The following is a 144,179-nucleotide window of genomic DNA, read 5'->3' on the forward strand; positions in this document are numbered from 1 at the left end:
TCCCATGAACCTAGTTTAATGGCCTTAGCTCCCACGAGTCTCCTGTAGCTCAGTGGTAGAGCATCCGAACTAGTAATCGGAAGGTCTTAGGTTCGACTCCTGATAGGAGCACTCGGATTTCTTTTTTCCGAGTATGCCTGCGTCACTTTCCAGAATAATCATCATTCTCATTCATTCACCAGGCTGGAAATATACCATCACATTTCTTTCATATACCTAAATGTTGTTCTTATTTCATGTAACCCATTAGAGGTATAATGAGTAAAGATGGGACGATCTGCTTATTTCTATATCTATATCTATAATACATCGTGCCAAAATAAAATGCGTTCCGGGCTTTTTATTATTCCTTTGTGTACCCGTGAGGGTAACACCTGCCATGTACGTTGTACAAATTGCTCGTCATGCAAAAGGGAATCCGGAATAATAATGGCCTTGATTTAATATGCTTTGTATTTCACTTCTAGTGCACAGGTCTATGTAATGTTTAAAAACACGAGCTGGAGTATTTTATCGGGATTTAAAACCGTGAGGCGCGTGGTTTTAGACCCGATAGAACACGTACTGCGAGTTTTTTGAACGGCTTCAAAAACATTCCTGGAAAAGCGTGAGTCAAGAGAGTTCATAACAATGATGCTTTTGTGAACGTTGGAAATTAGCATACGGTTGTATTCGCTTGATGTTGACATGCCCATTGTAGGGTTTTTTTTTTTTTTCATTTAGAATGAAAAACAGCAGAATTAAATGTTGGACGTCTTTGATTGTCTTCTTGCCTATTCTCCTGATCAGTATAAATACCTGGAATACGACAGACGTGTTGGATATATGGGAGGTAATGAAATCAAAAAGGATTACGACCAACAAGACAGAGGAAGGCGGGTTAAACACGGGACTCAAATCAAACTTTTCCAACAACGTAACAAGGTTGAATGTGATCATTCTGACGCACATGAGTTCAGGGTCAACCTTTTTCGGTAATCTATTTAACTTGCATCCAGACGTGTTTTATCTCTATGAGCCCCTCAACAAGCTAAGGATGACAGTTTACGGTGATCGCTGTGGATTAGGTGAGTGGAATGTTCTGGATAAGAAAGCAGAAAAATCCTACAGGCTTGATTTTTTCAACTTGCTTGGGGACTTGTTTACGTGTAACTTCCAAAGAGAAAAGACTATTGATTACCTATTTCCGGATTGGTTGAGGAGATCGAAAGACTACCTGGCATGGCAAGTTGGCCCAAAAGGAAATTTTACCAGGGAATCAGTCAGAGAAGCTTGCAAATCACGACGAATTATAATCGCAAAGATCATGCAAACTCGACTTCCAGGAGAAATTGGAGTACGTGAACTTCAGCAGATCTGTAGCTCTCAGCCCGATACGTTTAAGTGTTTGATAGTTCACCTTGTCAGAGATCCTCGAGCTGTTACTTCATCTTTAATTATCAACAAGTTCTATATGCCAAATGGACCGAAAAAGAAGTTGATTGTCACAAGAAACGCCTGCCAGGAAGGAAAAGAAATGATAAGACGCCATTCAAACATTATGTGCTCGCAAATCGAAGAAAATTTGAAATACGTAAATGAAGAGTGGTCAAATTGGTTCAGAGGCCGCTACATTCTGATTCGTTACGAAGATACTGTGAAGGATTTGATAAGAACAATGCAGAAAATGTATAACTTTACAGGTTTGCCCATGGTTAATTCAATTACCAAGTGGGTTGAGAAAGGTATTCGCCCCACTGGCATTACAAATCGCATCGCCCCTTTTGTCATTTCTAAAAGTGATACGAAGAGAATTGAACACTGGAGACCTCGTTTGGAGGCCTCCCAAGTATCGGAGTTTGAAAAAGGGTGTTGGCCATTGATGTACATGATGGGTTACATTGGTATCAATGGCTCTGTTCGCGTCCTTCGTGATGGCAATCTGAAACTTTACACTGACGAGATGCCATTCCCCTTCAATCACTAAATCAGAATGCCTAGGTACAAATTGAACAAATGCTAAAATTCCTTCATGTTCATTCGATTCGTGAAACAAAAGAATTAAAGGGGAAGTATTACGCAAATTTGCTGTCATTTTAAAACCCAAAAATGTTTGTCCGTCAGCAGAAACAACAAAATAATTGTCAAGTTTGTTATAAATTATCACTCTAGTGCAATAAAACTGTCAATTAGTGCCTCTGGCCAGAGACAGAGTATGTCAGTATGGATTGAAAATTGAAAAATCTTAGGCTAATGTTTTTCAAGTTCTCGCATTTTTGTTTCCAAAATGCGCTAGAACAGATCACGAGTTGTTCCTCTCAAGAATTGAGTTGATTTCTTTCCTCTTGCCATTCTAGAATTATTTGGCAGCTGATTGATGGTCTTATTTCATCATTTTTAAAAAAAGATATCAAAAACCCCATGATACTTCCCCTTTAACTACGGAAAACCTGTACATGTAACGCTATAAATTTGTTCTATGACTCTTCCTTTACCAAAGACATTACTGCTTTTTGATAGATATTGCGTTAATTTAAGCGTTCAACGAAAGCCAAATTCGTAGGCCAATTTCCTGCTCCTACAGTCGGGAGGTAAGATGGAACGACGATTTCAGTGGCCTTTAAATCAGAATTCCATAAAATTATAGAACTTAGACACTACAAGTAATCAACCTTCAAAACGTTCAAATTTTGGTTTTGGCCAATGAATTTGAAATTTTGTGGAAAAATTTCAAACTAGTGCTCAAAAAAAGTAAAAATCACAGTCAAATAAATGCGTTACCTATGACAAACTTTGGGTAATAAAATACGACGCCCAGGCATAAACAAAATAAAATTCTAACTTTGAAGTGGATAACTTATTGTCAGCGGACCACCGTTTCTGTTTATATCATACCGATTCCATACAATAAGTATTGAAGCTTATGCTTTCCAAGAGCCATCAACATGCAAAAGAAGACCCAATTTGACTTTTTTTTTTGCGCTGTGCTGCTTATTTGCGATTTTGTCTCAAATTAGATTTACTTTTAATAACAACTTTAGATGAATCAGTGATGAATAAAGGATCTTTCCTGATCCTTTTTTAATAACTTTAGTGAAGGCCTACTTTTTCAAAAGGTAGGGACGACAACAGCCCAGCGAAGGAGGAAGGAGGAAGCGAGGCTGAATTTGCCTCTGTTTCGATAAAAAACATCAGTGCCTTTCAAAAGTAGTAAAAACAAGTAAATAGAAACGTTTTAACATAAGAACACTGGCATCATTTTCGTATGAGAAGCAGTGAGGTTTGTATCAAAACAAAGTGATCATGAACTCCAGCCTCACTTTCTGTCAAAGGCGAGATCACCAGACACCCAACTTTCCATCTCGGATTCATCTAAAGAAATTTCTAAGGGCAAATCCTCACACAAATCAAACAAAATCGCAAATCAGTTGCACAGCTCGGAAAATCAAATTCGCTTGTTGTATACGTTATGATGTTTACACAATGTAATATTCCTAATCCTCGCAGTCCTGACGTAGACGAAAACAGAAGCTCATTTGTTTGGCAGACGACGGAGAGAACATTAAATTAGCTCAGTTCATTTAGTCGGGGAACAACAATTCGGGGTTAAGCACTGATCTACACTATGATTAACTCTCTGAAAATGCGACCAATATATAGACTCACACTTGTATTCTTTTGCCGTTGGCTTTCTTGGGTTTAATTATCGTTGGTGTTGGAAACAATACTATGACTGTTTTATTTATGGCGAATATTCTACCTTATTGGGATAAAAATATTTAAAAATTCAACGGCTCACTCTTCTACTTTTTTTGTGTGTGTGTGGTATTGACCTAGTGCTGATCAAACAACGTTTTGTCCAGGTATGAATTTGGTACGGGGGATTCGATTCGTTTCTTGGGAAACTAATCTTTTGATCAATTAGTTTTAAAATGGGTTTTCCCCAGATACTTGTAAACAATTGACAAAAGAAAGAATGCCAAGACTTTTCCATTAGGAACTAAATTGTTTTTTGTTTTGCCCGAGGGACATGCAAAATAATAGCCCAATTTCGATGTATTAAAATTTAGCCTGAAACAATTAAAATCACTGCGAGGCTCCACGAAATAAATTGTAGAGTTAATATGGGTTTATTCCCCGGAGCCTTGAAGTGATGTTTATTGTTTCAGACTGAATGTTAATATATCGAAATTGGGCTTTTCTGTCGCTATAAGTTTCTTCATGTTTTGTTGTCGGGACAATTTTGTTGTTTTTCTCGTATAGTACAAATTGGTTTTTTTTTGGTAAATTCAAAGTGGAGTTTACAGACAAAAAAATACATATGCTGTGCGTAGTGGAGTCTCGTGGACAAACAAAGTGTCCAATTTAGTCATGTAGGTAAGAAGCATTCCAATGTCACCAGCAATTAGGACTGGAAAGGAAAGTAAACATCTGATTCCGCCACTGGAGTCTGTTACATAACCTTCCACATAGGGTAAGATGGGGTAACTGCTGAGCTACAGGGAAACTCATGAAGATTAGACCGTTTACGCTTTAAAGAAATATTTCATGGAACTCATATGCACAAAGTCATACCCTTTATTCACCATTATGTCTTGCGTCACATTTTAGTATTTTTTTAACATTGGTTCCCATGCCACCTTCAGTAAAAAGCAAAAGTTATACTCGATACTGAAAGTCTATCCAGATCAGCCCAGGTTGGCTATAATTCCGTTCTTTTACCCAAAACATTCCATTGAAATACCACAAGACCACCAGACTGCTGAACATCTGCAAATAGAAACATAACAAATGATAACAACAACGCTATTTTAAAAGTGTCGATTTAATTTAATAAAGAAATAATGTGTAACTTTAATCAGTTATTAGTGTCGATGTTATTTAGTAAAGAAATAAATAATGTAAACAAACATAACTATATTTAGTTATCCAAAGTGGCCGGGGGGTAAGGAGGGGAGGGGGGGGGGAGTGGGTGGGGCTAACAAGTTGGTCATTTACAATTAGCGTGGCCAGAGACTTGAACTTGGGATCCCCGGTTTACAATTCCGCGCCAGTGACCACTCGGCCACGCATAGTTAAGCTGGGTTATAGTAAAAAAGCCTCTACATTCTAGGTTAATCAGAGATACATGCTTGATTTAAGTTGTTTGAGCAGCTACTACTATACTAGGCTGGCAACGAGAATGTCACAAACAGGATTTAATGGAAAAAATGGCCGTGCTTGTGAGTTATCAAATTTTACATCACGCATGTAAATTTCTTCGCCGTCCTCTGCAGAACGACAACGAGAAATGACCAGATTCAAGATTTTGTGGAGCACATAACGGTAACTTTTCGTTCTCTGCATGTCTTAACTCAAACGTCGTTCCTACCAATTCTGTTCCTGTTCAGCCACTTTGTACAAGTTGAACGAATTGAATAATCGTGAACTGATTGATTGAAATTTATATTTTATAGTGACATTGGTGTCGCTATCGTGTTTGCAGGAAGTCCCTCTTGCATCTTTCCTTAAGTACCTCGTACAAGTTGAGACAAATATGCTTGGAAAGTGGTTTTGATGGCCAGTTACACTTCCTCTTCCATTGATCGTGTTGAGATACCATTTCCAAACATTTTTTTAGGAAGAGCATTTGTCCATAATTTTAGGGAAATATAAAAGATACCATACAAGTCGTCATTTTGACAATACCTTATTTGGGACACCGCTTCTTTGCGCACTTCTTCTTCTTTGATGCACTTCCCTTGCAGTTTTTGCCGCCATTAGCGGGAGCAGGATTGTTGCAGACGCGCATTCTGGTCTGTGTTCCCCCGCCACATGTCTTGCTGCACTTGGTATACTTAGACCACTTGGACCAGTTCCCGTTAACTAGAAATATTTTATATGAAATAAATGTTCACTTTTAATTTTAAACATGCATGAAATTTTGTTTTGCAGCAATTTTGCTGCTTTTTGGTCAAAACTGCTCAAGTATTTCCCAAAGAACTTGTTTTTTAACATGAAATTGCTCTTACAACACCAGAAAAAAAAATTAGGTTTTTCTCCTAGGAAGAACAAACCACAATTGCTGTCCACCATCATGTTTTTATTTGTTTTTAAGCCAATAAACGAACTGGTCAGCAGCTAAAAAACATGGTGGACAGTGAATTTACTTCAATGTGATGGACTTATCTCGTTGCATGGCAACTTTCATTAAACTCTTCTAGCGTTTTTATTACAATCAAATTGGTAAGAAATGTTTAACCTTGCCTCGTGGAGAAATTTCAAAGCGATAGTTATTTCATTTCTTGATTTGTTGCTAACATTTGTTGATGACATGTTCGATGGAAATGCGGTCGTGTTAGTCGAATGTCACAACTTTTATCTCTCACTTGTGGAACAGAAACTGGAGTGCGGCCAAATGTTTTAACAGATTTTCGTAGATAATGGATGGAACTTTCCACTGATATGTAGAAGAGCCTGTGAGTATGAGCGTCTTTTGCACCGTATTCCTTTGAACGTGGACTAACACGCTGTTGCGATATTAGTGCTTAAACTAGATAGACTTTGTACCCTCAGATTTATTACAGTAATTAGAGCCCATGATTGCGATTCATCTCATTGTAAACGTGACTGATCATTGTTTATAACTAGCGAATTAGGAGGCTTTGAATAATCTGTAATCTCCAGAACTAACGGCTGGAAGTCTTTCAAAATTCACGATCACGCCAGTGTGTTTCGAACACAGACCGGAGTGCGAAAAGTTCGAATCACAAAATTTTATGAAAATTAAATTTCTCCGTTGGTATTTCATATTTGGTACCTACTTGCCAAGAGAAATTGACGAAAGAATTATCAGCGGAATCTATTTTTTAGATAAAAATTCAATATGATGTTCTAAGGGATAATCGCTCTGAACAGCAGTTTCTGTGCACTTGTAGGGTTATTGTTAAAAAATCTAAACCATCGTTTTAACTACTCCATTGAAATTAATACGTTTTTTTGACTAAGAACAGTGACCCTCAGTCATCCTCAGAGTCATGTGGTGAGAGTATGAGACGTTATAATTGCCCGTGTTAAAGATTGTCAATTATTCTTGGAAAGTTCTCCGTTGTAACCGCAAAACAGCCTTGTACACGCCCGACCAAGTTTCACTTGAGAATGTTTCTGACAATTTCACTTGTTAGTATGCAATAAACAATGTCCTCTTCTTAAGGTTGAGTTACCTTGACAAGTATTCTCGTTCGATGACTGTCATGCCATTCTTTCAAAAGAGAGATTTATCAAGGTAAAAAATTGACGCATTTTGTTGTACTGACAAAAACTAGATGTTGGTTTACACGCTCATATTTTGCCCACTACACTGACAAATGTTTCCTAGAGGACTTTGTCATTTTGGCAATTTTTTAGACAAGGAGGCTTTTGAAAGAAAACAAACTTGTATCAGTGAGCATATTTGGCTACCCGATAAGTTTCGGCCTAGATAAACAACTGCTTTGCCTATCGGGAAGAACAAGTAAAATTGCCAACGAAAAACATGACAAGTGCTTTCGTACTTGCAAAGGAAAATAAAGCTTTGTCAAGTGTAATGTGCAAGAAACTTATTATCTTGAGTACTGAAGTAAACGTGTTTTATTAAACGTTCTTCCTTTCCAGACCCTTGCTTCTACCCCAGTGGGAGGAACTTTTACCATCCACGTCTGATATACATGCGACTGTTTCGATTTTCAAATGTGTTACAAAATAAGTACTATTAAGTAAATTGCATTTTCAACAATGCCAGAAACTAAACGCTACCTGGCTTTGCTCCGCCTCCTCCGCCTCCGCCTCCTCCCCCACCTCCGCCGCCTCCTCCTCCCCCGGCTCCTCCTGTTTCTGTTGAAGGAAACAAAAACATTGTTTCAATCAACGAAAATACGGACGCATGGATTATCCTATAGAGAGATTCTCCGGGAAGGGACGCTTAAGAGGTACAGTCACATCAGGCTTAGTTCAGTGGAAAGAATGAAGGGGCGAGGGTCTTTCAACTACTATGCCCGTACTATTTTTTTGTTTTTGTTTTTGTTTTTTAATTTAAAGTAACACATCTTTAACAAATTACATGTATCACAAATTGTAAATTACAATGACAAAGTACTCTGCTATGGCCTCCGATATTACAATATACATTACTTATTTACACCAGGTGTTACTTTCATACATTAGGAAAATGAATAAAATAAAGTAATTAATTAATTCTGAATAAAAAAGCAAAAAAAAAAAAGATTTTAATCTTTATGTTTTTATTATTATGCTATTATTAATTATGCTATTAAAATAGCATGTCGATTGGGGAGTAGGAACAATTTTTGATCTTAATTTAATATAATAAAAATACCTTAGTCTGTAAAGTTTATGAGAAGCATAATCACGTTACTAGTATTTTTTCGGTGTTAAATTACAAATTTTCAACTTTGTATTTATAATTGATTCTAGTGATAAGTTCGTTTAGTACAAGTGGACTGTTCTTTAGTTTACTTACATACACATAGAATTTCATGAAAAGGAGGGTGTAATTGAATTTTCTCACTAGCTTCATGTATGTTGGCTGCTTAAAGGTGGCGAAAAGCGTTTCCTTTGTATCTGGTTGAAAGTTGGAAACATTCTGAGTGTTAAACCAATTAATGACTTTGTTTGTAAAGGTTTTTGTAAATTCGCAGTCTACAAATGTGTGATTTATGGATTCTGGCCACTACAGTAAATGCAGTCGCTGTCTGTATTTATCCCATATTTGAAGAGTTCTTTCTTTGTGATGACGAAGATGACAAAGATGGAAAAGAGATACTTCAATAGACACAGAAAATTGGACAGATGTTTTTAAAATGGCTTTAAAAACATGCAAAGAAAATAAGTTGAAAGAATTTCAATTCAAATTTATTCATAGGATCTTGAGAGAAGGGAGTTTCTGCAGACTCCAGTTGACTTTCAATGATGGTAACTTTTTTAACTCGTTAATAAACGGCACCAAACCATTCGACTTCTTTGGGAACAATTTCGTGTGGTTAGTCAATTTTCGTATAATCCGCTGATATCATGGCAACCTAATTTATACAACACCTTTTTAGAAATTTTGTTTGCCTTAACTCAACTATTTTTCTTTTCGTTTATCATTTTACTTCTTTGGTCAATTTTGGTGGCTTTCTCAAAGTTTGGGGAAATCTACAAAGCCAAGATAGACACCAATTAGAAATCATGATGTGGAGCATCTCCCGTTGCGCATCTTTTAGAAAACATCGCAGGAGGTAGTTTTATCCTCCAAGACTTATTGCTATAGCTTTGAAACTCACATAATAATTAAGAGGGAGTGCTCCCCTTAAGAGGGATTACTGCACTTATTATATAGTTCATTGCTTTTATTAACACTTTGTATATAGTTTTTATAGTTTATCTATATTGTAAACAGCTTTTCTTATTATATCCACATTGTTATTACTTTTTATAGTATGTATGCATTGTAATTAGTGTATTTAGCGCTTAGGGCTCCTATTGATAGCAGGGTGCTTTTAAGCTCCTGAAGGGACTACCCTGAGCTTTATAACTAAATAAAGGTGCCTAACTGTCTGTCCCCAAGCCTCTACAAAATCCCACCTATCTGTAGAGTAAGGCGCATTGAGTTGTGATGTTAGAGCCTCTTTTACTACTTCTTTGTAAATAATAGTTTATATGAACCAATATTCTTTTCAGAAAATGCTTCACAAAGCCTCGTTTCCTCTCCCACCTAGCTAGGGAGAATGAATTATCAAATCGTTTAAACACGGCCTCCAAGGAAAGCAGCATTTATTGTTTTATTCTATTTTATTTTTACTTTTATGATTTTAGTTAGGTAGATAGATAGTAAGTTGATAATGATAATTTTGTAGCTGATGGAATTACCGTGTCTAAATAAAATTATCATATCGTATCGTATCGTATGGACAGACCTTCATCCAGACATTTTCAATAGAGGGCTTCCGAATGTTACTTTTAACGCTCTGGGGACAGAAGTATTTCCTGCTTATAAAGTGAAGGGTTGGCGCCTTTCACGCTTATCAGTCTTTCCCCTAAATTTCTAAATTTCTAAAATCTTTCACACAATAAGCGCCCTCGAATGTTGACAAGCATTGTGCAAATTACATATTGTAAAAAAATTTACTTACGGCATGTAGCTTTTTGGATTTGGTCCACCGCTTTCGCTAGCTCATCAAAACTCGCGGCACTCACTACGTCCTTGGGATTCCCTGCGATTGTTTCAAGCTCTTCGAACTTAATCTCATTTCCAATACCAACAGCAATTCGGTGGACATCTTCCTTCTGACAATTTCAAGAAAAATCAAGAATGAAAACGTATTATCCTCAGGAAGTTTACATTTTGTCGTAATTCGATATTATTACAAAATATGTTGGGTGACGTGTTATTAGCTACTTTCTATTCTATAATAAAGAGAAAAATGGTTAGATGAAGGTTATTATATCAGAAACATTTTCCTTGCGTTAAAAAGTGTTGCCAAGGTGAAATCTCATGCCACTCAGTTTGTTTTTGAAATTACTTATTATTTTATAACTATTTAACAATTATTCCACGAGCGCGCGTTGGATATGAGATGATAGATAGCCAACGAGGCGCGTAGCGACGAGTTGGCTATAATCATCTCATATCCAACAAGCGCAAGTGGAATAATTGTTTTATCAAAAACAATCAAGAAATATTCTTAAATCTTACTGATTTCGCTGCGTAAGAATAACCAGCAGACAATTTAATAGACGCCATTTCTCGGCCATGGTATAATGGCTCATATACCATGGCCGCTAAGCCAATCAAATCACTCGAATTGCATTATACAATGATTGAGTTTTTAATAATAATTTATATATTGATAGATGATAAATAGCCAACGAGGTCCTTCCTTTAACCAATAACCGCGAGAGGAAATCTGTTTTGTTGAAACAACAGTAACTACAATAAAAAAGCAGAACTTATTATTATCCAGAAAACAGTTTAATGGCAGCTATCTCTCCGGAACAGGATAATGGCTTATGGCTCAGGACAGATATCCCATAGTCGCTAAGCCAATTAAAACTCTGCAATTGTGTTATTCAATGATTCCGTTTTCAAAATACTCACCTCAAGTGCTGGAAGGACCTCGCTATATGGCCTCGAACTTTTGTGGGTCGCACCATCAGTTAACACAATCATGACATTAGGCGACTCTGGACGGTCTCCGTTCTTGGTATTAAACACTTCCTTACCGACCACATCCAGTGCGTTATCAGTCCGTGTGGGACTACCCAACTTGTCGTTGGCTATCATGTCATCCAGAAGCTGGCCCAACCCTTTCTGGCTTTGATATTTTGCGTCATCAAAACTCACCCGAACTTCCCCGTCTTTGTGATATGTAACAATTGAAACACGAGTTTGGTCAGGACCGACGTCGAACTTTGATATGAGCGTGCGGACGGATTCCAACATTTTGTCATAGTTTTCTTCTCCAACACTCTTTGTTTGGTCTATTACAATGCTTAAATCCAGCGGAGGGTTTTCGCAGACAGGTTCAGCTGAAATTTCATTTGAGATAAAATTATTGCAGCCCTTCTGGCCTATTTAAAATTAGCCTGACAAAATTCAGGAACTGTAGCTGGGATATTTCAATTACAATTTTTGTTTTCTTTTCAATTTCTGACCATTTCACTATCTTTATAATTCATTCACTCAACACCTTGAGGTTTTATTAAACCTGTAATATCTTAAACTTGAAGAATCTAGAAAAAAATTCTAAATAAGATATTCAGATAAGAAAGTGACAGTGGGTCAAAGAGATTTTAAACTTTTTTCTGCATGAACCTACTTTAGTGGCCTTAGATCCCATGAGTCTCCTGTAGCTCAGTGGTCGAGCATCCTAACTAGTAATCGGAAGGTCTTAGGTTCCAGTCCTGAAAAGAGCACTCGGATTTCTTTTCTTCGAGTATGCCTGTGTCAAGTACTGAACAATACATTATTCTCAAGAAAGTTAAAGTAGGAAAAACTGGCATTTTATTCAGTGTGTCTTCTCTCTATGCGGATTATTATGATTCAGTCCTTACTGGAAAGCCAGTTCAAAGGGTTCACACGATAGATCCATAAGCATAAACTGATCATTTTTTAATTGCATACTTAAATTTGGAAAACATGACTCAGATGAGGCTTTTTACTTCCCACAAAATGGACCATAGTGCAGTTAAATCTCTGTACGCGGGATGCCACCAGAACCAGTTGTATCTCTCCAGAAAACAAGTGCGATTCGGTTTGGACTAGCCAAGTCTACGATGACATTCACTTTGCCAACAGTCATTCGGTCAGTCAATCTGTCACTTAATGAATCACTAAACGTGTCAAAGCAATTTTTTTAAAATACATATCAAGCAATGTTAAAAAGAAACCTACGGCATTCATCTGTATTGCACTTCTGTGTTTTCTTTGCTGGTCCCAGCTCACTGCAATCCTTTCCACCTTTGGATGGCGGGGGATTGGTACAGGTTCTTGTAAGTGTCTGTGTTCCTCCACCACACGTCTTGCTGCATTTAGAAGCCGACCAATCAGTGTATCCACCGTCAGTTGCTATAATTAAGGTTGAAGAGGGTTTGAAATGTTCTGATTGTGTTCATGGAAAACTTCCAGTTTAACTGATCATCTTAATGTCTAACCGTCGCAAGTCTTATAACTGTTCTATGATCTAAAGATAAAAATGGATTTCACCAAGAACAAGTAAACCACACGCTACCTTGCGAAGCAAAATAATGTTCGGTTGAGTGTTACATGCTTTATTGAATGATTGATTGTGAGCCAACCAGCCATTCATTCAATCACTCTCAGTTCTTCAGCCAACCATTTAGTCAAGTAGTCTATTTTTTCGAGCGTGGCTATCATCAATGACATGACATTCAGATATCTCACGATGATTTGTTAGAAACTTACGGCATTCGTTTGTGTTGCACTTCTGTGTCTTCTTAGCTGGTCCCAGCTCACTGCAATCCTTTCCCCCATTGGATGGCGGGGGATTAGTGCAGGTTCTTGTAAGTGTCTGCGTTCCTCCACCACACGTCTTGCTGCATTTAGAAGCTGACCAATCAGTGTATCCACCGTCAGTTGCTAGAATAAAGGTTGAAGAAGTTTGAAATGTTCTGACTGTGCTCGTGATAAACTCCCTGACTAAAATCGTGTCACTATCTAACCGTCGCAGGTCTTATAATTACTGCAAACATAAAAATGGATTTCACCAAGAACAAGTAAACCACAGTACCTCGCGAAGAAAAATAATGCTCGATTGAGTGTTAAATTGAATGATTGATTAATTGATTGATCGATTGATCGATTGATCGATCGATCGTGGGCCAACCAGCTACTCATGATCATTCAATCACTCTGTTCTTCAGCCAACCATTTAGTCAAATAATAATAATAATAATAATAATAATAATAATAATAATAATAATAATAATAATAATAATAATAATAATAATACATTTTATTTAGAGAGGGTGGCACGGAGTAGTTGAGGTAACTAATAAACTTGTGGCCCTCTATCTAATTGAGTGTGGCTATCATAAATGACATGGCATTCAGATATCTCACGATAATTTGTAAGAAACTTACGGCATTTGTTTGTATTGCACGTCTGTGTCTTCTTAGCTGGTCCCAGTTCACTGCAATCCTTTCCACCTTTGGACGGCGGAGGTTTAGTGCAGGTTCTTGTAAGTGTCTGTGTTCCTCCACCACACGTCTTGCTGCATTTAGAAGCTGACCAATCAGTGTATCCACCGTCAATTGCTAAAATAGAAATGCGAAAGTTTTTGCATGCACTGACGAATTTAGAAACACCTGGTTCTTATGAAATTAAATAATGTAGCCTACATAGGATCCTCTGGCAATAACAATTACTTAAAAGTACATTATGGAACGGGCGTATAACACTAATAATATTTTACTGAACGATTAAAAATTGCCTTTTTGTTAAAATGCAAAGGTGGATTAGGTGAATTTCCTCTATTCTTAAGAAAACGACAGTTATTCGTCAAAATTTACCCCTTGATTAAGAGTGATGCCATCAGAGTAGCTCTCATGCCTTCGCGGTCCGGTTCATCTTCATGGAAATAACTATTATTTTCCTCCAATCATGACATCAATATTTTGGCCTTTCTGCGTGTGTCGCGAAAATGGAGCAGGGGTCGCATAAAAACATTTCGGGTTACCAAAAAGTGAAGGCAAGCTAAAATGTGGTAACCCTCCAAAGAGAATTCACGACCATGGTAAGGTATCATAGTGTTGGCAGGCTACCACATGTACAGCTGATTGATTGAGGAAGCATATTCCATCTGCAGTGGCGATATATTTGTGTAAAATAACATTGAGGTGGATATTTTTTTATACTGAGAGTGGTTTTTCGTTTTTGTCATAGGTGGAGAGGGACATACAGTCTCCCTTTCAATTCCTAGCACAAACAAGTAGAGGTGTGTTTCTAACTATGAAATTGAATGCTTGAGAAACGTTCACTGTACATGTTATGCAGTGAATTGCGTTAGCTTGAAATGTACCATCCTTAGAAAATTAATATAAGAAAGTTCCCAAAAGTAAAAAGATAGAAACATATATTACAATACTTACGGCATTCATTTTCATTGCACGGAACTTCCTTTTGAGCTGGACCCAGTTCACTGCAATCCTTTCCATCGTTAGAGGGCGCGGGATTGGTACAAGTTCTTGTGAATGTCTGTTTGCCTCCTCCACACGTCACACTACACTCAGATGACACAGACCAATCACTGTACCCACCATCAACAACTTGAAGGGTTGAGATAAAAGAACACTGGTTATGTAGAGGCAAATCACCGAGGACAGACTTGGCAAACAGGCAGATATAATATTATTTATATTTCTGAGATTTTGTATGAGAAGATACCATGACGCAGGGTGAACTAGGCTGGAATTTTGTTGGATTTTCGTCTCATTATCACGGTAGGCCAGGTAATGAAAAACTGTGGCTTGTCTTTGGTAAAAGCGAAGATAATTTTACAGTCTATACCGCCAGGTCATTAGACGGTCGACTTACCTTTAAATGGGTGGTAGAATATTTATTTACCTCAGAGTTGCCCAAGGTAGATTAAATTTCATGAGCGATTTTCTATCTTAAAGAAATGCCGAGGTAAACTTTAGTATCTGATTTGTTAAATGCTTCTTAAAGGAAATAAGAGGCCGAAACTGAACACTCAAGCTGCCTCTACTCATGCCAAACTTTTTGTGTAAAAACTGAAGGTATAAAATTTGCAAAAAAAAAAAAAAAACAAGAAAAAGAAAAAAGAGTCGTCGAAACGTCGGATCTTCTTTTCGTTAATTTACATCTTAAAATGTTTGCTGGAGCCAAATAATCACTGAAATTCATAATGTATGGGGAAATGATTCTAACATGTTAAACTACTTTACATTGGCACATTTATCCACTGTTGAGGAGGAAAGTGCTGTGCTCTATGTCTTTATGGAGCTCTTCTTGACGGTTGATGGAAAAAATTATTTACATTGCAAAAATGTATCCCGTCTTTGGACGGTTAGGATGAGGGTGCTTTTAACGTGCTTATGTCAATCTGTTGGCATTTTTAAAGAAAAAGAAAAAGGAAAAACAAGAAAATCAGCCAAAGGGCGTAGAAGAGTCAAATTGAATATAAATTTCCGCTAAATTCACTGGGAAATTGCTGCGCAAAAACATGATTGAACAAAGTCTCGTGGGATCTTGTTATACTGACCCCTCTGTTGAGGATTTCATAGCCGGTAATGGTCGCCAGCCGGGAAACGATCGAGCGATGTCGCAAAAGCGAAGCATTTCGAACGAGGCACGAATTGCCGAGAGAATTTTTACCGTAAGCTACGGGTGATGCGCCCACAGTCATTGAAACATGCGGCTTTGTCTGCGCCCTCAGTGAATCAGCCGGAAACAACAAAATTACTTACCACAAGCCCCTTTTATTATTTCATCAAAACGATTGGCAAGTAAGGAGAAGTCTGCAAACAGGAACACTTTTCCCTTGCTACCAGCGATCTCTTTCATTTTTTCTTCTCGTTTGTACACTTGTGCACCAACTCCAACAACATTGACACTCACACCTTTGGCCTGTTAAAATTAGAAATCCAAACATAAATAAGCCAGCGAGTAGTCAACTGGAGCCAATGTTAATGTTAATGTTAAGATCTTCTCGATCATTGCGACGCGGCTCACGCTCTTTTTGATGCGGACACCACAATCGAGGATGATAATGTCTCATTTTAAAATTATCTTCATTAAATTAAAGCTTCCGCGCATGTCAGTGAAACATACCCACTAAACAAAAACTAAACTGCGAGCTCACAAGTTAGCGGTTAATGCCCCTGGGAGTCTACAGCTGAGAGGACAAGTAAATCCAAGTTCATTCCTATACTCGTTTCATAGCATTCACTCGTAAAAAATGAAATTAATCATACTTATTAAAATCACCTCTAGTGCGGTGGTCGATTGTATAAATGGGATCCATGGCTTTGTATCCCATTTTCCTTTCAAAGGCAGTCCATCAGTAAAGACAAGAGCGACATCCCTGGCATTTGATCTGTCTCCACCTTCAGGGGTAAATAACCTAGTTACTGCAAGATTTAGAGCGAGATCAGTGCGGGTTCCCCAGGCTTTTGGAACGTACTGAAATTTTTCTGTCATCAAACTTTTCAAGCTTGCTTTGTTGTGGTAACTGGAGTCTTTAAAGGTGTTAAAGACTTCTGCTTCGTTTCCAAACGTAACAACAGCAAAATGACTTCCGTCTGAAGAGACTCCAACTTTGTCCACCAAAGAATGAACAAGTGTAGTCAGTTGATCACGTTGTAGTTTGGTCATGCTCTTTGATACGTCGGCAAGAATAGCAATGTCCATCCTGCCTCGACATCCACCTTAAAGGACGAAGAAAAGAAACGGAAAATGATCTTTTCAGGCTGTGTATCCTTTGCAATGGTATCTTTGGTATCCTATGTCTCCTTTGTTAACACGGTGTCGTGCTTTGTTTTTTTACTTGGGAAAGAAACTCAGTTTTAAATTATTGCTCCTAGTACTCACAATTGTTTGTCCATCGATTTCAATGATGGCAATTCAAGTTGTCCATTCCATCTGTTATGAGTCGTCAAATGGCTCACGAGACCAGTGTTAATTTTACAGAAATGCGGCTCACTTAGTGAGAAGGGGAGTTCGATTACAGTTTGGTGTTGTCTTTGCAGTTCTTTAGTTTCCCCTCGCTTTGCACGGCAAAGACAGTTTGACTCCTTTATCGACCTTCGGGCCGATAACTTTTAGTTTCTGACCATCAAGGACAGGCATAGAGTTAGTCGAGGTCATGAAACCACCACCTGCATGTTGTTTGGTTAACAACATTTATTTGTGGCTGGGAAAAAGTAATCTGCTAATTTTCTTTATTGATTTTTTCGTTCCATTTAACTGTCTTACTCTTCATACTCTTGCCTTTGATTTGGGTCATCGAATTATATCCACCGTTGAAAAACTTCAATAATCGCAGGCTTCGACTTCAGATGATAAAGGTGCAATCGCTTTGCTAAGCTTCAAAAAGAGCATCATATATCGTTATCGTGTATACAAGAGAAACTTAACTCACCACATGGTTGCTCGTTACAGGAAACTGTCTTTGTAGTTGGAGTACAGCCCGAATTTCCTGGTTTACATATTTTAGTAAGTGTCTTTGTTCCTCCTCCGCAGCTCACACTGCACTCGGAAGAAGACCATCCAGTTTCTAGTTTGGTGAAAATGAAGAAAAACTCATTAAAAGCTGACTTCTTAACATGTCTTTGCCAAAGTATAATCCCACGGGGTTTAGCTCGAATTGTTTCGAAATTGTGTTAATCATGTGACTAATAACACCCATGTGAATATTAATAAAATAGTGTTTTCAACAATTACGCATGATCAACTCACTAGTTATTGAAATGGCTGTATACAACGGTAAATCATAGAGTATTCATATTCGTGTTCCTAAATTCGTAAATAATACAACAAGTATAAAAAGGTAAATTATCGTGTTCGTAAATTCGTAAACTTGGCTAACTCAAGCCTGCAATTTATTAACTATTTATTATTAGTAAAACAAACAACGCCAAAAATTTACATCTGAAAATTTAACAAAGGCCTTTCTAAAAAATCCCTGAGGTCCTGTGCAAGTAGAAATTAATCACGGCAATTATTCACTTTGTCACTAAAAAGAACATTAATTAATTGAAGTCTTTGTTTGCAAATATTCTTCAAATGAAGACTATTTGGGTCACTTTCTAAGTTTTTTTTTATTTTGCTGTACGTTAGTGCAAGTTTCTCCCTTTTAAGCTTTCGAATTCAGTGCCTTATGTGGTTTGTACTGAGGTGTGGGTCTTACAAAATGTCTCAAATACTTCGATATATGACTTTCTTCCCTGGAAGGCTAGACTTATATAATATATGGCTAATAACAATCATAAAGGAAGTTACCACATGCTCCTTGCATTATGTTCCCGAAATGGCTGGAGAGTATAGAGAAATCAGCAAAAAGGAACACTTTGCCATCGCTACCAGCGATCTTTCTCATGTTCTTGTCTTGCTTGTACACAAGTGGACCAACACCAACAACAATAATGCTCACATCTTTAGCCTAGCACAATATTTAATAGATGTATTTTTTTTTTCAGTCAGTGACACAGACATACTCGGAAGGAAAAAGAAACTCCGAGTTCTCCCAACAGAAGTCGAACCTATGATCTTCCGATTACTACTAGGGAAGAATCCGCCGCCCCGACCACAGAAGGCAAAAAAGAGTCTTGTTTAGGGAGGTATGCCCTCCCCCCTCCCCCCCCCCCCAATACCTTAAAACGCAGTTACTGTTTCATTTGGATATTGTTGAGTAATAGCTTCCATCTAACCGAGAGAGACATTAAGGCAGAGGTAGAGAAACACAGAGAGACCAAGACTGACAGAGTGACAAACACAAAGAGGCAGGGAGAGTGAAAGAGAGTAAGAGACAGACACAATTGCAAGCAGACAGACAGTGATCAGAGGCTGACAGAAGAGACAATTAAGTAAATATAATGGACTACCTGAAGTAACTCAGTTGACTGCTCAAATGGGATGAAGGGCTTTTTGTCCCATTTACTGATAAAAGGCATTCCATCAGTGAATACAATGACAACATTCTTGGCATTTGGTCGGTCTCCTCCTTCAGAAGTAAACAGCCGACTAAATGCAAGATGCAGAGCAATATCTGTACGGGTTCCCCAGGCTTGTGGAACATATTTAAATTTTTGTTCCATCAAACTTTTCAAGTTCTCTTCGTTGTGGTAAGTTGAGTCTTTAAACGTGTTAAAGACTTCTGCTTCGTTTCCAAAGGTGATGACACCAAAGTGATTGCCGTCAGAAGAGACTCCGAATTTGTCCACCAAGTGACCGACGAGTGACGTCAGCTGAGCGCGTTGTCCGGCGGTCATACTTTTTGATACATCAGCCAGGATAGCGATATCTAGGATTTGATCACATTGACCTATATCGAAAAGCGATAAATTGGAAAAAAGGGAGAATGTTTCACAATTAGTCACAGAAGTGGAGGTTCATATCTAAATAGGCGGTGTGGCCGAGTGATTGGTTCGAGTCGGCTAGCTGACAACTAGCTGGATTTGTTGCACGATAGTCCCCTGTTCAATACCAGGGCCACCCAAATCTAACAGTGTACGAATAAATTTGCTTTACCTCTTTTACCCACCATTAGTCATGCTTAAGTTAATATTGTTCTTATTTGGTATATAAGTTGATAGACACTCCAAATAAGTCACTTTATTACTGACCAATTACGGAAATGTCTCGCGCGACGTCCAGGACTTACCCGGAGATGAATAGCAAATTTTTCGGCAGTTTGAGTAATGAACCAGAACACTCGAGAAACGCTATCGATTGGTCGTTCATACATGCTTGAAAGTTGCCTAAGTGATTGCTTATACATATTGATCTTTTCAGTTTTGTCTTTCACACTAGACAAATTTTGGACTTAACACCTGATCCTTATGCTCGCCAGTTTTCTCCCGATCTGTTAAGGATCATTCCCATGGTAAATGTCTTTGCATGTAAATATGATTTGCCCAAACGGATTAGAAGTGGCCGAAAATTTATCCCATATCAACGAAAATATTTAGCCGAAGTTTTGATGTGGATGACGAAAACGTGAGTTCTTGAAGCGACACTGAAACACGCGAGGTTTTTTTTATAGTTTTGTTCCCGAGAGGGTTCAGAATGATGCGATAGAAAGAAGAAATGTCTGAGAAGAGAGAGGAAAGGAAAAAAGAGATTAAGGGACCTTATGTTTTTATATTGGCTACTTTTGGAATTTTCGAACGAAACAATGCATAAACATGACTTGAGCGGTTTTGTTACAAAAAATTCAGGTAGATATATAAGAAAAAAAGTACTAACCTTTCACTTGGCAGGTGTCTGAAAAAGGTGAGCAGATTTAAAATGAGATCAGTTACAACGACTTTTAAAAATACAAAAACAAATTGTCAGTTTAAAATTTAGAAGAAATAAAAATGGTCTGCTTTCACAAATTTTCTCTCCTTTTAGTCTATTGTATAGTTTGTTTAGATATGCAGCTCCAGTAAATATTCTTTAATGTAAAAAAGCGGGTGTGAAGTCATCTTTAATCCACAGAAAAGCTAAACCAGATAAATGAAGAATCTATTCACTGTAGCATATTTTTAGGTAGATATATTAAAAAAGCGGTGAATGAATATGCAAATATATCACTTACTTAGAGAGAAACCAAAAATGGTAATTATCAAAAGCCACGAAGTCCTCATCATTCACTGCAGTGAGCACCAACCGCCCCTACAAAACCAAAAGGTGGAATTTTGAATTTTCGAATTTTCCAATTTTGTCTGTTAAGATAACTTTGTCATAGGCAATCATCATTAGTAGTAGTATTTAAAACTAAGCTTAAGACTTATCTGTTTAAGGATGCCTTGATTTGAAAATTTTTACAATTTTATTCTGCGTAAATTTTTTCAAATTGTAATTGCAAAGTGCCATAGACAGCGTGGATTATGGCTCTGAAGAAATGTATTTTAATTTTTACTTTTTTATAAATTTTAATTTGAACTCCGACCTGCCTGATAATATAGGTAACACTTAGAAGAGCACAACGTTCTTGTGGCCTTTTCACAGTTTTATAAAAAATATAAATAACAAAAATATGGTCACTTTGCGCGCAAATAGACTGGTGTAAACACCCCTGGGAGAAGGTTTTGGGAATTCAAAGGTACATAACTCTCGGCTTCAGCGTCAGTTCCCCAGATGTTTACATTAGTAAGCGGGTCATGTCACATGTAGTACTAGTGTGGGGGTCGATATCAATCCCTACCATCGCCATTGGTTGCTAGGATTTGTTAAACTTCCTCAAGACCTCTGAAGATTATGCAAAGACTTCAAAGTCGGCTTGCGAAGCCAACTCAGAGAGCCCATAGCAGGAGATCTCCAAGCTTGAACGAAGAAACGAATTTTAACAAAGCTTTTTCAAAGACAAACTCAGATATGTTTTTGATTTATAACTACATTTGTTTTCTGAAGTGTTTCGTAGGGTTTAAAACTCCACAGAAACATTATTTCGTATCAATTTGTAATGAATTGTTTTCGACCATTATGCCACCCTTAAAAAATCCAACGCCCAATTTACACGCCTTTGTTTGGCCCGCGTTGGGCCGCGTTGGCTTCGCTTTCGAAGTGTCAGTAAGTGGTCGAAACTCGTCATATTCAAAAGAAGGTTATCATTTGATTTTTAGTTTTTGAGTGTTTATAATCATAAGATCTATTTTTTTTGTCCGCTTTTTTCAGGTATTGGTAAAAAAGCGTAATGCATGCACGCCCCTTCTTGTTACCTGTTTGGCACAAACACGTTCTAGTAAAATGTTGCACAATTCACGGTGAAGAAGGAAACCGTCACGAAAAGGTTTTCTGCTCATACCAATGAGTTAACTTCGATTCGAAGTTAACAGGCAGACATCATTAAGTATTTTACTTTGCACAATCTCTTGAAGCATTTCAGAAAGGATACTGCATTTTCCGGACTACTTTACGATAAGGTATCAAAATTTTGTAATGTTAAGGAAAATCTATGTGATTGTTTGATCCATTTTGTTTTAAAAGGTTTGGGCAATGGAAGAGCTAGCTTCCTTTCCTAACTACGTTAAAAATTTTCCTTCTTCTGTTTACAATACCTTTAACTGAATAATATTTTAACAAACACAATTTGACTTTTTTTATGGCCGGCAACGCGAGCTGACTTGTACGATATTTTATCCAACCGGAGTTAAATTTACATCAAAGTAAAATTGTACTGTTCCTTTTTTTGTGTGTTTTTGCTTTAGCGGGTGAGGAAAAGCAAGCTACGCTTTATTTCTGGTGCGCGCGTTTTTAAAGTAACAAGCGTAAATTTGAATAATCCTTAATTTTCGTTAATTATGATATTTTTCTTGTAAACTGTTACTTTAGTGTTACGCGTAAAGCATATCATACAAACTCTTACCTCAAAAACTCCAAGAGGCCGCCTCAGCGTGAATAGGCCCGCTTGATAAACGGCTATATATAAGCAGTTATGCTTAATCAGGCTTGTCTTTTCAAGCCTTTACGCTATGATAATCAGATATATACAAATTTCGCATTAATATTCTTTTGTGATGAGACAACGCCCGCTGTGACAAAGGACCAACTTTAAGTTTTATCTGTATTTTTATTATAATTTACATGAAGAGATAGTGTGCAAAAAGTGGATCGAAGTACACGATTATAGTTGATGAAAGAGCGACCTTTAAGAAAATACCTTCTCGGTAGTAGGGTTCTTGTTCCATTTATCGCCAATGATAAAATTTAAATCCCCGCAGGCAAGCAACGATGTATAGGATTAATTCAGTAATATGATCCAGTAGCGCTCTCGGTAGATTTGAATATTCGTACTAGTTCAAAAGCATTTCGTACATGTACGTAAAGTTTTTCGGTCATGTTCTGGGGCTCTGAGTATATTACGATAAGGAACTTTAGCACAGCTGTCGCTTTACAGGTTAACTAATTTCGCTATAGAGTTCTGTTCTGTTTCTTCGTTATTGTTATACACAGTGACAAACCAGTAAGCCTCTTACAAACATTTAACTGAAGGGAGGATTTCGGGATTGGTTGTTGAATTCTCTTTCCTGAATTGCGGCATTAAGTATTTCACTGAGCTTGCCCTGATTTTCCATTTCATTGTTTGTTTTTCTTTCTTGCTGGTTTTGGAAGCTTACCTTTCCCCTACGTCAGACAGGATCAGTTCACAAGTTTCATGATAAATTCAAGTTTTTCTTTTTAATAAATTTTAGATGTCATGTCAACTTTTCGGCATTTCTCCTTTTTTATTATGAAAAAGTTCTTAAAAGCAGCTGCTCTAAGAAAAAATTTAGAATAGTAGTGTTCTCTCATTTCGTGAAAAATGAAAAATAAGTTGTACTCGAATTGAACTTTTCTTTCCTCATCCAATGCCGCTTTATTTAATTCCATGTTATTATGATGTAATTGTACAGAAATAATCAGTTTTCTCTGGTTTAAATTGTTTTTTTTTGCTGAGCCCTTTTCTATTGTGTAGGGATACACCTGTTTAAAACAAGGTGACACGATCTTGCATATATTTACATTGAATTGTCTTACATATAACGGGTGTCGACAGACAATAGACCAATTTCGATATATTAAAATTCTAGCTTTTTTGGTACGACGTTATGAAAGAAGATATAACTTTATCTTTGAAAGATGTAATTGTGCGCGTTAGTGGAAATATTCATGTATTGCTGAACTACTGTATTTTAGTAGGAAAATCGCTAATTTATCACTGTAGGAATAATAATACAAAACCTACCATTTCCTCCTTTAAGGTCCTATTAGCTAAGAAATATCAAGTTGAATTATATATTGCAGGGAAGAATAAGAAGTTAAATGATTTTCACAAGAAGTGGAGGTTCATGCCTCTGACGTGATGCTTTTCTTATCTGACAAGCAGTGTAGCCAAAGCCTTTGTGGTACAAATTATGTTGCAGGCTTTGTAAAGGAGAAAGTTGTAAATATATGTAGGTATTTGTCTTGTATGGGTATGTGTGCGTGTGTGTGTGTGTGTGTGTCGCAAGTTTCCACAATATTCTCCTGTATTTTTTTTTGTTTAATGCCAATTATTAATAAAGATGGAAAAAATTCTAGCTTGGCAACGAGGCTTAGAAGAATAAAACAAAAACAAAAAATTAATTATTCGTCTGTGTACCTCATTGTAATATCTACATTGTTTTATTGCTCTAAGCCCCGCAGCCTTGCTGGAACTTTAATATATCGAAATTGGTCTATTATTACATTCACCCAGAGTTTGAATTACCTATACTCAATTTTTTAATGTGCCTTTTTCCCCCCATTGAATCCCGTTTTCAAAACGCCTCAAACTCATTGACTATTCATATTTTCATTACCTGATCAGAACGCCTCGTTCTGGTCACGTGGATGAGTTTAGAAGTTTGAAATCACGTGTTTAGAAACCATTTTAAACCCATATATTGCATATTCGTAAACCAAAGCACAAAACATTATTTCTACGGGAACGGTTTTTAAAATTCGATAATTTTGGAGCCTTTCGAGGAGTTTTGATTTATATTTTTGTTTCAAGTTGTCTCTTCAATTTCATTTTGTTAGTTCACTAGTGCGGCATTGAGTTTGCTCTCCAAGCCAGGGACAATTGGGAACAACCAGCCACAACCGCTAGCACATAATGAATGAATAAAATGGTTACATTTGAAATAATAAGTTGTAAAAAAACATGATGGGATTTAATGTCGCATCCCAATAACTTGAACAAAGAAAAAGAAAAGAGCTGTTGATTAGACAAGTAGATACATGATTGCATTCCACATTTCCGTGAACCAAGGACTTTCTGAATACCGGGACACGAGGCTATTTTCAAATGTATTTTTCAAAAAACTCTTGCTTGACTTCCAAACACTCAGTCTTCTATCTATTTTCTTGTGTTTGGAAACCCAATGAAACACTGGCACTCGTTTTTGAAATGTTACTTCAATCAGAATCAGTAAACGGCCCTCGCGCTCTCTCGGAAAAGTCGGCTACACTTTATAGAGGTTTTACTTGTAGTCGAATTTGAACACTGTCAATTTTTTTTTGCTTTCTTCCCAGAAACATAAGGTCATTCCCTTATGCCAAAAACCGTCTTCCTACATACTAATAAGTGGATAGGTTTACTAATGAGCGTCATTCGCACACAATGGTATAATATACATGCCCAGACTTGCCCGCTATTGATCTTAATAACTCCTATCTGCTGATTGGTGGTTCAAACATCTATTGTTTTTTGTATTTGTATCTGTTTTGTTTTTTTCCTCTGTTTTGTTTTTCTTAATATAGCGCGCCAACGTCCAAGCCTAGCCATTCCTTGCAAGTTGCTTGCTGGGAAAACCCTCCTTCGGTTTATTCGAAACGTCTAGCTCTCTCAAGATGGCTTTCAACAACGTTGACGATTTTCAAGCTGCTTCAGTGTGAAACAGCCCAGTAATATACGAAGCGCTTCTGTTTTATTTTCTGTCAAACAACGAAACATCCTTTTGTTGTCTTTGTTTATTACAGTGATTGAATAAGAGTACTTCAAAATGAGCAAAAGAAGGCAAATAATAATAATAATAATAATAATAATGATGATGATGATGATGATGATGATAATACACATATTGATTGAAACCGTTTTATTTAGAAGAACTCATCTCAACTACCATAGCATATTTGAAAAAAAAAAAGAGAGAGAGTTTTTTGTCCTTACACGAACTAAACTACCATAATTTGGCGTCTTCAAAGTTGTTTCTGTGCTTTGTCATGCTAGGTCGCTTTATCACATAACAGCCACTTTCCTGTTCCGTTTTCTTAAGCTTAAGTATAACTGTTGCTTTCTTCCTCAAAACTTTGTATGTGCGACTAAAATCTTGATAAAAATCTTCCACTAGCTTCCTCATGTCATCTTCATCTTTGCAATATTTTCCTGTGAAGATAGAAGAGAAACCATGAGGTGTAAACATTTTGAATTCGCAATTCATTGGGTCATTAGCATTATTATGAATAAAAACAACGTCAGTACGCACATGTCATGATCATCTTTGGGAAATAACTGGGATACAATTATTCCAAGAACAAACAAACTCGGTTGTGTTTCCGTCGAGCGACCCAATTGGAAGCCCTCTCTTCTTTTTCCAGAACGATACTTATTTTTGTCCTCGAGCACAGTCTTCTTCTTAATAGCCCACTTTGAAAAATAGTGATGGCCTGGGTCGAGAGTAGCTGCCCAAGCGATTGTGGGAAGGTTTGGGGGGACGTTGGCTATTATCTTCGCATTTTTGCGTCCCCCCAAACAATCCCACAATCATTTGGGCAGTTACTCTCGACCCAGGCCATCACTCATTTTCAAAGTGGGCTATTAATCTTATGTTACAATCTGAAAAAAACTAGAACAAACTCAAGAGGTGACAATTTTTCCTCAGTTGAGAAACGACTGTTTATTTACAGTAAGTAATAGGCCCTTTCCGAGTTGCTTATGAAAATTAGTTTTAATTCACATGCAAACCGAATTAATTTTCATATGAAAAGCTATGCACTTATAGCCTCACTTTCATTATGAGGTTCACAACAACTCGGACATGAGACCTACCCTGTCAAGAGCAATAGAATTCATTATTGAGTTTATAAATGTAAATATTTGAAACATCTACTTTTAACTGGGGATGAAAGATCAAGTAAAAGAAAGATCCTTGCAGTTAGTACGTAACAAAAGAAGGCCTGGTATTATAAATTCAGGCTTGAACAGAATTCGAACCCGTGCATGGCCTCTGCGATGTCGGTACATCGAGTTTGCTTGTCACCAGCCGAATTGAACTGTCACCAAGTGAATTGAGTTTGCTTGTCACCAACTGCCGCTTACTAATACCAAGTGAACTAACCGTTTCATCAACATTGTTTTCACTGTTCTTCACTACCTTCCATACAAAGTAAACTTGCCTGTTTTTTCTTCCTTTTTCCTGTATTTCCTCTGATAAACTTCGAAAATGCATCCACACAAAATCAGTACTCCAAGTGATCCTCCGAAAACTTTAAGCGTAAGTGAGAAGAAAGGACTTCTCGGCTCGAAAAATACCAGACCATCTTCCTCAACTTGTTCTTCCTAAAATGACAACGAAACTCGAAGTTGCTATTCATGAAGCCAATAATGGTGCTTGTATGGTTCTTTGCTAAGCTAAGAGTACTTCCCGATGGTTTCTAACATATAATAAGCTTGGGCGGCTCGGTGCTGCTACAGGAACTACGTTATTTATTTGCAGTATCACTTTGAAAAGCTAAACGATGTTGTTATCAATGGGAGCTTACAAAAAATGGGTACTTTTTCATAAAATATAAACATGGCCTACATTTAGTATATGGATCTTATTCAAAAGAGTCTATTTGGCGAAGAATTTACCTTGATAGAGGCTAATTTCAACTTGAAAAAGTCCGCAGCCGATTTTTCCAAGCCTTTCTTAAAACTAACTTCAAATCGATTTTTAAAAAAATCAATCAATATTGCACCCCTTGTTGGTCTCGTGCCAATTGAAACGTAAGGAAGTTACGGTATTGGCAATTTTAACAACGTTTACTACCAAAACGACAGGGAAGTGTCCATGAGACTGATCCTTTGATTCTATGTAAACTCACGTCAAGCACAGACACACGCACGTAACGCCAACGCAAGGACTAACGCAGTGCATATATCTTTGCATTCGAGACACTTTGTTCTAAGGTTGTATGCAAGTCATGTGTCATTGTCTGTGTTACTGTCCGTGTAACTAGTTTTCACTTATGAAACAAATCCAAGCAAGTAAGTGAACGTGAATTTTCCTTGCGTTTGTATTTATTTTCCATGTTACATATAGTAAGCTGTTTCTATGCGGCTTGTGTTTGTGTAGCACATTTACGTGTGCTGAGCAGGTTTTGGGAATCATATGATATGAGTAACACAACGACAAAATAAGTGCGCATGGTCGTCACGCGTGAGGAATCTTACGCAGCGGAGAGGTGGCATTTTTAAATTTCCCATTGTTTGTTTTTATTTCGTGGGGACAAGCCCAAATCAAAATAGATAAGGTTGTCGCTTTCAGGAAAGGTTCAACGAACTTCCTCCATCACATACCTTATTCAACAACAAAAAATATTGTGGTAACAGGTGTGAATTTGGCGATTGAAGTGGAGTATTCGTAAAATGGATACGAAGTTCGTACCACCTGTTATCGCTTTAGGACTTAATGTCATCACTTTCTCAGAAGGTAAACTTCCCGGAGAAAAAATTGTTACCTCAGTGTAAAAGGTGTAAAAAGGATGTTCTATTCGTTCCCCTCTGAAATCGATTCACGCTCGAATCACAAATCTAGGGAGCATGCGCACTCATTTTGCCACTGTGTTATGATGAGTACAGAGGTAAGTTGATCTGTGGCAGGATTTACAAGCATTTCCTAACGAAATTTCCCATTGACACCTGCCGAGTTGTGTTTCAGTTAATAACACTGAGCATTGTACTGTGTACTCTCAAATTTCACATCATTTTTTACGGCGCGAAGGTTTGGTCCTTATACTTAGAAAACCTCCTCTGGTTTTCGTTAGTGTTGCACGTACACATGTGCAGGTCAAAGTACATCACACACATACAGGCGAGTTGTCTCAACTCTTAAACAAGAATTCACGCTACAAAAGAGCAAGCCCCTCCTTCATTTCACATCTTTGTGGGTGTGAGATGTAAATTAAGACCCTGGCAAGTTGTTGACTCAAATGTCCTCTGAAAAATATACCTCAAAATATTATAATATCACTACAGCAATATAAGGTATCAAGTTCTAATATGTTAAGCAAGAGTTTTTCTGAAAACTAAGCCGATTATATCGGTAAAAGCCGAAGAAAAAGGCAGTTGTTTCAGTCTGACAACTGAAGGTGAGAATGGCCAGGCCAGGCCCCTTTCAACCGGAACTTCCTGTTTAACCCTACTTGGCTTTCCAAAGTGCACTTACGTTCAAACTGCCGCTTTGGTAGTAATAAACTAATAATATGGCATAATTTTAAATTGTAGGCTTACCATTTGCTCTTCTTCATCTTCATCTGAGTGGGTGAGGAAATTTGTCTGTACGTTTTTGACTCGAATCATTTCCTCAAAATCTTTTGCTAGAGCCACTGCCTCTCCGCTCAAAATCAGACCATGGGATATTTCGTTTTCTACTATTTGAACAACTTCAAACCAAGAGCCATTAAACAGGTCTCTTCTAGTCACTGTTGCGTACATATCCAATAAAATGGCGTCTGTTGTTCCCTCCTTCAGATTCTCTACAAGCTCTTTAATGGTGTCATATTCTGCACCTGTTGATAAAACAAAAAACGAATGAAAGTAGAACGCGTGAAACAGCATAGCAATCTTAAGTATATCTAAAGCTCATGTCTAACTGACCTGTATAGGTTTAATTCAGTTAACCTGAGTTTAACCTGAGCTCAGGTTTAACTCAGGTTAACTGTTTATATTAATTTTTATTTCTGTAAAGCGCATTTGATCATGCTTACATGGAATTTGCGCTACTCAAATTTTAATTATTATTATCATCATCATCATCATCATCATCATCATCATCATCATCAACATCATCATCATCATCATCATCATCATCATCATTATCATTATCATTATCATTATCATTATCATTAATAGGGGGAAGCTGGAAAAGAACTTCGAGCGTCCACTGAGAACGCTACCAAAGAAATCGATGAGAAGTAGTTTCGTTGCAGTTACTGATATTTTGTTTTAGAGGACAAGGACTAATTCAGTGATTCGTTTATGGCTTTGTTCATCCAACACAAGTTTTTGGCGGGCAAGATTTTGTAGTTTTTCATTCAGTTTTGAAAGTCCTCGGCTGCAAAACGTACAGATACGATAGCTGCATTAAAGTACAGATTTTATTTTAGCTCAACTAACCACTTGCAGTTGTTTCGCGGGTAGCTCTGTTTCGAAATTAAAGGCCACGGTATGTAAATAGCCAAATGATCTGCCTTCCACCGGGTGGGATTTTTAACAAATGTCATCTTAATTTTGTATATTCATTTCACTTATTTATAGTGTCCCCAATTAGTACTGCAGTGCTAAATACTTAATTTAATACTTTGCATCATCATCATCATCATCATATGCACAAAATAGAAAATTCTGCTCTCAACGTATCGTGTTGCTATTACAATGTGAAAACGCAAATGCTGAACAAATTTATGTTGAAATACAATTGAGTACCGAGTGGAAGGGTTTTCTTGTAAATCGCCGAGTTCGTCGGGCCCTCTGCTTTATTTTTAACATTATTTCACGACCGCACGTTGGCTATGAGATGAAAGTATATGCGCCTCGTTTGGCTCCCTTCAAATCGAACAAGCGTGAGTGGAATAATTGTTTTATTAAAAAATTTAAGGGGTTTTTCTAGATCTTGTTGATTTCGCTTTGCAAGAAAAACTAGAAGATAATTTAAGGTCGCTATTTTTTGGGCATGGTATAATGGCTCATATACCATGCCCGCCAAACCAATCAAAACTCAGGAACTGCGTTATCCAATGAGTCAGTTTTTAATAAACCACTTATATACCACCTTTTACACCCCAATAAAAACAATTCTTACTCAGGTTGAATTTATGCATCAGCTTTCTCACTGCAACGTCCTTTTCAGCGGAATCTTTAATTAACCACTTATATACCACCTTTTACACCCCAATAAAAAGAATAATTCTTACTCAGGTTGAATTTATGCATTAGCTTTCTCACTGCAACGTCCTTTTCCGCGGAATCGTTCAATGTGGCAATCTACATAGAACGCAAAAATATTTATTAGGCTGGTAGATTTAAATGAAAATGTATATTTATACTGGTGTCACTAGAGTACAGTCGGACAGTTTTTCAGAAATAGTAGAAAGGGAAGTCAAAACTCTTAAATTTTTTGAAAGATTTTTTTATTTTATACCTGTACATACTTATATTTATTTATGAATTTGGCGTTTTCAACGGAAACCTTCACTCTAGATCTTGAGATGAATTGACGTGATACATAAAATTTCAATTTTGTGTGGAACTATGTGTCTGTAAATACTCGGTCCTAACTCAGTTAAAGTATCACGCGAATTTGATGTCATTTCAAAACCCAAAAATTAAATGTTTGTCTGTCAACAGAAACGAAAAAGAAATTGTCTAGTTTTGTTATAAATTATCACTCCAGTGCAATCAAACTATCGATTAGTGCCTCTGGCCTGAGACAGAACAGGGTCGGAATGGATTGAAACTTGAAAAATGTTAGGCTAATGTCTTTTAAGTTCACGCATTTTTGTTTTCCAAAATGCGCTAGAACAGATCGCGAATTGTTCCTTTTAAAAATTAAGTTGATTCTTTCCTCTAGTTGTTCAAGAATTATTTTGTAGCGAAGCAAAGGTCTAACTTCACTATTTTTAACAAAAGAGGTTAAAAACCCTATGATAATTTGATACTGTTAGTGACTACACTAAACGGACATTATATCTGGAATAACGTTCCTTTTCGATCTGAAAAACTTTAACTTGTAATAATTGGATATATTTATCAAGTAACATACACACATTTTGTACTTCCTTTGATGAAGGGCCAAACTGACCCGTTGGGCCTCCAGTCGACACAACTACAGTCAAGTCTGATGTCAGGCCAGCGGAAAACAGACTAAACACAACGAGTCCAACTAAAAACCATATCATGGCAAACGCCTTGGCTTGATCTGACTTGGGCGTTCGGTCTCCATATCTGCAATATAACACAGCCTAAGTTTAGGAAAATTTGATTTATTCGACAAAGGTGTCCATTTTCAGTTAAAATATTTTACGACATATCTGGAAAATCTTTGGGAAATGATGAACCTGAAGAATCTGTAAGGACACAAATAACGATAAGGAACAGGTGATAGGCTAATCATATTTTTAGGAACTCGAAACGGACAAAACATTCAAGGGTAAAGGAAAGATTGAAGCTGTCAAATATTTGAGTCGCTCTGGCCAAAATACAACAAAATCTCCGCGACATTGCCCTTTTAAATCGGTTGTGAAAAAGGCGATCATTGTTAATCCGCAATAGTTTTACTCATACAATGTGTCTTGCTTTCGAAACTTCTTTTACTGCTAATTTTATCTTCAAGTTTTAAAGAAGTCGAAATCAAAGCGTGAGACAGGAACCTAGTTACGTGTAATGCTGGCTCCAATAATTATTGATTGCAATATAATAATTACTGGAAAGTGTAAAGGAAAACAACACTTAAGGGAAACTATTTAACGCTTTATAAAAGTCGACGCCAACCTCGTCATACTTTAGAAAATGGCCTCAACAAAACGTATTGGTATTTTTGCTAAATATTATCTTTTTTTATACGATGCTTAGTGTTAAGGTTACCCTGTACCTTCAGAGGTGTCTTGCGTTTAACCGATGTAGGGCGTCCAGTTTAAACTGTAGATACCTAAACCCTTATATCAAATTAAAGCTTATAGAGCTGGCTATCAAACTATACCAAGAATTTTGAAATAAAATAAACTGTCGAATTTTTTCACGACCTCTAAATTCGAACGTCTGAATCACCTTTTTAAAGCTACAAGTCAAAGCGAATTTTGTTTTTCGCTAATTTAATTTGCTCCTCAGATTCCGGACCCAAAGCGCTAAAAAAAAACGTGTCTGCGTTTTGCCATATTCAATCGCAATGAAAAGTTATAGACGTTTTCGAAATAGGATGAAAAAAATGTGGAGTGATCGCACAAAAATCGCTCTCGGAGAAAAACTATTTGGAAAGAAAAAATTCGCAGACATGTTTTTGTTGTTCATATGTTAAACTAGCTACTGTCCGAATTTGACGGCAAACGAACAAATTCCCTTTGAGTTTTAGCTCTTTGAAGTGGCTTCTCCAAGTGAAAAAATTGATTCCAGAAAACAGCGCTAAAAATTCGGCAATTCATTTTATTTCAAAATTCTTGGTTTAGTTTGATAGCCAGCTCTATAAGCTTTAATTTGATATGAGGATGTAGGTATCTACAGTTTAAACCGGACGCGCTACATCGCTTGGACGCGAGACACCTCTGAAGACACCTCTGAAGACACCTCTGAAGGTATAGGGTAACCTTAAAAAGACTGTCTGCTTTAAACTCACCAGTAATTTTTTGATCCGTTCATTGTTTTTCAAAGTCAAAAGAAATTATTTGCTTTGTCACACATAACTAACAAGAGGAGATTCGTTAGGAAGTCAGAAGAGTTCAACTATTTAGAGCCATTGCAACTCTAGTCAAATACACTACAACGTCTTAAACTGGCTAGGGCCATCGCTTCGGACGCCATAAGATTTTGTTTTACTCACCCAAGCGTTGTCATAGTGATGAAGGCCCACCATAATCCATTACCAGCGCCTTTATAAAATGTGGGTGGGAATTCTTCCGGGTTAGTACACACATCCTAAAGCATACAAAACTTGATATCAGCATGAAATTACGAGGATTTAACAGAAATGAACGTAATATTCTCCCAAGCATGTCCTATTCCATTACCAATCTGTCTTTTAAGACCATCCACAAACAACAGTCATCAATTTTTTCAACAGTCAGTCGGATGTGATCCATCGAACGTAACCAGATGAAAGCGTATTCGGTTACACTGTCTACTGTTTGAAATAACAGCTAAAACACGCTAAAGAAACTTCCGATAGATGACATCCAGTTTGCTAGATTTTTATTTTTAGGTAAAGTCAAATAATTTATTGACACCAGCAACAGTCCTTCTCAGAACCTTTTTGATCCATATCATCACTCTATGCAGACGTGTTCGTAATTCTAAAACGCAAGTGAACCCCTTACTTCTCACATACATTATATAATATGATCTCCTTATTCCCGTTGTCCCGAAGAGACCAAAACTGTAATACTTTTCTCTATCTAGGCAGAGAAGCGCAGTGATCAGAGCACTCGCCTCCCACCAATGTGGCGCAGGTTCGATTCTTGGACTTGGCGTCATATGTGGTTGAGTTTGTTGTTGGTTTTCGTCCCTCAGCTTCGAGAGGTTTTTCTCCGGGTACTCCGGTTTCCCCTCCTCAAAAACCAACATTTCCAAATTCCAATTCGATCCAGAATTTGAGGGCCACAGGTTTGTTAGTCGTAACAGACTGTTAAGTGTCACCCTCTTAAACAAAGTTGGGCTGTTTGGGACAATGCGGATATGTCGATTTGACTTAGCTTCTCGGTGTCGTTGGAGGTGCTAATGGCTTCTGTGAAGTTAGTCCGGAATTTTAATAAGCGCAGATGGCAATGTGTATGGAAGAATTGACGTTTCAAAAAGGAAGGTTAACCCAGAAAAAAAGTATGTATATGGTTCTTACCAAGGCCCAAACTATCAATCCAGCCAAAATCGTCAAAACTCCAGAAATTATAAATATTGGCCAAGAGCTAAACACAGAATAACCCATCACTTTCTCCATCGCTCCTAGTTCCGGTTCAGTCTTCCTCTGAATAACAGCGAGGCCTGGCACCTGAATTACAGACACGAACTTGCTTCCGGTTGACGCAAAACCATGTGTCATCACAACTGGAAAATCCATATCAACATCACCTGTTGAATCAATCAATCTTGTGGTGCCATTATTACTGCCATAGGCGTGACATTCACCACACACTTCTTCAACCAAGCCCTTGATTACATCTGACAACGGTTGATGACCATCGTCTAAGATACTGGACTTTTTGCTGATATTAAAAGTTTCGGGACAGCTGCAAGTTTCTGAAAATAAATGAAAAACATCAAAACATAACTTAGTGTAGTGTTAGCGTGGAAATTAAAGATATTTATCAATATTTTTTTGTGTTGATTTGTCGTTAACAAATCGATGGCAGTTTTCTATTGTGTATACTGTTTTACTAAAATCTGTATCATTGTATAATGCAATTCCAGGGATTTGATTGCACGTGCACGTGCCATGCACGTGAGATAGTGACCATCAGAATTGCCCTCAGCTGGTTGTTCTTGTGAAAAAGAAATCAGCAGGATCTAGCAATATTTCTTGATTGTTTTTAATTTTAATAAAGCAATTATTCCCCCTACGCTTGTTGGATATGGTAGGATTATAGCCAGCGAAACGCGTAGGGCCGAGTTGGCTATCTTTCATCTCATATCCAACGCGCGCTAGTGGAATAATTACTAAAGAACTATTAAATGACGTCGTGATCACAAAATGTTTAAAATGCAGCTCGTGGTTTTACTGCCAACTTTTGAACATTTTATGTCATAATTTTACGGTCTATTTAACAAATCGACGGCAGTTTTCTATGGTCTATACTCTTATAGACCATAAAATGACGTCAAAAAATGTTCAAAACTCAAGTGGAACCACGAGCCACAGGCGAGTGGTTTCACTGCCAAGTTTTGGACATTTTTTGGCGTCATTTAATGGTCTATAAGAGTATAGACCATAGAAAACTGCCGTCGATTTGTTTTTTACAATAACATGGAAAAAGTACGAGCGGAATTGGCTATTTTTTTCGTTGAGAAAGCGCGTGCGTTACATCTGACGTCATTGTTATTGTCTGTACTCTTATAAACAATAGCTACGAGCCAATCAGCGCGCGGAAATTTAGACAGTTAATGCAAAAAAGAGCGTAGATAGGCATTCCTACAGGACGTTGTTCTTTTAATGCTAAAATAGCTTTAAGCATTCGATCAAGCACATCGGCGCGAAAAAAAAAAAATAATAGAAAAGTACTCCAAGAAAAGAGCCTAAAAGGACCAAAATCTTAAATCTTTTTCTTTCCTATGGCCATAGCTGCAACTGAACGATTGTACCTATCAGTCATCTGAACGATCAACATAGATAAACTATTAATATCATTGTGTACTTGGTGCCTGACCGCCCTTTTTAACGAGTTTTACACGGCTCACACGCGTTACTGCTATCTTGTGAGGCTATGGATGAAATCCTGAAGAACAGGCCCTTAAAATGAATTCAAAGCTATCTTGCAGCACTTGGTTTGTAGAGGTTTCCATTTTCCGTGGATGTAAACGTTAGAAAATTTGCTATCTGAGAGAGAGAGGCACGAATGTTAATCTTTCAGAGAAACCTAAAACAGAATGTTTGATAATGTTAACAACTTTAAAGGATACAAACGGGCCAGGGTTGCGAAGGGGGCACGAGTTCCAACGCTGTGCGCTCTATAAATAAGACGCTAATGACTCTGCGGAAAAGACTCTGTCTGTTGGCAATACTTAGTAACACAATTCATTTTATCACTTACCTCCTTCTACAAACTCGCTAAAGGGACTAAATCCTTTCCTTGTGCCAGCAGCCACTTTGATCCTGTACTTAGTGTTCATGTTAAGGCCAGTTAAAGTAACACGAGGAGAACAAACCATAACTTGCCGTGTTTGCCAGGTACGGTTGTTTAAGCGATTTTCAAACACAACCTTGTAGCTCAACAGTTTACCGTTTAACTCAAGGGGCGGACCCCACGTGACATTCATGGTATTGGTGCTTGTTAAACTGATAGCTGTGACATCAACTGGAGGAGACGAAGGAACTAGAAGAGAATGGAAAGCAGGGAAAATATCACTTTTAAACAGATAGTCAGAAAAAAAAGTGGTATTTGCGCAGTGGAAAAAAATGTGATGGCATATTTTTTTTAAGCCTAGTGGACAAATGAGAATGATGTATTTTTTTCAGCGAGTAACACAGGCAGACTCGGAAAAAAGAAATCCGAGTGCTCCTAGGAGTCGAACCCAAGACCTTCTGATTACTACTGAGTTCGGATGCTCTACCACGAGCCACAAGAGACTCGTGGGAGCTAAGGCCATTAAACTAGGTTCATGGGATATTGTAGTAACGTTATGACAATGATCATTTTATAGCCATGAACGTATTCTGTGTTTTAATCTTATGGACATTGCCTTTTTGCAGATTCCAAAATCAACACCCAAAAAACGATCCAACCGTCGTGATTAAGTGCCACTTTTGTTAGTAAAGAGTGCCGTGTGCGTCACGAGTAGATTTGGTGGTTATTTGATAAATAAATGAAATCATCCGGGTTTCAATCTCCTGCATATACAACTTCAGAAAGTTTGATAACCTTTCGAGTATGATGAATCGGGTGAGAGCAGTAATGTCCTAAAAAGGGAATGTTGCTTGTGTCACTTGAAATAAACGTTTCACAAACCGAGTGAATGCCACCTTCAAGAGCAGGTAAACAGCACAGCACTAATTAGAGCTGTTAAGGGGGGATTCAACCTAAACGCCATTTTTTCGCCACTTGACATGGCTGGCTTTAATGAAAATATCTCGTTCACGTTTCAAGCAATCCAAAAACTCTATGTTCATCCCGTGAATCTATGTTGTGGGGTGTTTTGTGAATTTTTGGGTGATTTTTGGATATATTTGGGAGGAGATAGTTTTTCTAGAAGGGTTGGTAAAATTAAGAGAAATAAGAAATATTGAAGATTTAGTGAAGTTTTAAAATTAGAATTTGTAGTTAATGATTAATAGACGGACACCAAGTTAGTCCACTAGCAACCTGGGGTGCTCTTGCGTAGGTATCAACTGTCTTTTGGTGTTCCAAAAACCATTTTCTTTTTTCCATCCCTTCTTTTAAGGAACATCTTCAAATTTCATTCAAATTTAGGTTAAGTCCCCCCTTAAGCCTCTGCTGTAAGTTGTGTGGCCACATTATGCAGTTAAGACGTAATACTATGGTCTTTAAAGATCTAAACAATAACTGATGCAAGCAATTCCCCAATGACTGTATGGACGAAGTATTAGATATTAGGGATCTCCAAAAGTCATACAAAATTTTGACTAAACGAACCTGTTTTGTCGTAGCAGTAGGCCACGTGATGATTAGTGTGCTATGAGTAGAGGTGTAATATACGATAGTTATCAGTTATTAGAACCGTCACAAATTTGTACTTACTGCCTCACCTTCGTCATCAGTGGTGATGTTGTGACACTCACTCCAATTTCCAGGTCCAATTCGTGTCCTCCCGGCCACACGAACGCAATAAGTTGTGTATATCTGCAGATCGGTTATGTCTTTAGATAGCTCATCAGGTCCAGTTTTGATTCTTTTACCAGAGTTTTGGGGATTTTCGGTACTGATCAATTCGACTGTGTAACCCAAAAAGTAACCGTGGATGATGGCGCGATCCGGTAATGGTTCCCACTCTACAAATAGGCTTGTTGAGCTTTTGTTGTATCCTGCCGTGATGTTCGGTGCTAAACTGGGTACTGGAAAAATAGGGAAAGGATGTTAACACAAAATAATTCCTTACTACTAACACCTGTTCCGAAGAGTACGCATACGACTACCCTATAACTGAAGATTCAATGGACTCTATACGTACACGATTGCAGGGCAGCTATAAACTAGTCAGTAAAACTTCTTTCTTCGAGCAGGATGTTATTTGATTAGAGATCTCCTATAATATCTCAATTTCCTCTCTCTACCGACCAGCAAATTACTAGTTCAAATTGAAATGCCCAGCGTGAGTGAAACAATGAAAAAAAAAAAGAAGAAGAAGCTATATGACACGTGAAAAGCTGTTTCCTTTGAGGTTCATAAACTGGGACCACAACGTCAATGACCCACTTGAATATTGCATCGTGTTTGTTCTGTACGGCCACCATCAAACGCGTGTATGTGCCACGATCATAATCAAGATCGTAAAAAAAAAACATATAAGGAATAAAATAATCAATTTTAATGTCAATAACACGGGAAGTGCTTGCCCAATCTCCCAAGCTTGAGGTTCATGATAAAGTGCTTAACAATAATCCAGATCGAATTGGAATTTGGAAATGTTGGTTTTTGAGGGGAGGGGACAACCGTCGGAGTTCCTGGAGAAAAACCCTTCGGAGCAAGGACGAGAACCAACAACAAACGCAACCCACATATGACGCTGAGTACCGGAAGTATTTTCATATATGTTTGTTTAGAATTACGTAATATCTGTTTATATCAGTTTGATAGAAATAGGCCCCCAAACGTGTTCATTACAGATAAGATCCCTGGGTGTTTAATCCTTTCGGGATATTCAATACAAACGCTTACCATCCTCGTCTGTGGAGACACACAACCAGTTACTAACATTTCCATCTCCTTTGCTATTAAAACCCACAATTTTAACGCAGTAGTTGGTAAACTTTTCAAGTCCTTCTAGAATCCTAGTAAATTTGTTCTTCACCAGAACACTATCATGTGTACTCCGTCGCTTCCGACGAGATGCTTCTTGTTGTTTCTTGAAGGTGATACGATACCCTAGCATAAGACCACGCTGTAGATTTTCGTCAATCGGTTTCCACGTCACATTGATGCTTGTTGAACTTGTGTTTTGTGCTGTAATGTTTAAAGGTGGGCCACCAGGAACTAAAATAAAGGAAAAGTTTATATTGTAATCTACTGCAGCTTTGACAATTTTGAATCTAAAGTTAAAAGTGATAACGATAATAACAACAAAAATAACAATAATGACAATGCTAGGGCCGATGGCAATTAAAATTAGCGACCGTAAGATTGTGGTTTTTGCCTCGTTTCCCGCAAACCGCAAACCTCTAATGGTCCTTCGATCCCGCCGTCCCGTCGGACGTTCAGGTTTCAACTTCAGGGGGTATTGTCTGGAGCTAAGTAAACTACGGAAGAGTTTTTCGCTAGTTTTAAAACTATAATGTCACGTTTAAACATAAAATTTACTTCCCTTAAATAGTTATCTCGATGAAATATAGGTTTGCTTGATTTAGTTCCGAGATTACAGGAATTTGCCAACTACGAGTATGTAAACTACTGGGTCTGCCAGTAATTGTGCAAGCCAATAAAGTTTATTTATTTATTTGTTTTTTACATTAGAGCATGCATCGATACTATGATGCTCCTTCTTGCATTTGCAGCCGCCATCTTGTTTTCCTGCGAGTATCCCATGGTGCATAAGTAGAAATTAACCCTCATCTTAAGCCCGGATTATGTGCATACGGCGAACTCCGAACTGTAAACTGCTGGCTGACGTTTTCGGTTTGCAGTTTTTGAGGAAACACTCAATCTTATAAGGTCTCTAATGAAAATGGCAATCTGATAGTAATAACAATGGCAAGGGCAATGGAAATGGGGAGGGCAATGACAATTACTTAATTAATTTACTATTAATTAAAATCAGCATTGAAATCATCATTTGAAGCATACGCTAAAATTTTCAATAATGTGCATGATTCAACACATAAGGCTGCAAGCTGATATAATTGACCACTTGGGTCTCTGGATATTTTTTAGCAAAGGCGCCTTACACTGGTATTAGTGATTTCTGTGGTCAAAGGGGCCCGCATTAGATAGCTAAACCTGACTACGGACCTTGGAATGGCAATGGAAATGTTAATCAATTAGGAAAACAATAATAATCGTGTCACAGGACCCTGCAAGTGAAGTAAGGGATAACAAGGGATTTGAAAAGACCTTTAGTTACCTTCTTCGTCTGTGAAAGCACACTTAGTATTGTTCCTCTTTGTATCAATTAATTCATTGTTGAAAGCGACAGCATTGTAACAGTAGTTGGTAAATACAGTCAAATTGCTGAACAGGTAGCTTGACGTGCTTTCGCAAAAGATTATGGTGTATAATTCATCATCTCCTGCTTTGAAATAGTCTATTTTAAATCCTCGCTTTTCTTTGGTAAGGAAATCTGGCAAGGCTGAGTTCCATTGTAACTGTATGGATGTCGAGCTTTGGTTTAGTACCGTAAATTCTACTGGCACTGTTCAAGAACACAAGAATACATCGTCAGTATCTAAGGATAAATTATTTTGTGTATTTTTTACAAGTGGAGTTGATAGTTTAATTATGGAAACTACGCTTTTCGCCGTACAGTGCACTCTTCTACTAAACCTTCCATGCATTTTAATCTTCTCTCCCTCCCTCTTGCGGTGTAAATAAGGCTGTTTTTGTCTTTCAAAGGGAAGAAAAGACAAAAACAAAATTAAATAAATAAATAAATAAATAAATAGACGAAAAGTAAAGACACGATGGAACGGCAGTATACTAAAGGCAAAAAATATTTCTTCGTCTTTCAGGGCCAAACGGACACTTGCAGATCTTTCAACCCTCCCTGGACTAGACAGCACAGCAAATTTAATACAGGAAGAAAAAATCTTGTTTCAGCTATAAATAATGTCCATGTTTTCAGGTAATACCATTTTCTACACTCATTTTATTCTGCATCGTCGGAGAATAATACGAGTTCTATATTGCCCACCTACAGTACAGTATTTCTTGATATCTTAGATGTAAGAGAGGATTGATCCTCTCTTGTCAGATGGTAATAGCCTTATATGGGCATTTTGAGGAAATACATTTGGAAGCTGTTGGAGTCTGCCTTTTCAGTGCGGCTACTAAAGTTGCTAAATTCACCTGGGGAACTTTTTAAAAATCACAAGAAGAAAACATTGTTTCATTGTTATCAGAATCCTATTGACCTAAATCTTATCTACTGGATAGTTACCTATTTCCCCTGTGACTGCTACAAAACAAGAACTTCTGTTTCCGTTGCCATATTTATTGAAGGTTGTCACATAAACACAATACTTCGAGTTTTCCTCAAGGTCGGTGACGTTTATTCCCTCTGGGTGACAGCTGGTGTATATCCAACGCACTACTTCACCAGGGTCCCCTATTTTTTCTAGTTTAACGATGTATCCACTCATTGGACAACAAACGAGGACCTGAGGTGGTCTCCACTGGATTTTCACGTAGTTGTAGCTTGTGTTGAACACTTGCAGGTATTCAGGAGGGCCTGGTGGACCTTGTTAGAAAGAACAAAAAACATTTATGAGTTTGAAATTAAAGCCTCGTGCAAGATTGTTCATATTAAACTGGGAAAAGTTAATTTTACAATTTATTCATATGAATAAACTTCAAAGAGTTCAAAATGCTGCCGCGAGACTTGTCACTAACACTCCTCGCATCTGTCATATCACTCCGATTTTGGAAGATCTTCACTGGTTGCCCATCAAATACAGAATTGAATTCAAAATTGTGCTGCTAACATTCAAGTGCCTCCATGGACTTGGACCACAATATCTGGTCGATCTTGTTGCTATCGCTCCCCAGTCAAGATATAATCTTAGGTCCAAGAATGCAACTCTGTTGGTACCAGCCAAAGTGCGGTGCCTACCTACGCTTGGTGACCGAGCCTTTCAGTCGGCTGCTCCGAAACTATGGAACAGTCTTCCGGCGGAGATCAGAAACATTCAGATCCTCACATCTTTTAAACAAGCTCTCAAAACATACTTTTTTAAGATAGCTTTTAATTGATTTACTTATACATTTTTATGATAGCTTTTAAACCGATTTATTAATTTGATCTTATTGCTGTTATGCGCATATGAAAATATTTCTATTGTATATGCGCAATATAAGTTTTATATTTATTTATTTTTATATTTTTTTATTCGCGTGCGGATCAAGAAGTAGTTTTAATTTGAGAAGCTGCATGTACATTAAGGGTCGCTTTAAAAGAGGATAGTTGGCCAGTCAATGAATTCAGTATTAGCTTTTCCGCTGAAGGTGGGGATTAACGAGTATAAAAAAACGCAGAGAGAAAGCGATAAAATCCCTCTGAACGCAGAGGGCAGTCGCAGAAAACCTCAACTTATCTTAAGTGACTTCATGTAACCGGCAACAAAAACGAAAACAAACCAGTAGCGACGCAGTCAATAGCAATATCCATAGGCAACGAAACAAAAAAAAAAAATATCCAATAAACTAGCCAATGATAATTGCAGAAATAAAAAGCAAATTCCAGAATTATGCAACAAGAAGTAGCTTAAGCAAGCGACCCAGCATTAGTTTTAGCCAATGAAGAGCCATTACGTAGCCAGCAATAAGAATAAAAAACAAACTAAAACAAGCAAACTGGTAATGTAAAATCGCTGTATCAAAATAATAATACCAAGTTTTGTTCCATATATTTCCACTCTCATACAAGGAAATCCCTTCCATGAAACTGGCCAGATACGCAGCACGTTAGCTATGACCTCGCTTTGCAGAAAAACTTCCTGAACTTGATAGTGGTTTGCGTTTCCGGTTATATTCTGTGCAATGATAACAAATACAAAAATGTCCGTTAACAGCAAAGAAGTGAATTCTCCCCAAACAAATTGCTTAATAAAGAGTGACGATGCACCGTTAAAGTGTCGATGGTTCCAGACTGGGTGGTGCTGCTGATATGTTGAGGCTGAGATTGAAATATCTGTAGTATGATTTCTTCAAATGGAAGCCGACGTTAGTGTCTCCAGCGGTTATAAAGGATGTTATTTTGACCTCCGCTCCTTGTTTTCTGATATGCAAGGTGGCTAGTGCCAGAGATAATTTCATTTATTTTATACATGTACCATGGTCATGTGTATATTTTTGGTAGGTAAGTAGGTAGGTAGGTAGGTAGGTAGGTAGGTAGGTAGGTAGGTAGGTAGGTAGGTAGGTAGGTAGGTAGGTAGGCAGGTAGGTAGGCAGGCAGGCAGGTAGGTAGCTAGGTAGGTAGGTAGATAGGTAAGTAAGTAGCTGGTAGGTAGGTAGGTAGGTAGGTAGGTAGATAGGCAGGCAGGCAGGTAGGTAGGTAGGTAGGTAGGTAGGTAGGTAGGTAGGTAGGTAGGTAGGTAGGTAGGTAGGTAGGTAGGTAGGCAGGCAGGTAGGTAGGTAGGTAGATAGGTAGATAGGTAAGTAAGTAGCTGGTAGGTAGGTAGGTAGGTTGATTGATTTTTCAGTTCTGATGCAAGTAAAATCCAGGCCTTACATTACATTAAATTAGATGGCCAGCGGTGATCGTCTCAATGCAAATGTTTTAGGATACGAAGGTTCAAAACTCTTACAGGAAAAGTGGTAGTTTTGTCGCCAGTTCAATTTCCTTCCGTATGCTGTCAGTTTGTAACAAAAATGTTTTTTTTACTTGTTTTTTTTTTTTTGGGGGGGGGGGGGACCATTTTTACATGAAATAATATCTTTACATAAAACTAACTCAACAAAACACTAGTGCTTCAAGGTTTTAAATCACAAACCTCGTTTCTTTCCTCTATTTTGTAAAACGTCCAGTCATTTCCGGACACTGAAAACTGCAGTCTGTATTTGTCAACGAAGCCTAGGCTGTCATTAAAGTGACCTTGTGTAGCGATTGCACATATGACGTAAGTAGTGCTCAGATTAATTTGGATATATTCCTCTAGGGAATCATTCAAACTGCACCAGGCACTAGTATGTCCCAGACGACCTTTGGTGGCTGGATACAACGGATGCTCGGAAGATGCTGTTACATTGGCGTCAGGAATAAATCCATATTCCATCCCCACTGCTGATTTATTGCATGTCTCAGAAGTTGGCTGCCTGACTGAGAAATTTTAAGTACAAGAAAAAACAGAGAACTCTGTAAAATCATTTTAATTTGGCAGACACTTACTTTATGTCATTTAGATTCGATACACCTTTCCCAGTTGGGCAAAATTTCATATAGCTTTGGTATTCTTTCTTGGTTCTTTCCTTTAAGTTAACTAAAGAACTTTGAAATCTCGGTAAAACAGCTAAGTGCTTCTTCAGCAATATGTATAAACAGCTGTTGGCCGTGTTTAGACCCCGAGTTAACCTACCGGTAAACTCCATTCAAGGTTTTATACACTGGCTTTCAAAATAAATAATTATAAATATTAAATCGGTGTTGGTGTTGTTTTGGAGATTTTCTTGCAGAGGTCGTGTCCTTAGTTTTCTTCCTTATCAAAAACCTCGAAATTCGTCAAAAATACCCCGCTACGGGTCGTATTTTTAGCTCTCTTGTCGGTGTAAGTTTGATATGGGATAAAACACTGTGTCTCATCTTTGATACTTTTTACTTCATTTGACATTCCTAAAAACAACACAAGGGTAAACCAATCAGTTACATTTACATTATTTTCAAATGACTGTGAAGCATTTCCAGAAATATAACAAGTCTTACGCCCCGTCCACACAAATCAAGATAAATTTGTTAATTGTGCTTCCGCACCGAAAAGTTATCAGATGTTTTCTAATCCTGACATGCTAACTGAGCGCGTACCCAGCCCAGATAACTTTTCTTTGGAGAACAGCGAGAAGATCTACAGTAGGTACGAGATTACATGCGAGCACTACTAGAAGGACACGAACGCACTTCTAATTTTTTTGGCCATTCGACAGTAACAGAACCAAATTAATAATGAAACATGTAATGCCTTTAAGCTGTATGACTACCTTAGCCACTATATGCCAACGTATTGTTTTACATATACTGATTTCAGAAAGCGCTATGAGCGTAGGAATGGCGCTATGTAATAAAAGTTAAGTTAAGGAAAACAAAAACAAACCAAAGAAATCAACAAGCAAACTTTTTGTGTTATAAATCAAGTTCGCAACCTCCTTCCTATTCATTAACGGCCAATAATGTCAAAATTTAGCTTACCACGCTTTGTACAGATGTTGCCGATAGATTCGTTCCCCAAAACGTTATACCAATTGCCAGTACTTTTCTCGATTTTAACGTAGTCGACTTTTGCGTTGACTTGCGAATGGTCTTCCGTCCATTTCATAAACTGACCTAAAGGTCTCCCATCACTCCATGTAAAATTCCCTTCTGTTACTTCGTCGCTTAAACCAAGCCACGCAAAAGTGCCGTTCATTTGAGAAATAAGGAAATTGTTTGTACTGTTTGTCGATGATACTGCCATGCGTGCATTGTAGTTGGCGCACTCCTTGAACGCTTCCGATCTGTTGAGATTGTTGTCATGGAAGATATAGCAACGCTCGCCGTACTTTACCCAACCATTTGAGCAATCTACAAATAAAGAGAATATTGACCTGGCAATAAGAATTTTATGCTATCCCTTACTGGCATTTATAAACCAGGCTTTTTGATCACGTGAGGAAACGACAATAATGAAATGGTATATTTGCTTGAGATCAATGTCGTCGCAAGCGCGTTAACTCGTAGACCAACCAAACATAATTTATTCAGTGACGAAAGCAAGTACGTAAGGTAAGGTAAAAGACGAATGTGACGACAAGAAAAACACTTAGAACTTGGAACTTGACTTTAGAAGCTAGACTTAAAAACGTAACTGAATTTAACTAGGACTTGAACTTGAACGACTTAGGCAATATGGGCAGAACAACAAAACAAACAAGTAACCTATATATATAGCATTATGCAAAATAAAACTAGCGAGTACGAAAACAACCTAAGAAAACAAAAGAGATTAATTAACGAGAAACTAAGTACAAAGGGCAACGGAGTGAAAAAAATAATAAACGAGGAACGAAAAACAAGAACGCTAATGACCTATAGAAATACTTTAAGCCGACATACAAAACAACAAAAATCTAAATTTTCGCGCCTACAATCAATTTATAGCCCCTTTGGGCGCAAACGTTTTAAAATGATAAAAACTGTGAGAAGAGAGTTCTACCTTGCTGATAGACGTTATAAATTTCCCATGGCATCTAGCGGGTATTCAGAGAATAACTATGAAGCCAGTAACAATGGGCATTACATACTCAAGATCACCCCCAGCCTCGTTTCCATTTCAGTTCACTAAGCTCACAACTGTAAAATGGCCTATTATTCTACGAGGTCAAGTAGTATGCGTATATAAATTCAAGTCCTGCAAGGCGCACAGCGAGGAGTTCAAAATTAGTTCTTTTAAGACAAGATTGAGCGGTTAGGGCGAGGAACTGCTTGAAATCCAGAGATTCGCACAGTGAGAAAACGTCTAGGAAAATTTTGATTGCCTTATTTATGAGATGTTGTTAATCAAGAAACATAATCCCAAGTTGCACACGAAGACTGACTCTGTCCTTGAAAATCGTGCGTTATTGCAAATGGCTTCGAGTTTTGCACAGGTTGGAGAAGAGGAAATCCCTCAAATTTTCAGTGACTCGATTCCAACGAACTCTAAGAGACAAACAGCCTGGAGTGTTTCCATTTTTAAAGGAAACAAAACAATTGAAATTTTGGCTGTGCTTTTCTGTAAAACTTATTTGTCGTTTGCAAAAAACAGGTGATCTCGCCTTTCGGGCTTTCTGATGCGCAAGCTTTTAAAAAGAAAAAAAAAAGCTTAAAGAGCTGAATGAAACTATAATAAAAGTACTGTTTTTTTTTTTCGTTACAATCTAGAATGGCCGCAACTGAGATATCCGTCTAAAGAATTGGAGAACTTGAGTGCAGAAATATTGGCCGAGCAACTGAGTAAGTTTTACCAAGAACTAAAACAAGACGAAGGAAACAACTTCAGCCGTTCAGCTCATGTAGCAATAAGAGCGGGAATCAACCGTTACCTGATTTCAGAAACAGTTGGAAAGACGTTTTCTATTATAACTGATCCTATTTTCAAAACGGCAAACAAGTCCTTGAATGCGAAACTGAAAAACATCAAGGAAAGTGGTACGTCTAATTTCAATTTTTATAGCTATTGAACTATAGCTAACATTGTGTACAGGGTATTTGTGATTTCCATATTATTTATTCAGAACTACTCCTGTACATATATGCGGATTTTTTATTTATTAAAATTGTCTTGTCATAATAATTGTTATCGTTTATGTTTTCCCTTTGACGTGTATCGCGTAGAGTGAACTCAGATCGTATATTAAAAAAGTTAGAGACTGTTGGTTCGTGTTTTGTTTGAGAAGGCCTGGTGCAGTACTGAACATTTCTCGTTCATTGAACAGTCAGCACGTGCATGAATTGTAAACAAAAACTCTCACAAACAATGATAAATAAACAATGACATGCCGCTGAGCCAATCAAATGCCCGTAATTGTATTATACAGTGACCCAGTTTTCAATAATCATGCTTGCATTGCTAGTGAAAATCGGGCCTCAAAAATTAAACTAATTTAATCAACTACTTACTACATGTGTTGCTTGTAACATCACAAATTTGACTCCAAACCACACTATACTGCACCTAGAAAATAATTATGAGATTCTACATTAACTACAAATGTAACATTAATAAGAGAAATATTTTCTTGGAGTAATGGGCGAAAACTCACAAGTTTACAAGATAAGCAATATTGAGCCGGCCGGTAAATAAAGCTTAAAGTCCTTTTCCCTGTTGTGAAGCGACAAACTTTAAAGTGCCATAAATCATCGGCAACACTCCTGATCAGCTCCTACGAAAAACACTTTCAAAATCCAATATTTAGGTTAAAAAAAGAGAACGGTATTACAGGTTTTGCAAAACGATGGATTCCTATTATAAAGATACGACAAGAAAATACCTGAAACTGGTCATTACTGTTAACAAAGCTGTATTATAGACACTTAAATTCTTGAATTTTGGACTTGGGTAAATAAAGCATAAAGTTCTTTTCCCTGCTGTGAAGCGATAAACTTTAAAGTGCCATAAATCATCGGCAACTCTCCTGATCAGCTCCTACGAAAAACACTGTCAAAATCCAATATTTAGGTTAAAAAAAAAAGAGAACGGTATTACAGGTTTTGCAAAACGATAGAGTCCTATTATAAAGATACGACAAGAAAATACCTGAAACTGGTCATTACTGTTAAAAAAGCTCTATTATAGACACTTAAATTATTGAATTTTGGACTTGGGTCTTGAATATAGAGAAGAAAATTAGTCCTTCCTACCCTAGTAATCTGCAAACGAAATTGTTTTAACTTTTTTTAAGTTGTTGTTAATTTTTTTTTTATTTTTCTTGTCAGCTATTTAACGCTTCTTGACGAGATCAATAATCTTTTGGCAACAGGGACTGGTGAATTTCTTACGCAAGAATTGGTACGTTAACAGACATCTTAAAGGGGAAGTATCATGGGGTTTTTTATATCTTTTGTTAAAAATGATGAAATAAGACCTTCAATCAGCTGTCAAATAGTTCCAGAATGACGAGAGGAAAGAAATCAACTTAATTCTTGAAAGGAACAACTCGTGATCTGTTCTAGCGCATTTTGGAAACAAAAATGCGAGAACTTGAAAAACATTAGCCTAAAATTTTTCTAAGCTTCAATCCTTACCGGCCAGTACTCTGTCTCTGGCCAGAGGCACTAATTAATCGACAAACAAACATTTTTGTGTTTTGAAATGACAGCAATTTTGCGTGATACTTCCCCTTTAATGTAAGTGAAAATAGACACAGAAACGCTAACGCTGTCATTCCATTTTTGAAGATATGTTAAAATTTCCATTCCCACAACTTATTCTTAAACACCTGTACTTTTAACCCGAGTGCTCAAAAGAAACGCTTCAATACTATTCTTCCATCAACAGCCTGAACTTAAAATTTAAAAAGAAATGTGAATTTGAGCTAAAATGCAAAGTAAGAATAGAATCAGTGCGTCTCGAGTCAGATTTCACAGGTCAAGCCTGCCTGGTCTGGTGGGATGGCTAAAAAAAAATTAGTTTTAACTGCACAAAGAAGACGTTCTATACCGGTTTTATTCCAACTGTTTTCGGTACAGGCGCCCAACAGAGTTAATTGAATTCAATTGAAGTTGGCTTTTAGTGGATGACAATCAAGGACAATCCGTTAAAAAGTCCTTCAAATCTCAAAGCGTTTTATTCAGCACAATGAACATTTTTGGTTCACTAGCTAGTCCTCTTAAATTTTGACCGGGTTTGTATTGAATTTTCAGTTCGTTTTCACTTTCTTTATGAATAAAACTCTTCACAGTTTGGTTTTGTTACGCTACAACCCTGCATAATTTATAACTGATTACGTTGTTACAAGTTCTTTCCAGAACGTCCTGTAGTCTCGATTGGAATTAATAATTGCAGACTTCGAATTGCTTTTTCTCGTTATATTTTCCCTTTCCGTTACTTTACAGCATGGCTTTGTCGACTTAGAATCCTTCATAATTTAGAATTGCGTAACAGATTCTTTCCAGAAACCTACTAGTCTCGCTTGTTGCCTCGCTTGCAATTTATGATAACTAGCACACTGGTGAGCATGACATCTAGCGACTTCTCTTCGAAGCAAAGCTCGCGTCTAAAATATTTATTCGTTCTACATCGATGTTTTGAGGAGGAGTTTGTAAAATACACAGCAAATCTGATGGCAAAAAACGGTTGCGTGCGTGGTGAACAATAAATGCCATTAGATGACCTAAAATGAAAGCTGATAATTATCATCAGTCCAAATTGTTTTTTTAAAAGAAATTCGAGCTATTTAGGTGAGGAATTCAAAATAAGGAACAAGGAGGTGATGTGAAAATTAGTGATACATAAGCCAAAGATAACGGGTGAACATATTGCTTTGCAATCTGAACTAAGAAGTTTGTAAAAAAATAAATAAATAAAATACACGACGATCGAGTGAAAACAAAAACCTTCACAGAACTAGACTAAGTTTTGCAATCTGCCTTATTCATATTTTATTTATGACAAAAAATACGTTGGAATAATGTACTTTGGAATAGGCAGTATTTTCGTTTCCCCCTTTTTTGTAGGTAGCTTAAAGCAAAACAAAGGGGTGAATATAGTGCATATGTATCTAAGTCGTTGTTTCACTCTTAAACTAGAAATAAAATGTTATGTACAAAAAAGCAGCTGAATACAAAATACCCAGAAACTTATACTTAAGATGTTTCGAAGCCCTTATTTAAATACATACCATCCAGAGGAGAAGATAAGTTGGAGCATAAATTCCTGTGATGCGTATTTTCCCTTCCATCAAGCGCATCTTTTAATATATCCGTAAAAAGAAATTCGTCACCTAAATAAACGTTTTCTCAAAGCGCACATTTTGGCTGTTATGAGACTCAATGTGTTTGCATGTGATAATTTACGATGTTCAAGTCTTATTATGAACAGATCGCAGGTGGCAGGCTTGTCTTTTAGAAGCACCAATGGAAAGCCTGCTATGTCATTGCTCCAAACAGACAGTATGACAGAAAACGTTAAATTTTAATTACTGGCGTCAAAGGGTATTGATTAGTAAAGGCGACTCTACCTTTTAGTTAAAACAAGTAGTGCAAATGAAGTATACCTTTCCATTTCCAATTGTAATGAAAAATGAATTTTGTTTTACTGTTAGAGGGCTTCTGGGGGAAGGAGTACCACTCAAGCACTCTCTAGATGAACCTTCTTTTATTTTTCTTAAAAGTCGACTGTAACTCTACAACTACTCAATCTGATATGAAACTCTTGCTCAACTAGTTTCAACCTGACCAGAACCGACTTTCCAAGGACGCTTCCATCATCCATCATCTAGCACTAATCAAGGGAAGTTAACACTTGCGCAGTTCTCGCATTAGTATAATTTCCATCGTAATATTAGCTCTGGTTTAGATCTGGTCAAACTAAGACAAGGTGAGGAATATAAAAACATTGTAAGGGACACTTTTGCAGAGTTAAAACTATACGTAATCACAAACTTAGAAAGAAAATAACGTTTAAAGACTGCTTCATGACAGCAAGATAAATATTATATTTGAAGAAGAAAGGACGGACTGGGGGACACTGCCTTTTACATAATTATTGAAGTGCGTAACGGAAGATGTATAACAATAGTTATTTACTCTTACAATCGACTCGAATTTAAAAGGGTAATTACAACCGTAATTGTAAAAACATTATGTCTAATTAAGAGAAACTACTATCTATCATGAATTCGGTTTAAAACTCGTAAAAATGGAACCAGCAATGATGGAAAATACGAAGAAAGATTATTTCCAAGAAAGTCCTGTAAAAGAATGATCTTTCAAGCCTTTGCTATTTACCCCTAACCAGTTTAAAAGGCGAGATGCCACGGTAATATAAAACACCTGTTTTATACCGAATTCATGATAAGAGAAAGTATACATTGATCATAGCTATAAACAGTTAAATGAAAACTAACAGTAAGTAAACTATGACCATTTTTTCATAGTGGAAGATAACACTGACTGATCTATGTTGTTAGAGGAGATGTTAACAGAGAACGAAAGGTCAACTTATTTTCCAAAGTTTCCCGAGTACATATAATAAACTTGTGGTACTTTTTTTTAATTCCCAACACCAACACAAGTAAAAGATAAAAGTTTAACGGGAAAATTTCCGTTAGCTGCGTGGCACTTGTACTTATAAAAAGGGAAAGGTAAAATATAGTTCTCGAAGACGAGTGTTCAGTGCCAATATGTAGAAATTATTCCAGACGTACACAAGTAAGTTATAATCTTTAAAGTTTGTAAAACAATACATGAGAACATTTTTCATCGATAGCCATTTTAACTTCTAATATTACTGCTCTACTCTCTGAATTTTTCTTTTGTCGTCGGAAATAGTAACTTGTCTGCCATTTTGCTAAAGCAAAAACGATGAAAAAAAAAAAATTATATTACACTTTGTACACGATGGATAAGATAGCAATGTAAAAATGACTCAAATGATAATATCAAGCCCAAATTTCTGTACGGACGAATACACAATTCAAGTTAGTAATAGGCCTTATTACGGTTTTCGACGCCATTTTGACGAGTAGGCAAACAGGCGTGAAAAAACAGTGTTTGTATGTCAAATAATTTTCATAAAACATCGCTTCTGAAAAATTCATGAATTGGAAACTTTTGGCACTAGGAAAGGGGTTTTAAGAAAAAAATTGGAGGGATGTAGCTGTGCCAGAAAGCGTCCAGTACTGTTTTGAACTTTTCCATACAAACACTGTTATTTCGAGTCTGTTTGCCTACTCGTCAAAATGGCGTTCAAAACCGTGATAAGGCTTATTAAATCGCTTACCACCAGCTAATGGGCGTTTTTGTCTCCATGGTTACGACCCAGACCTTTGACCACCTGTTTCTTTAGCGCGTTTTTACTTTCACAAGTTTTGGAATTAACGAAAACATGAAACACTAGCCAGGAACATTTCCACTAGTAAAATTGAGAAAGGAGAATGCTGAAAAATGAACCAATAGACCGCTGGTATTGGGGATGTTTTAAATATATCGTCCCAGCACTCTCCTGACATAACTCAACCACTGTTAAAGGTATGACAATAACACTTGGATATAAAATAGTACGTCACAGGATGTTTCCTTTGAGGTCCGCAACGAGATATTCTGACGTCATAATAGGTGGTAATTATGTCATGATTTCCAAATGGTGGGTAACTTGGATCCACCATTTCTCGATTTTCCCGAAACATCAGCAAAGCGCCAACATTGAATGAACAACCAAAACCATTAAAAGAACACACATAGGAGTTAAAAAACATTAAAGTTATAGTGTAAGAAATTTAATTTTTCTTCACTTAAAGATGTACCGTTTTCCATTTTCTAGAAGAACGACCTTGTCAAATGTCGTTTCCAGGGTTTCAAGTTTCATGGGTTCAAAGTCTCTGTGGGCAGAATCCAGGATTACAGAAGTCACGTATTTTATTTAAAGGGGGACAAAAACATAGCTTTCTTAACTTCTACGTCGAATTTAAAGTGCCAGATACATCCATTTCAAGTAGATACGAGTTAAAGCGCGCCTTTTAACATGTTAATATAACAATAAATAAAAAAATGAAAAATGATTTTGACATAATGCTCCCCCGTCTCTGCTTCCCCCTACCCCCCTCATTGGGGTAGAGTTGCTGGGCGCAGAGTCTCTGCAGAGTCCCACCCTCACCGGTCCACCCGCCGAGGGAGCTCCTAAAAAACCTGATGATGCTGAAAACATCATATAAGACGCGACAGCGTCTTTCCCTTTCATGTGGGACACATTTTCTTAGACGTGCACGAGGCACAGCCTAGTTTTGGTGCGAAGCTTGTTTTCGTCCTATACCGTCATAAAATTACTATGACAGAAGTCTTAACTCGTGGATTTCTTGACATCTTTTAGGTTGATGTCGATGACATCAAGGATTTTCTCGAAAATGTTCGTCTTAATCCACCAAAAAAAGTAAACACCGAGTTGAGTTACTCATTGGATTTTAGAGCTTCTAAGATGCATCCAATCTATAGAAATTCGTCTCCAAATTAGCCCGAAATTCATATTAAGAGCCGACAGCAAACGAAAAGGTTAAAAGACAGCAGGCTAACAGCAGGTACTTTTATTCATGTGGAATCCACTAGTTATTATTTATCGAAAAAGTCTACACCCGTGCGTGCGAAATATACCGCAGTTTTAGCGAAAAAGGTTGCGTTAATGGTCACAAGAAAGATGAGCCTTTCAAAGCTTGTCCGTGCGTTCCGGGTCGCATTGGAAATTTTGAAATTTTGATTTGTGTGGAGGGAGGAAAACCGGAGAACCCAGAAGAAACGCTCAGACCAAGGACGAGAACAGACAACAAATTCAACCCACATATGGCGTTAACGCCGGTAATCGAACCCGTGTCACACTGGTGGGAGGCGACTGCTCTCACCACCGCGCCATCCCTACAGCAAAAATGATTGACTAATTATCTAGCTATTTTAGTAAAAGGCCTGATTAATGTTCCACCCAAAAAAAAGTATTACTCATTACATAGTTATTCTAAGGTATGAAGCGCCTTTTCAATTAAAAATCACTATATCACATAACGAATAGTGAGCGTCATTAGCCAATCCGATACAGCAGCATTCATGATACAACGCGCGTTATTCTATCAGTACTTAGAGGAGTTGGATAATAATAAATAATATTAGTGCCTTTTACGTAAATATTGATGCCTCAAGGGTTAAAATAAAAAGGTCGTCATGCACAAGATTCAAAGCGTTCGTTGTAAAACAACGAGCTTTTCACCCCTTGCTGCTTCAATCTTGCCAGCTGTATGAGCTCAGTCTTGCATTTTTGTCTCAACTCTTTGTATGTCGCATTGAAGGACTCGTAAAATTCCTCCACGGTTGCTGTCATGGTGGCTGTTGCATTTGGATTTTCGGGGCATACTGAGTTTTGCCTGATTCCTGCAAAAAGATCAGTCAGAAAATAAACTTCTTGGAAGCATGGGGCTGGGGGAGTCATAAGGTTTTTGTTGTGAGATAATTTACTGAAGGCCGATTCTGAAACAAGAAACTGCATATCGGTCGACGTAACTATACAAATATTTAAAATACTGCTTGAAATTGAGTTCACTGTTTACTTTGTTCTTAATCTCTGTAATCTCCTTGCCATACCATCGGAGGTTTGTATATACTAACTGACTGCATCGTTGAACATATGCAAATGTTCGAAAACCTAATGGCATATGCCTTGTTTTCTGTTGCAGACTTCCAACAAATACCCTGGTGGAATCAGAGATGGTCATGCTTGGAATTTAATGAGCCATTTTATATCAGGCGAAAGTGCTTTTTGGTCCACTGTTTTGTAGAATTTTCAACCATTTGCATTTCCTGATACAGGAAGAGAATGTGTACAAAAGTTTATTGTTAAAAGAAAAAAACAAACAAACATACAAAACAATAACAATACACAACTGGTCCGAAACAAGAACCAACAACCTTCAGGTTGAAAGTTCGACTCGCTAAAATTCGAGTGAAAATAAAGTTTATGTATGTGTTTTGCTGGAACCATTTCTCTCCCCCGATGGTGCTGAGCTCTTTTCAACTTACTAATGTCAGGTCCAGATCTTATCCTCTTGTAGCATAATATCTGGAACAATATTCCACCGCAGAGGAACAGAGCGAGAGCAGCCAACGTAACATACAAGGTTGTGACATAATGCGGACTGCTGGGCTGAAAGAATGTCACGGGCTCCTCATTGTCGCTTACTTCCTGTACAGGTAAAAACCCATAAATGAGTTGAAAATTTACCAAAGAAGAAAAAAATCGGTTGAGATAAGTGGTAAGAGGATACAGCTGGTGTGAAGAAGGTCTTCGTCCCTTGCACGTGCCATGCTGTATGCTAATTACTCAGTTTGTACCTGTTGTATATTTATTTCACTGATTTTATAGTGCCCCAATTAACGTTACAGTGCTAAATATTTCGACACTTTATTATTGTCATTTATTTATTTATTTATTTATTTATTTATTTATTTATTTATATAAGTATCACTTGATGGGAAATAAAAACCGGAAGAACCATAATTAAAGAGGTACGCAATGGTGTTCATGCAGAAGGATAGATAGATAGGATGGGTGATTCGTGCTCACCTCGTTTCTTTGTTTTTCATTTCTGGTCTGTAGATACTCCGTCTGTACGTTCTTTGTAACGATGCTCTTTAACAATTCGTCGGCTATTTTCACAGCACCGCCTTGCAACAGAACGCCATGAGAGATTTCGGTCTCCAGTAGCTTGGCGACTTCAAACCAGGAACCATTGAACAAGTCTTTACGTTTGAGTGGAGTATACATGTCGACTAACACTGAGTCAACTTTTCCTGTCTTGAGAGCGTCCACCAGCTGCTCCACATCCGGTAATGTCGACCCTATATAATTGCAGTACACACAGTTCATGAGATGTAATACAACGTAATGGTTTAATTCAGTCCTTAATTAATTTTAAATACCAAAAACCTGTTAGATGTATTAGGTAAGTGATCTTTGCTTCATTTTTAGCTTACCTTCATACATACTTTACATACATAAATAGTTTATTTTGCATTTCCAACATTTACAAATTATATAACAGTTGTTGTATATTTAGAATTTTTTAAATGCATACGTAGTTGGTGCATTTAGCATTAAGATGGTTTCGGCGACATTACCGAACTAAACATAATCATAATTTCATCTTTTAATGGAAGATAACGAACTGTTTTTTGTACGTTACTATGGACGGATCGAGACCTCCGTTCATTCCGAAAAGTTGTTAGTCAGTGATAGATTCAGTCCGTCAGCCAGATTAAATGACCGTTACTCAGTCCGTCATACGGACAATCTTTTATTCTTTCATGATAGATTCAGCCAGCCAGTCAGTTTATATCAGTGAATGAGTGTTGGAACCCTTTCAGACGCGGTCACAACTGCTTCAGCAATAGTAATAATAACTATAATAGCAATAATAATTCTATATTTTACCAACGGTGAGTTTGCCACTAAGCGAACCAAGGGCAACTCGTTTTTCGGGTGAATCAGCTACAACAGCAACCTGTCAATTGAATAAGAATACAAGAATATAATGAGGCATTAGTACAAATTGGTTTTTATTTCTCTTAGGATAAGAAACAAAAGGTACAGTTTATTAGATGCCTATTTTACAGGCACCATGGCATCGTAGTTGGGGTGCCCGACTTGATTTGATTTGTGTTGTGTTGAGTTTAGTTGATTTGAATTGCTTTGATTTAAAGGGGTTACCCTCGATAGGGATAACCTCTGGTATCTCCTGTTCATGGTATCGATGTTAACATTGATCAGATTGAATAAATTATTATTATTATTATTATTATTATTATTATTATTATTATTATTATTATTATTATTATTATTATTATTATTATTATTATTATTATTAAAGCTGGGGTGTGCCAGGTTTAATCCCCGCTCAGACCGCTATGCATGCAGCTGGATTGCCCAAGATAGTTTGAACCATGTTTGTAATATAACCAACTTAAGTCTTCCCCTATCATTTAGTTTGTTTGTAGATTCAGTCTCAATTTCTGTCCAAAGAAATCAGGAGGACATAATCAGGCTTTTATCCCTCGATTCCACTGTTATCTTATAAAATTCCCCAGTTACAGAGTCTCTAATTTGCAATATTATATCCAACTATTACAGCGACAATTTTAAACAATTCTATGCTAACGTGAGCTATCCTTCAAAGAACTTAATTTTTATAGTCAACTTCTTGCTGTTTTCTTAACTAGAACTTCAGCAGTCAGTCAAAAGTCCGTTGGTCTAAGGTTAGTAAAATCGTCTATTGTTTGTTTTGTTGATGTTATCAATAAGTCGTTTGTAAGTGGCAGGTAGTTGTAGGCAACGGATGAGTGGCGGCTATTCTAAAGCTGTACGATCCGTGCGAGTCACAGTTGTGACAGGATTCGCGTCGTTGTTATGTTCGAAGAATATCTGTTTAAATGTTGCTCAAAGAGTGGCCGAGCGGCCTGTTTGGTTCATAGAACGAGTAGCATCTCTTATATTGTGTAGACTTATTCATTGTGTGTAACAATGAGAAAAGGCGTCTTAAGATATGTGAAAAGAATCATTTCCATTATTTTAGATAGCTATTTTTCACGTCCTTTCATCCGCCAAGTTAGTGGTTCTCTCTTACTCACAAGACAGTCTTCTATAAATAGTTCTGTTCAAGTTACTGACGGCGTATTACCATTTTTGTGTCTGTTCCACTTGGTGTTCCTATTGTATTCGTGACTGTAGTGACAGTCAGCAGTGATGATAAGGCGCCCATAAAAACAGAGAAAATGACCAGGCCGACTAAGAACCACATCATGGCGAATACTTTGGCAGGCGTAGATTTGGGACAAAGATCACCGTACCTACATTTCAACACGAAACGCCGTGAATGGAACAATAAAATAAATAGCAACAAGTGCAACAGTAACAAGATTACATGGAATAGAACAATAACGTACAGTAACTTTGACTACAATAACTAAGGACCTTACGACTCTACGGCCGTGATGGCAACGAGAACGAATCAAAGCAAAACTTTGTCTGAGCAATGCAACGTCACTATACGCTATCACAAAGGTTGCTGTTTTTGTCGTTAGTTCACCACAAGGGTGGTTCTTTCTTTTCTTCCCTTTCGTTTTCTAAAGAATATTTATTGTGCAACGTTTTGTTCCAAAAATGAACAATTAAGATATTTTTTTTACCCGACTGTCGTCATGGAAATGAATGACCACCAGAATCCTTGACCGACTCCTTTTGTGAACTGTCGAGGAAAGTTTTCAGGGTTTGCCTTGGAGTCCTACGAAGACAGCGAAAATGCAATTAAAAGACCCGTGCTAAGACGGAAAAAAATACAGAAATTAATCTATTTCAAATAGGAGGACGCCCCTTGTCAGTTCATTACTTTGATTTACACTGGTACCATATTTTAAAATAAAGCTCTCCAATCCAATCCAATCTATTAGCGAGCGTAAGTTGTGGTCTGCAGAGATATGCTGATATGCGAATGATCTCCCTCAGAATACGGCCTTATGGTGTTGTTATAAAAACAAGACCTTAATTTTTTTTATTCTGTATTCAATGTCAAATATTATTAAAATTAATTAAAGCTTGTGACAGCAACAAAATTTTACGTAAGATGATGTTGTTATGCCTGCTGTTACAGAGGTCCAAGAAAGCATATCTTGACACACATATTGCATTCAAAAGGTGAATACTGAAAGTCCTAGACGCGTGCCGCAAGCACGAACGCCTCATGTCACCGCAATTAATTCAATCTTATAAAAGCATATTCGCGGAAGAATCTTGCAAGTGATTCTTAGATGATTTTGGGTATACGTTTTTCAGTTCCTCTTTATAAAATTCAGTTTCCCATCCCTCTTGACAGTGGTTTGGTTCGGGCAGCTTCCACCACTTCGCAGGGATGACCTCTGTGTCTACGCGTCTTTTGATTCCCACGTTGTTTTATCTCCTAGCTCGATTAAAAAACAAACAAAACAACAACAACAAGAGTCTCTTGGCCGAGACGAAACGAACATTTCACAAGTATTTAACAACAACAACAAAATACCATATCTAGCTTGGAGCACTTGGGAATGAGGGAAACTAGTCTTAAAACAACATCTACCATGAATAATCACACAGTGATTCTTACCAAGAACCAGACAATGATTCCTGCTAACATAGCCATCGTAATCGTAACAACAGAAATTGGCCATGATTTCAAAACAGAACCACTCGTCGCTTTTGTCAAAATGGTGCTTAGCTGTTTCTTCCGTGTTATTACCACCACTCCTGGAACTCGTACAACTGGTATAAACTTGCTGTAAGAACTCTGACTATATGACGTCTTTGTGACCGGAAACACCAACTCTTTGCTGTTGCTGTCGTTAGTGTAGACAAGATTTGTTTTATTGTATTCTTCGCAGTAACCGCATGTGTCAGTTACAAGTTCTGAGATAACTTTTGTAAGCCCAGCGGGGACGTTGACAGAGTTGGAGTTGCGTGTTTTGAGTTCTTGGGAGCTGGATGCGACTGTGATGAATTCTGGACATGCGCAAGTCTCTGACAAGGAAAAAACACAGATCGACAAAGTTAAAGTGAAATGAAAATGATATCGGTGTGGTGTCTTCTCGCTAACCGTCACATGCTATCAGACGATTTCCATGGCGATATCAGGTTTATTTATTTTAGTGCCTGTTGCAAACATCTTGGAAGTACTTTTTCAGTTATATATCAATTATTTATATATTTTTCCAAAACAACAGCAACAACAAACTTTACTTGGGTATTTCAAAGAACTCTCATAGGGCTTGTAACTCAAAAGCCAACTCGTCTTCTTCCTGTATTCCACGCGTTCTATTACGTCCAAACGCTCAGTAATCAAAACATTAATATAAGCTGTCGATCATCTTAATTCTCGCATCAGAAATGCTTGACATCCTTGTGAGATTTCTTTCTATTGCGAGTCATTTAAAGCATTGGATAATAAAAAAGGTTACTGCTCATGTTGTAGCAAGCTAAGCGTATTTTTTTTACACGTCATTTAAATCCTAACATAATCCAAAACTCTCCTGAATGCTGTTGTTCCATTTTAACTCTTCACCTACCTCCATAGACTGGATCACTGTATTTCCCAAAACTATTTTCAGTGATTGATACCATCCAAATCTTGTATCTCGAGAAAGATGAAAGGTTTTTCAGAAGATACTCCGTAGAACTGCTGCAAATGATTAGTTTCTTCATCTCAGAGTTATCAACGGAGTTCCCATTGAGTCTGACAAGTTTATACAGCAACTCATATCCCCGAATATCTCCATTAACACCTTTAAATGTCTGAGGATCCCAGGTAACTTTTATCGTTGTTAGTGTTCTTCTGAATGACGCGTTGATCCTAGGAGTGGTCTCTTCAGGAGCTGATAAAAGTATACCAAAAATCAAAGTCTAATGCGCCGGTCAATTCCACCTTCAACGTCCCCCTCCGAGGCATACTGAGGGCATCTGTATAATTTTTTCGGTGCCCAGGGAGTAGGGCTTTTGACGCGAAATATGTAAAAAATGTATACCATATGTTCAATATGTGTTTTGTACAAATATGTTTTATGTTGTTAAAGGTGGCACTAAAACGTAGGTGAAACTGCCTCTTTAAGGACACGTTTATTTCTAAGCAGATTTCATATGAAATGCAATAGAAAAACTGAAAATAACTGAGAAAGTGTCTTGTATTTCACAAACTAGCACGCGTAAAAATTGTGTCACAAGCGGATTGGTAAAATTCCTTTTTATGGCAATTGGTGGAGGGGGGGGGGGGGGGAGGGGAGGAAAGCATTGTTATTGGGGTTTCTATGACTAGTCACATCACCGTTTACCACTATAATACCAAGTAAGACCAAGAAAATTCACCTACGTTTTTCTATTGAGAGACATTCGGTGAGGTTTCCTAACCCTTTTCTGGTAAAGGCGGCTACTTGAATACAGCCAGTTGTCTCCACACTGACGTTTGTTATGCATGGCCCGATAACAGTTGTAATATTCTCATCACGGAGAAGCACAAGGTATCCTTGAAGTAGTCCTGTAAGACCGCTCAGTGGTTCCCACTGAACTAGTACGGACGAAAACCCATAACTGTGAGCTGACGACTTTGGAGGAGGCAGCACTAGGACGAAAGGAAAAAAAATCTGTGTTATTTCTATTCTCTTGCTTTGGGTAGATTTCAAGTAAAATTGGTAAAATCAAGACCAATGTAACGTGGATAGTACTCCGCTAAATCCCAGTGGATTCGACGAATGCACTAAGGGCGGTTTGTGTACGCAGTTAGCCGCGTTCAGATTTGGTATTGTTCCTCTAATCGAGTTTAGAAAGTGGCATTTCCAACATTCAATCTGATAAAACTCGTTTAATAAGGAAGAGTCAGATCTCTGTTTGAGAACGATTTGCTGTGAGTAGAGGTACAACGGCCTCTTTACGCAGCCAAAACACTTTTTTTTTCTTTATAATTTTCATACTTGCAGGATTTTGACAACTTTGCGGCGAAAACCGTTGTTCCTTAAAATGCCAACCGGGTAAAACTGATAATTAATTGAAAATTTGCCATTTTATTAAACCCAAGTGGGTGGGCTTATTGTGCCCGCGGTCGCTCTATAACTTCAGGACATTTTCAGAAATTTATCTGGAAAAATTCAATGTTGTAGGTTAGCGTTGATTGACTTTTATGTTACATGGCAACTAATTGTTAACTCGGGTTTTTTTTTTTTTCAGAAAATAGAAAATACCTTTTTAAAATGAAGAAAAATCCCTTTTCTTCCCTGACTTTTATGTTTTTAGCTCATAGTAGTGTTTCTTTATTGGTTTTACTTACTTTTCGTTCAATTTTGGCGCTTTCCTGGAGTTTTGGGAAAATTCAGAAATCCAAGATGGCGGATCCAAGATGGCCACAAGTGGCAATCATGACCTAGTTACCGCGTCATATGACGTCATAACTTTGCGATGCGGTCCTCAAAGGAGACATCTTTGGACGTATCCATCCTCTAACTCTCATTATCGCAGCTCATACACTTGCAAAGTTAAGAAGGGCAGGCACAATCAGCCTCCCCCCTTCCGCCGGCCCCAAAAGACAAAAAAATAGCCCGTTCTAGATAGGGTTAGCTCGGAATTTTATTGAGTTTCTGAGCCTAGGAGGGGTGGAAGGCATCAAAGTTTCCCCGTCCTGGCCGGTTAACTTGATCAACTGCATTAAAGCTATTGAAAGACACTTGTAGTGTATATAGTACGTCAAAAACTATTTCCTTCGTGGCATTTACGCATTTGTTCCGTACAGAGGCAATCTCGGATTTCTCAGACAAATTTCGACATGGCTGTCAAAATCTTGTTCATATAAAAAACTAACGTGAACAATGGACTATCATACCAAATTGTTGGCAGATAGATTTCAGGAAAGGTGGCAAATTTAGTGGTTTTAACTTCAATATTGAAAAGGCTGTAAATGTTCAAGATCCTGTCATACTGAATAGGCCGGTGTCGTGGGGATTTTAAACGTTTGGTGAAAATGGTGCAATAATACGTTAACGTAGTTACAAAATAGCTGTAGAACACCAAATAAACTGAATTCGTAAAAGGAAAAACATGTGATGTGTTCTTTTGTAGCGCCATCTCAAAACGAAAAAGTGAGAACTTTTTAAAATATTGTCTAACATTGTTTAAGGTGATTGCTGCGCTGACCCAGCCGATCTATCACCAGAAACACTCATTGGAAATTTTAGTACACTTAAGGGTGGTAACGTGCAACAAAACTGGACCATTGGGTTCCGGTTTCCGTTGACAGGAAAGTATTTGGGTTTTTTGCATAACACCAAATGCCCATGACACTTCCTCTTTAATTGAATTCAAATGAAAAGTGAGGTGAGCAACATCTTACCACACGCTACGGTAAGGAAGAAACATCCGCTGACTGGACCCTCTCCTGAGATGATGAATGCACGAACTTGAACACAATAGTTTGAATAAAGCTGCAAACCATTAAGCATCACAGCATATTGGCTGCTGTCTTTACGCATATAGGTAACAATGTGTGAGCTATTATTGTCATTCACACTGTAGTATGATATACGGTATCCAAGAACGACTTCACTTTCACTGCCATCAGGGACTGGATCCCAGGAAATATTGAATGATGTCGAGTTGATTTTCTGGGCGGATAAAATGGTTGGGGCCTTGATGGAGACTGAAACATAAGTAAAAATCACATTAATAAATCACCAAAAAATATTAAATGAACATGGTGACTTAAACATAAGGACATGAAAAAGTACTGAAGAAGACTAACGTCTTAAAAAAAAAACAAAAAAAAACAAAGAAGTTATTACGATATGTACGCAATAAGCTGAGTACAACTTTTGCTGAGCATTACTGAAGAGAAAATTTGAAGTAGTTAAAAAGAAGACTTTTAAAAGTCTCTAATATTAAAAAAATTGACACAGAAGACGACTTTCCTTTGTGCAATTCCTGTGAAGAAAAAATACCCCATTCCCGTAAGAAAAAGTAACAATACGGTAATATCTGACGCCTCCTTTCCTTTTGCCGAATGTTGGACATTTAGTGTCCTTAAAACTATCATCAAATTTCCAAGGGGGAAACCACAAACAAATCACGGTCCCTCAAAGAGAAAAACTCTATCGTTTAAATGGATAGTGCAGTCTAGGTCATCAGATTTCATTTGCTAAGTTACTGCGCGGGCAAGTACACTGTAACACGACATTGCGTGATCGGTTTGGATTGAAGGTGCTAAAACCAGGAATTGCTCCTAGAATTTTGTTTATCTCATTATGCAATAAAGTGAGTATGTCCAAATAATTTAATATTGGGTTACAACCTGAACATTACGACTTACTTTTCTTAGTGTAAAAGTAGACACATTTACTAAGTTCTCCATTGCCCTCCACCAAGATGAAACCAATTCGCGCGCAGTATTTGAAAAATGCCGAGAGATTTCCAATCTCAATACTTGTGGCATTTGGATCAACTGTAAAGTTCCTTATCAACTCGCCCTTCAGTTGTTTTGTAGCGCGCTTCAACCTGCGTCCTCTCGGTCCCAGGCTCAGCACCAACACTCGGTAGCCTAACAACGTAGCTTTACCAGAGTACGGTTTCCATTGAATTATGATTGAAGAAGAACTTTTATTCATGGTTGTGAAGTCAGAAGGTGGATCTAATTCTGTGATTAATGACCCTAGAAAAAGAGGAAATAAATTGATGAACTTCTCACTCGAGTTCGATGAAAGGTATTTTGAACTTTATTTATAAAGCGAAGACTACTTTGTGTCAAATGTGACCCTCCATACAAAATTGATTCCACAAGCGGATTGGAAGCCACGCTTCCACTAAAACACATGATAATAATACGATAATACTGCGCACAAGTCAAGCGTTGATGTAGCCAGTGCATAACAGCGTTTATATTTAGCCGCACGAAAAGCGCGAGTTGATGCCACATATTACGCATAATCTGGTCATCACTATTGTATTAAACCCAAGATTTCGGGTATTTGTTGGACACGTCACCAGCAGATGCTAGGGTATTTTCCCACCCCTCCCAATTAAAAAGGGAAACCCCTTGAAAACGAACTGACAAGTTACCTAAACAGTTCTGAAGAACGCATTCTTTTGTCTCGGTATCGTTTTTTCCACATGAAAGATTTCCAATACAATGTTTTGTTCTTTTCCTAACGCCAATGCCACAAGTTACAATGCAGTTACTCCAAGACCCCCAAATACTCCAACCTTATGACAACAGATAAATAAACAAATGGTTTAATATAAGAAGTTAAACAAGAACGTATAACAACTATCAATATCAGTATTTACAACGACTTCTGAATCTCACATCTTAAACTGCATAAGTAAAGGTAGTATCATGACCTGTTGTGGTATTTGGCAATAATATCGCGACTTGTATTTCAAAATTGTCCAAAATACCACGAGCTGCGAGACGGCGAGTGTTATTTTGGATAATTTTGATTGATTTTACTATGGCAAAAAGATTTTGGTAGCCATGTTTCTGGAAACATGAAATTTTTGTCTTGTACAATAAACTTGAAATTAGTTACTTGCATTCCTTTTTAGCGTTTCATTATTTCTATTGAGTTTACGTGCACGGTTTTCTAATATTTTCAAAAATAAAGAAATGCAAGCTGGCGTCTACGAACAGCAAATGACGTATTTCCTGCGTGATATGACGTCATCATCCCATTGTGAACCTCAAAGGAAACAGTTTGGGACGTACTTCAATGTACCCTCCAAGTTTCAGTATCATAGCTTTAATGTTCTTGACAAAAAGAAGAGGGGACAAAAGCCCCAGCAGCTCCCACTCTACCCATCACAATCACCCATATCAAGTTATAAAACAACAGGCGACATTTTGTAAGGTTTGATCACATTATGCTTCATCTATTTGAGAATTATCAAGCACTTCCCTAGCCTCCCATGCAGATGCTCTTTGGACTTGTTACGAAATCAATTCAAAAAGAGATGCGTGACGAGTCCTTAGAGCGTCTTCGTAAGAGGTTAACACTTCCTCCGCTTCCACAAAGTCATACTGAATAACTTAGAGAGCGCTCGATTGACGCAATTTCGGAATTGGAATACATATGATGATTACCAATAGTCCATAATAAGAGGTTATTGGAGTTACTGGGACACAAAATGGCTCTTAAATTATAGTGTATTAGCGAAAGTGTGACGATACGTCTTCCCAAAAAGAGAAAAGAGAAATACAGTAGAAATGTAATAGCTATTCCGCTTATTCATATTCTGAAATACGGTCAATCGAACGTTGTGTGTAGTAATGTGTAGTAAACTGGACAAATTTTCACTTTCACAGTTGTTCCGAGTTTTTTTCACTTTTTTACAAAAAAACAACAGTATAAAGGTATGGTGAATGACTTATAACTCATTTCAATCATGCTAGTGACACGTTCATTTCATATTAAAATTGTGTTATTATATTTGTTATCAGAGGTTTCGGTTGTACCTTGTTCTTCTATGAAGCAGCCACTTGAGAACCCGTTTCCATATCTGGTATATGCATAAACCGCCACACAGTCCACGTCTTCTGATTTAAGTCCTTTGATCGTAGCTCTGCGAGACTCTACCTTCTTATCCCACACGTTAATCAATACATTGCGTTTGAAGGCCGCCACCCTGTATCCTTGAAGGTAAAAGCCATGAAAATAAACAGGCAAAGGTAGCCACGAGACCTCTAATATAGCATCCGAGAACGAATAAGTGACATTTTCAGGCGCACGGGTTGGCACTGCAAGGAAACAAACAGATATAGGCGTCACTATAGTTGAGAGAATACAAAATATTTCAAACTCCTACAGAACTTTGGAGCTCATTAATGGCACAATTTGTACTCATAAGGCAATAGTAGATATTAATTCATTAACTTGGTTTTCCTTGGCAATAACTGTTAGCTTAAAAGCTAAGAACTGTTGTATTTATGTACCTCTATCTAAATATCCTTTTCCATAAATTTCCATCCTGAAGCATAGCATTCCTTCCCATTGTGTGGGTACTAGGCTCACATATTGTGCCACAACTCCAGATTCCAAATATTTTTTCTTCACAGCATAGCTGTTTTTGTTGCCTTTAAATACCTGAAAGTAATTTTGTCGGTTAACATCGGCAAAAAGGTCGCATTGCTCATTTTAATTTACAATGTAGGAACGAATATTGGACTTGAGATTTCAACATAGCTAAGTGTACATACCACAAGCCATCCTCTTCTCTCCCGGGACAACGGGGAGAACATTACTTATAGATAGAATCATGAGATCTCAAATAAATATTAAACTGTGGTGTCACTAGATTTAGTGATTTCTATACTCGTACTTCATTCAGCAAATCAATAGACTTGGAGACTCACGTCTCAAAATAAGCCTAGAAAATGGATTCCGCGGCAAACCTTGTTACTTTGTCTGTATGGCATAAATTGATAGGGCAATAAATGAGGCGTACAAATACTGTCATATACTCTTTAAAAATACAAATTATTTTTAGGGGCATGATATACTCGCAACGTAGAGCTATCTCTCGATTCCAAATCCAAAATCTCGTCAAAACGAAAAGCAGGCAATAGGAACGAGAGTGAAACAAACCCTTTAGAATGTTTTTAATCCTCAAACCCCAACCTTTTGGGAAATCAACTTTTAAAGACACCCGATGTTTCTTTACACGTTTCAATATTGGTCACGCATGAAAATAAAACTTGCCCACAAATATTAAAATAGCGAAAGCCCCTGTGAGAGTGGCAAGAAACAAGACGAATTTGTACAACACTGGCAGGTTACCAGACTAATTCTGTTGGTTTGGATGCTGCGCATGCGCTTTGACATAGATATTATTAGAATAATTTAAGCTTTGCGTACAACAACTTTATTCCAATGCCAATTCACTCACAGCACAGGATACATTTGGGCGAATCATACCCATGTTATTAGTATTTCGCAGTCAGTAATAGCTGTTGGCTATAGCTCTAGCTGTAATTGGAAGAACAGACTCAAGTAAGGAAAATGGGAGAGAAAGGATTTTTTTCCGTCAGCCATACCTTCCGCTGATGTCTTCTATACTCAGCCAGTCAGGTTAAAACTTACAACTAGTGTGATGTAAGCTGCTTTTAAAGACTGTGCAAAACAATTTCTCCGTTTAAAGAAATTTAAAGTCCTGGTACCTGCTGACCTCAGGCGTGTGCACAAAATACTTGGTTGAGAACCGAACAAAATTTGGTGGAGAATATAAAATACAGAATACAAACCTCGCTGCTTTTCATTTGTAAATGCAAACTAGTTAGCATAAGAACAGCATGATCTACATATGAAAAACAGTGAGGTTTGTATCAAAACAAGGTCACCCCCAGCCTCGCTTCCAATCCAAGACCAGGTCACTAAGCACACAACTGTAAACTGGCCTATTCAGCACTTTCTTTGAGTTAGCAGATGCACCAGCATGATATTAAAAATTGCTTAACAGATCTCGATTAATAAGATTGCATTGTAAATGAATACGAATTACTTTAAGATTACATAATTGTTGACGCAAACGTCGATTTTTAAAGATGGGGAGACTTTTTTATTAATTTTTCATAAACACACGAACCTTTATGGCTCCGTTTTCCATGTAATAATTCGCATCAGAATATGCCATCGCCAGTTGTACCTTGTATGCTTTAACGTGACCTTTACCGCCCGAGTATCCTTGAGTACCAATCGCGCAAATCAAATGAGGAGCTTGAAGGAAAACTTTGAAGTAAACAAACTCACTAGGGGACGAACACCATCCTCCTGGTGAACCCAGGCGAGGATAAATGGAAATGGATTGGGGATCCTGGCTGGAAATGAAGGAAGTGTCTGGAATTGCTTTGTTCTCCATACCAAGAGGAAGGTTTGAGCAGTCTTCGTATGGCCAGTTGTAATCTGTAATTTAAAATGGTATTAGGAATAGAAAAGAAAAAAAAGAAGAAGAAGATAATGAAAAACAAGACTTCTGAAAATTCTCAAAAAAGTGATTACTATCTTGAGATCACTCAAATTATTAATGTAATAACAGTAGTTCTGTAATTTTTCTTTCTTTTTCTCATTAAATTTACCAGTCAGTTACGTCTCATATTTTACATCCTTCCATAATCCTTAATATTAGTGTTACCTGTTGTTACTTTTACAGCTGGTGCTTTTTTCTTCTTCACCCGCCTCGATTAGCTAGGTAAATTCGGGTGGAAGAACTTTTGTAGAAATTTTTCATGCTTTAAAGCACCCCTTAACGCATTACACGCGAGTCTGATCAGCCATGAAAACATAGCAAAACACACCAGGTGAGCTTTTTCAGACTTAATTGAATATTCATCCCCGAAAAAACGATTACGAAACATGACAATACTTTTAAAATTTATCGTTAAAAGCAGATGACTAAGATGACGCATGTGAATGAGTTTGAATGAGCTCAATGTATATATTGGCAGAAGTGGCTTTAAGATTTATATACCTAAAGAGATGATACTCTCGCCGTAACCAACTGCTTTCTTGATGTAGTACAAGACATCTATCACTGAAGATCCTTACATTCTCAAGATTGTTATATTCTATGACTTTGATGACTCACCTTTTCGCTTGCAGATGAAGTCACAACGTAATGAGCACGATTTGTTGACCCACAATCCACTACTTCGATAAATAGCACCACATTCGCCGACCTCCTTCGCAGGGGGAGTAATGACGTTATGCCACAACGAAAATGTTACTGGAAAGCCACCCGTCCATCTAGGTTCATCTCCATAGAAACGCAATCCAATCCACGAACAAGAAGAACTTGTATTTATTAAAGATTTTACGAACAGGTTTTCAGCGTCGCTGTGAATGGAAACCAACCTAGAATTTTTATCGGAACAATTGAGATTGGCATCGTCCCAGGAAACTGTCTGAACACTGAAACTACGGTAACAGTTGCCTCCAGAATTGTTCCATCCGGGTAAGCATACTGTAAAGACGAAATAGAAAATGGCGGAAATGTTGATCAGCAGAGTGCTATGGCAGCCAATGAATGGAAGAACTACGTTTGGATGAAGTAGGACGCATCCTTATCTGGCGGAATGTTAACCAGGTTCGGGATAAGTTGTAGTAACAGGTGAAAGAATGAATAATAGAATGATAAATGGATGAAGTTATTTTAAGTTATTTAAGGCACTCGTTAGTAGTCTGTATCAACTGATCTTCAATTCCTGGTCTAGACACAAATGATGTTGCAGAAATTTTGATAATGCCGGTACATAACTTCACAAGGCATCGTGCGGCGATTAAACTAATGCGGTAAAAAAAGCTATTGAAAAAACGTGGCAGAATCTAATTTATACGTTGAGATTTCCTTAGCTGTGTCCTGAGCCCAGCATAGCTAGCGTCCGGTTCTTTTTAGGATTCATAAGGTCCGTCGGTCACACAGGTCCTGTTTTCAGTATTGAAACAAACGAGTCTCCGAGCTTTGCAGCCTTAGGAGTTTACTGTTCATTTCCCTGCTGTTTTTCTCTTTCGTTTTCAGAAATCATAATTTTTTGACGTATTTTCTGTCTCTGTGTCGGATTTATTTTATGTTATTTTTTTCTTTCTGACACCATTTTTTTAAATTATATTGTATTAACGTAGGTTCCACTGAAAATTAAAACATAAGCATTTTAAGCATTATTTTTGTGGCGTTTTGTTTGTTTGTTTATGTTTAACATGACGCCACAGGTTTGGCGAAGAGCCACATTATCACCATCTTAGTCATGTGATTCGGGGTCGAATAACAAGGTTGGTGTTATGTGAGGTTTGAGTTTGCCACTGGTTGGTGTCATTTTCGAGGGTTGTTGTCCTATTTTTGTCCTCACGTTTACTGGTTCAATAAAAATTACCTGAAGTGGTAGTAAAGTTCACACAGTCACTCCATGGACCGTCTCCCATATCATTATAGGCCATCAACGATACACAGTAGTTACTGTTTATATCAATTTCCTTGAGTTTGTAGGAGGGTTCGTTCAAACCTGCGAAGTATTTGGAAGATCCTTCGTTTGAAAGTGAAAGGTTATATTTATAAGTCTCTCCTCCAAAGGCAAAGTAATGTGGTAATGTATTCCAACTTATGACGGCCATTCGCATGGTGACAATGTCCACAGAAATATTTAACGGTGGGCCAGTTGGTGGGCCTGTGCGAAAAAGATAAATTGAGGTTGATTCGAAACGATCTCAACAACGACAACTGCTTCAGTAACACTAGAATAACAGAACAATAACTTTTATTATATACCTAGACTTTCAACAAAACAAAACGAGCACTGTGATTGGTTGATTCCTGGTCACGTGCCTCTGATCAAATACAAATGTATCCCGACCATGTTACAATTCCGCAGTTGTTGCCCTCTCAGTTGTTTGCTTGTTTGTTTGTTTTGCTGAAATTGTTGAAGGGAAAGTCTAAATATATAACAAAGCACTTATAATAATAATAATAATAATAATAATAATAATAATAATAATAATAATAATAATAATAATAACTTTATTAACGTGTCAAGAAATGTAGCTGAGGGGAGAAGTCCCCTCTACTAATAGTGGACACCTAACTAAATTCTAGAAATTTCTAAAAAATGAATTAAAATTTACATCGTAAACCATATTAATAAAATTTCATACATCAATCGCAAAAAATCATGTAAACCCTAGTCATTCTCGGCATAGGTTGCAGCCTCGACAGTTACTGACATTTGCTGCTAGGGAAGTAAGGTCCTGATTACGTATGACTCTTTTGAATTGCTTCAGAGAGGGTTGATATCTTATTCTAGGAGTGAGATCATTCCACAGTTTAGGCCCTAGGTAACGAAGTGAGTGTTTTCCATATGTCACCGAAGAGAATCGAGGTTGAACAAATTCTCGCTTCCTTAAGTAATACGAACCACTGTCTAATTGGCAAAGATTACAAAGCCTCTGTGGCAGTAATTCATGCTTAATCTTATACATGAAGATGGCAATGTCCTGCAATCGTCTGTTGTATAACGATGGTATGTCTGCTTTTGCCAGTAGTTTCTCGTAGCTAGAATGTTTGTCCTTAAAAACTGCCCTGAGTCCTCTTTCTTGTATGCATTCAAGCTTTCTCCTATCGCTTGCCTTGCAGAAGTGCCAGGTGAGGTGGCAATAAGTAAGCAATGGTAAGATAGCAGCTTTATATAGCTGCAGCTTGGCTTCTGTTGGTATCAGGGAAACTAGTTAGTTTTGTTTTCCCTCGAGTCCTGATGTTTCCCGAGACGAACAGGACTCTCGGGAAAAGAAAGCTAACTGTTTCCCTCGGGACCATACATTAAGTGTATAATGACATCAACAGCTGCAGTAACGAGAACAACAACAACAGTGCATCGATATCAGTAACAACAGCAACAATAACAACAATACTAACAGAAACTGTAAAACCAACAATGCAACAAAATAGCATAAACGTATCAACAGTTACGTAACTAAGAAGAAAAACATCAAAAACTAAAATAACTACAGCAGCAATAATAAATGAGCAACTGCAGAAATTCTTATAAATAACGTCAAATACAACAGGGTCCAAAGCAATACATGAACAAGTACGGCAAAAGAGCCGGAAAGCAAGGCTTATTTCACGATTAGAGAATTATACTATTTCAAGCCAAGAACGATTTGTTTAGAGTATTAAAGAAAATACCTTGAAGCCCTAAAGAGGAATATTAGATTCAAGCAATAGATTTCCCTAACAGTGAAATTAGCCGTACTTCTACATTAATTTGTTATTTCGTCAATTATTGCTGATTAATCCTTAACTACATAATCCGGTAATTGTAGCGGTCCTTACAAACACAGCTGTTGGTTTTAATAGCCTTAAATGGCTTGAAGGTTTGTTCATCACATTAATCTCCAGTCGTTATTTTCAATTTTATTATCTGAAAAATATCTGATCTTGGAAATGTATAGCGTACAGACCTAATCTACCAAAATTTTGAGTGTTAAAGGTCTGACATAGAGAATTGGAGGATAGATATGGGAATTACGTTCAAACTGCGGCCATCTTGGATTTCTAGATTTACCCAAAGGAGGTCAGAAAACCACCAAAATTAACTATACAGTAAACCTTAGAACAACAATAAACTAAAGTAGAGACATAACATTTATGGTTAGAAAGCTAAGGTTGTTAACTTAAACCAGAAACATTTCGACTTCTGATTGAAAAACTTCCTTCAAACTGTGGTTGCCATGATCAAATTCATTGAAAACTGATTTACCAGATCAAACTCGGAAAAAGTAGAAAAGGCTAGTGGCGTTTGTCCAAGTGTTGAAATAAAGTGCTAAATGATAAATCTTCAAAAGTTGGGGAGGGTTGCCTCCCCCTCCCTCGTTTAGGTAGGAATAACTAGATGGTGCTGGATATGGTATTTGCATGTAAACTTATGCTCAAAATTACGACAGTTACCAACCTGTTGCTGCAGGCATGCCATAAATTTCAATTCTCAAGCAAGGGTGAACACAGAAGCTCACTGGCCAGATGCGAACGTACTGAGCTTTGGGTTCGAATTTCAATTCCTGCTTGACCACTTCGTACGAATTATTGTTTCCTTTTATAATCTACAAAGAAAACCGCAAAAAGATGACAAACTACAACGGTAATGCACGTGAGACAAAAGAGCTAGTGCCAACAACACTCACCCCTCTAAATGATATCATACAACGTTAGTTCTAAATCAGAAATGTAAATCATAGATTTATCTATTTTTTTGTTTACCAGCTAGTGTTGATAAGTAAACACAAGCACAAAAAAGAAACACAGTGTTGGTACGTAGGATAAGAAAACGCTTGAAAAACATCCCAGCGAAGCTGAACAGAACGAAGGATTTACCTACCAATGAGCTAAGTTAATAAATACAAATTTGCTCGACCTCACGAACGGAAAAGCTCATTGGCCAGCGAATTGTGCGCTCGTACCGCGTGTAAGTAGCAATCTACGTGTCCGCTGTCAGTAGGGGTTGGGAACATTTGATGATACGATGTGTAATAACACAAAATAAAATGATGACTGGGAAGTGAAGCTCAGGAGTTACAAAGAAGTGGTAAGTTCACGATTTCAGATTTTGCTGTATGGCGCAACAGTCCGTATGACTTGAGAGGATATGAAAAGGCCGTTGTCCTACGATTTTCCTCCTATTTTATGAAAAATTCTATTCGTTATAGAGGCGCTGTGTTATGGGATTTGGTCTCAGATTATTTTAAAGACTCTTGTAGTTTTAAGCAACTTCACAGAAAGGTACAATCTGATCCCACATTTAGGGAATTCAGATTTACTAGTGCATAAAAATTACAAAAGTTCATTATGCATCGTCCTACTTTTACTTTTAAGTCTGATTATGTATTTCCTTTTGTAGGTTAATTAGATAATAGTTAGTTACACACGACCCCTCAAGCATGTAATGCTTTTATTCTCATCGTGTTTAAATAAAGGATCTTACTTGCTTACAATTAACTATAAAAATGAGCGAAAAAACAGAACGACGTTTCGGTGTCATCGTGGCACCATTATTAAGTAAAGAATGCAACAGAAAAGATAATTTATACATGAAGTAAAGGTGTGAAATAGAATAAATTAAATTAAAACTAAAAGTAACTGTCCGATCCAGTTACGCTTTCATTGAGCCAAACGCTAGCTCCAGTTTATGCTGAGGGAGCCGCGGTGGTTAGTGTACTTTGCGTAACATATAACTAAACTTTTTTGCTGTATTCCACTTCAGCCATGTTGTAAGTGCGCCTTTGAGTGAAAATCTGGATACTTTCAGATAGCGGGTGCGTGAAAGCTGTAAGGTATGTTGGTCACGCGAGTGCATCTAATACGTCTACAGTATTTACTTACACCAGTTACAATACTTTCTTCAAAGTAGTGTTATTTAAAACAATCAAGCTGCACTCATTTATCACCTCGCCAGTCCCATGGTTGAACCATTCCCATATTGAGCCATTGGTGGACAACTGCAATCGATACGTCATTGTATATGCACCAATCTCGTGAAGACCTTGCGTGGCGAGTGCACAGATGCTGTGCGGTGAGTCTAATGACACCTCCAAGTATTCATGTGAAGAGTTTGTTTGCGGGCACCATGCTTCTTCTCCTGTAAGCCGAGCTTTTCCAGGGTATTTGTTATGGAATGACGAAGACGCTGTCATGTTGCCTTCAGGGAAGAGTCCATTTTCAAACCCGAGTGCCGTGTTGTTGCACGTTTCATTGTCCGTTTCCTGCGCGACTATAATGAAAGTGACTAATTTAATACAATTTCGGCTTTAATGCATTTTTAAGCTTTCTACCGATGTTGTTAAGTTCTATTAACGTTGTCAAGTTTTAACTGCGAAAACATAAATTTCTGTGTTACTTTGCTACTGATGCTGTCAATAAATCCAAAACAAATGCGCCATTCCACATTTTATTTATGCCAAATGTCACGTTTCAGGTTCCCTTATAAAATGAAGAAAAATTAGAAACATCAGGGGGTGCGTTTCTCAAACTACCGATGAGCTTTCACGTCCGAAAAGTATTTTTGTTATATCCCTATTCTATTGCTTGTCGGTAGAATTTTCTACAAAATAACCCAACGTGTTTCTTAATCTTGAAAAGTTTAAAATGTTTTGCCTTTCAAAACTATTAAAATAGTAATTTTCGGGTCGGAAAATTCCACGTGAGTTTCCAGAATCGCACGCCGGCCAGACCCTCACAAAAAGACTTCATCGAGTCTCCAAGCTTTCGTTCACGGAAAACTCTTCTCGTTGATTCAACCTATGAAGAACAGTTTTTTTTATTTTATCTATTTTGTCGTCTCCTTGTAGTTTTAAGATTCATTAATTCCATCGTGTGTTTGCCACTTACCTTTCCTTTCACACACAAACGGTTTGAGTTGAACACAATTTTCTTGGTACCATTCCCCGGTATTATTACACTGATCTATTGCTCCGCTTTTACAAATTCCCACACAGAAACTACTGTTCTTTTGTTTATTTTTCCAACTTCCATTATATCCAATTCCTGAACCATCCACCCATGTGTAATCTAACATGGATTGGTTCCATTCAGCGCCAATCCAAGAAACGTTCTTGGATTGAGATGCAACGAAGTTATTTTCATCATTACTTGCGATGGTCACCAATTGAGAATTGCGGCTGATGCAACTTTCTTTGGCCTTTGTCCATTTTGCTGGTTCACTTATTGTCAAGTAGCAGGACTCTTTGTGTCTCAACCAGGACATTAGACACGCTAGAAGCAAGGAAATAGCAATTTTATTTGAGTTTTAAAGTCCTTTTGAAAGAACTAAGTTCATAGTGTCGAGTTTATTGTCTTAAGGGGCCTGCTCTGTGGTCAATATTTGACTGGTTCGTATTCAGCATTATCGTCGCAATCTGAGGTTGAAACCTTTTCGGAGGTCAGCTGTTATTCGTGTTCCTTGGAATGCAGGAATATCACACTATCTTATTTTGCCGTGCCTTCTTAATTCCTGCAGAACTGTTACAAAAGATTATGAACTTCACAACCAGTAATTCTTGCATATAATATCAAGCTGCTTTCTCGACAGATACATGCCATTATTCATCTACGTACACTCTACCGTCACACCAAGACTTTATCCAAAAAAACTCGACCCCAAAAGCTGTAGACTTATAATGCGGCGTGAGCGCTAACTATATGGATTAACAACTTTTTTTAACACCGAATATAGACTTGAAACCCTATTCAGCCTGAAGAGGAGAAGACACAAAGTACCCGCGCTGACTTTCATGTGTCAGTTTTGTAAACTTTATCTCTGACTTGATGTTTCGTTATCAACATGTACAAAACTTTAACAGCCCAATTTTATTCGATTCCAAATTTGTTTTAATCCTTGTTTTCTCTGGTAACTTTACATTTTTACACAATTCTGATTCTAATTCATTGGTTTTGATAAATATTGTACTAATTTGGACGGTTTTCTTAGTTTTAAGGATATCGAAAAATACAAAATGGCAGCTGTAAAGAACAAGTGACGTTATTTCACGTAATATGACGCCATCAGTACCTGACTTAAGGCATCTTAAAAGAAACAACTTGGGACCTCACGCTCAAGGTCGCATCTCCTTAAAGTTACGGAGCAAACACGAGGAAGAGTGTTTCACGCGATTTCCAAAGACCAAGAAGTGTGTTGAATACACGAGGCGCAGCCGTGTATTTTTTAACCAACTTCGTGGTTGTCGGAAATCGTATGAAACACTCTTTTGAGTGTTTGATATAGCTTCACAATCCAATGATAATTCTGAGAGAAATTCACAAAATTTCATAATTTCATAATTAAGATCACGAGTTTGCAAATCTTCTTCTTGGTAGTGATTTGCATTGTTTTAATGACATAGGGAGTGTAATTTTTACCAACCTCCATCTTGAGTTGTTATGTTGATGCATTTGTTAGCAGGGCCATCTCCATATTCGTCAAAAGCCAACACTGTCACACAGTAGGTGGTGTTCTTCTTAAGGGGCCCAACAACAAAATTATTCACCTCTGAACCAAACGTATAATCCCACATGCCATTATCTCCAGAGAAAACTAGCCTGTATCCCCTCTGTTGTCCAGCAAAAAAATAGCCTTTTAGAGGGCTCCATTTTACCCCAACAACGTAGGGGACAGTTTTATGAAGACTGAGCTCTTCAATTTGGGGTGAGCGCGTGGGACCTGTATAAAGATAAGTCAGTTGAGACGATTGTAGATAAAAAAATTATCAGCAAATTTTTTTAAAAGCCATTAAAACTTAAAAAAGGGAAGGGAACATGAGTATCGAGAAAAGCAAGAACCAAATGTTGCCTGCGCTCTGTTTTATTATTTGGCACAAGAGGAAAACTGTTCCTCTTTTTTAGCATCTTTCGAAAATGACAAGACCGGCACTGGATCTGGAAGCCTACCTCTCCACGGCACTGTACTACGAGCCGAAACCTCCGGCAAACATCGTGTAAAGACTGTAGCCAGTTCTACAACCAGCCCGAGCTTCTTATCCCCCAGCACAACTCGCCGACTCGGTCAGCACGTGCTTGAAGGGACAAGAGTAAAGGCAGCCAAAGAGCTTCAACATTACAAAGCTAAAATAGCCGAAAAAACACAAAGCATGGGGAAGTCACTGCGAGACTTAACCAAAAATGAATCTGAGAGTGGATATCAAGTTTATTTGAGAACAACAAACCCTCCAAATGGAGGGAAGGGTGGGAATTACAAAGTTGAAGATTTGTATGTTGTAACTTACCACTAGGGCGAACGACTGGTTTTCCATAGACCTCTACTCGTAGGCAAGCGTAGTCTCCATGATAAGACTGACTATTTTTCATAAGTAATTTAAGCCACACTGCCATTACTCCAACATCCAGTGTGTTAATATGCACCTCATACGGGTTAGTGTTCCCTGTTTGCAAATTCTAATAACGATAAAAACCACGATGGATTAATTTCACAAGGTAAAACATGTAACAATTATCCTACGAAATCGCGCGGAATATCGCCTGATACTAGTGGGCTAAAATCAGGTGGATAGTACGCATTATTGAGCAGGATAATTATTTTATTATTGAAGAAACATGATAACAAAACGCAGGTTTACTGCAGAAAAGCTGTAAGACGATCTTTAATTTGCCATCTTTCTCCCGGCCAACGAAATTATGTATATCCCAGGATATCTGTTGTGTTCGGACGAAGAATATTGAGTTCCCCATGATCACATTTGGGCAGTGTTACAAGGTGCTGAATAATAAGGGGGTTTACTTTTCTTTGCCAATATCGGATGCGTTTTTATTGGAAATGACAAGATAGTCATCCTCAGAGGAACTGTTTTAGCAACGTATCTGTAATCTAAAATGTCGCAACATTTTCTTTTTAACGTTCCTCGATGTCTAAAGAATATGGGTTACGTAGATTATGGTGTAATACCTGTCGACTGTGTATTAACGAATGGCTGTGTCTTTCCTTTTTAAACAATATTTCAATGGAGGCCATGGGCCATTTAGGACAATTATTTAACTTAGGCCCAGTTCAGACGCCGAACTTTTTATGAGGCGAACTTAATTCAAATTAAGGTCGGCCCAAATCACGGAAATCCCGCCTTTTGATTCAGACGCCGAACTTGATTTACTTGAAGCAAAACCAATCGAAATGTCAACGTTTTTTTTTAATTGAAATACGTTATAATAATTAATGCATTAGGTTCGGCTCATGAAAAGTTGGACGTCTGAATCAAAGCCCTTCCAAAGCCGAAATTTCGGGCTGAGCTAGGCGGGAAGAACGGCTGAGCCGTTCCAAATTGAAACAGCCGTTCTCAACTGATTCAGATGCCGAACTTTTCATGTACTTAGATCGAGGTATTAGGTTCGGCTCATGAAAAAGTTCTGAACCGGGCCTTAGTAAGGTCAATTACCTGGAAATCCGCTGTGCCCTTATAATAATATTTCAGTTCACCCGTTGTTCCCAACATAAGCAAATAGTTTGTAGTGTAATAGCCTTGCTCGAAAAACCCCTGCGTGCCAACAGCGCAAATGTTATGAAGGATCTTTAAGTCAATTTTCAGGAAACTTGGATCCCATTTTGAGCACCATGCACCAGGTCCGGCGAGTCGAGCTTTGCTGAGGAAAGTTGTGGCATTATAAAAGGACGATGAAGTCATCTGCTGATATTTAACCGCGCCCGTCTCCATGCCCAGAGGAAGACCAAGGCATGTTTCATTGTCGACGAAAAATGCTGAAACAAATGTGCAATAACAAAACCGTTCTTCATAGCCACCTTTTTTTGCAAAGAATTGACTTGTAAGGCGTAAATTCAGTGCTATGTCTCGTCTCTGTCTTATCAAACAAACGAGTGACGCTTTTAGGAGTGGAAACTGTAAAAGGGTTCCCAAAGCCTATCAACTGACGTCCATCACTGAAAACCTGCTTTGTCAACTTCTATTGAACGATACAAATGTTTTAACCGAGAAGAATGTAGCTTATCTCTGTTCTGAAAAAGCAGCTTGCGTTTTATTCTGTCAATTTAAAATCAATTGTTCACAAAATACTATAAATCGCGATACAGCTTAGTGGGTTTAACTAAAACAACAATTTTAAAAAAATCGTGCACCACAAATGCAAAAGATTTAACCATCATTATTCTCCGAAAAAGCGTTAAGTATCAAACAGTATCGTAAAGTAGCGTAAACAATCGTATCACTTACCGGCGCCCACAAGAGGTTTATATCACCAATTATATGTCAGATATTGAGGGCGTCCTGGTGTCACATTGGCATACTGATAATTTTTTTAATATCAACTTAATATTTTGATGTCTTGAAGGTCAATACTCTCTTCTTCTACCGTTTCGGTATAGGCCATTATCCAGTAATTTAAAATTTAATGTAGGCCAGATAACAAAAAAATCATTGACACTGCTGGAAAGGGAACCTTAAAACTACTTAAAACGCCAAAGTTGAGAGTCTTGTCTTTTAAATCCGTAAATTCGGGAGGTTTTTCAGACACTTCTATGAATCGAAGACGCAAAAAACTTGCCCGTTTGCATGCTGACAAACGTCTATAAAATTTTTAGACTTAACGGCACTTTGCGTTCGGTGGCTATTTCAAAGGACAAGCCACTCTGAAACTTGGCAATTTTTACTAATTGTAAGGTGCTCATCAAAGCATTGTCGATTATTTTACTTTACAAGGCCTATACCAAAATTTTAAATTACTGTGATAAACTGGAGAATTGGGCAATTACAAGGATATTTTGCCAAGCGACATGTAGTTATTACCTATTACTAACCTTTTCGTTTGCAAACGGCACATCTTTCTTCAGAAGAACATGTTGCGATCGTCCATTGGTTTTTCACAATGAAAATGCACTTTGGTAGAAATGAAGATACCAACGATAAATTTGAATTGACATACATTAGGTCGGAACCATCAGACCAAATGAGTGCGCTAGTGTTATTCTGTTGTAGCCCTATCCAAGTTGGAGTTGTTGAAATATTTCGATTTCTGCGGTAGGCGGCAACAAAGCTGTCTTCATCCTGGCTAGCAATAGAAACCAAGTCGCTGTTTCTGTTCAAGCAACTCTTCCTGGCCTCACTCCAGTTCTTTGGGTTGTCGAAACACATAGCATGGTAACAGGAGTTGTTGAAGGCTGACCAGCCATTGAGACAAGCTTCTGTAATTACATGAAAAGTGAGAATGGCTTAGAACTTACAGCCAATTTCATGACACACCGATTTGAACAGGATCGGGTTTTATCGTTTCGGATAGTTGTGATTTGTTAGCATTTTTAAACTGTTCTTTTCTGACTGCAAGTATCGTTACAGACGTCTGTTTATGTAATTAGACATGAAAAATAAAAAATCGTATTGTTTTAAAAACGAAATGTTGCTCATTAAAAGAAAGTTTAATGTTTGCTTTTGCTCTCAAATGGGCTTTTTATAATTATAACAATAACTTACTACAAGGTTTGCTGTCATTCAGTTGATAGAGAGAATTCAGCTGACTGTACAAAGGCGGAAAGCTCTGGCAATTTCGTTTTCGTGTTTGTCTCCCAGTCTGAATATCGCAGCGACTCCACGGTGCCCACTCCCCTGGCGTAAACTCTTCAAGGATTCCGTCTAGCAATGAGAGAAAGGAAAGATTGGTGGCTCCAATTTTTCATCCAACCTCCTTGGAAGAATTTCGGCATTGTGCCGAAGAGATGATCTCAGTAAAAGGAATCATGATCAAGTCTTTTAGTTTTTGTGGGTTGTGCACTGTATAGTGCTCAACCTACTACGTCGTCAGGCATGTAAGAGTTAGTGAATGAGTGAGTGAGTGAGTGAGTGACAGAGTGGGTGTGTGAGTGAGTGTCCGTAAACAAACAGGTCCGCAGCGCGTGCACAGGGTAACCCACACGCAATGCGTACCTATTTTTCTAACTTGTCTTAGCTTGTTGAAGTTGCTACTAAAATTAACCTTACATCAAGTTGGAGTTAAAGTTACCAGACAGTAATCATTGTTACCTAATGAATTGTTTTACTCAGCACCACGAGCAGCTTTGGAGAGCCAACTAGTCATCAATATAGATGTAGGATGCAATTGATTGAGGCTGAATTGTCAATTCATAAAGAGTGTTTAAGCAGTTAATCACAATGTCACCGAACCGGGTAATAAGACATAAAAAATCACTGGGATGTGAACCAACCGATTCTCCACTAAATTAATCATTAGAACACAGAACGATTACAATATTACGCATGTCCATTACTAGTTTGTTCCCACTCTGTCAGTAGGTAGGCCCTCGAACCTTATGCGTAGGCCATTCGTGACTGAATTACCTTCTTTATAAGCAACCAGATATTCTTCCGGGATAGGATCTTCTTTAGAGCCGTTTGGAGCGATGAAGGACACCACAAGACCGTGACTATCGTTACCACCAACATGAAGGACAATTATCTTGTAGAATTGCCCAGCTGTCAAATTGACACTAGTAGATCTAAAATAAAGGAAGCATCAGTTTCTATAAGGAGTGATTAGCCTCAAGCTCTTTTACTGGTACCTCAGGCACTTATTTAATACTACGAATGTTTCACTGAGTTCTCAATCAAATTCCCACATAGTTTCATTACAATTGTAACAAAAAGCAGCGGACCACTTTGCAACAGTAACAGCCAAATGTCTTTCTTACGATCATAGAGCAATAATCATCCAGTTCTACTTGCATCTCTCTCACAATCCCCCAATACAGGCGTAAGCCTATCTTTTTTATATTTTCAGTGATCTTACGCTAACACTACAGGCCAATTATATATTCCTCATAAAACCGTCCTACGTTTTAGCTTGCGCACATAACCACGTGCAACTTACAATACTAGGTTAGTTGCACAATAATGGACACTAAATCAGCCAATCACCTTGGCTGATAAGGAATATATCTTACATGTTCCGACATGTTATATATGTCTTTCCAGGTTGGGTCTCTAGCCAAAATACGCACGTCTTGTTACAGGATATGTGAAAGTCGTACAATCCAGTCTTAGGAACTGCAAAGTAAGCACGAAGCCGCTGGCCGTATCCAGCCTCAGTCAAATTAGAGTTAAAACTGTTTATTACTTCAGTCCGATTTGGATTTTCTGGGAAATCTTGATGTTCTGTCAATGAACTGAAGTTGTTTGGTTGTATATCATTGATCCACACCTCTCGAAAAACCCCTTTGATATCTGCAATGAATTGATTAAAAACGATGGTTGAATGAATGTAATGCACGCGATTTGATTAACGATGCTGTGCTGATTGTACGCTACAATTGTAGGAAGCGATGGACATCACAAAAACCTGTAGCGAATCCCCACTGATGTGAACTTGACCAGCTGTATTGAACAAAGACTCGCTTTCGGCGTTGAACTAAGAGAATGGTCTCGTTCCGACATCCAAGCCGCTTTTTTAGTACAACATTAAAACTAAAATTATGGGATAAAAATTGCTGATGACCCAAAATAATTTTTGGATTGAATCATTGTTTTAATTAAACATGGAATACCGGGTAACACATACTACAACGTGTTTCAATTCTATAGTGTCAACGTATTAGGTATAATCTGTAGAAAATTTTGCAATGTAATCAAGAAATCGTAGCTCTCCAGCAAACTCTGCATCCTTGCTTATTCCAGTTTCATCATCTCGGCTTTTGCAACGAGGACTATTATATAAATAGTATCAGTCTTAAACGCGAGGCTACAACATTTGAAGAAATGTGAACTTACTCAATAACATTATAACCAAGCTTGGAGGGACATAGGACTTTTTCTTACATAACTGTGAAAGTAATTTACATTAAAGACTGAAAAGGATAAATTCTACCTGGCGGTATGCAAGATAGGTTAAACGTGTCGTCTTCAACAGTTTGTGCCAGAATAGCTTGACCAATACATCCAGAAATAATTATCTGTTAAGAGAAAAAAAAAAACATTTTATTTCCCGGAATAAATGTCTTGATTCGCGATCGCCAAGGAAAACAATAAAAATGTTGAAGTCTAAGGGGCTTAAATGTATCGGGGCTTTCCTTGTGTGTTCCATGTACAATGATTTAATTGAAATATCCTCTTTCGATAAAGGAAAGGACGCATACTTACCATAAAGATATTTAACCCTATCTTAACTTGTAACTTTGAGTTTTTCATCATACAGAACGGACTCGAATTTGCTCACATTTTAACACAGCATCGGCAGATGACAGCCTTTTCTTAGGAAACTAATCTTTGAATAGAATATCAGCGGCTGTTAACTCATTAATTTTCTATGTATGTGTGATTATGAAACAGTTGTTAACTTACAATGCATAAAATATTTGCTATGAAAACAAAACAAACCAAAATATACACTTTTGTAAAATTAAAATTAAGAAGATAAGAAAATGCTTTATTGACGGTGATTGAAAGATAAATTTAAATGACGATTTTTTTTTTAACAAAATTGGTAATTCAATTTCATGACTGAGTAGCTATAATTGTAAATAATTGATTCTGAAGGGAAGGCAGAAAAAATTTATGAAAACTAAACAACATCCGCATTAACAACAAAGCTATTCTAAGTACTGGAATGGCATGGGGTAACATCAAAGTTAATATAGGAGAATGGTTATGAAGCCAAACAAGTTTCTTTGTTATATGTTTTTGTTAACATTTTTGGCCTTGACCGTGCACAAACCACAATAGATTTTGAAATGTGTTGGAGCAACTGGCCAATAGCAACGTTCCTGTTAAAATATACAGCTGCAGTGTCAACGCTAAAACAAAGGATTGTGCATGGTCGCGGCCCTTCCAACCTAAATTGCAGCCCCACTGTTATCAACTTTGAACATGGCAAGGTCTCATAACCAGTCTCTCAATCAACTATGGTGACATAAAGGATGCAAAACACCATATATAAAGCATGTGCCGGTCTGACATTGCGAATTATGTTGCCATGTAAAATCCGTTCTTTTGAAAAACGTCACTTTTCCCAGTGACACAAACGAGCACAGTAAAACCACTTTGACTACAGGCCAAACTGAGTCGCTCTTCAATATTGAAACAGGGATTTTTTTTTGTTCCTTTATTTTATTGCCTTCAAAGTGACATACGGGAAACTTATCTTCAAAAATGTTTTGACTTAAATATAAATTTTTTAATACAAATATTTGTAAAACAAGGTTCCACTTAAACTTTTGTTTATAGAGGGTTTCACACCTGCTATGTTGGAGGTACAGAACAAAAAATTTGCATCAAAAGAAAATTTATTTTTCATCTTTCAATATGACTGCCGTTAAAACTCTCTATTGCAAAATATCTTTATTTCATGGTTTCGCTGGAAAGCTGACCGAAACCTTCGTTGTGTACCAAATAATTTGAATTTTTCGTGAAATAATCAAGAGAAGTCAAGTCAGCATTCCTTGGAAAACTATGGAATAACCATAATTAGTATATACCACACAAGTGAAAAGTAATTTTAGCGAGTGCTGATTGGCTAGCTCGGAGGTGATTAGCCAAGCACTATTCACCTCCGAGCAGCCGAAAAGAAACAAGATGGCTTCCCTTTTACCCACGGTTATTTAAGAGGAAATTATTTCGATAAACGAGGCGACTGTTGAAAAAATACATAAATGGCAACAAACTTTGGTTTGACGGCATTAAATGGTAACTTATTTAATCTTTTCAACCTCATATTGTAAGGCGAAAAATGAAAATACAATCCCTTGTATTTTCCCTTGAAAATCGCTTGAAAACTGGCGAGCACTAAAAATTACAATGAAAACAATGAAACGTCTAATATTTTTCAGCATGGTTTCAACAGCAAGACGGATTTCACAGAAAAATTGAAGAAATGACACCGTAGGAACTAAACAAATGTCTCCAAAAGTTTTATTTGTCTGCAAGAAAGCGAGAGGGAACTTTCTACAATAAGAAGAAATCGCTTAATTGTTAATTATCCATATTTTCTATATGCTATCATTTCTCATATTTGTCACTTCATTTGTCCCATAAGTGTTATATCTTTTATTTTCTTGACTATTTTTCACCCTAATTGGGTCTGATTCAGCTTAATTTTTGTAGTTGATAATTGCATCTTGTAGGAAGTAACATTACAGTGGAAAGTAGAAAATATGTTCTTCTCTGAGCCTCAGATTTTTTTGTAATAATATATTTAGTATGTGTGTTAAAAGCAGTTGATGCAAGTAGTAAACTGTATTGTATCTGTAAACAGTGTTGTAATCGAAAAAAGCGTGATTAAAGTGCCTGTATGTTTAAAAAAATATTAGTAACGTAGGTTAAATAGTTTTTTTCGTCCCCATTGTTTGTCTTCACTATTGTAAGTTATTTAGCGATTCTTTGTCTTAAGCTTGATTTTGTATTATGTATTTGTATTTACACTTGTATTCGTATCTTGCATTATGGCTATGTTCAATAAAGTTATTAGTAAAAAAAAAAATTCCTGGTTTTTCCTTTCGTCACTTGTAATCGGTCTGAGACGTTTGCAGCTTGTTAAAATACATTCAGCTGTAAAAAAAATGTTTAAAATAATTATTCGAAAACTCAAGCATTTCTGTAAGGGGTTAACGTTGAAAATGTATCCAGCACCTTGGCTTAAAATCAAAGCCAGGGTATTCAAAACAATCGTCTATTGTATCGCTCAGCCATTTGAAGAAGATGATGCGTTTCTAAGGAGTCGTAATGAGGGAAGAAAGATAATTATTTGTTCAGTTCTGCATCTTTGCATGTTAGTATGTGTTCTGTTCAATTGAAAAGTTTGGAGTGACCATCAAAAAATATGTTTGTTTTTGTTGTCTCGCCGTACGTTCCATGCCATTTCTTCCGTTCACGCTAACTGTCTTCTCTTTGTAGCCTTCACGCTTTGAAGACGGTGTACGTGTGAACAATATTTGAGGGGAAACAAACCAAAAATTATGCAACAGTTAAACAAGAAATCATTTACCTCATGCGAAACTTTCCCGTGGGGTATTTTTGTTGAATTGCCTGATTTGCTAGTCATAATGTTCCAAGCCTCTGGTAGTATTCATTTAACAATGGCAACGCTCGTAAATGTCTACCTGAATCATTATGTCTTCATCTTTTCCATATACGAGTTTCTTTATACCGGATTCTTATTTTACACCGTTTTACTCGTTTCTGAAAGAGCATTACTCGCGCGGGAGAATTAAATTACACGTCGAAAGCAATGCAAAATGTCAAATGTAGAATCAGATGAGCCCCGCTGTACTCAAAATTTATCTCTATTTCGCTTTGTGGAAGAACGTGTTTTGCACTTTTTAACTTACAGAACGCAGGGTGACAAGCATGCCATTCTTTAAGGGAACAGTTGCTTTGGAAACTGAATCAAATTTTTAGGAGACTGGTTCTAAATGAGGGGCTGTCTTTACTGTATTACTGGGCGGGTCAGTCTTTCAAATGTACAGTCATCTTCAAGTTGTGATTGACTCAGGATGATGGCCAATCGTTAACGCCTGTCATCACCAACCCCAATGAGAGAGTTACAGGAACGGACATTTTTGTTTAAAATTATAGTACTATACAGATACTTACGACTGGCTGGCTTATTTAGCAACCTCAGTACCCGCGACATTTCGGGTAATATTCTTGGTGAATTTGTCTCAACAAAAAGAGGTCACCGCGAAAAACGATTATGAAAAAGGCTTAGCTGACAAAAAAAATCACCAAAGCTCTGGTGCTTAGAGAAACCAACCTCTTTCACGCATTATCGTCTGACGTGGCATCTCATGCATGAACAATTATGAAAACCAAATTGTGTAGGGACAGTTCTAGGCTGTCTTTTACTGTCGAATCATATTTCGCCAGGAAAAAAAATGCGATTTAACTTTTCACGGTAAAAGCAAAGGCAATTCAAGGAGTAAACTGGGAATAGAATTAGGGTGTAATTTAAGAAAGAAATTCATGACCAAATAGGAATGTTTTACAACTTTGAACTGATAGCAAACCATTTTGTTCTCCAGATGTTAGACATCGCTGAAGCTTTCCGCCTTTGTTTAACTAATATTCATTCTATCGTGACGAAATGTCGCAAATAGGTTCAACGAAAACGTACCATGTTAACATGTTCAGTTTTTTCGTTTTTATTTATTTATTTATTTTTTTTTTTGCTTTTCATGTGTAAACGCTACGGTCAAATAGCCACCATTACAGAACTTTACAGGCTACTATTGTCACGATTGTTAAAATACAATCATCAGCACGCTATCATTGAAAGCAATAACCTAGTCAGTTCAATTTTTATAACCGTAAACAATTAACCATTTTTGAACTTTTCAGTTTTCTTCAGCAGAATCAGATATGCTTATCAAAGAAACAGCGTTTATTCTACTGTTTTCCTTGTATTGTTACCACCGATGATCAAGACCCCTTCTGTTACTACGGCAGTACTGGTCTTTATTCTCTCAAAGGCAAACTTCGAAAACACTCAGTTCAAAAAAACTCAAGCTCAAAAAGGCACACATCGACCGCACGGCCTCAGTCGACGAACAAATGACATACAACAAAAACATAAGATTAATAAATCTTCGCTCCCATTGATAAATACACTGCTTGTCTGTGATTGCGAGGTTTTCTGAAATTACAAAAAGGGCACAATGTCCCAATGCTCTTTATGAACGGCAAAAACACGAAATGTTCTTAACTCACCGAACTGTTTGCTTCGAGCCAAAAAGAGAACAGCACAATTCACAAATTCCTGTCAAACTCATGCGAAGAACAGTCACTTATTCCGCACATGCAGAATGTGCAGTGGTGGGTAACAGTGGCGAGTTCGTGGTCACGTGACCAACAAACAAAACAAAACAACTCCTTAGGGGATTCGGGAGTGACAACTTCCCCAAAACAACCAGGCAAACATTAAAGTTCAATCAATCAATCAATCAATCAATCAATCAATCAATCAATCAATCAATCAATCTTTATTGTTTATACACGAAATCGTATCATGTTACATGGCCTTCCTAGGAGTCGTGAAAATTTAGCCTTAAATACATCGTTACTTAACTACCTAACCTAAAGGATAAATACAATAAAACTTTCAAAGTGAATTTTCACTGAGTAAAATGGTCACAAACAGCCTTTCCCATTGAATGAAATTTTTAAATGGTTTAAATCGGGCGCTGCCTAATCTCTAAAGGGATCCTGTTCCATAGAACAGATGAGATCACCTATAAATTAGGCTCCCTTTTGCAGACTCAGTTCTTGGTCTGGGGATATAACAATTTGACTCGGAGTTTCTAAGATTGTAGGAATGTATACTTGAAACATTAGTAAAAATTCGACACAAGTACGGTGGGAAAAGATTATTATAGCAGTCAATAAATTGTAGTCTGGTCGAAATAAAATCAATCAGAGAGATGTGAAATACTTCTTGGTTGTTTTTAATAATAATTACAATAATTAAAAATCAATTATTCTACTCGTACTTGTTGGCTACCTATGATCACGTATCTGAGTCGCATTCGTGGAAAAATTGTAAATATCTACAAAGTGTCGGTATGACATCATTATATATAAGGAAAATATGGAAAAAACATTCTCTGCGTTATTGAGGCTACTCGTTGGTTGAACTTTGTGATGTAAATGTCATCATAACTGCATTAAAATGACTGTGGTTCCTGCCTCTACCCTTTCTCTTGCATTCTCTTTTTTCGAACCAGCTCCAACAGTTGCTGCCTATGTTTATTTTGCATCACTTCGTATATTTGGCGGAGGGAATAATAGAATTCATCAACCAAGCTCTTCAGCTCTCTCCGGGTTTTCTCCAGTTCTTTCTTGTATACACCTGCGGATAGTGGAAAAAAAACATTCATTAAATCACTTTTCAGCAAGTAAAATGCAGCACATATTAAAGAATCCAAAATGAGCTCAAGAGAATCTTTTTTTGTCAACGGGGAACATTCTAAAGATGGTTTCAGTCAAGAAAGAAAGATGAAAAAATATTAGGTTCGGGAATCAGAAAGATGTAACATTCTGCATGTAACGATGATGGGAGACAAATACAAATGGTGATTCAGCGACTGGAATCTAACGCATGACCTTCCGAAGACCACGTGCACTGCGATGATCTATCCACTGCAAATGACCTTAAGTTTGCCACAGGTCCCCCTTGCACGTAGTTCCGGTAATTCTGTGGAGCACGCTCTTTGGTGGAGCTCTCATTAATTGATTTTGGTTGCTTGTTATACGTATAATAATTAAGGCTCAGCCTTGTAACAAATAGTCAGAATTTGACAGTCCTCTTAGAATTGGTCGAAGGGTACCGCGAGACAGTGTTGTATACTCATACCTGTTGTAAGGGTTGTATTGTTCCCATTCTTCAACATGCAGACAAACTGAATTAAGGACGGTGCCTACTAATACCGAAGTATTTTTGTGCGGCTTATGACTATGCGGGAAAAGCAGATCTCAGCAAGGCCTATTGGAATCCAAAAAGAAAATAGGGGTAACCATGCATTTTTCAGAGATAATTAAGCAATAATACCTCTAAAAAACGTCAAAATATAAAGCAATGTATGGGATTTTTTCCCAAATTGAAGCTTAGTTATCTCTGAAAAACGCATGGTTACCCCCAATTTTCTTTTGAGATACCAAAAGCATTTGGTAGGTTCTGCTTTCTCCGTATAGTTTTAAACCGCGCAAAAATATTCCTGTATTAGCAGGCAACACCCATGGGAAACCCGAGTATCTCGCGATGCGCAGAACGTATGCGCAGTAACAATAGTAGGCACCGTCTTTAAGCTAAGCTCGATTTAATTTTAGTGGTCAGTTATCGTTTTCAACACTACATAAACAACACTAACTTTCTAATTGCTTTCTTCGTTTGACGTATAATACTTGATATAGGGCACCACAGACCCAGAAAAGACACAGGACGCCCAGACCAGCATACAAGATATGCTGGAAGTAAGGACTGGTGGGGTCGAAGAACAGAGACGATTCGGACTGTACCTGACTTGGTTTCTGTAGAAATACAAAACGACAATAACAAACAAAGAGTAAAGTAGAAGTCAATTTTGTCAATACGTACTGTCGTTAAGGATAAACTGCAAAGGACCGAAAACGAAAATGCAGCAAGTATACACAAGATCTGTAAAAGATCTAAAAGCCAAAAATAAACACAAGTACCTGAAAACTAGGCTGATCTGAATGCAAAGAAAACTTAATACTTAACACGACAGTGACATCTTAGAGACCAAACTGATAATCAAAATGTAACTGTGGACAGCTGTTTCGAGCTGGTTGGCTCTCGTCAGCAAGGTAAGAGCATTTTGACTGATTCTCCGTAAGAGAATTTGATTTAATCTAGATTTAAAGACCTAGCCTGAAACTTTGGTACTCTTTTTGAAAAACTCTGTAAAGTTAGTGATTATTCCTCTATTCGAACACAAATTTTGATTATAAAATCTCATATGTTATACAACTAGAACAATTTTAAACTCTTAACCTCCATAATTTTTCAGAAGTTGATTTGGGAACAGTTTGGAGTGCTACATCAGTGTTCAATGAATTGATGTTACCACGGCCACCCAAACCCCCGAACTCAACAAAGACTTTCTTTTACTTTCTTGACCCTCATTGCATTTTCATGATTTCTTTTTTCATAGAATTATCTTTAGATTTCTTTTTTTCGACAATGTACGGATTCGTTTCAGATGTAAAGCAATGAATAAAAGGTCTCCTAACACAGGGCGCATAGCGTAACCTGTGAGCCAAGCGAAACTATTATTATTATTATTATTATTATTATTATTATTATTATTAGTCCTACGATACTTAGGATATGTATATATTCATCAGACCTTTATGAATCCGTCAGTTATTAGTTTTTGCCCTTAGTTTTACGAACTGGAGCGATTAGAAAACGCAATGACTACATGTACAAAGGAAACAACATAATTATTTAAAGGAACCTCTTCCTCCTCGTTGTCTTCCAGATATCTGGTCTGCACATTGTCGTATGATATCATTTTTTCAAGTGCTGTAGCAAGTTTGAGGGCATCTCCTTGTAAAATAACACCATGAGACATTTCTTCTTTCACCAATGCCGCAGCTTCAAACCATGAGCCGTTGAACAGGTCTTTCCGCTTGACGGGAAGGTACATATCAACAATTATATAGTCAACCTCGCCTTCCTTGAAAGACTTGACTAGTACCTCCACAGTTGAATATGTTGTGGCTAAAAAATCATGATGTAACATGAGCCTCTCAAAATGCAGTAAACATGAATCAACAAACAGCAGCTAATGGGGTTCGATTTCCACTAAGGTCTGACAATTCTTAGCTATACCAATTATTAAAATCAAAAATACTTCAAACACAGAGAGGAACGTATCATGAAAGGGGTGTGTCATCGTGGTTTGAAATGATAGCTCAAAATTGATCGTTTTTCTCACGACGGTTCAACCACGATACCGCTTTAACAGCGAGTAGTCTGAAGAACGAGGATCGAGATCCTTCAATCACTAACAAAAAAAGTAAGGATCTGAATGCACCAATCAACATCAACCACGGTGCTACTTAATTATATTCAGTTGATAAATAGCCAGACGACAACAGCGTCTGATGAAGACCAGCAGCATAGCGGTCCAAATGTCGCGATCCACACAATCGTGAGGCAAAAAAGATTAATTTGAAGTGTTAGAGAGGTATATGTAATGTAGGCTCTTACTTAGCTTCAACTTGCTGCTCAATCGTCCCATAGCCAGTTTCGCTTCTGCTGAGTTAGTAATCGCTGCTGCCTGGGAATTGAAATTGCAGGTAATTCTCATGAATAGCTGTTCATCATCGTCAATCCACCGAATTAATTTTAATGTCAAACCATTTTAACGAGCTGACACTCCTGAACGGGACCAAGAGCTCTGCATGGCGGCGCACGTGTTTACTGGAGAAAGTATGACTATGGTTTGCCTAAAATTTGACTTCACTTCAGGTCAAGAGACGTACACGGTGTGATGCTGAACGATAGAAATGGGGCGCCAAATAGTAAGACTTGAATTGAGGACACCAACAGCCAACACATCCTGCCGCTTGATTGGTCAAGGGAACAAAAGGCTACCTATCAGATTAGATCCTGCGGGCTATTGTCTATTGAGAAATGACGACATTAAATGCAATTATGTTTTCCTCAAAATGTCTGGTTATAAAAACTTACTATGTCCACAAATGTACCATGTACCATCATACATAAACAATTTATTCCTGTGCCGTAGAATTAAGGCTTTTTTTAAAAGTTAATTCACGTGCACGTGTTACTTTGCCGTTTTTAACTTTAATTTTGCACTTTTTACCAAACTAGGCCGTGAGTTCTTCTAATTTTTCTCTCCCTTCCCTAACGGTACGATTCCTTTTCTTTTCAAGTAGAAGTCATATGGGAAATTTTTCATTATTTTTCTAATCTGTCATTACGACCAAAAATTCTGAATCCAAGGCTACAATTGATTGCATGGCTGACCAACTGGTTGGTTGGTTGGTTGATTGTCTGACTGGCTCACTGAATGGATGGACCAAGGGCCCTTTATTATTGGCTAGTTAACTCTGAATAGTGTACAGTACTTATTTCAAAGTCTGAAACAGACCTTATTTCCCCCACTTTTGGGGACTGTTGTTCTCATCTGCATGACGTTGACTGTTAATATCGAGGATATAGTACCCATCAAAAATGGAAACAGCAGAAGGCTGCCAAGCAACCACACTATGGCAAAAGCTTTGGCACGGGTCGACTTGGGACAACGATCACCATAACTGTAGAAAAGTAGGTAAAATAAGGAACATGAGTGGACACCGTTCTGGATCATGCATTGTCCAACGTGTGCATTCGCGCCCTTAGGACTAGAAAGCAAACCGTAGTTTTATCTATTTAAACCTTTCCAAAATTGACAGACATAAATGCCATTGGTTTTTAGCTTAAATAGTCAGTCCTTGATGTATTCATAATCAATTACTTGCCTCCTTTCACTATTGATCTCCTACTGTTAAAAACTGAATCATTGGATAACGCTATTCTAGATTTTAGATTTGTTTAGCGGCCATGAGATATTTAGTAAATAAACTCCTTCAGGCGGCTGTTACATCGGATGATCAGTGCCCAAGTCTGAATGATTGTGTGATTAATGAACAGATGACCGAGAAGCGAAGCCTCGAGGACAACAGGTAAATTTTTAGCACAATCTTTAAGCCGTGGGCCGATTACCATCCAATATACCAGCAAAAAGAAATCAGTAAGATCTAGTGGTATTTCTTGATATATTTTTTATTATAGAACAGTTATTTCACTCGTTCTTGTTCCATATGGGATGACTACGCGCCTCCTTGGCTATCTTTCGTCATATCATATCCGATGCTCGCTCGTGGAATAACTGTTAATTATACTCCCTCGTCTTGCCCGGGACTTTCTTTGAGCGATAGTCAACTCGGATGTATACAGTTGTGTGCTATTTAGTCGTGGAAAACACATTAATTATAAAAAGTGGGAAACAAGCAGCACTAAATGCAGCCACAGCAGGGGCAATTTAAAAGACGCAATGCCAGCTGAGAGCAATATATTTCCCCCAAGCCAAAATGATTAAGTGGAAAGCTAATTTTTACAAGTTTACTCGAGGTGACGCTAATATTCCAGAAAATACGGAATACTGAATATCTACAAAACCCAATAAACCAAACATCCCTATTGTGTTGGATGATAGGAACCAATCTAGTAAAAAGATAACTCACTTATATACCTAAACCATTCCATTACATTATTCACTTTATATAGTTTTGCCATCCCATAAAATAAATAATTTATATACTCCCTTACACTTACCCCACCGTTGTCATAGTGATAAACGCCCACCAGAATCCCTCGTAAGCTCCTTTAAAGAAATTTCTAGACAGCTCATCGGGATTTTCTTGTGTGTCCTACAAAAAGCAAAGGTGGCAATCATCATGAAACATTCAGGACCATCATCTCAGATCAATAATGTTGTCAGGAAAAGCTTGTTATTGCAGACCCTCTAACTCTCTAACGACGACACCTCTGAAGTTTGGAAATTGAATCGCAACCCTACTCTATCCATCTGTGCTCTGTTAAGTTGGCAGATGATCCCGTATTCATAAAAAAGCGCAAAATAGAATCCTTTGTATCTTTGAAAATGGTAGATAAAAAGAGCTATATGAATTTCAGCATTTTTGGCTTCTGGATGAAAAGATTTCCTCCTTTAAAAATGAAAACGTTTCAAGGTTTCTTTTGTCTTTGTTTTTGTTTTTGTTGTTGCTGTTGTTGTAGAGATAAAGATATCTCTAATCTGCATCGATGAAATTTGTAAATATACCAGCAAAAACTACTGCAACCCAAGCTGTATCTCAACTGGGGCTTGACGGACGAAAAACAATGTACAGGAAACACCAAGATACCAGTATGGTATCGTTCCTTGCCGAACAGATTGCTAGACCGTGCTCAGTATTACTCACCAAAAGCCAGAGCATGACGCCTGTTGCATACATTAACAACACAGCCACAGTAATTACAGACCACGCATCCAGAAGGGAACCAGTCATAACCTGTTCATAGTGTCTCTGAGCAGCATTGCCCCCTCGACGCTTCAAAACTACTATCCCCGGTACTTTTAAAACAGCCACAAACTTGCTGAAGGGGCTGGCTCTTGGGCTTGTCACAGTAATTGGAAAACGAAGAGATGATTCCGCCGTATCATTTTTGGAAACAACTAGCTCTGTTTCTCCATGCTTCTTGCAAAAGCCACAGGTTTTCTTGACAATGTTAGCTATGACCCCAGTTATTCCTCCAGTTCCACCTTTTACCAGTGATGACGACTTTAAAGACGTTGACAAATGTTTGGGACAACGACAAGTTTCTGAGGTAAAAGAAAGATAAACTTAACTGTAAAATTGAAAGTGGTATGATTAGATTAAAGAGCTTGAAAGCTTTGTTGGATGAATTATAAACAACATGTTTCATCCCCTGCAGAAGCCAAAAGATCTTCTTACCCGCAAAAACTGGATCACTATAATTTCCAACTCCCCTCGGATTATACGCAGCCATCCGAATCAGGTAGGTGGTGAATATCGAAAGGTTTTGAATTATTATCGAGGTCTGTGAAGTATTCTGTATCAGCATGAATTCCTCGAATAACTTTTCTGGTGACCGAGAGACATCTTTTTCTTTAATATGCAGTTTAAATCCACTGATAGTGCCTTGTGAACCAGAAAGCAGTTTCCATGTTACTTTGATGGCGGTTGGACTATAAGCCATTTCCACGGCTGGTTGTAGAACCGCAATGGGAACTAGGGAGTATAAGAAATCATTTTTGAACTGTATTCAATTATTATGTTGGCATATAAATCACGCGTGACCTAAACGCACCATATGATTAAACCAGCCACTGTAGATGATTAGTCGACCTTAAACACGCAAAAATGTTGTTGCTCCATGTAGATCCTCTTGGCCCAAGGACGTAAGCAAACCTTATTAACGGAGTAGGTTGGTATTACAAGAAAGGTGCCTTTCGGCAATGTTTTAAAAGTTTCCAAACCTGGGGCTCTTAAGAGAATTAGAGACCAAACTGTCGGATTGTCAAAAATGGTTCCGCAATCCCGCCAAGTGGGAATAGAGTATTTTTGTACTTTCTCAGAAAATGAACGAGACAATTGTAAGCGGCGATTTTTTTCTAAGTCTTCCCTTGCCACTGTTTTCTTCTCATAATTACCCATTGTCCGAACCCCCTGAAACAGACCCAGATTTTTAAACAAGGGCTTTGGAGTCTCGGATTTTACCATTTAACATGCACCCCTCTTACATCAATCTCCCTCCGCTAACGTCATGGCTGGTACATCAACATAATTTTTTTAGTTTTTTTTTTACCCAACAATTATCCTTTTAAATGTTTATGCCCTGAAGAGTAAAATTGGAAGTATTTTTAAACAGTTTTCAAATCTTTTCCTCACCGAGTTCATCGGTAGTCACATTCAAGCATTCCGTTCGGTCGCTGTCCCCAATTCTTGTGAAGCCAGCTAACTGTATACAGTACTCTGTCAACTCTTCAAGATTCAATAGTTCAACATTAAACTTGTTGGTGCCAAGGAGTTCGTGTATGTATTTTACGGAAGGGTCACTTGTCTTCCAATAAAACACTCTGTAGCCTAGGAGAATACCAGGAATAAATTCCGGTGGTATGGCAGTCCATTCAACATAGAGACTGGTGGAGCTTGTATTGAAGGCCGATACATTTATTGGATGATGGCTAGGGACTGCAAGGAGTGTCAAATGAGACTTTTATTCTTTCGTTCCTTATGATCAGATATCAGTAGTGAATATGGGGAGCTCGGAGGGCCGTAACCATCCCCACCCCTACACTGTTTAGATCCAAACCGACGCCCGTAGGGCCGAGGGGCCAAAATATTCCGTTTCACGAAGACAAGCAAGCAAGCGTTCGAGAGCGGGACGTCCTCTGGACATTGTCATCAGTATAGCACCTAATGGAATACTTTGGTTATTATTAGTAATATTGTAATTGTGATCAGATATGTCAAAAGTAATGTGGATTTCTTCACCGTCATCCGTTCGCTAAACACGCTCTTTTTCTTTTTCAAACCTTTCCAAATAATTTTCTCCTCTACCGAAATAATTTTCTCTTCCATCGTAAGCAGTGCCCAACTCGAAAGCAGCATGCTCCTTTGGGCACTACTCACACTAAACCAAACAAATTTATCCTAATTCTTTTTAATCCTCCTTTGTAATATATTAAATGTTTATTGTTTTTTATGTATTGTATTGAATCTCGTTGTACGTGTGAAAAATAAAATTGAATTGAATTGAATTGAATTGAATTGGTCAATATTCTTTCTGTTATACAATTGTGCTTTGAGACTCGGGTACGGCAATCTATGCCACGACAGCTGTAAAATCACCTATATCAGTTTATACATGAAGACAGATAATTCGTTGAAGTATTCTGCTTGCAATGTGTAAAACCAATTTTTCTAAAAGCCATAGTTTCTTTCGATTTTGTAGATATTTATACATACAACAATTAAAATATATGTAAAATCATATTGTATTCAAGTTTGATACAAGTACTTGGCGGTAAAATTCAGAAAGGGCATTCGTCGAGGAAAACTCGGTTTAACGTACAGTCAACGACTTTTAAGTTTGATTTCAAGGTTGTTTAAAACTCAACAAGATTATAGTCAGTGGCTAGTAAAAGGAATCCCACAAACGTTTCCTTAGCATTTGCAAGGAAGAAATGGATGTCAATTAGTAGTTCATATGCAAAACATGCATTCTATTCAAACAAACTTACAATAATTTGAACATATCTTGAATTGTATGTGTTCGTACTAAGCTACAATAAAAGCTAAAAGTTACTTTCATACCATCCTCGTCTGTGCTTGCACAGAGAGTCTCTGTTTTGTTTCCACTTCCCATGCTATTAAAAGCACAAGCTGTGATGCAATAGTTAGTAAACTTCTCTAATCCCATGAGATCCAATTCCAGGGAACTTCCATCTGCGGATTGCTCTCCGCTTTCGATGCTTCGAGTTACACGCAAATTATTAACGAATTTTTGGTAAAATATTTTGTACCCCAAGATAGTTCCTCTTCTATGCTCGCGTGGTAACGGATCCCATGTTACCCGGAGGCTTGTAGAACTGATGTTAAAGACTGACAAATTCTGAGGAGGAGCAGTCGGGGCTGAAATTAAAACAAAAATCATTACTTCTAAAATATTTCATGAGAAATAATCATAAGAAGAAGAAGAAGAACAACAAGATGACTGGAGAGGAGACGTCAACTGAATGAAGTGAAACTCGCTCAACGGCATAACGGTTCAAAGTACAGAGGGTCTTATCTTGGCCCGAAAAGGGGTACCCTCTTATAAAGCCCTTGACAGTATGGTTTTGTTCCGTTTTGGTCTAAAAATGGGTATAGATTTAACCGATCCCAGTTTGGTCGGAAGTCTGAAAATAAACGGGAATGGGTTTAAGAGGCTGAGTCTGAAAAGGTATCTAAAACTGCATATTATATTCTGAAAGAGGGTTAGGCTTTTCATTTTGGAGGACCGCATGACCTACTGGAGGAGACAAATTCTGAAGAGTATCCTCCCCCCACCCACTCTAAGGGACAATTGAAACCTTTACCTAAAGTTTGTCTGACTAGTTCGCCATCAATGTTGGCTTGGTATAACAGCTGGACCTCACGCTTCCGAGTCTCAACCAGTGTGAGCAATGTTAAAGAGCGAAGGAGGTAAAGTTTACTCGATTAGATTTGAAGTCTACGATATTCAACAGTAACAATTGGAACCCATATTTTCACTTGGCAATATATATTTAAGATCACCCATTTACCTCTATAATTAATTGGATCAACAGACTTCATGCTGACTAACATGGACTGCAAAGAGAACAGTGTATGTCTCTTCTGAGATCTTTTACTCAGTGTCAATGAGAAGTAATAAAATAAGTTTACCCTCTTCTCCAGTGGTGGTGTAGAGACACGGGCTTCTGTTACTAACGTTGTTCCTCGTGAAAGATGCAAGTTCGATGCAGTATTTTGTAAATACTTTCAAGTTCGTCAATTCTGCTGTTGTAATCAGAGGACACAGGACATTGCTGACCTCCTGATCAAAATTTTGCTCTCTGTAACTCACTCGGTAGCCTGTAATAATTGTCTCACTAGAGACCGTTGGAGGAATAAAATCCCATGTGACAATGATGGATGATGAACTTGCGTTGTAGGCATTTATGTTTGACGGAGGTTCTGAAGGGAGGATAACGTTGTTCACCCTGTTAGCTTTTAATACATCCACTTTTTAATAGGCTGTTTAATGGGTTACCTCAGTATATAAATATACGACATATAGTATACAGTGTGCCCTGTTTAATACCATAACATTTGTGGACTTTTCAAGTCTCCTTTCCTGATTTCTTTATCTCCATAACATTGTAATTTCGTCTCATCAGTTTGTTTCAGCTTTATCTGTTGAAACACATCACATCTCATCTCACTCCATCCCATCGTATCGTATCGTATCCTTTATCATTACATCTCGTTATCACAAAAGTATCTAATTCCAGGTCATCCATCGTATCCTTCATCTCGTCTCATCACATCTCACAGTCGATCATCTCATCCCATTTCATGTTATCCTCAGAGTCAACTCTTTTCATCTTATCTCATCTCATTTCATCCATCTCAATGAACTGTCTCCTTTCATCTCATCCAATCTCATCTTTATCTGATCCCATCTTACAAGCATCCGATCCCAACTCACTGATCTCATCTTTTCTATCTCATTCCATCTCATCTCATCTCGTCTTATCTCATCTCATCTGGTTTCATCGCATCGCATATCACGTCATCCATGGACACAATCATCTCATCTCATTTCACTGATCTCATTTCATCTTAACTCATGTCATGTCATCTCATCTCATCTTACCTCAACATCTCGTTGGTTTGATCACACTCTTAATTAACGAATTCTCATTTTTTCAAGGCTGTACGAAAATAACTTCAGAGTAACAAGAAGCAATGTTTTTTGAAGAGCTAAATATTATGAATGGAGGTGTTGTTTCAATCACATATTATTATAGATAACAACTTTATTGAAGAAAATTAACTTCAGATGGGTTACAACAAAGATGATCTAAATCCCCTGAAACTGCATAACAATAAAAAATATCTAAAAGTTGAATCTATATAAATACAATAAAATACTCAAGCAACACAAGCAGTTGCATATTATTTGATAATTCACTTATCGAAAGTATAACGTATCAAGTCTGAAGAGTCAGAAAAGAGGCACTACTTAAAGTGACTTCCATAGACCTTTGTTAAAGCTATATTGGGTACGCCGATGACACTTTGGCCACTCTGTACAAGCATAAATTATGTATCGCACGTTTTCCAGACTTGCTTTTGGGGGAAAGGGTCAGATGATGTGATTTCGAGTGATTTGAAAACGTGGCCGAATAGCGAAACGGATTCTTGCATACGGTAAAAGCCAGTCTTCTACAAGTTAGTTGCGTTCTTCAAGTGTTTATTTTTAGTTGCCGATTAACGGGTTTGGGGCGGAACAAGACCCCTGCAAAGGACATACACATTCTCTTCAAAAAAATGGAAAACAAGAAGCGAACGAATTGGTCATGTACGTCCACATACGGGGTTCGTAACGAAAATAATTTAGAGCGAGAGTGAAAAAACTTATCGAGATGGATTGTACACGGTATTGAAGATGAAAACTTCTCGCTAAGTGCGTTTTCAAGGGGACGGAAAATTTCTTCGGTCATCCATTAAATTCGAGACATTCACAAAAGCTTATTATTAATTACGTGCCCGATTTACATTTTTGGTAATCATAATTAATTAGCAAGAGTAAAATTTTGGCTTGCTAGTGTTTTTGACTAGGAGGGCTTTTAAAATAAATATCGCGATGGGGTATGACGAATAATTAACTAAACATCCACTAAACATTATTGTAATTAAAGCAGCACGCTTTAAAAGATCATGCACACAACATTGCAATCTTTTCCTAACCTGTAAAAATTAGTGTTTGTTTCAATAATCAAAAACCAAAACGTAAAACCTTTATTGAATGAGTTTGGTATCATTTATCAGTCACAAAAAATCTACCAGAGGTCTAAAGTACAACGATTTAGCATATGATTAGGTAAGTAGAAAATACTACAATGAAATACCATCAAACATTTGGAAAGCGTTGGCAACCACAACAAATTCCAGAATATTTTTTTTTTCCATGAGCTGATCGATGGGACAGTTCAAATTAACTGACCTATAATAACCTATATCAACATGCTCGATAATGGAAGCACAATATGACACGATCTGCCGAAAACAAACAAGTGATACCACCTGGCTGCTAAGAACGTTTAAGTAAGATAATAACTATTCGTCACTCTACACCTCTTTCCACGCTTTGAGTGAAATGGTGCTTTCTGTTGAGCAGTCCATACACTAACAAGCATATCTATATTTTTGGTAAAGCGCAAGGTAGTTAATTTTTTGGTTTTGTACAATATTACATTTGATATGACGCAGGTTTTATAAATGGTCATCTGTGTAAATACCAATGTTTGGTAAATTTCTTAGTCGAGCAAGGTTTTCGGCAAGTGTTACAACACATGCTTTAAGCCGTTCCAAAATGTTCACTGAATTACCTCTCAGAAAAGTACTTGTCTGGCAGTTTCACTTTAAGCTAAGCTCTCATTGAAACTAGTTCATTAACTTGTGACTTACCGGGAAGATTGCTGAATACAGTCCCGGCCGCTGCCATCCAAAAAATAACCTGATTTAAGATAAAAGGAAGCATTCGTGAAAAAGAAGAACGTTTCATGTCCCACTTCATCTTTGTCTTCTACCACGCTAGGGTTTCGCTTCAACATTGATGGCAAATAGTGTGTGAGGTTGCATGGGGAATTACTTGTTTATCCATATTTAAGTAAAACACCTGGCCTCATAGCTACGGGGTATTTTTTTTTTCAAATACAATATACAATGATTACTCTTTCTTTTCACTCTTTAAGGTTTAATTAGGACGCGTTATACATCCATTTATGCATACTAATTTTTGTTAGGTTTGTGAATACGCTTATCATTTGCTTGATATTTGTTTTGTTACCACACTGCTCCTTGCATTTTAATGGTCAACATAAACTTTTCGGCACTCTAAAGCTATCTAGGAAGGTAGAAACTCTGCCAGAAAAACGAAGTTCGGAAATCTGTTTGCTGTCGTTACTCTCTGAACAGGTGCATGCAGAAATATACATTGAAACTATTTAATTTGTTTTCATGGCACAAGAACCCGCCAGTAGGTTTCAGCCCTTTTTAGCATATTATTAAAATCACGCGCCGAAAACATGCATCCGAAATCAAGCATTCTTTAAAAAAACAAAAAGTAAGATTTCGAAATTAAAATTGTCAACTACGTGCATATATTTTTTTAGTCTACTACGAAATTCCCTGAGCAAACGAATATTTCAACAACCTGAATGCAGTCAGAAACAAGAATAAAGATATGTCATTCATTGTAAAACTTTCAGATTGGATTTGAAAAATGTTTTCATTGACATGATATCGAAAACAAACTCCGTGGTTATAAAAATTACAGCTGAGGATACTCCGGCACTATAATACTTAGATTTAAATCGATGTGTAAACCTGCTTTTCAAATTGTTTTGGTTGTTTTGGTTTGAGGTTGGGGTTAGTGTGTGATTAATGGAGTCATTAAAAAGGTGCGGGTATGTTTAAAATTAATGTCTTTTTAATGGACGCATGAAACAAGGCAGAAAGCTAAAGCATGCAAATGAAGCAAAGAAAAGGTAGTTCAATATTCTGTCCCGTCTCTTAAGATAAACACACATGTATTTTAAAATCAATGTGGATTAAAAACCCCGTCATCCGGCTCTCGGTAATTTATTACACGTTAATATACCCTTGTTGACATAACATATTGTAATACAGCCTGCTTGTCTACATGTTTTAAACTTAAATAGGATATATTTCTTACAGTTCTAAGCGTGCTGTGCGAGCTATGACCAAATTAAACTATCGAGCTCATTCCACTCCCTTGTTTTGTCGAAAGCGTGTATAAGATATTTTTCAAGTTAACTCTTTTCACGTCGCTAAATTTATCTCTTCCTATCATAACCAGTTATTGCCTGCGACATTCCTCCAACACATATAGCAGGTTTATCTAGTTTTCCTACCTTCATGAAACGAACGAACAAGTTTTTATTTCAATAATTCTGATTTTAATTTGTTCATGCCGCAGACACGCAGCACTTTCTTGGATTTATTGTGTTTTCGAGATCTCCTCGCCTGATGGTTTCTTGAGGTCTCCCCGTCATGTCTTTACTGCTCCTTTTGTACCACATTATTGTGTTTTATGGAAATAAAGAAGAGCACATATTATTGTTTTGGCCAAAATGTACCTCCGTTCACAGAGCGCATACAATCGCATGACATGTATCCCTACGAACCAAGTTCCCTTCTCTCGTTCACTTTCATGAAATTTTTGTCCATTGAAGTTCACATTTCGATATCGCAGACTCCGAAAACTAGTGTTAACGTTAACGTTTAGTACCAGTAAAACTAGAACGTTTTGTGTTAGTCTAAGCAAAGAATAAGGACTTAGCGGGAGAAAGTAGTTAGTGCAAGCCTTCAAGAGCATCATGCATTTCAAAACAAAGCCCAAAGTGTAAGTCAGGGGTGATCCGTTTTGTTTTGTTTTTGTTTTAAAAGTTTCAGGGCAAATGAGTGCTTTGGCTCAACAAACACAGCACCGTATGGCTTAAGTTGCCCCAGGGTGTGGCAGTGTGATGGGAAAGTTTGTCACGTGTCGACGCCCAAACCCCGACTCTAATTCAAAACTAACCCTAACTCAAAGAACTGATCTAATAACCAAACCAATGACACTAATTTTGCAGTCCCAAAACTAACCCTGGTTGGAAGTCAAGGTTAGCAATTTCTATTTCCCGGAGGTGTCAAATATCCAGGTCACGTGATTTGAATTGTTCCCTTAACTTGATTTGAGTGAATGTCTTTTGATACGCTTTTTAACGAAATTCCAAGAAAAACGGGGCCAATATGATTGAGCCAGGATAAAGCAGCCTCGTCCCCAGGCTCTTTTTGATCAGAACACCCTGGCAGAACAGCAAGTCAGATTATTAGTCATTTTGGTCATTTCAAAAAGGCGGAAGGCTGTGTGTTGAAAACGAATAAATTGAGAGCATTCCAACTAATTTACCTTGCATCCATTTCTGCCAATAGAAGCTTGTTTGGTGTTTGGGTTCCGATCGATAAAACAGTCTCTGCCGCCCTACCTTTGGCTCGATGAAATGTACGAATCAGGTAAAGTTTTTTACTCTTCGTCTTCCCATCCGTTAGTCCGGCGTGGAGCAGTTTTTCCACGATAATATAGTGAAAATCAACAAAGAAGGAACACAACCACAAAGTTTACCTTGGCAAACAAGCGCCGTGGACCAACCTTGGCTGGTATTAACACAGTTATGGAGTCAATCCACAGCAGCTCCCCCCCCCCCCCCTCCCCGGCCCTAAAAAAAAAACAAAGCAAAACAAAACAAAACAAGAGAAAAACTGTCCGTAAAAACAGCAAAAGCAAAAGGGGCGTTGCACTGATTTCGTGTTTCAAAACACGAGGAGGAGAAAATGAAACCGAATTTTTTTTATTTTGTACTGAGACCGTAGGTTCCCGGCAAAAGAAGCAAAAGAAAACCGGTAGCATGTGTTTTAAACAAAGAAAAAAGCAATTTGTGACTTACTAACCGTATTACTTATACTTGTATGACAATGTTTGTTTATTATCGCATGCAGTTTATGCTTTATAAGATTAATTAACTTCTACCCCCCGCCCTCCCCCCCAGCAAAATTTTGCGGGTTTCAAAACACGAGAAGGAGAAAATGAAACCAAATTTTTTATTTTGTACCGAGACCGTTAGCCTCCAATGCAGACGTTGTTAGGGGTTCGTCACGCGTTCCTGTGGGAGGCAGTACGAGACCATAGGTTCCCGGCAAAAAACAAAAACAAACAAACAACAACAACAACAAAAGAAAACCAGTAGCATGTGTTTTAATTTACACAAAGAAAAAAGAAATTTGTGACGTACTAACCGTTTTACTCATACTTGTATGACAATGTTTGTTTATTCCCGCATGCAGTTTATGCTTTATAAGATTAATTGATAAAATTATTTGTCGTGAAATCGGTATTAACCTTTAACTTCTACCCTCCTCCACCCACCTCCCTCCGCCAAAATACCCTTAATGGGATTTCACTAACCCAACCGGGGTACTCGATGAGAAAGATACGAAAATCGTGCATCTTAGATGTCAAATGATTCCTTACATACATGTTCCCGTCTCATTTGAACTTTATTAAGCACCCGAGCATCTTCGATGAGCCTTTTCAATTTCATTGTCATATCTTTACAAGCGCTATTTTTGAGTTTGAGTTTCAGTGGAAGAGATAAGCTTCTTAAGAAACAGTTTTCCTTTAAACCAGACAGCTGGCGAATACAGGATTAACAGATTAATTCCAGCTCAGCATGATTTAAGAAGCTTTTAATAAATGAATCGATATGCTGTACTAGACGGTTTCTGACATTTTTCTATATCCAAAAGAACCGTTTTCCTCTTTAACTGTCGGTAAGAATCCAAATCAAAGGGGACAAATGAAAATGCAATATTTGTTCACTTGAATGATCTATGTTTTGTGTAATGTTTTAAAAACGAACAGGAGTGTTTTATCGGGTTTAAAACCACGAGGCGCACCCGACAAAACACGTGCTGCAAGTTTTTTGAACGGCTTCAAAAACATTCCTGGAAAAGCGTGTGTTAATAGAGTTCATAACAATTATGCTTTTGTGAACGTTGGAAATTAACATACGAGAAAAACACCGCATACTTATGAGGAGTGTTTTATCAGCTGATAAAACACCGCATACTAATAAGGAGGAGGTTTATCGATATAAAGTCACTACACGTGATGCACTATTGACCATTTGATAGATCAATGGGCTTATCAATTATTGATGAGTTTTAATTTTGAGAATTCTGAATACACCCAGGCTAAATGTTTGGCACTATTTGAAGGGCAGTACTTGGGCACTGTTTCTTGTCACGGGCACTGGTCTGAACAGAACTTGTCAGTTCCCACGCTTTTTCCTTATCCCCGTCCTTACGATACAGTAAACAAAATGGTGGGCGCTAAATTGACAATTGACGAACGAAATCAAGATTGCTCCTTACGCACCAAGCAGTCTGAACAACTTCCTCTTCAGTGATCGGAGACAAGACCCTAAAACGAGCACCTAGTCTGAACAAGGCCTGAAAGACTTAAAACATTCTTTACGTCTCCAGTTAAATAATAATTGATTGATTTCAACCATAAAGGAACTGAATATAATAGGAGGAGCGAGGGAGATACAAATAATTATATCCTAAAAAATGGCTGTCATGAAATTTTTGATATGCAAAAAAGGAAAAGAAAAACTAAGACAAACAAACAAAAAACATCTACGCCACACATACAACAAGCCACGGGCTATTTCACACCCCCACTCCAAAAAAAGTATCGTACCAGAGTAATTATGAACTCCCATCCGACCAAAATGATCTAATTAAAATTACAATATTATTAAAATAAAATACAAGATTAATAAGTCGCAGAACAACGCTAAGAAAATACACTTGTTTCACTTAAATATATATCATAAGTAACTTGATAAATACATGCTAAAGAAGTTTTTAGCTAGCCAAGACAAGGTTGGAATATTATCGACGCTGCCGATGGGTAAATAAAGAGCATTACATAACTTGGGGCCACTGACCAGCGAAAGAGATTTTCTGTTGCTGTGCCTGTTGTTATAGTTATGTACTTTATTAAATCTAGTGAATTATGATAGAAAACAGTCAGGAACTAATGAATAAAGACACAGAAAAACCAGTTTTGCCTTACAAAAGAAACACCTGTATAAAAGTGGAGACCAGCGCAAACAATTCATTGCCTCGGTTGAGTGGGCGCAACGTGCAATTATATGGGATGATCTTCCAGTGATTCTAAAAAAATTAAATAAACAAATAAATAAATAAATAACCTTTATTTACCCTCGGCAGTGTTTATAGCACGAGTGCTAGTGGGACCGAGCATTAAAGTTCATAAAGAAATAATATAAATTGAAAGTAACATGGTTAAAAATCCCAACTGGCAGAAGGCAGACCAGGTGGCTATTTACAAGCGTAGCCAGTAAGTTGAACCTGGGGCTACCGAGAAACAGCTTCAGCTAGCGGCCAGAGCGGGAGTTGAACCCGGGACCTCCGGATTTCAAGTACGGCGCCTCCAAATTGTCTCCGGTAATTTCTGTCAGAACTCAAAGTCTATGCCCCTCTTGTAAAAACCAAAGTGGCACACAAACCCTTTGCGTTGGCCTCCCAAGCAGTCGTTTTAGGGGATTTGTATTATTAAGTGGGGAGGAGGTAATACGATTCCCCAAAAAAACGACTGCGTGGGAGGGTAGGGTGGCACCTACCCGTAGCGAATATATGGGAGCACCCCACTCCCCTCGGGTGTCCTTTACGATCTTCCCCATTGCCCGTGCCTGCCAATAACATTTGTTTTGCATCCGGTTTTTCACCAGAGGGTGGGACTGGGGAAATCACTGATTTTTATGCTGTGGACAACAGGAGGCTTGTGTTCATTTGACCAAATAATCAACAAGTTCTTTGTATCGATCTCCTTTTTATTCCTTTGTTTATATGTACAGCTTTTACACGAAAGTCCTTCTCTTCTATATTGAGTAATACGTTATTCACATCAAAAATGAAACTTATACCTTTGATCTGACTGCTTAAAAGGTTAAGAACGTCGCCGAGTATCGATTTCAATTTCCTTTTCATCAGTGTTACATCAACGTCCTGTTCACAAACATACGTATGTTGTAAGATATGAAGAGAATTTTATCTTATGACATATCAATCTATTTTTTCTTCAAATTTTCGCTGTGTTGTTGCAGATTGATGGGAAGTTATCAACCAAAGTCGGTTTATTAGACCGCACGATGATTTATTGTACCTATCGTAGCTGGTCTAATGAATTTCGCAAGAAAAACAGAACCCTTGTGGTTTAGCAACCGCGGGGGTTCAACTATGTCAAGGAAATTATAAACAAGAGAGAAGTGACTGGCGTAAAAACTAAATCAGAACACGCCGCGATTTTTATATACAACAGTTTTAAAAGACACCAGCTTTAGTAGACAATTCACAGTGAATTCAGCGAGGAAAAGTCTTGTCTTTCTTTAACAAAAATGCTTTGAGATTCGCTCATAGAACGCATAAAGTCCCTTCCTTAGCTCGGAGCTCATAATGTAAACAGCAATGGGGTTGAACGCGCTATTGCTGAAGAAAAGCGCAACAAAGAACGCATAGAGTCCTTGAACTGGCTTGGATGTGGGGTTAATGCTTCCAAACTCGATTGCCAAAGCCAGTAGAGTCAGTGGCAGCATACAAATCCAGAAAACAATGACGATTAGCAGTAGCATTTTGATGAGGTTCGTGTTCTGTTGCAGGCAGATCATGTCCTTGCGAAACGATATTGTGGCGCTGCCGATGGAGTTAGTTCTAGCGCGGATTCGCGCGCTTTGGCGCCTCATGCTTGCCACGATAGATGCGTACCCAACAGCCGTAATAAACAAGGGCACGATTATAATTGTGGCGATGAAACATGTGTGCAAGCGTCGCTCGAGGTCGCCGGGCCACACCAGAAAACATTTGCGAGAGCCGGCGATCTCTTCCACCACCATCAGAAACGACAAAGGAAATCCAACGGCCAGATAGGATACTATCCACACAATTACAATGACAATCTTGGCTTCTCTTTCGGTGATTCTCGGCTTGAAAGGTCTACAGATTACTCGAAACCTCTCCACAGTAATGACGGTCAGTGTAAATATTGATGCGCAAAAAAATACTTCGTTTAGTGGCACAAACATCTGGCAGGTCAGTTTGTTGAAAGGCCACGAGAAGTATTCCTTGATGTATTTTGCGGGAAGAGAGATTAACAGAATCCCTAAATCGCTGAACGCCAAGTTTACAATAAACAAATTGGTTGTGGAAGACATATCCTTTCGACAGCAAACCGTTAAAATAATGTACACATTGCCGATCACTCCAAGCGTAAGGACGAACGAATACCACGCACTTTGAATAGTCAGTAAGGTTGGATTGAAATACAGCTCCCCAGACAAATCATTGGCCATTTGACCTGATCCTATGTCGTCGGTACTCTCTTCCATTCTTCTTGCAGGAGCAGTACCAGAATGGTCCTACTGCGCGATCGATTCCCTCAAATGCACTGTCCAGGCGTGGGTTTTGTTTATCCTACTCATCCGGAGAGAGGTCTAAGAACTGAAATGTCAAATGATGCATGAAAAGTGCTAGTCGCGACGGCTGAGAACAAAGAGGTAGACGAGTTGCTAATTCCTAATTCCTGTAAACAACTCGGGGGATAAAAGAACGCGCTTCGCGACACGAGACAGAGATGGGATCGAGAGAGGCCGTGATTCCAGACAACAAAACTGCAGATGAATGGAATCCTTTTGATGGACGAAGTAAGTCGCAGTTCTGACGGAACAGTCCTGCTTCGCTTCAAAGACAGAGTTCGGTTAGAGCAAACAGTACCCAAGAATGAAGACGATTAGAGTGTTGCCGTCCGTTTCGTTGAGATAGTTCGAACCGTAATGACGTCGTGGGTAATTAAACACCAAATGTGTATGTCCTCGAGTGCCCCTGTTGATTGCTGAGTCTTTGTTGACAGATGGATAACAAAGCTGGTTGTCTGCCGCCTCAAAATGTCCTCGATCCGATCGGAAATGAAACTGAACTTGCAGCCTAAACTAGCCTGTGGTATATGGTCGTATATGGTTGCTTTGGAGTTGTATTTGGGATTGCCCATAAACAATCAACTATTATAACCAGGAATCAAGAAAGTAAAGTTATTTAAGTTTTAAATATACCTGCTAGTTGAATGGCATGGGGGGAGGGGGAGGGGTATTACCCAGCTATGATCTAATACTGTTTAGTCGATCATGAGTTTAGAAGCACTTTTGATGGCTTTCACGATACGAAACTAACTCGTTTTATACTATTTGGCATACGTAAGTCGTTTATTTCATTTATATCAGTATCATTCATTTTACAAAGTATTTCACCATGTTCACACCTGGGTTTTCAACTGTCTCTGAATTTCGTGTCCGTGCGGGAATGACAATCTTCATCATCGTCGTACAAATTAAATAACTTCACGTCATTTTTGCAGTATAGCAACTAAATTCTAAGACTTTTCTAGAATGTTTCCTATATAACGTTTCTTAACTGTAAAACGATTTCCATTATTTTGGAGAACACTTTGACGCCCACGCTTGGCGGACGCGTGGCTAAGTCTGCCGTGTGACGATGCAATTGGTTGAGGTATGTCCTTGATGTTGATGACTGCAGCACAAGGGTTATCAAGCGTTTGAAGTTTGCGAAGTAGTTGGTTTAAAATTGTGTAGTCAGCTTCTTTTGTATAATTACCCAAGATACTTTCTGGTTATAAGCTACCAAAAGTTTTGGAAAAGAAATATTTCAATGTCTAATGAAATTGAAAGTTTAGTCATTTTACAATCACGACTGAAGTATACGAGTGCGCCAAGTTTGTACCAATGCGACGAAAGCTTTAATCACTAAAAGAATTAATTTTGACCCATCTTATTTGTCGAGAAGTGATGAAACAAGTCGGTCCTTACAAACACCCATTCTGAGCTAGCACCAATTTGGTTCAGTGCAAGGTCACTTAGTGGGGTGTGTTGTAGGACGTAATTTGAATCTGTTTGATATTTGCCGAGAAGAGGCAAGCTGAAAAGCCCTGTGAACAGCATCGTTAATTAAGTCCCAGTAACAACAAGATATGAATTCTTCACATTGTTCTGTACGTGCTTCTTATGATACTTGCTGAAAGAATTTTTACAACTTGTCTTCGGTGGATCATATTTTTTGTCCCAAGACTTTAGTGAAGTAGTGATAAGGAGCAAGAAATAAGATGTTTGCCATTCAGTACTAGTTGGGAATAAAAGGCTTAACATAGTGAGGAGTAAACTGAAACAAATCAGTAGTCCCTTCCTCCACAAGACTGGACTCGCCTTATGTCCTTGCCACTGCGTTGTTTCAGTTCCTATTTTAAGCAAAATGTTTACGCAGGCCGACATTCTATTAGCTATGTAATATCAACTGTCACCAACTATGCAAAATCGTTTCTACGACAATTAAGCTCAGTGTTCACCATAAAAGCGTTCTACTTTGCTGCACAAACCACTAGGTAGTGCATGGAAAAGACAGATGAAACCTCGGAATTGCTCCGTGATACCATACTGAAAGGATGAACTATCAAAAGCTCTTAAAATATTCATCTGCCTTTTCCATTCAAATTACCTCAGATAAGGTTGATTGCAAAGATGATATCGCTGATTGGACCAACTTGTCTAATTCCTTTCTTCCCACGAAAGCTGCAACCTGGTTCAAATTTGCCTTGAGACAGTCTCCATTCCTTTTCTCCAGTCCCCATAAAACCATGCTTTGATACGGAAACGTTCAACTCACTGTGAGGACAAGAGAGTGAGGCACATATGGGATGCCTAAAGCCAAGTGTCCCATTGCACTAATAAAATAGCGGCAGATTTGAAGTCTTCTAAATAAATGTTGATGAATGATTTCACCGACTATTTTCTGATGGTATCTTGAAACTAAATTAAGCGATAATCAGTGGTAATTTCGGAGAAAGGTTCGGCGTGCTTAGCATAACTCGATACTTCACTGCTAGTTTTGTAGACGGGTTTGTAGATTGCCAAGAGGAAACGACCACCTCTAAGTCCTTTTTCTTAGACAACGGCTTTCAGGGCCTACCAATTTTTAATTACAATTCGAACTAAATGACTTTGGCTTTGGCTGAAAAAACGGAATATACTCGTTATAAATAAAGTGGAGTGCTTTGTTTAAGTGTAATTTAGTGATTCTAGTCTCTCTCTCATGCAGTGAGTTTTTCAGTTTCCTGTCGACTCAAAACATACAAGACACAAATAAGCTTGGTGTGCAATATTTTATCCTTTCATTCCTGTAATTATATGTATTAGCAGCCCTGTAATTGTTTATGTTATGAATGTTTCAGTTCCTTAATTTTCAACCCAAGAAGCGGTGAGAGGAATCGCAATACTTAGTGAAAGGTCACTAAAACCAAAGTACATCTTATAAACCAGGGGCCCGTTTCTCGAAAGTTTCGGTAACTTACCGGGCCCGATAAGTATATTTTTAAATGTTTTTTCGCCGCCTACGCAGTGATTACAGACATGGTACTTGGCCATTGTTTTCATACAATTATAAGATTTTAAAATTCACTAGTATTCAAAGCTAGCAAAAATTGACTTCTGTTAAGAAACAGTTATTACCATAATTACATCCATTTCGAAATCACTGGTGATCCTTGGAATCTGATTGGTCCAAAATGGTGCAATTTATTCCCAAATTCCACCATTTTTTGCTCTAAATCATATCCTTTCTTTAGCCCATCAAAATGGAATTGAATTAACACAAATAGAATATTAATATTGACAATGATACTCTGTGATTTCAAAATGGATGTAATTAAGTGGTAATTGAACTTCGTGTCGTGCAATTTTGGGCTGAAATCATACTTGTGATTTCAAATCAAACTCGCGCTGCGCGCTCGTTTGATTTTGAAATCACGCGTATGATTTCAGACCAAATTACACTCCACTCAGTTCAATTACCAATATAAATCACTTGCCGGGCCCGGTAAGTTACCAGGACTTTCGACAAACGGATACGAAAGACCGTAGCGATGCATAACATTAAAATATCGTGCTTTACATCAATTTGAAATGCTACAAATTGTCTCTTTTCCTAAAAAAGGGGAGCAGAGATGTAAATATATGTTTCCAGTTTCGTGACGATTTCAATTCTTTCGAGTTGGCTTGTTAACGTTTTTTTTTTTGTCTCCGCGGCGGTTAAGCATATTTATTTAAGCCAATAAACATCCTGTAATAGTTTAAAAGATTCAGAGCCAGACAGGTGAATAAACAAGGAGTTGCTGATTAAATAACAATGAAATGCTTGCACCATACACGTTATTATAAACTCGGTTCTCATAAAATATTCGGCAAGGACTCAGACACATGCAATCAAAAACTCATCGAAAGAAGTCAATGACATTACAAAAACATAGTTGTTCCTCTTTATCTAAAATACTGAAAGATCTTTCTCCTTTTTATTTTCTTTTTCGTCAATACTTTTGTGATGTACTCTTCCTTAGATTCCGTAGGTTGAAAGTGTCATATCCGGATTCTCCAGCTGCGAGAAGAAAAACAAATAAACAAATCAAAGATCACAAACTAGTTCCGCAACAATTGGTGTTTCTCTTGTAAATTTTTTGTGCAAACGGCGGAAGTGACCACCCTATATTCAGTGTATATTTGCCGCACGCTGTTTTCAGTTTCTCTGTAAAATAGAGTAGTTTTGCGTTAGAATCAAAGGTCATATTTTTCTTACATTCTCATCTCTGTTTTCGTTTATGTTTTTTCAAGAAACATAAACGCGATTCTCACGTTTGCCCAGTTTGCCAAAAACGCGATTCTAAATCTCTCTTATTATCTCAAATGATCCCGAGAGGAGAGGGCGGGCTTTGGGGAACCGGTGAGAGTCGGCTAAATTAGTTCCACTCGGCAGTCACCCGTTCACGTCCTAGACAAATGAAACCGAAGTCACATACAAAGATAAGCTAAAGACTCGTGATCTAGCGCCTAATTTTGGGGGAAGGCAAACATAATTTTTGCGTTGTACATACTTTTTCCAGATGTTTTGTCTTAGGTTTAGTTTTAATTCCTTTTCTTGAATTTAATTGCTACTCTTTTACGCGGCCCTCATTACCCTTCCCCTCAACAAAATTATAAAATTTTATTTTCGTAACCCTTTCACATTATAATTTGATGACAGGATCAGGAGGATTGAGCAAAAGGCACAGTCCTACTTAGGAATCCCCGGGACTGACTCTCCTAAACTGCTAACTGCAAAAAGGCTCCGCGGACACAATGTCTTGGAAGACTGAAAGAATCAAATTGGCCGGAATCGTATGAAAAACTGCAAGAACCTAAAACCGCAAACACTGCTTTGATAGGAAATTATATGATGTATTTAATGAGGCGGGGCTCATAAAGAGATTATAACCAAGAACGGAAAGAGCTTATACAGGAGCCCATGGCTTATAGCATTTATAGGCCACGAGCACGAAAACAAGTTACTCAGACTGATTGATAGACCGAACTGGGGGGTAACCATGCATTTTTTCAGAGAAAATAAAGCTTCAGCTTGGAAAAAAAAATCCCATACATTGTTTTGCTGCTTAATTATCCGTAACAAATGCGTGGTTACCCCCAATTTTCTTTTTGGATTCCAACAGCCCTTGCTAAGATCTGCTTCATCATAAACCGCATTAAAATACTTCGGTATTAGTAGGCACCGTCCGACGCTTAAAGTTTTCGGAAACTGAATTTTAATCAACGAATTTATTAGGTTTTTTTGCCAGGTACGCTTAAGAAAATGCAAGTTAGACTCTTTCTCGTTCTTAACGACATAATGGCACCTTAAGAAACGAAACGAATTTACAAGGTCAGTTGCCGTGTGGGTGCTGTTCCATAAACAAATGCCCGCCATGTTTTAAGCTTCGCTTTAGATAGCTCGTACGCGACTTGGGTAAGTTCGATTTCGTTCCGCATCCCTTAGCTTATATTGCGTGTTGTGGATGGTAAATGAATTTTGCAAGTTATTTCAAAACTAAACATTGGCGTCGCTGTTGGCACTCGAGAAGGACCGTGAGCCTATCGAGGAAGGAACTGGCACTAGTACTGCAGAGGGACTGGAGACTATGCATTTTCAAGATGGCGGAAGACAGTAGTCAGTCTTGCTGTAAATAAATGAATAAATAATGGATAGGAACAAGGCGACTACTAAGAGCTGCCAAAAACCGAAACTGAAAAGGAAGCGAGAAGAAGAGGATAGCGGGTTGAAGCTTTCACGTCCTGAAGGATTTTCTTGGTGGACTTCGTTACTTTTGGGAATTGACTCATCACCAAGTCGATCTTCAACAGGAAAATCAACGCGCGTCGCAGACGTCAACAAAGCATCATAAAACTGAAGGATCAGAGGAGAATCCGGTCTTAAATCTGCTTAAATTCTCTCTTTTCTCGCTTGTAAGATTAGGAGTCGTGCATGTGGTGAAGGGGATCGTTTTTTGACTTTGTTTCAGCTGGTAAAACCTACATCAAGATACTGTATTAAAAGCAGTAAAAAGGTCATTTGTATAAGCTTAGTGTATATCTGCTCAAGCTAACGCCTACACCTGGTTTGCATAAGCCTTACGTCCCTTTTGGAAACGTGCATAAGACTGAAGAACGTGGCAACTGGGCACAGTGCATCAACTTGTACACAATATTGTGGTTTAAGCTGCATGGTGTCTAAAAAATTGCTATACTTTTTGGAGGCAAGAGTGTCAAAATTAGTAGCTCTTCTCCCCTGAAGCAGTAACTGACCATTTTCCCTTATTACATTAAACTTCCATTTTTAACACAAGGATTCATATTGCATTTTGCATGAGATTCATGCAACAACTGATAGTGTGAATATTATGGAAGACTCATCAGTCAAACACAGCAGATAACATACATTGCTCATGTTGCCATGGCAATGAATGGGGAGAGTTCTTACAAAAACCTGAATGAAGATGGTTCATATGATCTTCCTGATCCACCTGAGAAACCACAAGACAGTGATTGCTGTGGAAGTGGATGTACACCTTGCGTGTTTGACATTTACGAGGAAGAAATGTCAAAATGGAGAAGGGAATGTGATAAAATAAAAAGTGGGGAAGCTCTTGACAATATTTCACAACCTGGAGATTGTGATGAAGTTCTAAGCACTTCAGAGTTTCGATCCTTTGCACTGGAGTCTATTACTAGCCTGACAGGTAGTTCCTGCCTGTACAGGTTTAACATTCCTGGAAACAGAAGACTTGGATTACAAATTGGGCAGCATTTGATAATGAGGTAAGTTTTATTTGAACTTCAGTAATATAAACAACTTACCAGAAATGTTGCATGTAAAATGTCTATTAGCCCCCACCTCCCTCCCACCTCTCTGATAAGCACTCTGATTGGAGGTCTGATTTTTAAATATTTTTTAAGCCCGCCGCCCCTCCCCTGCCTTCCAAAACTAAAGTGCACTTACAGCGTGGTGAAAACCACTGTCAATCAGTTTAGGAAAATTTGTCATCAATGTACAGAGGTACTAATGTTGCTAAGATAAAAATGACTTTGTAATTAACATAACCCATTGGTGCTATATTATGTTTCAGTTATTGCAAAAGTTGGGAAAAGCTAACTTAAGTTTACCCTGACTCCAGACATCAGTTTTCTAAATATCAAGGCAAAAGAAAAACTGTGCAAGATAATAACTTCTGGTAGCGTGAGTAATTTAGGGGGCTTTTTCATTAGCCTCCTGGTTTGAAATAAGCTACCCCCACCCCTCCCACCTCAGGACTGAAAATATAATAAGACCCCTGGGGGCTTACAGACGAAAAAGAGCTTTAATTTACAGTATTAATATAAAAAAACATTAAAGTTCATGTACATATACGTCACTGAACATTTGATCAAAACTTCAATGTTCAGCGACAAAATGTGACCAAATTAGGTCATCAATTCTCATGACATAGCACTCTTAGGGTTAGGTGATGGTAACAATATTGCAACAAGAGATCATACAAATAGATCCAAAGAAGTTCTAGTCTGGAATGCAGTTGATTTTCATGTAAGAAGTATTTTTTTGATTTGAACTTTCTCATTAATTTACTGTCAGTCACTGTAGCTGAGATAAGGAAAAGGTTGTACACTAATCTTTGAGTTTATGTTGTAGGTTAAAATGAATCCCAGGTTAAAATGATTTCAACCTAGGTTGATTTGTATTTTCCTTTGTTTCAGATGTAAATTACCCAACCTTAACAAAGGAAAATACAAATCAACCTAGGTTGAAATCATTTTAACCTGGGATTCATTTTAACCTACAACATTTACACCTCAAGGTAACAAGAACTCATTTGAACAGAACTATGTTCTTTATCTCATAATGATTATAGCTACATAATTTGTAATTTTGAGCAATTTGGATTTCACAGCCAATTAGCAAAGTCTTGGCCTTCAATTGAAGCCTTTATTCAAATGAAAAAAAAAAAATCAGTAGGAATGTAAAATCTCTATATGAATTTCATTTTTCAGAGGAAAATGTGAAGGGAAGACTGTCACTCGACAGTACACACCAGTGTCTCCCACAGAGTGCAGTGGCTTCTTTGATGTTCTTATTAAGGTATTGTCATTTAGAAAATCTTTCATTATTTCTTATTAGTGGGCTTAAACAGCCATGTTTGTGTACCACTAGCTTTCATGAACAGATCAGTAAATTCATGTCATTGAAGGATGGTACCTCGTAATAAAGAGGTATTTTTGCCAGCTTATAACTATGCTAGAAAAGCAGGTCTTGGCAAGGGCTATTGAAATCCCAAATGAAAGATGGGGTAATCTTGCATTTTTAAGAGATAATTAAATAAATAACAGTAATTCTAAAAAGCTTCAAAAACAAAAACAAAACAAAAAACCCTCTGAAAATGTGTGGTTACTCCTAATTCTTCATTTGGATTCTAATAGCCCTTGCTAAAATTCTATTTTCCTCGCAAAGTTGTAAACCACGCAAATATACCTTTGAATTAGAAGGCACCAGTAGCAAGAGGGGGCACCTTCCTCAAAGAGGATAAGAGTAAATTCAGTTCTTGACAGACTGATGCCCCATAGACCTTTTTCATAAATGGTGGCCGATTTATTATTCTTTTCAATATATGTTAATTAGCCCTACTAACCTCATTTCAGAGTAAAAATTCTTTTGAATTTTGCACATGCTGACGAGGCTAGTAAGGCTAATTTTCATGAAAACAAAATAATAATTTATCGGCCGCCATTTACGAAAAAGGTCTATACTATACGTTACATGATAATTTACCAGGTGCCACAGAGCCATGTTGAAAGTCTTCACGGGCACTAGTTTCTATTTCTAAGGAGTTTCCAATGGGGGTGTATTGTATATTGCGCAGTTCCAGAAAATGTTCATACTCCCCCCATGGAAGGTTTTTTGTTTTGCCCCTCCCCCTCCCCCAGGGAAATTCCAGTTTAGCTTTATACCTTGCTTCTTAAATTTTGGCTTTTAAAACCCCCCTCCCCCTAGGAATTTCCAATGACCTTCCATGGGGTGGGCATGGATTTTTTCTGGAGCTGCACATTCATCATTAAGACAACAACTCAGACACTTGGGTCGTTTTAAAAATAATTATGAAAATGAACTGTATCCTACTTCAGACATTCCCATAAAATTCAGAGTATAAGTGGCCCCTCTTAAAATTAGCTTGCCATAATATGTCCTGTTCCCCTCTGATCTCTGATGCAAACACCCTTGCAAGAATAAGCTCATCTGAATGTACAACCATAGGTTGTTAGGTTTGGTTGCTGTTTAAAGCTCAACCCTGTCCAATTTAAGTACACAAACTTCTCTTTATTCTCTGCCCCCCCCCCCCCCCCAAAAAAAAAAATCCTTTGGTCCAAATAAGCTTCTAAAAAGCCATTTAACTGTATGTACATGTAGGCCCAGGACTTGCATTTGAAATTTTCTGTATATGTATATATGTATATTCATTCAAAGAACTTGTTAGTGGCTGGCATTTTGGGGAAGGGATTGCTTTCAGAGGGTGTTGTTGTACAGTGTATGAACGAATTTTATCTCCCTAAATTAGCTGGTATTGTCAGTGTGACAATTTAAAGTAAAAACAGCTTCAAACAGTAGCTTGCCATAACAGACATGTATTTATATTTACCAGTGCTTCCTATCAGATTTATATGTAATTTCTTGCATTTGAGATTTGTGGATCGATTTTAGAAGGGCTTACTTTCTGTCATTTATTTCTTTCCTTTCTGGTGGTTGTTATGTGTAGCTGAAAATTTGTATTGATAACTGAGCAATATAAATTAATAAATTACAGTTATTCATTTCAGGGAGTGGGGAGGGGGGGGGGTTACACTGTACATTGAGATATTCAGAATATTATGATACTCGTATAAATGTATAAAATAATAATGGCTTTTTGCTTCGCACCTTGAATATAATTTAATAGTTTGAAAGCTCAGAATTTTTTAGAGAAGGCAAAGTTTTGAATAAAGTGAACTCATTAATAAGTTATTATTGTTTACTTTTCTTTTGTTGTAATTGTTTGAGTTGAATCTGCTTTAAGGATATCCTTCTTACTTTAAAATTGACTATTGGATGTTTTAAACCGAACTGTTTAATTCATAAACATTTCTGATGAAGTATTATTCCTTGAATTATATTTTGTTTCTTCTTGTGTACTTGGAAAGAGTTTGCTTTATTGACTCAAACCCCTTCCTCTGATTCAGGTGTATTCAGATGGGAAGATGTCAAGTTATGTAAGAACTTGGCAAGTTGGAGACATGGTGGAATGGAGGGGACCTTTTGGAAGATTTTTATACACACCAAATCAGGTAATGCACCTATCAATGTCAAACCCAAGGGGGGAGGGGTCGGGCTACCCACGGGAATTTGACTGTAAGGTCTGTTCCCAGGGTAGGGATTTTGACCGTATATGATGTCACAGGGGTGGGGAATCCGTTTTTGACAATGTCGCCATCTTGAAGCACTGATCATTTATTGAATAACAGTGCAATGAACAGTTCATATTATCATTGGTTTGTAAGATTATTTGTTAAGCTTTCAAAAACTTCAGCTTTAATATTGTTAGCCCTACAATGCTAGGCATAGTAAAAAGGTTTTTAAAGCATTTTAATCCAGCTGCTATAAGATGAATCTTTCAGTTTTATCTCTGGTAGAGTGGACTATCCTTAAGTACTTTCACGAGAAATGACCATAAATGATCACACTTGAAATTCCACAAATTGCGCAGTAATTATTAAGCTTAAAACCTTAGGGTTGGTTAAAAAGTTAGTTTTCGTTCCCGGAAAGATCCCGAAAAAGAAAAGAAATAAACCACTTGTTGCTGTTATGTAATTTTGTTGATTCTGTTGTAATTTAATTTCTGCACTCCTCTTGTGTGCAGCAAGGTCTGAATGGCATTTGACCACCTCTAATTGCCCCAGGATGGGGGATTTTGATACTTTTGATCAATTATGTTGTCCCTGGGGTGGGGAATTTGACTCATTTTTTCAGAAAATGTCAAAATCCCCACCCCTTGCCCGACCCCCCCCCCCCCCCCTCGGGCTTGACATTGATAGGTGCATAACTCATTTACAGGCTGGTAATTCAAATTATTCAGAATTATGCAAACTATTTTTAACGTACTTTTGCAAAATCGTATTAAATCTTAACTTACAAAGGAATTGTAAGGATTTAGCTAACATAAAATCTCGTGAATTCATTGTCAGTTTTTACAAGAAAAATGTAAAAAAGAACGAACTCTTACGAAATACCAAAAATCTGACAAAAATCGTTAATTCTTAGAGTGTATATCTACCCAAACATTTGAAAAGGTAGGCGATGAAAACTTGAGCGGCCTTCGTGAAACGACACCTAATCACGGATCACGAATCACGAATCACCGAATCCGAATCACACGAATCAAGGAATTAGGGCCCCAAGGGAGGTGCAGAATGATGCAAACTGACAGAGAGGGAAGGAGAAAGAAGATCAAACCAAGGGGAAAAGACTATGCAACCTTTTGCTTTTAGATTGGCAACTTTTGAACGAAAAAAACAAAACAAAAACAAAAAAACATTCGCACCGTACTGTAAAAGAAGCATGACTTGAACTGGCCCGTTTTCAAGACTCCTGAAACTTTCCAGCAAATCTCATACCGAAATTTATCTTAAGAACATTATTTAGAATCGTAACGATGTTATTGATTAAACCCTTGAATACTGGATACGGAAAAACTTCTGCCAGTTCTACGTTTCTTGATGGGTGTAAGAACGTTCAAACAACACACCTTTCGCGTCCTTAGATTGCGTTCGATTGACCGTATTCCGGAATAAGAATAAGCGAAATAGCTGTTAGATTTCTCTTTTTATGTAAATTTGTCAAGACATTTCTGCAAACTTTCGCTGACACATGATAATTTAAGAGCGACTTGGTACTTCAACCTTGTCATCATTGTATGTGTTCCTATTCCTGGCCTCCGAGTGTAATACACTGCATGTCAACAGAACGCGGTCACTTAAAGCTACATGTTTATGGTCCGACAAAACCAAAGGAAAAAACTGAGAACATCATGTGTCGACTTGCGTAGGGTGGTGGAACAATAGATATCTGTCGCCAACTTGTGCCTGTGTTTGAACTTGGTCGACGTGCACTCAAATTATCACCAGTGAGCGCAAGTCCTGGCCGAAGAAAGTCACAAACAATAACGAGCTCCCGTGCCTCATTTCCCAGGGAGGGGGGGAGGGGAGGGGTTGTACTCTCTACATGTATATGAGCTATAAGATAGGTATGTGCGGCGCCAAAGGTCTTCACCAATTTTGGTCTGAAATAGAGCATAGATTTTAACCATTTTGGTCTAAAATTCTGCAAACGGGTATGGGTTTTACAAAAACGGTTATGGATTCTATAGACCAGGTCTGAAAATGGGTATGAATTTTAGAAAAAAAGTTACCGGAAAATTGCATTTTTGGGGCTAAAATAGGGTCAGGGTTTGGTGAATCGAGCCGCACGCACCACCCCCCGGGGCCTCATTGCTAACTCGCACCGTGCCACGCACCGTATCTGGAGTTGTATTCATTTACGTTCATAGTTACAGAAGGTACGTCGCTCCTAAACTAGTTTACTGTTTATTTATCACTTTGCCCCCTAGAGCAGACTTGTCCATTCAAGTTTCTTACTTAACTCCCGAGAAAAGTTGATACTACACGAGTATGCCTGTGTCATTCACTGAATAATACATCATTCTCATTTATTCACCAGGCTTAACATATTCCAACACATTTAATTTATTTCACTGCGCATATGCCACACACTGACATTCAAATCCTAGCAGTATGCAGGATGTTTGTCCCATGAACCTTAAGTTTTATGGCCCTTAGCTCCCACGAGTCTCCTGTAGCTCAGTGGTAGAGCATCCGAACTAGTAAACGAAAGGTTTTAGGTTCGACTTATATAAAAGCACTCGGATTTCCTTTTTCCGAGTATGCCTGTGTCATTCACTGAATAATACATCATTCTCATGTACACGGTAGTTTCTTAAATTCCCATTTCCTATTGTTGAATGGGGTTGTAATCTTTTCTATTTTATTTTCAGCACCGCCGTCTCGGCATGTTAGCAGCAGGGACTGGCATTGCTCCCATGCTTCAAGTGATTCAAGGAATTGTGGCAAATGATCGGGATGAAACTTGTATCCATTTGGTTTACTCCAATCGAACATATGGTGATATTTTGATGAAGGATACACTTGACGAAATGAAAGCTTATTGGAATTTTTCACTGCTCTATGTAATCACCAAGGTTAGTTGTGCGTAAATTAATTTTAAAAGTAACAACGTTTTGAAAATTAAATATATGAAATATTAGTTAAGTGAACTGGATAAAAGACCCTCGCTGTTATGTACGCAGCATAATTAAGCAGATGTGAAATAGAAAGCTCGATCACTTTAGGGCATGGCGGCTGTGGAGGTTGTGGAGGTATAAATAAAACAAGGCCGCCACCCCAAAGTTAGTCTGTATACACATCAACTCGGCTTCTGATTGGCTGGAAAAAAGAGACTCTTCATTGGCTGAATGTTAGACCAAACAGCAACTCGGCTTCCGATTGGATGGAAAGATGTGGCCCCTATTTGGCTTAAAAGCAGATAAAAATAACTCTGCCTCTGATTGGATGAAAAATGTAACCCCTGATTGGCTGTAGTCTCATCAGAAAATAACTCGGCTTTTGATTGGCTGAAAAACTGACCGAGATTGCCCAATCAAATTTAGATAAATCTTGTCTAGCGAATCAAAACCTGTCACGTCAAAATGCCGTAGGGATACCAGTATCGCATGGTTATGATCTCGAATTCATCTGCCAAGGGAAGATGAATGGATGGTATCATTACGAACTTACAAAATAACAGCCCCCAGTTGGCTTGATAGCCCACCTGGTATCACGTAGGTCATTTATAGAGTCTATTTCAAGTCCGATCTGCTAACGTTGCGATACAACAAGCAAAATTATTTAATATACTGAATTAATTTTTTTTGTCGCTAGTGGAGTTGGTTACCCAGCTGTCAAAGTGATTTAGGAACCCCTTGATTATGTTACTTCCTATATCATACCAACATCATCAGTGATTTGGGTATCCCATTTAAATAGAGTGGCATGATGTAAGAATCCCCCCCCCCCCCCCTCCCACACAATATGGGCCACGAATAGCAGGCAAGGACCTTGTGACCATATGATCCATGGATGATGGGAGGCTAGCAAAACCCAGGGGTTTTTTTTAACTGGATTAGCATTATCTACATTGCCATGGAAACAGCTTATAGCTCAACCAGGCCCCAGTTGTTCAAAGAGTGGATAACTCTATACAGTGGATAAATTGCTATCCAGCAGATAAAATGCACTCCAACCAATGCATTTTATTTGCTGGATAGCGACTTATCCGCTAAATATTTAGTTATCCGCTCTTGAAACAAAAGAGGCTAGAACGTCAAGATAATAAACGGCTGTTATGTGGTTATAATAAAATTGCATTGCGCCAATTTTTGAAACCCTGCAAAAACCGCTTTGAAACAATGGTAGCTACTATTTACGACTGTTCAGCCCAACCTCGTTCCCAGGGTCCTTCCTTTTCTTGTCCCCCTGGGAACGAGGTCGTGCTTAGCCACCTTTAACGTAACTGATACCTTGTGGTCCACAACGAGGCTGGGTCCCAGGTCCCCTCGGCCCCTACCTCTTATTTCTGAGAAGGTCGCTCGAGAACTTGATCTTTTTTCTTTTGCCTTGAAATTGTTTTGACAGGAATGTGAAGCTGACCAGTCAAAAGTTAAATACGGTGATCACGTGAGTTACGGCAGAATCAGCCAGGAGCTTGTGTCACGTGAGATGCCTGAACCGTCACGTGATATTCAAGTACTCATCTGTGGAACTAAGTCCTTTGACAAGGATATGATAAACTATCTAAAGGCCTTGGGTTACACTCCAGATATGTATTTTAAATTTTAGGTATCAGAAACTGTTCTCAATTTCGTAAACAATAAGCAAGGGACCGCAAACGAAAATGCTGCAAGTATACAGAGGATCTGTAAAAGATCTAATCAGTCAAAAATATAAATGACTCAAATTTCTGCAAGGCTGATCGGACTGCGTTGAAAACTTAACACGACAGCGACATGATAGAGACCAAACCGAGAATCAACAGAATGCGGCAACCGTCGAGCTGGTTGGCTCTCGTCAGCACGGTGTAGCACAGCAAAAAGTAGAACAACCAGTGCGAGTCGAGTGGTCCACCAAATGCACGTGGTAGTGATTTCGGATGGGCCCAAATTCAGACGGTAGCCGCATTCTGTTGATTCTCGGTTTGGTCTCTATCATTTCGCTGTCGTGTTAAGTTTTCTACGCAGTCCGATCAGCCTTGCAAAAATTTGTCTCATTTTCGGACTCGTTCCCCTTCATTTTGAACGACGCAATACGCAGTCCACCGTATGGAAAAAAGATGGCAGCTGCATGTACATTTTACCACGATACCTTTGCGAACCTAACGTAGTCAATAGGCACACACCAAGCCATATTTTGGGCGAAATTAATCCCTGTATTAACGACATTGTGTATCCTACATTTGAAGGTTTTAGAACTTTTCTGTGCGATTTTATGAGCAGTTTTAGGGTTGCACTAGCTATGCATCTTTTTCGGTACGGTGGATATCAGTTTGGGGTGTATGTGCAAACAGTGCTGTTTGTAATCGTTAGGGTCACTACATTGCAAGCTGCCAAAATCATCTTTAATATGACGCTTGACAAGCTTCACCTTGTGTTATTCGAAGAAGCGAATTGGGACTCACGTTCCAACACATATAAGCTGACAAACATTAAGAGACGGACTGCAAAGTAAATTCTATGGAGTTGTCACAAACTTGTTGTACGACGCTTTTTAAAGCGTACTGCATAAAAACGTTAGTTGCACTAAGAGCATCCATTATTTGGAATGCTTTAACACTACATGATAAAAAACGTTAACAACTCAGGAGAGTATGTAAGAAGAGTTCGAAGAACGCACACAAGGAGAAACCTTCTGTTTAACGTTGAATCCCCACTTAAACACTTACTACATGAAAACGTTCGTTGCATAAAGAGAGCATCCATTATTTGGAATGCTTTAACACTACATGATCAAAACGTTAACAACTCAGGAGAGTATGTAAGAAGAGTTCGAAGAACGGACTCGTAGAGATACCTCCTGTTTAACGTTGAATCCCCACTTTAACAGTACACTTAATACATCAAAACATTCGTTGTCGTGTTTTGAACTTTCCATACATTTGTCTGTATAGCGAACCAGCTGTGAACTGCTCTAAAAAATAGCTCGCGGGAAAAAAAATACAGGGAAATGTATGGAAAGTTCCAAACACGACGGGACGCTTTCTGTCACAGCTACATCCCTCAAATTTTGTTCTTAAAATCCTTTTCCTACTGCCAAAAGTTTCCAATTCATGAATTTTTCAGAAGCGATGTTTTATGAAAATTATTTGACATCGGATTTCCGTACAAACACTGTTATTTCGAGCCTGATTGCCTACTCGTCAAAATGGCGTCGAAAACCGTGATAAGGCCTATTAAAAACCGATCTATGAGCTTGTAATGACCCCAACAATGACGATGAAATTCGGGTTTTGTGACAACAGAATGTCACATTGAACCTTTTAATTCTTTAAACCCAGCAGTGATCAGCATCATATTTCTCCTTGTAATATCAATGCTCATTCAACCCCTGAGGTCATGATAATTAAGGATATGATCACCCATGGTGTATTTTCTAGATAGTTTAATAACTTCTTCCCCGTACTTTTATAAGAAAAGTATGGGGACATGATAGGAGAATTTGTTCTTTGATATTAGGGGTTAAAGGGTTAATCCTTATTCGCGTTTCAACCGACATTTCTGGCTTTCGTTATCGTAGACAATAAAATAAAACGATATAATAATATAAAATTTCAAATTTTGTCACTTTGAATAGCCAAGAAACATATTCGTTAAGATGAAAACGTCAAAGTAATGGTTCAGTTTTGTTAACAACTCCACTAATACACAGAAACTGGTTTCATTCATCTTTGTCTGCGAATGGCTAGGATGGAAATGGATTGCAACATTGGCCATTTTCTTTTTCAAGTTCCTCTTAGCATCTTGGAAAAATGGCTAACAACTATTTTATAGTTTATTCGTACTCAAAGAAATCATTTTATATTTTCCTCTGGGTGCTCTAGATCTAAGAGCAATTTCATATTAGAACTCCCAGAAGAGGTAGTCTTTGTCAAATATTTTTGACCAACATATAACAAAATCTCCGTGGTAGTGCCCCTTTAAACAAAATCACTGTTTATTTGTATTTTACTTTTACGTTTCAGTGCGTATTTTATAGGTAGACCCTTTACAATGTGAATTTTACAACACCTGCTTCGAATTGGGCGCCAACTCAGAAGTCAAAGCTACTAACGAACAAACATTGTTTGCTAATTTTTTTCTTTCCACTCCTTGTGATCACACTAACAATGAATCACCCAGAATTGAATAGCGTTTGTGACAGCTTCATTCTCCAATTTTATTTGAGAAGCCAAGGTCACTTTCCAACGTGTGTAAAGTCGCCATAATGAACCCTAAACATTTCCGATCACTCCCCATAATACAGCAATACATCAAACTCGTTTTTTCTTCCTTCAAAATCCGTTATTTGTTCAGTGCCAAAGATTCTATCCCAAGGGAGCTCCGTTCGTGCGTTGTTTACAAATTTTTGTGCGCTAACTGTAATATTATGTTAGCTATATTGGCGAAACTACTCGTCATTTTTCCACGCGCGTACGTGAGCATCTGCATTCTGCCAAGACTTCTCATGTCTACAAACAACTAAAGGCCTCTGAGGAATGTAAGAACTCATGTTCTCCTCAGTCATTTACCATCTTAGACTCCGCCGGCACTAAATTCCAAATTAAAATGAAGGAAGCGTTACAGGTTAATTGGGAGAAGCCCGCTTTAAATCAACAACTTCAACATATTAATTTGTCCCTTTCTTTTTAATTTTGTTTCTCACCATGTGCTCGTTTGATGTTCGCTCATACATTTTTTGATGTATGCATTCTATTCCATGTAACATCTATTGTTTATACCTTGTATATTAACTTAAATATTCAAATTCACTCTTACAATGTAACTGACGATGACAGTTCGTTCTGTCGAAACCTGTTTTCAAACTCAGTTAAAAGTGACGCGCCAGGTGTTTTTTAGCCGTCACATGCTCTATTTACGCTAATCGAAAGTGACTCTCGTACCTAAAATATCAACTGGGGGGTTCGCTATAGTTTGGGTTTGTTTAAGCGCTAAAAGAATAATCATAGAAAACGATTTAACGTTTGGTCATAAAAACAACAAACGGGACTTAAAATTCCAGATCCTTTTCAAATGACATCCTTTTCCAATGACTTTTCACAGCTGCCTCGGTTTGGATTGATGGACATTTTCAATCACTTAATAATGAGTAAAACTGATTATGACAAAGCTATGGTGTCCCCCTGGCCCCAGTTGTTCAAAGGCCGGATAACTTTATCCAGTGGATAAGTCACTATCCGACAGTTTCAATCTCTGCAAAAATTTCAGTATTTCGTCGTGTACAAGCGAATATGGACACTCTAACCACAGTCTAGTTTAGGAGTGTACGAAAACCTTGGACGACGTTTAACGTGAAGTATATTTTAGACCCCGAATAGTGCCTTATCCAGGGGATAAAGTTATCCGGTCTTTGAGCAACTGGGGCCTGGCGTTTATTTGAAGAGTATAATCTTTGTCTAAAAGGCTATGTTCAAAGCCTTGGAGTAAAGACTATGCAAGATCTTGATGGCTTTATTTTTTTGTGTGTGTTTGTAGCAAGGGTTATACCAACGCAGAAAGAAAAAACACAAGAGGGTGAAAATTATTATAGGCTCTGGTTTGTGCTTGACTGCAATGGATCTGTGTACTCGGCATTCTGCAGATGTAAGGGTGGAGCTGATCAAGGATGCAGACACACAGGTGCAACATTATTTGAACTTGATGATTTTCTTTCCAATAAAAGAAAGTCTGTCACCTCCGTATCTGCATACTGGAACCCCAGACCCACACCCAGGCACAAGCCAGTCCCTCTTTTGTAGTAGAAAATGTCACATAGTACTGAATAGAAAAAGAAAAGAAAAGTGACTGCATGCACGTGATGACTCGTGGATTGACTCTTTTGATCCCAGGCCAATGAAACATAGGGATGCATACGTATTATTATTTCATACATACTGAGATTTACAGATAGAATTGATCTGTTGAAAACCCGGTTCGGAAATTCTCGCAGCCAATGGCAACATCGAAACGACTTTCTCACACGTGGGAAATCCGTTTCGTCCAATCAGAAAGCGGCTTTCAAAACGCATCGACATTTTCAATGAAAGAATGGCCGTGGTAGCTTTGGTGTAGCTTTGTCGATTGCGCTCGCTTTTTTACGGCTCTAAATATCTCGCCGCCGGGATTTCGGCTTTTTCGCAGGACATTTCTAGACGAGTTTAAAACATTCTGATAAACAACTACTGGTGGCTGAATGTTCTGGCAGGTTCAAACCTTTGGATAAACCCATCCGGCGAAGAATATATTACCGACCAAGAAAACAAAAACACTCGAGCAAAAACGCAGCGGGATGTGAAGGTACTTGCTGCATTTCTGCTGGAGAAAAACAAACAAAGAAAAATTGAAGAAATTTAACCAGAAGAGCTCAACCGCTACGTTGGTGAATTCATTGTTAGTGTGAAAAGAAAAGATGGCTAAGACTATGAACCATCAAGCCTTCGAGGGTTGTTTTCAAGTTTCAACCGGTATTTAAAAGAAAGCAAGTACTCAGCGAGTATAATATTATCGAAGACATTGCGTTTGATCAAGCAAGAAAATGCCTTTACGAAAAGAATTTACTCGGAATCTCAAATGCCGAAGCTTTGCTAAACACAGTGTGGCTTTTCAATTCGGTAAATTTTGGCTTGTGAGGCTGTGAAGAACATCGGCAGATGACTTAGGGCGACGTGCAACTTCACATTGAAGCTGACGGAACTGAATACTTGGAGGAAGGAAGACCGGAGTGCGGAGAAAAAAGCCTCGGAGCAGGAACGAGATGTAGCAACGTACAAACTGAATCTGTCTTCGATTCCCGGCGTTCGCGCCATATGCCGGCAACTAAATGGATAAAACAGTATAAATTAGATATAGATAAGATATTGTTCCTGACACAGCCTTTCTTGTTAAGGAGCTGTTTTTCTCTTAGTGTCAGCTACATATTAGTGCTGAATGTACACTAATGTTTCCTTCAAGTATTCCCATAAGAGATAATATGGAAAATCCTCAAGTCAGTACATCCCGGCACAAACGTGGAAGGAATTCCAACCGATGCACTGCATTTGATTCCAACCTCGCAAATAAAATAATATAGAAACAAGCTAACTGGGAGCCGACGATTTTGTGAATTCGTAATCATCTTTCCTTTCTAGTTGACGACTGAGATTACAATTTAGGTTATTACAGATCAGGTCGTAATTAATTATTGTAAGTCCGTAGGGCATTTCGCATTAGTAGCCTTTTCATTATATATAGACATTGGTTTTATCCGATCAGTCGTTTTATGTTTGCGTTTCAAGTGGTTGTCGAAATTTTGAAGGTAAGTTGACTCTTTGTTAACAAACGTTAGAGGTATCGGAACTCCAGTCAACCTTGAAGATTAACGAAATTGGAGAGTTGATGAATCGCCGTTTAAATTATACGCAATCTAATTATCAAAATCGTCTTTAATTTATGTGCTCTTCGGCTAACAGTTTCCTTTTGGAATCCAGAATTTGCTCTTTGGTGGTTCGTACGCTCTAAGTAGAACAATCCCGCAAAGAAGCCAATACTTTACCAAGCGAGTGATTTTATACGTAGGGGAAAAAATTTAAAACTTGTCCTCAGCCCAGGTGGGACTCCTCGGAGTTCTCGGTAGGGGTGTGCCGCCCGTTTCTTCAAATCCTGACCCTATTTCAGACCACAACATGACATTTTTCTCACCCGTTTTCAGACCTTTTCTCTAAAGTCTATACCCGTTTTCAGACCTGGCTTGTAGCGTAATTAAGCTTCGCATCTGTACCGAAGTCGTTCAGCTCGAATGATAGATTTTGGAGTCTCTTTCTCTACTATTCATTTGGAGTTGACACGACAAATACATTCATACGCTCTTGTGGTTCCCTTGGAAACCATACCCGATTTAAGACCATATTGGTCCAAATCTAGACTACATTCAGACTAAAAAGGCTAAAAACAACAATACCCTATGGGGCGGTACATACCTATATAGCGTATGTATGGGAGTAGTCCCCCAGATCTGGTCACTCGTTGCTAAAGAACATCTGGCTCAATTCGTTTTCATGTGTTACGAATGTGACACAAAGCACAACTACCCATGCTCAAGTTTTATAGGCAAACGCTTTCCCGTAATGGCTTTTTAAGATCAACTTGTTGCTGTAATGTCGATAATATTTTACCTGTCCTATTCAGAAACAAAATAAAGATTCTGGCCCGGGTGTTAGCGGAGTTCTGTCGCGCGAGTAGCGCGCGCGTTCCTTTTTTCCCATAAGGCTTTAGGGCCAGTGACAGTGAGCATGTGCGTGTGTGTTCAGAAGCAAGGATTTGGGTTTAAAGCATATCTACCGTTTTGACGTTTTTATCACCGGATAAACACAGAAGTAAGTTGTCTTAGTCATCAGTTATTGTCGTTATGTAGTTACACCGTGTTTATAGGTTTATTTTCCTTTTATTTTGTAGTTTTTGAAACCGTATACCGTATACCGTCCATTCAACGCAACGAAAGTTATAAGCTTACCGACTTGTACGCGTTTCTTATCTGTGTATTAAACATCGTAAAATTCATCTGTGCACCTTCACTGGGAAAGAAGTAAGCTGCCTCTAAAGTTTTTTTTTGACAATGATGGCCAAAGTGTGCCCGCTGTATTATGTGTTTGCTCCCAGATGGTTGCTGTTGGTTCTTGATCATGCTTGCCAGCTTTTTAGTCTATGGATAAAAATTCTAGTTGACCTTTTCAAGTAAAAGCTGATAAACAGTACTTTTTGCGTACATTTTAAAACGTAGTTTGGATAAAATCCTCAAGTGGGACTATTCAAAATTAATATGTCATTTATTATGCTGTAAAAGCTGCGCCGGACGGGTCGAAGGATAAAATCAGTTCTAAAGTTCAACGATTTCGATGAAAGTTTTACTTTTCCTGTGTTGTTGGCAACGTTTGAAATGATTTTTGAGAGTCTTTCTCTGCTTTTAGCTCAGGTGCCCTATTAGGACTTTTGAGGAATCCAGCTCACTTATGCATGCGATAACCTACGACAAAATCAGCAAAGAAATGAAACCTTTTTGACCTTGTACGCAAGTGTTTATTTCATCTTTGTCTTACTAATCCCTTATTCTCAATCCCTTAACCCACTTAATTACACTAATTGACACTTTGTGGTATCTTCGCTAGTGACATTAAGCATACACTGCACCAAGATAAATCCCATGGCTTTGATGTGCTTGTCCCCATTATCTCCTCCATATTTAGCCTCGTTTCCACACGTGTTGGAGTCGTCATGGGCTCCTCCAGTACCAAAACCGATTCTGGCGTCACAGCTATCGCAGTTGTCTAAGTTGTTACCAAGGATTCCGATTCTTGCTCTTGGACCACCAGCGTTATTACCTTTAGCATCAAACCCTTATCTTTGGTTACAGTTGAGCTGCAATGAGGCTTGTTCACCGACCAAACTCTTCCATGTGTAGCGAGTCAGTGAGGTGACGCGGTGTTGACCGTCAGCGATCAATGAATACAATGAACTGGACTGCTTGTATATCACAATAAACCTGTCCTGCCCGTTGACTTTCATACCGAGGCAGATCTTGGAGAAGGACGTGCTCCAGTAGGTTGGCAATTAGGTTTCTTTTTCATCAAATCCAGTCTCCCCTCCTACATCACTGTAGGATACTCTGTTATCTCCTCATCCTTTGATTCCCATGTGGCAGTAAACAAGATGAATCTCTTGTGAATTAATCAACAGTGTGTACGTATCACTGTTAATGGACCTGCACAAAGGAGGAGCACTTAGAAATCTGCTTTCATCAATCATTTCATCAAATCCGATCTTTCATCCGCAGTTTAAATATATGTTTCATATGTTTACATTTATTTATTCATCGGCTTCACGGGTATATTACGAACTCACAATATGACCAGCTCCCAGATGGCTTGGTAGCTCAGTTGGTAGAGCAGTGCACCGGCATCGCACAGGTCATGAGTTCGAATCCCGGCCCGTTCAAGCCTGAATTTTTATCAGGCTTTCTTTTCGCAACTGCTTAAGTTACGTAGTAACTGCGAGGATCTTTTTTCTATTTGATCTATCATCCGCAGTTCAAGTATATGTTTCATATATTTACATTTATATGAGAAGTAGGTTGAAAAAAACGAGGCGGCCAGCACAGTTTTTCTTAAACGACTTCGAGGTGTTTGGATATCTGATGAAACACACTTTCGAGTGTTTGTAATGGCTTGTCAAATGATCGATGACTCTTGGAGAAATTCTGAAGGCTAAAGTTGGCAAAATTGTATGGTAATAAAGAACACATATCCAAACCACGGTTGGTGATTTTCTTTGTTTTCTCTTGATGAATTATGAATGTGTTTAAGAATTCTAGTTTCCAACTGGCGTTTTTCTTCAATGTGCTCTATTATTGCCACAAGGGAATTACCTCCTACTGTAAACCAAATCCCCAATATGCTTTCTCTGCGCTTGACGCCGGTTTCTTGTATAAACGTCGAGGTCTGGTTCGAACTTCAATCTTCTACTTACACCAATGTGCTTGAACGGATTATGTATCTTAGGCCTGGGGCAAACATCGAATCTTAAGTCGAACTTATTCGTCGAACCTATTAATTTTGAAATAGGCGCATGAATGGTGCGACGTTTGCCGCGGGAATGGCGAGCTATCGAAAGTCACTGCTGACATCGCACAACGTGATGGTAGGGTGTTTTTTGTGTTTCATGAACACTAAATATAAATGCTTGAGATGCGACTGAATTGCTTATTTGTAATAAATGCTCAGATCTGTATGTAATGCGAGCCGTCTCTTACTATAGTTCGCAATTAATTGTCAAAGAAAGGCCCGACGGAGCACTGTATTTCGGCATTTCGCTAGAAAGTCCTAGCAGTAACTAGCCGCGTTTTGAGTGAATAGCACCAGGACATCTGCTTATCCCGTGTTTTAATGAAGGGCAACTTGTGAATTAGGATCGACGCAGGTTCGACGTTTGCTTCCACGCTGGAATTAAGTGGACTCTTTGTCGAACCTATTTTAAAATAAATTCGACGCGACTTAGATTCGACGTTTGCTTTAGGCCTTAGTTTTGGTTTAATGTGACGCTCAATATTAAACTTTTCTCAGCACGTCCTTTATTGTTACTTATTTGCAAAAACAAGAACTGACAATTGTGTCAACTTACGGATCTTTCTCGTACAGTTCCTGGAAAGACGAGGCCTGAACGGAAAGAAAGAAAAATACCCTAAAATAAAAACTTGAAGACTGAGAAAAGATCGAAAGCACTCCGCCAAGCTGCGCAGACAAATAATCAACCCGAGCTCAGTATACCTGCGGGGGTGGCGGTGGCTTGGATTTGCATAGGCAAGTTTATCCACCGTCGTTTTCAACGCCCCTATGTCCACTGAAATCAAATGTTGGAGAGATAAAAGCATGTTAAAGGGATATTGAAAGCGGCATAAGATTGCCTAGTGACAAGCAGTTAGAGTGCGACTACGACTACGAATATTCCGGCAAGTCTCAAGACCAGCTATATTAGTCTCGTCTAGTTTTGTTGGGAAATAAATAACCTTCCTTTTCAGAATTATGTTCGCGTCGGAAAATAAATTACCTTCCTGTTTCGACAATTTCTCTGTTATCTCTACCCTGTTAAAAGTTTTAAAGGCCGATTCAGAAATTTTTCATTTGTAGAGGTCCATGCAAATGACAAATAACAATTCACACAGTTGACAGGAAATAAAATGCTTTATAGTAATGCTTTACCGTGTCTCACCGATATTCTACGAATGTTATGATTTTACACAGTAACACTCAATTCCAGACAAATGAACAACTATGTATTTACAAAATTTTCTGCTTCTGCTTTTAAAAGTCATTGAGTGTAAATTTCATCCAGGTCAAAATATGTAAAATGCATCTAGTGAAATATAAATCATTCTTATTTAAGAGTACAGTCTCTCATTTGAAATATCAAACAAGGAACAAAGTATAGCCAATTACCCCCCTTCGCACTGAAACGTTTGAACAGCGGCGTTTACACCGAATCGTTCCAAAGGGCAAGAAAAAATATTGGCCTTACGGTTTTATAGAAGAGCCTCTTTTCTATTACGCAACGAGGTACTTCGTATTCACCTTAGGGTTGTGGATTTATAATTATAAAGTCACGCCTTTCATTTACAACTCTTATACCGAAGCGTTCAGAGAGGTCTAACAGTTTTCGGAACTGCTTAAGTTGCATAATGTAACGCGATTATCACCCACTTATTCATTCTTTCTTCCGCAGTTGACGTATAAATTTTCATGTATTCAATTTCAAGCAATAGGTTTAATAAGCCAAAACAATCCCTCGAACATGCGTTTTAAATTTTCGTACCGTTTCCGTTTGCCGTCCCGTTCAAAACAAAAACGTAAAATGGTCAAATTCAAGGTTTCGTTGAGAACGTGAACACACGACGGTGAATATTTTACTTTCTCTCTTAACTTGAACGTCACTCCTACCAATCTGAATCCTGGGCAGTTCGCCGTTTCTGAAGAAGATGAACCGCTTGAAATAATTGCGAAGTACTCCACAAATGAAATAAAGTTATATTCTCAGGTGACGTTTCCGTTGGCGTTGGCGTCGTTGTTTCTTAAGTTGGCCTAATACATTCGTAGACCCTGTGTGTCGTTTAATCATAATTAACAGATGTTTTCAAAGCGGCACGATAGCTGCTAGTAGCAATCGCACGTTGAAAACTAATGATATCTGCCGGCATCCCCCGCCCATTCCCATTGAGGTGGTTGAAAGTTCTGTGTCTCTTTTGTTAATTTCCGTCAATCGGCAATCAACAAAGTTAACACTTCGCTCTAGCGGATTATCAGTTTGTGTTGCAGGTTAAGGTGAAGCTAAAGAAACTAAAGGTGAATTTCATAACTAGACTAGAGGGCTCTCTCTCGATTTATCTTCAGTAACAACCAGACCAATAATCTTAACCTTGATCAGGGCTCTCCCGAAGAGCAGAGTATAGTAGTCTGGCAAATCCAGGGTTACGTAACTTCAAAGAACAAGAGTGTTACCAAATTTTAGTCAAATTTCACTTATTTCTCGTTGGTAGCTCGATTCTTTCGCGAAGCCGCCTCGAAATCATTTTCGTTCGACTTTTCTTTCTTTATCAGTTGCCGTTTGAAAACACATTAATCTAAGACAAAAGTAGTCTTAAAGATATAGCGAGGAGACCTTAAGGAACCATCGGGCTTATTTAGAAAGCTCAAATCGAAAACACAATAAGTACAAAGTAGCGCAACGTATGTGCTGCATGAACAAATCAGTATTCTTTCAATAAGTGAAGGTTGTCAGTGTAAGTCTTAAGCTCTAAAGATGGTGACTACAGAAAAATTTGACGCTCGAAAGCCGAATCGTTCAGTCTCAAAAAATGTCGAATTTTGTTAACCGCTCCTGAAGCTCATTTCATTCTCATCAGATATTTCACTGTTTGAAAATAGACCCATTTCTAATTGGTCTACGTGAGTCTACCTAAGAAAACAAATCAAAAAGAGGAAACTTTTAGTAGCGATGTTTCATTTTCTTGGCGGCACTACAAGTAAAATTAAATTTTTTCTTGATTATTTAAGACTGCTTTGCGTGGGCGAATACCGTGGTAAGCTTTAAGCGAAACAGCGACTCAAAGTATACCTATCTCGTAAATAAGTTGACTGACTCCAACTACATTAAACACTGAAAAGTTAGTCTCAGTATGCCAGGGTAGTCGTTAAATCAATCGCGCGTGGTTTTAAGTTAGTCCTCAATGTCTACGAGAATGAGTAAATAACTATTAGCGCTCCAGGGGGCGAAGGAAACTCACAAACGGTGCATTTTGTTTAAAATTCGGGCAAGGGGTATTTTATGTTCCATGAGATGACACGCAAGAGAGAAATGATGTTGTTTGCTGGGTTATTTGGTTTAAAACGCTGATAAAAATCTGCGGTATTGGAGGTAACGGCCCCACCAGCTACAAGTTAAATCTACGTGTTATCTCAATTAAGATTCAGTGTTAGCCGAGGGAACCAGAACGCTTCGCTATAAGCCTCTTTTTTTTTCAGGGTACATGTTTTCCGGACTGACAATTGTTGATCAGTGTAAAACGCAATCATTAACAAAGCTAAGACTTGGGAGTTATTAGTCAGTGTGTTGTATTGGTAACCAGGAAAAGATGATCGATAAAAAAGGCGGCCCTCGAAACCTTTTAAAACAATGGTAATTTGAACCTTGCAATCGTACACGTCAAAGAGCGTTCTACAGGTAAATATATTCAGTGATGGGCAAGCGGACTACTATTTCTTGTTTTTAAGGCGGATTATAATTGAAGAAAAGAATAAAGTAAAGCGATTATTAAAAGGGTTATACTTGCGCCATCATAACGAGTTTGGTTTAATGAAAGGAGTGACTTTATAAATCCACAATCCTCAGCTGAATACCAAGCACCTTGTAGCGTAATAGAAACCTTCCGGCCCTCCTTTAAAACCGATAAGGCCAAAATATTTTCTTGTATTTCAAAACGTTTCAGTGTAAACGCTGCTGTTGAAATGTCTCAATTTAGCAGTAGGGAGCTTTTGGTAAACTTCGTTCTTTGTCAGATGATATTTCCAACGAGAGACTGTACTCTCAAATAAGAATGCGTTTCACTAGTTGCATTTGACATATTTTGACTTGGTTGAAATTTACCCCAATGAGTTAAAAGCAGAGTGAAGCAGAAAACGTTGAAAATAGATAGTTGTTCATTTGTCTGGAATTGACCAATACTATGTAAAATAAAAACAATATTCGTAGAGTATCGGTGAAACACACTAAAACATTACTATAAAGCATTTTATTTGCTATCAACTGTGTGAATTGTTATTTGTCATTTGCATGGAACCCTAAAAATAAAAAAAAATTCCTGAATCTTCCTTTGCTGGCTTAGAGACAGCGTGATATGACCGCCTGTTGTTTGATTCAATTGATTTTACAACAGATTTATAGAAGGAGAAGAAATGACTTGTTTAACATTACAGGAAAGGAACACAACGTCAAGCAGTATTGAAAGGCATTTCTGGAAAGGTTACTTTGTTGCTAAATCAACCACCCAATCTTTGTAAGTTTCCGCCGAAGCAATTTTAATATGAAGAGTCTTCGTTTGCTTTTATTTAATAGCGAATGGAATGGAAGCATTGCTACTAGCTAGATTTGTCTTACTGTATAGAGAAAAAGGTGGAGTTTCATAGAATTCTTTTGTAAACTGAAGAAAACATAAAAAATTGAAATCACCCACGATTTTGGTGTAAAGCGAACCCCTCCTTCTACTGACATTTCAGAAAGGCTATGGGAACTCTAAATCAGTTTGTTAAATCCGGCAAGGAAAATGTGTCCTTATACCCAATTTTTATTTCACTCAAAATTAACAGATAATTTCAAATCATCACGGCAATTATTTCAAAAAGGGCGAGTGTTGACTGCAACTTCTTGGAAACGGATTAGTAAAATAACAACCACACAATGTTTGTAAAGCGTCACGATAATTATTTCAAAAAGGGCGAGTGTTGACTGCAACTTCCTGGAAACGGTTCAGTAAAATGACAAACACACAATGTTTGTAAAGCATCACGATAACTATTCCAAAAAAGGCGAGTGTTGACTGCAACTTCTTGGAAACGGTTCAGTAAAATGACAAACACACAATGTTTGTAAAGCATCACGATAATTATTCCAAAAAAGGCGAGTGTTGACTGCAACTTCCTGGAAACTCGGGATCAGTAAAATAACAACTAGGCCTTAGTTTGGTTTAATCTGACGCTCAATATTAAACTTTTCTCAGCACGTCCTTTATTGTTACTTATTTGCAAAAACAAGAACTGACAATTGTGTCAACTTACGGATCTTTCTCGTACAGTTCCTGCAAAGACTGAGAAAAGATTGAAAGCACTCCGCCAAGCTGCGCAGACAAATAATCAACCCGAGCTCAGTATACCTGCGGGGGTGGCGGTGGCTTGGATTTGCATAGGCAAGTTTTTCCACCGTCGTTTTTAACGCCCCTATGTCCACTGAAATCAAACGTTGGAGAGATAAAAAGCATGTTAAAGGGATATTGAAAGCGGCATAAGATTGCCTAGTGACAAGCAGTTAGAGTGCGACTACGACTACGAATATTCCGGCAAGTCTCAAGAGCAGCTATGTTAGTCTCGTCTTACAAACTAGTTTTGTCGGGAGACAAATTTCCTTCCTTTCCATCATTATGTTCGCGTAGGACAATAAATTACCTTCCTGTTTAGACAATATCTCTGTTATCTCTACATTGAATCAAGCAACAGGCGGTCATACACCCTGTTAAAAGTTTTAAAGGCGAATTCAGAAATTTTCTATTTGTAGAGGTCCATGCAAATGACAAGTAACAATTCACACAGTTGACAGAAAATAAAATGCTTTATAGTAATGCTTTACCGTGTCTCACCGATATTCTACGAATGTTATGATTTTACACAGTAACACTCAATTTCAGACAAATAAACAACTATGTATTTACAAAATTTTCTGCGTCTGCTTTTAAAAGTCATTGAGTGTAAATTTCATCCAGGTCAAAACATGTCAAATGCATCTAGTGAAATATAAATCATTCTTATTTAAGAGTACAGTCTCTCATTTGAAATATCAAACAAGGAACAAAGTATAGCCAATTAGCCCCCTTCGCACTGAAACGTTTAAACAGCGGCGTTTACACCGAATCGTTCCAAAGGGCAAGAAAAAATATTGGCCTTAACGGTTTTGTAGAAGAGCCTCTTTTCTATTACGCAACGAGGTACTTCGTATTCACCTTAGGGTTGTGGATTTATAATTATAAAGTCACGCCTTTCATTTACAACTCTTATTTCGAAGCGTTCAGAGAGGCCTAACAGTTCGATTATCACCCACTTATTCATTCTTTCTTCCGCAGTTTACGTATGAATTTTCATATATTCACTTTCAAGCAATAGGTTTAATGAGCCAAAACAATCCCTCGAACGTGCGTTTTAATTCAAGGTTTTGTTGAGAACGTGAGCACACGACGGTGAATATTTCATTTTCTTTCTTAACTTGAACGCCGCTCCTACCAATCTGATTCCTGGGTAGTTCGCCGTTTCTGAAGAAGTTGAACCGCTTGAAATAATTGCAAAGTACTTCACAAATGAAATAAAGTTATATTCTCAGGTGACTTTTCCGTTGGCGTTGGCGTCGTTGTTTCTTTTAAAGTTCCCTAATACATTCGTAGACCCTGTGTGTCGTTTAATCATAATTAACAGATGTTTTCAAAGCGGTACGATGATTGCTAGTAGCAATCGCACGTTGAAAACTGATGATATCTGCCGGCATCCTCCGCCCAACCCCATTGAGGTGGTTGAAAGTTCTGTGTCTCTTATAATGTTAATTTCCGTCGATCGCCAATCAACAAAGTTAACACTTCGCCCTAGCGGATTATCAGTTTGTGTTGCAGGTTAAGGTGAAGCTAAAGGAACTGAAGGTGAATTTCACAACAAGACTAGCGGGCTCTCTCTCGATTTATCTTCAGTAATAACCAGACCAATAATCTTAACCTTGACCAGTGCTCTTCCGAAGAGCAAAGTATAGTAGTCTGGCAAATTCAGGGTTACGTATTAAACTTCAAAGAACAAGAGTGTTGCCAAATTTTAGTCAAATTTCACTAATTTCTTGTTGGTAGCTCGATTCTTTCGCAAAGCCACCTCGGAATCATTTTCGTTCGACTTTTCTTTCTTCATCAGTTGCCGTCTGAAAACAAATTAATCTAAGACAAAAGTAGTCTTAAAGATATAGCGAGGAGACCTTAAGGAACCATCGGGCTTATTTAGAAAGTTCAAATCGAAAACACAATAAATACAAAATAGCGCAACGTATGTGCTGCATGAACAAATCAGTATTCTTTCAATAAGTGAAGGTTGTCAGAGTAAGTCTTAAGCTCTAAAGATGGTGACTAGAGAAAAATTTGACGCTCGAAAGACTTGTTCAATTTCATTCACATCACTATTTCACTATTTGAAAACAGACCCATTTTTATATTTCTCATTGGTCTACGTGAGTCTAGCTAAGAAAACAAATCACAAAGAGGAAACTTTTAGTAGCGATGTTTCATTTTCTTGGCGACACTACAAGACTGAATTAAAGTTTTTCTTGATTATTCAAGACTGTCTGCTTTTCGTGGGCGAATACCGCGGTAAGCTTTAAGCGAAGCAGCAACTCAAAGCATACCTTTCTCGTAAATAAGTTGACTCCAACTACATTGAAGACTGAAAACGTAACCTCAGTATGCCAGGGAAGTCGCTAAATCAATCGCGAGTGGTTTTAAGTTAGTCCTCACTGTCTACGAGAATGAGTAAGTAAATACTAGCGCTCCAGGGGCCGAAAAAACAATACAATACAATACAATATTTATTTTGCCACATACAACAATTACAGATGGAAAAAAAAAATGACGAAAATTGACGAAAGAAAATAAGTGGCGAGAAAACCTGAAAGAAACCACGAGGCTTATAAAAACAGGCTTCCTCACTTTTAAAAAATAGCTATCTTATATTAGAATTACAATATGGACTTATGATAATCACAGGTCACCAAAGCGTATGTGACAGAGGTTACCATGCAAGCGTGATTTTAGAGTTTGTATGGAGTTAAAATTAAATCGAAATTTAGACAACGATTTTCCCACAAAACCCACAAAAAATATACTCAAGTCTGAAAAAGCTTACCCGCTGTGTTTTGCTGTGTTTTCAATGCTTCTCAGTGCTTCTAAACGCTGTTTAGAGCGGTTTATCTCTCAGTAGCTGTTCCACGTGCATCACTGTATTATGTTAATGGAAGGTAGGAAACTAAAAGTCAAATGTGAATAAAATTTGGCCCGTCATTTGGGGAGAGCACTTCGAAAACCTCGCTAAAATTTGCTTGAAACTTAAGCACTCGCTTAACTGTCTCTCCATATGGCAAGAAGGATGATGTGCGGTCCTTCCTGGGCAGATAATTTTCGGCGAAGTTGATTTATGAAGACACAGGCCTTCGTTGAAAACAAAGTTCATTTCAAATTGCCGCCGACAGAGCCGTGTCGCTGGAATGTTGGAACAAACTCACGGTCAAACCTAGCACGAGTACTAAAATGTGCCCAGCCGGGGAAATCCACGGGAAGCCTTTGGCACGTAACAAACCACACAAACCCCCTCCCGGCTAAGTGCGGTTCTGTGCCAGCCAGCCGCAGCAAGAAACGTCTCTTGAGAATATGAATTGACTTTTGTATTATTATTATTATTTTTTTTTTTTATGAACTGAATTCGCGATTTTCCTACTCGTATCTCACGAGTTGGCTTTTTCTTTTTTTCTTTTTTTTTTTTTAATAAAAGCTGACTGAAAGACACTGAAAATTTGCCCCTTCCCCGGCCTATTTTCTTTGTTTTCCTTTCCCGAGTGCAACAAAGGAAATGCAGAAGACGTCTGCACGCAGGCCAGTATTCACGTTATCAAGTTATTGTTTTGTCAAGATCGGCAGCATTTTTTACGCACGTGTAAGTCTTGTCGCGCACGTTATAAACCTTTTGTATTTTGACGCTCTCGTTGCTGGCTTATTGCGAGCAGGATATCAGGAAAAATAATTTGAAAGACGTTTCGGTCCCTGTGGGCGGCGAAAAAAAAATTTAAAAAAAAATTAATAATACAAAAGTCAATTCATATTCTCAAGAGACGTTTCTTGCTGTCACGCCAAGCACGGCTGGCTGGCACAGAACCGCACTTAGCCGGGAGGGGGTTTGTGTGGTTTGTTACGTGCCAAAGGCTTCCCGTGGATTTCCCCGGCTGGGCACATTTTAGTACTCGTGCCTAGGTTTGACCGTGAGTTTGTTCCAACACGGCTCTGTCGGCGGCAAAAATGGCACCCAATTTGAAATGAACTTTGTTTTCAACGAAGGCCTGTGTCTTCATAAATCAACTTCGCCGAAAATTATCTGCCCAGGAAGGACCGCACATCATCCTTCTTGCCATATGGAGAGACAGTTAAGCGAGTTCTTAAGTTTTAAGCAAATTTTAGCGAGGTTTTCGAAGTGCTCTCCTCAAATGACGGGCCAAATTTTATTCAAATTTGACTTTTAGTTTCCTACCTTCCATTAACATAATACAGTGATGCACGTGGAACAGCTGCTGAGAGATAAACCGCTCTAAACAGCGTTTAGAAGCACTGAGAAGCATTGAAAACACAGCAAAACACAGCGGGTAAGCTTTTTCAGACCTTATTATATTTTTTGTGGGTTTTGTGCGAATATTGTTGTCTAAATTTCGATTTAATTTTAACTCCATACAAACTCTTAAATCACGCTTGCATGGTAACCTGTGTCACATACGCTTTGGTGACCTGTGTGATAATTAACTTTGACCACGCACACGTACACACACACACGCACACACATATTAAGTAAGTTAGTTGAGAAATACAGCCCTACAGAAGTTAATACCTAGAGAGAAGAAAATCTTTAAGCTTTCTTTTAAAAGAAGCGGTGGAGGGAGAACTAGTTATGTCAGAATTTAGCGAATTATAAAAGTTTGGACCTTTAAAGTAAATTGAAAACTTCCTCGTGTTCGTTCTGCACAGTGGCAAGAAACTCACAAAGGGTGCATTTTGTTTAAAATTTCGGGCCAAGGGTATTTTACGTTCCAGGAGATGACATGCAAGAGAGAAATGATGTTGTTTGCTGGGTTATTTGGT

The 144,179-nt window shown here is 38.0% G+C and overlaps 7 protein-coding genes across 11 annotated transcripts; 2 read left to right on the top strand and 5 right to left on the bottom strand.

The window, feature by feature from the left end:
* The first annotated feature begins 835 nt into the window (after positions 1–835).
* On the top strand, positions 836–1,966 carry LOC146466257 (carbohydrate sulfotransferase 5-like). The gene has a single exon (XM_085127624.1). The coding sequence runs from the start codon at positions 836–838 to the stop codon at positions 1,964–1,966; it is 1,131 nt and encodes a 376-aa protein (XP_084983750.1).
* A 2,568-nt stretch (positions 1,967–4,534) lies between these two features.
* Positions 4,535–22,646, bottom strand: LOC146466258 (uncharacterized). Of its 2 annotated transcripts, XM_085127563.1 has the most exons (17): positions 22,549–22,646; positions 20,779–20,855; positions 20,445–20,462; positions 19,082–19,521; positions 18,480–18,639; positions 17,620–17,754; positions 16,467–16,906; positions 15,947–16,106; positions 14,609–14,785; positions 13,601–13,774; positions 12,923–13,096; positions 12,392–12,565; positions 11,096–11,526; positions 10,131–10,284; positions 7,753–7,830; positions 5,668–5,844; positions 4,535–4,749 (listed from the first exon to the last, which is right to left on the bottom strand). In XM_085127563.1, the coding sequence occupies exons 2-16, from the start codon at positions 20,828–20,830 to the stop codon at positions 5,669–5,671; spliced, it is 2,943 nt and encodes a 980-aa protein (XP_084983689.1). In that variant the 5' UTR covers positions 20,831–20,855; positions 22,549–22,646; the 3' UTR covers positions 4,535–4,749; position 5,668. The 2 variants fall into 2 exon arrangements, with proteins under 2 accessions (XP_084983689.1, XP_084983690.1); XM_085127564.1 differs by lacking the exon at positions 12,392–12,565.
* A 3,000-nt stretch (positions 22,647–25,646) lies between these two features.
* LOC146466259 (protein sidekick-1-like) lies at positions 25,647–50,913 on the bottom strand. 2 transcript variants are annotated; one of them, XM_085127558.1, is made up of 17 exons: positions 50,754–50,913; positions 48,034–48,088; positions 45,586–45,957; positions 44,180–44,505; positions 43,078–43,219; positions 41,629–41,928; positions 40,597–40,884; positions 39,198–39,512; positions 38,069–38,374; positions 36,396–36,677; positions 34,490–34,887; positions 33,479–33,573; positions 31,713–31,890; positions 30,861–30,930; positions 29,179–29,456; positions 27,081–27,243; positions 25,647–26,070 (listed from the first exon to the last, which is right to left on the bottom strand). In XM_085127558.1, the coding sequence occupies exons 1-17, from the start codon at positions 50,820–50,822 to the stop codon at positions 25,865–25,867; spliced, it is 3,843 nt and encodes a 1,280-aa protein (XP_084983684.1). In that variant the 5' UTR covers positions 50,823–50,913; the 3' UTR covers positions 25,647–25,864. The 2 variants fall into 2 exon arrangements, with proteins under 2 accessions (XP_084983684.1, XP_084983685.1); XM_085127559.1 differs by lacking the exons at positions 25,647–26,070; positions 27,081–27,243; positions 29,179–29,456 and adding an exon at positions 29,910–30,718 and having other exon boundaries at positions 30,828–30,930.
* Positions 50,914–51,423: 510 nt separating this feature from the next.
* Positions 51,424–84,364, bottom strand: LOC146466260 (uncharacterized). 3 transcript variants are annotated; one of them, XM_085127552.1, is made up of 29 exons: positions 84,268–84,364; positions 83,996–84,080; positions 83,076–83,355; positions 82,474–82,631; positions 81,613–81,771; positions 80,943–81,326; positions 79,570–79,889; positions 78,409–78,577; positions 77,550–77,846; positions 76,019–76,402; positions 75,079–75,401; positions 73,590–73,737; positions 71,019–71,309; positions 69,737–70,111; positions 68,738–69,054; positions 67,089–67,239; positions 66,612–66,893; positions 65,219–65,362; positions 64,473–64,790; positions 63,501–63,806; positions 61,494–61,742; positions 60,697–61,002; positions 59,742–60,151; positions 58,792–58,886; positions 58,284–58,452; positions 57,041–57,110; positions 56,174–56,448; positions 55,630–55,792; positions 51,424–54,984 (listed from the first exon to the last, which is right to left on the bottom strand). In XM_085127552.1, exons 1-29 carry the CDS (start codon positions 84,316–84,318, stop codon positions 54,776–54,778), a joined length of 6,888 nt encoding a protein of 2,295 aa, XP_084983678.1. In that variant the 5' UTR covers positions 84,319–84,364; the 3' UTR covers positions 51,424–54,775. The 3 variants fall into 3 exon arrangements, with proteins under 3 accessions (XP_084983678.1, XP_084983679.1, XP_084983680.1); XM_085127553.1 differs by lacking the exon at positions 65,219–65,362 and having other exon boundaries at positions 64,473–64,811; XM_085127554.1 differs by lacking the exon at positions 55,630–55,792 and having other exon boundaries at positions 54,790–54,984.
* A 4,730-nt stretch (positions 84,365–89,094) lies between these two features.
* Positions 89,095–102,614, bottom strand: LOC146466261 (uncharacterized). The gene is made up of 12 exons (XM_085127565.1): positions 102,433–102,614; positions 99,643–99,933; positions 98,551–98,868; positions 97,123–97,425; positions 96,166–96,462; positions 95,632–96,032; positions 94,985–95,079; positions 93,759–93,924; positions 92,852–92,921; positions 92,094–92,359; positions 90,984–91,143; positions 89,095–89,965 (listed from the first exon to the last, which is right to left on the bottom strand). The coding sequence occupies exons 1-12, from the start codon at positions 102,539–102,541 to the stop codon at positions 89,805–89,807; spliced, it is 2,637 nt and encodes an 878-aa protein (XP_084983691.1). The 5' UTR covers positions 102,542–102,614; the 3' UTR covers positions 89,095–89,804.
* Positions 102,615–108,432: 5,818 nt separating this feature from the next.
* On the bottom strand, positions 108,433–110,679 carry LOC146466262 (neuropeptide FF receptor 2-like). Its single transcript, XM_085127592.1, has one exon. The coding sequence runs from the start codon at positions 110,001–110,003 to the stop codon at positions 109,008–109,010; it is 996 nt and encodes a 331-aa protein (XP_084983718.1). The 5' UTR covers positions 110,004–110,679; the 3' UTR covers positions 108,433–109,007.
* A 4,970-nt stretch (positions 110,680–115,649) lies between these two features.
* On the top strand, positions 115,650–125,845 carry LOC146466263 (NADH-cytochrome b5 reductase-like). The gene is made up of 6 exons (XM_085127577.1): positions 115,650–116,084; positions 116,119–116,855; positions 118,083–118,170; positions 120,300–120,404; positions 123,167–123,370; positions 124,863–125,845. The coding sequence occupies exons 2-6, from the start codon at positions 116,491–116,493 to the stop codon at positions 125,064–125,066; spliced, it is 966 nt and encodes a 321-aa protein (XP_084983703.1). The 5' UTR covers positions 115,650–116,084; positions 116,119–116,490; the 3' UTR covers positions 125,067–125,845.
* Positions 125,846–144,179: the final 18,334 nt, after the last annotated feature.

This window comes from Pavona decussata, unplaced genomic scaffold (genome assembly GCF_977016875.1).
Source record: "Pavona decussata unplaced genomic scaffold, jaPavDecu1.1 SCAFFOLD_149, whole genome shotgun sequence".
Lineage (NCBI taxonomy): Eukaryota > Metazoa > Cnidaria > Anthozoa > Scleractinia > Agariciidae > Pavona > Pavona decussata.

Excerpts from the sequence above, each read along its gene's own strand:
- LOC146466258 (XM_085127563.1), bottom strand. The coding sequence starts at position 20,830 with ATGATGAGGACTTCGTGGCTTTTGATAATTACCATTTTTGGTTTCTCT. Across the intron at positions 17,755-18,479 it reads CATAATGCAAGGAGCATGTG|AAACTGGATGGTCTTCTTCC; the intron begins GTAACTTCCTTT and ends TCACCAAACTAG. Across the intron at positions 5,845-7,752 it reads AGGAGGCGGAGCAAAGCCAG|TTAACGGGAACTGGTCCAAG; the intron begins GTAGCGTTTAGT and ends AAATATTTCTAG.
- LOC146466263 (XM_085127577.1), top strand. The coding sequence starts at position 116,491 with ATGGCAATGAATGGGGAGAGTTCTTACAAAAACCTGAATGAAGATGGT. Across the intron at positions 118,171-120,299 it reads TCTTTGATGTTCTTATTAAG|GTGTATTCAGATGGGAAGAT; the intron begins GTATTGTCATTT and ends CCTCTGATTCAG. Across the intron at positions 120,405-123,166 it reads TTTTATACACACCAAATCAG|CACCGCCGTCTCGGCATGTT; the intron begins GTAATGCACCTA and ends TTTTATTTTCAG.
- LOC146466262 (XM_085127592.1), bottom strand. The coding sequence starts at position 110,003 with ATGGAAGAGAGTACCGACGACATAGGATCAGGTCAAATGGCCAATGAT.
- LOC146466260 (XM_085127552.1), bottom strand. The coding sequence starts at position 84,318 with ATGATGAAAAACTCAAAGTTACAAGTTAAGATAGGGTTAAATATCTTT. Across the intron at positions 79,890-80,942 it reads TGCCGTTTGCAAACGAAAAG|CATTTTTCGTCGACAATGAA; the intron begins GTTAGTAATAGG and ends CATTTGTTTCAG. Across the intron at positions 55,793-56,173 it reads ATGAAAAACAAAGAAACGAG|GAAGTAAGCGACAATGAGGA; the intron begins GTGAGCACGAAT and ends TTACCTGTACAG.
- LOC146466257 (XM_085127624.1), top strand. The coding sequence starts at position 836 with ATGAAATCAAAAAGGATTACGACCAACAAGACAGAGGAAGGCGGGTTA.
- LOC146466259 (XM_085127558.1), bottom strand. The coding sequence starts at position 50,822 with ATGCGCTTGATGGAAGGGAAAATACGCATCACAGGAATTTATGCTCCA. Across the intron at positions 39,513-40,596 it reads TGCTTTCACAGACGAAGAAG|TTCCTGGTGGCCCACCTTTA; the intron begins GTAACTAAAGGT and ends CCTTTATTTTAG. Across the intron at positions 29,457-30,860 it reads AATGCATAAATTCAACCTGA|GTGCAGAATATGACACCATT; the intron begins GTAAGAATTATT and ends TTTTATCAACAG.
- LOC146466261 (XM_085127565.1), bottom strand. The coding sequence starts at position 102,541 with ATGAAGTGGGACATGAAACGTTCTTCTTTTTCACGAATGCTTCCTTTT. Across the intron at positions 98,869-99,642 it reads CACCACCACTGGAGAAGAGG|CCCCGACTGCTCCTCCTCAG; the intron begins GTAAACTTATTT and ends TTTTAATTTCAG. Across the intron at positions 96,463-97,122 it reads TGTGACTACCGATGAACTCG|TTCCCATTGCGGTTCTACAA; the intron begins GTGAGGAAAAGA and ends TATACTCCCTAG.